General features: G+C 35.2%; 5 protein-coding genes, 2 long non-coding RNA genes and 1 pseudogene across 9 annotated transcripts; 4 read left to right on the forward strand and 4 right to left on the reverse strand.

Annotated features, from left to right (window-relative positions):
- Window positions 1-13,333: 13,333 nt before the first annotated feature.
- LOC109181728 (probable linoleate 9S-lipoxygenase 5) lies at window positions 13,334-21,659 on the forward strand. The gene is made up of 9 exons (XM_019331627.1): window positions 13,334-13,621; window positions 17,920-18,209; window positions 18,656-18,896; window positions 18,981-19,322; window positions 19,420-19,505; window positions 19,620-19,727; window positions 19,824-20,128; window positions 20,222-20,485; window positions 20,720-21,659. The coding sequence occupies exons 1-9, from the start codon at window positions 13,438-13,440 to the stop codon at window positions 21,471-21,473; spliced, it is 2,574 nt and encodes an 857-aa protein (XP_019187172.1). The 5' UTR covers window positions 13,334-13,437; the 3' UTR covers window positions 21,474-21,659.
- On the reverse strand, window positions 21,503-36,132 carry LOC109181730. Its single transcript, XR_002054252.1, has 2 exons — window positions 36,071-36,132; window positions 21,503-21,679 (listed from the first exon to the last, which is right to left on the reverse strand). It is a non-coding gene; the product is annotated as an uncharacterized LOC109181730 (long non-coding RNA).
- On the forward strand, window positions 29,427-35,992 carry LOC109181729 (probable linoleate 9S-lipoxygenase 5). Of its 2 annotated transcripts, none has more exons than XM_019331628.1 (9): window positions 29,427-29,658; window positions 32,387-32,682; window positions 33,068-33,308; window positions 33,393-33,710; window positions 33,801-33,886; window positions 34,001-34,108; window positions 34,205-34,509; window positions 34,603-34,866; window positions 35,108-35,992. In XM_019331628.1, exons 1-9 carry the CDS (start codon window positions 29,499-29,501, stop codon window positions 35,859-35,861), a joined length of 2,532 nt encoding a protein of 843 aa, XP_019187173.1. In that variant the 5' UTR covers window positions 29,427-29,498; the 3' UTR covers window positions 35,862-35,992. The 2 variants fall into 2 exon arrangements, with proteins under 2 accessions (XP_019187173.1, XP_019187174.1); XM_019331629.1 differs by having other exon boundaries at window positions 32,393-32,682.
- Window positions 36,133-42,600: 6,468 nt separating the features above from the next.
- LOC109181727 (TMV resistance protein N-like) lies at window positions 42,601-58,353 on the reverse strand. Its single transcript, XM_019331626.1, has 3 exons — window positions 57,612-58,353; window positions 52,557-53,667; window positions 42,601-43,970 (listed from the first exon to the last, which is right to left on the reverse strand). Exons 1-3 carry the CDS (start codon window positions 58,133-58,135, stop codon window positions 42,750-42,752), a joined length of 2,856 nt encoding a protein of 951 aa, XP_019187171.1. The 5' UTR covers window positions 58,136-58,353; the 3' UTR covers window positions 42,601-42,749.
- Window positions 58,354-67,532: 9,179 nt separating this feature from the next.
- On the forward strand, window positions 67,533-85,304 carry LOC109181930. The gene is made up of 3 exons (XR_002054297.1): window positions 67,533-67,545; window positions 71,003-71,006; window positions 85,223-85,304. It is a non-coding gene; the product is annotated as an uncharacterized LOC109181930 (long non-coding RNA).
- LOC109181927 lies at window positions 69,626-81,566 on the reverse strand (annotated as a pseudogene).
- Window positions 83,039-93,249, reverse strand: LOC109181928 (sucrose nonfermenting 4-like protein). 2 transcript variants are annotated; one of them, XM_019331903.1, is made up of 13 exons: window positions 92,478-93,249; window positions 92,264-92,351; window positions 91,558-91,740; window positions 90,798-90,905; window positions 90,611-90,670; window positions 90,026-90,115; window positions 88,417-88,551; window positions 85,809-85,953; window positions 85,527-85,700; window positions 85,034-85,097; window positions 84,871-84,940; window positions 83,953-84,070; window positions 83,039-83,472 (listed from the first exon to the last, which is right to left on the reverse strand). In XM_019331903.1, exons 1-13 carry the CDS (start codon window positions 92,603-92,605, stop codon window positions 83,381-83,383), a joined length of 1,455 nt encoding a protein of 484 aa, XP_019187448.1. In that variant the 5' UTR covers window positions 92,606-93,249; the 3' UTR covers window positions 83,039-83,380. The 2 variants fall into 2 exon arrangements, 1 of the variants encoding a protein (XP_019187448.1); XR_002054296.1 differs by lacking the exon at window positions 83,039-83,472 and adding an exon at window positions 84,178-84,235 and having other exon boundaries at window positions 83,979-84,070.
- A 5,074-nt stretch (window positions 93,250-98,323) lies between these two features.
- LOC109181929 lies at window positions 98,324-100,953 on the forward strand. The gene is made up of 3 exons (XM_019331904.1): window positions 98,324-98,446; window positions 100,229-100,289; window positions 100,676-100,953. The coding sequence occupies exons 1-3, from the start codon at window positions 98,333-98,335 to the stop codon at window positions 100,891-100,893; spliced, it is 393 nt and encodes a 130-aa protein (XP_019187449.1). The 5' UTR covers window positions 98,324-98,332; the 3' UTR covers window positions 100,894-100,953.
- The last annotated feature ends 5,998 nt before the right edge of the window (window positions 100,954-106,951 follow it).

Here is a 106,951-nt window from a genome sequence, read left to right on the forward strand (position 1 = left end):
CTAGGTCAAATTTAAGGTGCGTGGGTTTTGTGCTTAAGGTGCGTGTGTTTTGTACTTAATGTGAATAGTTGTTGAAACTTAAGGTGCGTGAGTTTTGTGCTTAAGGTGCGTGGGTTTTGTGCTTAAGGTGCGTGAATTTTGTGCTTAAGGTGCGTCATGTTTCTTCTTTGCGCACCCTTCTCTGTGAGTCACGGGTAGTTCAGATCAGACCCTCAAGAAGAACAAAACTTTTGAACTGATGGGTGGTTAAGACCCACAAGAAGATCAAAATTTTTGAACAAAGGGGTGGTTCAGACCCTCAAGAACAAAACTTTTGAACGAAACTTAACGTGTACCATTTTAACACTTAAGGTGCGTGAGATTTGTGCTTTAGGATCGTGGGTTTTGTGCTTAAGGTGCGTCTTTTTTCTTCTTTGCACACCCTTCTCTGTGAGTCACGGGTAGTTCAGAACCTCAAGAAGAACAAAACTTTTGAACTATCCGCGGTTCAGACCCACAAGAAGAACAAACCTTTTGAGCTGAGGGGTGGTTCATACCCTCAAGAATAAAATTTTGAACAAAACTTCATGTGCGCCATTTTAACACTTAAGGTGCGTTGTTATAACACTTAAGGTATGTTATTCTAATACTTAAGGTGCGTGTTTCTATCACTCAATGTGCGCCATTTTTAGCTCCTTTCTTCCAGGCACACTTTTTTTTTTTTTATAATTTTTATTGATTTAGATTTTAATGCTTAAGGTGCGTCAACCGCACAACCACATGGGAAGCTTTTACCACACCCGAACCCTTGTATATATATATATATATATATATATATATATATATATATATATATATATATATATATATATATATATATGTATATATATGTATATATGTATATATGTATACATATCTATATGTATACATACATATATATATATATATATATATATATATATATATATATATATATATATATATATATATATATATATGTATATATATATATATATACATATATATACATATATACATATATATATATATATATATATATATATATATATATATATATATATATATATATATATATATATATGGTGCGCTCAGGTGCGGTTGTGTGGTGAGAGAAGAGCCATTGATTTTGCTTAAATCAACGTCCAGGATTACCAAAATTAAAAAAAAAAAATGCAGTGATAATTTGGTAATTTTTGCATCTAGATTAAATTTAAGGTGCGTGGTTTTTGTGTTAAAGGTGCATGAGTTTTGTGCTTAAGGTGGGTGAGTTTTGTGCTTAAGGTGCGTGAGCTTTGTGCTTAAGGTGCATGGGTTTTGTGTTTAAGGTGCGTGGGTTTTGTGCTTATGGTGCGTGAGCTTTGTGCTTAAGGTGCGTGAGTTTTGTGCTTAAGGTGCCTGAGCTTTGTGCTTAAGGTGCGTGAGTTGTGTACCTAATGTGAATAGTTGTTGAAACTTAATGTGCGTGAGTTTTGTGCTTAATGTGCGTGAGTTTTGTGCTTAAGGTGTGTGACTTTTGTGCTTAATGTAAGTAGTTGTTGAAACTTAAGGTGCGTGAGTTTTCTTCTTAAGGTGCATTTTTCCTTCTTAAGGTGCGTGATTTGTATGCTTAAGGCGTCAGTTGTGTGAAACTTAAGGTGGACCATTTTAAAACTTTAGGTGCGTGGTTTGTGTTCTTAAGGTACTTTGTTGTGTGCTTAAGGTGCGTGGTTTGTGTTCTTAAGGTGTTTTGTTTGTGTTCTTAAGGTGTTTTGTTTATGTGCTTAAGGTGCGTGGTTTGTGTACTTAAGGTGCGCCATTTTAATGCTTAAGGTGCGTCCTTCGCACAACCGCACAGGAACCCTTCCCCGCACCTGAACCTTCCCTTTTAGATGAGATCATGAGATCTCATCTCAACCATCTAAAAAATTGAAATTAATGGATAGCATTAAGATAAAAATAGCAATTATATTATGATAAAATTAATACAAAATGGTGGAATTGTAATTTAATTATGTTCTTTGATTTTGGTTATAAATGAAATAGAATATTTTTCATATTTTAAGGGATCCTATCCATGGAAGGAACTAATTCTAACTTTCTATTTTGTGATTTTAAATAAAATTCCGTGCGTAGAAGAAACAATCGAATTCAGCCTTCTAGAGTGCGCACATGGCAAAAGACCTCGCTTGTAAGTTCGTTCAGAACTTCTAATTTGTTTCTGATGTATAGTGTGTGCGTGTGTGACGTTGGGCGTGTGCAAAAGTCTGAGTGTATTTGTGTCTTGAATGTGGTCCTTTTTGGCGTGTGTGTGTCGAGTTTTGATGGTTTGTGCAACTGTGTTTGGGTGTACTAGGTGCCTAATGAGGGGGGGGGGGTGGGATTGGGTTTTAAGTAATTGCAGTGGGGGCGCAAATGTTCATTCAAGGTTCACGAAATATTTAACCACACATACACGACCATCTATGTTTATTTCTTGTGAACCGTGTGCATCTGGCCTGGGTGGTGTGTGCACAAGTCTGAGTAGGCAATGAAGGGTTTGGGATATTTTGTTTTGCGCGGAACTTTTAATTTGTTTGTGATGCATAGGTGTGTGCGTTTGTGAAATCGGGCATGTGCAAAAGTCTAAGTATTGTTTGCTGGTGCGTGTGCGTGTGCGTGGGTGATGTTGGGTTGGCAGTGAAGGATTTGGGATGTATTGTTTTGCTCGGAACTTGTAATTTGTTTCTATTGTGTATGTGTGTTCCTGTGTGATATTGGGCATGTGCAAAAGTCTGAATAGCGCGTGCAATTTAAATGTACACAACTGTGTATGGATGATTTTGCGGAGTTTATGAGGTTATCTCTCTCAAATGCAGGACCTAGTAAAGAAAATGAAGATGGACAGAATTGTGTCATGGATATATCTCCAGGTTGTACAAAGTATTGGAGTAAGGAGTGTAATGACCGTGCGTGTGTAATCTTGGTGTTAGATTTGTGCGTTATATTGAACATGTCCATATTTGTTAAGTAGTTTGCATTTGACCTACCCATGGCGTGTGCAGACACGGGTGTAGATGTGTGCGTTACGCTATAGCTGAATGGGTGCAGAGGTTGTTTTAGGCGGTAGCTAAACCCACCTAATCAACCACGTTCATTAGTTAGTATTAATTTGTCCTAACTGGTGTGTGCATTTTATTAGGTGTCCCTAATGTTGTGGAATAATAGTCAATACTGCGCATATTCGTCCATGAGTGTGTCCACCATTTTTTTTAACAAAGTTAAACCTTCCTAATTATATACGTTTTTAGTACACATATCACCTACCCTTAATATATGCATACGAGCAAACAGGTTCTGCTTGGGGCGTGTGCATTTTATAAGGGGGTCTTGTGCATAACTATGCAAAAAGGCAAATTGGTGTGTGTATTTTACTGGGCGTACCCAATGTTGTGGAATAATATTTGTCCATGAGTGTGTGAATCGTTTTTATTTTATTTTATTATTTTTTTTACAAAGTTAAACATTCCTAATTATATATGTGACATCCCAAAAATCCGATTCTTAAATGGGATTAATTATGTAATTAATTCTAAACCTTACTTGTTAATCTCCCTTCCAATTTCTTAATTAAATAGTCGGAGGACCTAAAGTTGACTAATCCACTAGTCAACTAGGTGTACATGGTGCCTTGTGTATTGTACATAACCTTTAATCCTTGCCTAGTCTTTATTTGACTCAAACGGGGCCACTTTATTCTCACTTTTCAGATTTTGTCCTAGAAACCCCACCCCAACCAAGAGAAAACTCAACCATTTTAACCTTACCACTTCTCTATACCTTTTCTCCACCTTCTCTATAGGGTTTTAACCCCTTTTCCAAGCCAACCAAATCCTCCTTCAATCTTGCAAGAAAGTTCTCCAAGATTCCACCTTTCCACCTTCAAGACTCTAGGAAGGGTAATATTTTAGCTTAGATAATGCTTTTAGTGGGTTTTACCTAACCTTTATCTAAGTGTTGGCTTTCTTTGTGTGGTTTGGTTGTGTTGAGAAGACTTTGTTGAGGAAGAACTTCAAGGAGAGGTCTAGGAGGTTAAAGGAAGTGTTCCTTAGGCTACAAAGGTAACTCATGCTCTACAAAACATATTTTATACTTGTTATGATGAATTCTTGCTACTTTATTGATGTTCTTGATGTTCATGAGTGATTTGATGCATAATCTTGTGTTTATGCATGTTTGAGCTTGTATCTAGGGTTCATAAGTGCTACTCATTGAGCTATTCATGTGTTAAAGTCATTTCCTTGTTGAATGTGAGGTTTGGGGTGTTTTGGACTTGAACTTGGCTTTGTTGATGATTTTCCCCGAAGGAAATTTTGAGGGTACATGTATGTACCCGCGAGTGGAGGAGTTTGTACCGGCGGGTAGAGCCGCGGGTGGAGGCCCACCCGTAGTTCCACCCGCTGGTACACATGAAGGGGGTCGGCGGGTGGTTGTCCACCCACCATTTCGCCCACTGGTGCGTGATGTTTTGCCCTCCGTTTTTTTGAATCGTTGTGTACTTGTGTGTCTCCTTTGTTGTTTCGTATGTCTAGAACGGTGTCCTAAGTATCCATGATAGGATTATGAGTCTTGAATCGTACGTATGGTCCAACTTTGTGATTCGTTGGATTAATGTGAAGCCGTTGATGTTCGATTGAACCGTTATGTTTGCCCTTTTGATGTACATGCTAGTTATGATGTTGTTGATGCTAGTATATGGTTGTTCATTCGTTCCTAACGAGGATTGACAACTTGTGTTGCCAATCATGTTAACCTTTGGATTAAGGTCTATCGTTGTTTGATTGTTGATCTATGTCTTTCATTGAAATCTATCGGTTGTATTCCTTGTTATGATCTTGTGCATATATTGTACACGTTTGTTGATGCTTGATTGGGCTATTGATGAGCCTCAATCCTCTTGATGATGACTAAGTGTTACTATGAGATTGGTGGTATTGTTACTGAGCTTTGCTCATTTGATCGATGGTATTGTTACTATGATATTTAATGGCACTGCGTGTGCTGAGAGATCGACGGTATTATGATTGGTAGGGGCGACGGCCCCAGGCAAAATAAGGTTGGACTCAGCGTTTAGGGTGGCACTAGAGGTACATGTTGGAACTGAGATAAGGTCGGGGGTAGCCACAAGGTTAGAACAGGGCATAAGGTTGGAACTTGTTGTTGAATGTGAATATTGTCTTTCATTTCTTATGAGTATGCTTAATGTTGTCTCTTGATTGATTATCGTATGACATGTCTTGTTGAGGAGTATGTTACTCATGTTATCCTTATTTGATTTATTGAGTAACTGTTGACGTCGGTCTTTGATTGAGAGTGTTCCATGATGAGTCTTATGATGTCTCTATTCCTCGTTTTAAAAGATTATATATTGTATTCCACTGTCTCAACTGCTTTTCTCTATACTCATATTATATGGTACTTAACGCGTATTGGTGGGTTACTAGCATCATTCGCTGACGGGTGCTACCCCTTGTGTTTTCAAGTGATGAGTAAATCGTTGAGAGCGGGTTATTTGAAGGTTTAGATAGCGTAACTTTCCTCTTTCCTAGCCTAGACTTGTGGCCTGTGAGCCTTGAATCTATGAATTTGTTAACTACTGTTTGGATTTGGTTTCAGATTCTTAGCCTGTGCATCTATAGTTTGATAGATGTGGCAACTCCCTCGTACTTTACTGTTAGCTTCCACTTTACTTTAAATCGAATGGTTAGATTTACCTTTATGTTTAAGCTTTAAATGGTGTTAAAATCAGGGGTGTTACAATATACATTTTTTAGTGTATATATCACCTACCCTTAATGTGTGAATACGCGCAAACAGGTGTGTGCATAGCCGTGAGCTAACTGATCCTGCATTTTAAAAACATAACCCATGTGCGTGCGTGTTTGAGATTGAAAGTGACAAACAGGACAACAATGTGGATGCAATAGAAAAATCCAAAATGCTGAAATGAAACGATTGATCATTTGTATTTTTTTTTAAACATACGGACGATGAACCAGGTGCGCCAAAACGCATTAATGTGTGCGAAAACATTTTAGAACACAACTCGAGCGACAGTCACACACAAGCAAGTACACATATAAACAACAAAACAATTGACTAGTTAGTGCACAAGCAACAATCACACACAAGCAAGTACACAAATAAACGCTTCATCGGGACTACTAAAAGCTTTGGGGTCGCACATGTGTTCATCGGTGGAAACAGCCCAGCCTCCTCCTTAGTCAGACCATGAGCAGGGGCTTACCACGCAGGTTCATACTGGAAATGACGCAACAATGGTATGGGTGGGAGGGGGGTGGGGGGTGGGGGGAGACAAAGTCCTCAGAAAACAAAATATCTTCAACAATATTTTGGTAGTCCCCAACATTGTTGCATGCATACACATACACAACATCTCAAACGCACAGACCAGATGATATTTTAAAACCAAGCGAACACTACACATATTCTTCAAAAATTGAACTTGCACAGTCCACATACCTAACACACACACCCTTTGCCCAATAGAAATTCAGGTTAAACTACTCACAAAACACACACTGTTAAGTAAAGTTACATGAACCAAACATGCCACTAAAGTTTTAGAATGGCGCACCTTAAGTACATAGAGTCACAAACCACGCACCTTAAGTACACAAACAAAACACCTTAAGAATACAAACCATGCACCTAAAGTTTTAAAATGACATACCTTAAGTTTCAACAACTGGCGCACCTTAAGAAGGAAAATAATGCACCTTAAAAAGAAAAAAACAACGCACCTAAAGCTTTAGGCTGACACACCTTAAGTTTCTACAATTAACGCATCTTAAACACATAAACCACACACCTTATCATATATATATATATATATATATATATATATATATATATATATATATATATATATATATATATATATATATATATATATATATATATATATATATATATATATGGGTTAATTCCACCAAAGGTCCCTTGTCTTTGGTGGAAATTCCAATTTTAGTCACATACTATCTTTTTACCAATTTTAGTCCAAGACTATTGTTATTTGGAGACTTTTAGTCTTTTCGAAGATATATTCAGTAAGATCCTATTTTTAATAAGGACATTTTTGTCACTTCATGTTTTTTTTTTTTTTTAAATTTTACCGGTTTTCACCAGTTTAATAATTGGATTATCTTAACAAAACCGACTCTTCTACAACTGACGCATCTTAAACACATAAACCACGCACCTTATTATATAGGATTTATAATTGGATTATCATAACATCTCATTTTGGTCCTAGTATTACTGTGTCATTTTCATTTTTGGTCCTCCGTCAACAAACTTGTATAAATTAATACTAGGTCATTTCGGTCTTTTTTATACAAAGTGGGTTGATATGCTATATTTTTATTATTGAAAAATCCATAATTCACGGCTAGAGTCTCCTATTTTCTTCAATTGCAATTCACGCCTCCGCATTAAAGCCTCTACAACCTAAACATCCGCAGTAGTGGAATGACACATAAATCTAGAACAAAAAAAAAATTAACATTTGGAATTGAATAGATTGAAATGTCCTCATATTTAATGCCAGGTTTGTTGACAGAGGACCAAAAATGGTCATGCCACAATAATACTAGAACCAACATGGGATGTTCTGAAAAAAAAAAAAAAAAAAGAAAAGAAGTGAAATGTCACCTATAATCATAAATCTATGACAAAAATATAATTAACTCATAATAAATGTATATAGGTCTTGTTTGATAGCCGAATTAGCTTATCATCAAATTTTGGTTTATTTGATCACTATTAGCTATTTGACTTGATTAAACAATCAATATAAGTATTTGATTAATTATTTTTTTGTAACAACTTATTGCTACAAAACGCTAAAATTCAAAATCGATCAGTTTTTTGATAAAGTCATTTTGCATGTAATCAACTATCAGCTAATATCAAAATTACCAAACATCTTTCTACAATCAGCTAATGTTTTAATGTGTTTTATTTTTCGTCCATTTCTAACAATATTTATGGCTATACTTCTTGAGTGTTTCATTCTTTTCAGACTATCACTTTTATTTTAATGTTTCGCCCCACTGGAAAAAATTTCTGAATCCGCCCCTGACTAAACACTTGCATATTGTATAATAAATGGTTATGTGCTTATGATGATTGAACATTTTAGAGTAGATCGACAAAAGCATGATTTAAATAGCGAAATTATTAACCCCATTATATTTTGTACAAGTGATAGAATTAAATTTATGATCAGAATTCTTGATTATGAATTTTGTTGATGTAAATTGAAGAAGCTAAGCACTATATATAACCCCAACATGGCAACATCGATTATATGTTGTATATCAAATGTAGGGTAAGAATATATAATATTGAGATGAAGTATGAAATGAATGAATTTATTGGTAGGTTGGGAGCTACAAAAACACTATCATTATCGTATTAATTTTAGTAGAGTTTGGACCCCGTTTACAAATTGTAGTATTTAAAAATGTTGATGGCTTCTAGCTATTACTGGGCGTTTGGTTGGAGGGATTTTAAATTCCCTTCCCACTTAATTCTCATCTAATTCCAAAGATCATTAAATTTCGTAATTTGGTTGGAGGGAATTGCAATTCCCCAATTTTCATGGAATTAAAATCCCATGGAATTACAATTCCTTTCCCACCTAATTCCCCCTCCAACCAAACACCTTGTTACTGGAGATTTGAACACGAGCGTTTTGTGCAGTTTGTCTTGCGCGCCTAAACTGGCTAAGTCCACCTCGGTCAAAATTGGCCGTGGTCGGCCTCGATCAAAATTGACCGAGTCCCAAGCTGAGATCGTGCCTTCGTGGTTTTGGTTAAGGAATAATAATAATAATAATAATAATAATAATAATAATAAAAAAGGGGCTTTGGTGCAGTTTACTCCCAAGCCAGCTCAGTTACATTCGCAGACTCAGGAGTAGAGGAGCTGGTGACAGAGTAATGGGTCAAGCACCCGACTCGGACAACCAACAAACACCTGACCTGTAACACTCAAGAGTTTAACGGGCAAAAGTCTAACGGAAAAAATGATTACTACAGACCATTTATTACGCAAATAATAATAATAATAATAAAAAGAGGCTTTGGTGCAGTTTACTCCCAAGCCAGCTCAGTTACATTCGCAGACTCAGGAGTAGAGGAGCTGGTGACAGAGTAATGGGTCAAGCACCCGACTCGGACAACCAACAAACACCTGACCTGTAACACTCAAGAGTTTAACGGGCAAAAGTCTAACGGAAAAAATGATTACTACAGACCATTTATTACGCTCATTCAAGAGTCAAGACAGAGAAATAATTGCTCGGCTCCATATTATACTGTAACTGTTACTTACCGTTGGGGGACTTGGTATAAGTAAGGGTTCATAACTGAGCAGAGATACGTTTTAATTCTGTACTGAAATACATAGCAATTAGCAATACAACTGCAATACAACTTGTTACTCCTTGATTATATTTCATGTAACATATTTACCGTCACTTACTTTTTACACTGAATTTTACGAAAACCAAAATGAAAGAAATAAGTTTTTCTTTTTAAACAAAAATGAACTAGTTTCTACCCAAAGGCAGAAGCCTAGGAAATTTGTGTATCTTAAAAATGAACTAGTTTCTACCCAAAGGCAGAAGCCTAGGAAATTTGTGTATCTTTAGAAAATAGAAATCGAAAATCTATGAATTTTTGGGTGTTCTGGGTTTTTGCCTTCCAACAAAAACATTTGTTGTTGACGATTATCATGATTTTACAAAATAAAAATAAAAATTGACAGTCATAATATATTAAAATTTGTTGTAAAATCTAATTATGGACATTATTCTAGCATTAATGATATAATTGATAACGGCTTTATATTTATGGTATAATTTTATAATAGCTGTTATATATATATTGATGTAGTAATGTACAGAGTTGATGAATGAATAAGAAATCTCTTTCTCTGTTCTTTATTTTCTTCTTCCTGTTTTTATTGTTCTTCGCGATCTAAATACCTGCATAACAACAAAATTTTTATTTTTCTAAATTTTCAGTTGAAAATGTCGATAATCATTATGTCGTCTTCATTGGACAGCTAAGATCTAGACTTTTTACAACATTTTAAGTAGCTGGTGTTATACTATTATTGATCACTCTTGTAGGTGCTTAGTATTACAAATGAGCGTTTTTCAAATATAAAAAATATCAAAAATGTCATTTTCATCTACAAGCCCCTATTTCCCAGCAATAATTGCGTAACTCACCGAGAAGACACTAGAAATCTGACCATTTCACTATTTAAAATGTTCAATCATCATAAGCACATGACCATTTAATATACAATATGCATGTGTTTAGTACTGAAAAGTGAAAAATTTTCGGTAATTAACAACACTACAACCTGGCATAACTTTGTGGTCTAATAACACAAATAATTTTCCCAAGTAAGAAGTCATGGGTTCAATCCTTAGTGAAGGTTGAGAAAGTAGTTACAAACAGATATTAGTTGACTAACCTTCCTAACAATGTAATATCACAAAAATCCAATGCATCCTTTGAAGTTTGAATTTGTTCCGGGGACACTTAGGAAGGTTAGTCAAACCTACCGGGGACACTTACGAAGGTTAGTCAACTAATGCAGCAAATAGTTTAAGTCGGGTCATATTAAACTATTGACGAGTCTTGTGAATTTCCGTTTAAGTCGGCGGGTCATATTAAACTATTGACGAGTCGTCTTGTGAATTTCCAGTAGGTTAGTCAACTAATGCAGCAAATAGTTTAAATCGGTTCAAATTAAACTATTGACGAGTCTTGTGAATTTGTGATATTAGCCTAAACAAATTCAAACTTCAAAGGATGCATTGGATTTTTGTGATATTATATGATAGTACGTCATCCTTTGTAAAGAAAGTTATTAGGTAAATACATACGAAAGTTATTAGGTAAATACATACGTATCACAAAAGTTATTAGGTAAATACATACGTATCATTCATCCTCCAATTTGATGATAGTTGATTAGGTTAATTCACACGTAATAAGGACAATTAACTATATTATAGTGCATTTCCTTTTCCACAAAAAAATAAAAAATAAATAAAAAAATAAAATGCTATAGTGCAACTTAAAGTATCCCTACATTATTGCAATGTTCTTTAATATTTTTCTCATGTTTCACGTTAGCTTGGCTTCACGGGTTGAACTGAAAAAATTTGTTACATTGAGTATAAAATATACTCCGTATATAAAATAATAAATGGAGTTAATTCTATTTCGATCATAGATTTATATGTGTAATTTCACTTTTAGTCTTTTTTTGTTTTGTTTTTTTTTTTTTTCATAATATCTCATATTGGTCCTAATATTATTGTGACATTACCATTTTTGGTCATCTGTCAACAAACCTATTTAATGACGCTAAATACGAGGACATTTTGGTCTTTTTATACAATGTGGGTTGATCCATTATTTTTTTATTTTTATTTTTTTTAAAAAATTATATTTCACGTACGGCTAGAGTCTCTGATCTTATTTTCTTCAATTGCAATTCACGCCTCCGCCTGCATTAGAGCCTCTACAATCTGAGTCTCCGTAGTAGTGGAATAACACATATAAATCTAGAACAAAAAAAAAATTTAAAACTTGAAACTGAATAGACTGAAATGTTCTTATATTTAATGCCAGGTTTATTGACGGGGGACTAAAAATGGTCATATGCCACAATAATACTAGGACCAATATGTGATGTTTTAAAAAAAAAAAATAAGTGAAATTTTACCTATAAATCTATGACAAAAATATAATTAACTCATAATAAATGTATATAGTATATTACATTCTTCATTCACACTAAAGTACGGGTTTATACACAAGACACTATCTAATTTAGGCCTTGTTTGTAAAATAATTAGCCTATCAGTCAATTTTGATTTATTTGACCATTATTTACTGTTTAACTTGGTTAAACAATCACTACCACCAAAAAAAAAAAAAAAAAAAAAACTTGGTTAAACAATCAATATGAGCGTTTGATTAGTTAGTTTTTTTGTAACAACTTATTGCTCTAAAATGCTAAAATTCAAAAAACTGCTCAAAGTAAATTTTCCGATTAATTTTTTGAGAAAGTCATTTTGGATGTAATCAGCTATCAGCTAATTTACCAAACACTTTTCTATAATAAGTTAATGCTATCAACTAGCCAAACCTGGCCACTAACACAATTAGCTAACAGTTATTTGGAAAATACTACATGTACTCTCATTTCTTACTCTCAACTTGTACTCCCTCACACAAAATATTGACGTAGACACTTGTATTGGGATTCACATGAAAAAAGTAGCTTATCAAGTTCGCCACATCAGGGAGTAAAATTTAGGAAGTAAGATTTGAGAGTTCATGTAGTAGAACTGGTATATGATATCTGACAGACCAAAGCTCTGTTTGGCTAGCTTATTTTAAGCTACTAATAATCTATAAGCTCTGTTTGGTAATGTTCCTAAAATAAGCTCGTAGCTCAAAATAAAAGGTTAGTTTGAAACGCTACCTTAAGTAATGTTTCAAAATAAGCTAGTAGTTTCCTAATTTTTTTTTTCATATTTGTCCTTATTATTTTAAAGAAATGACATCATTTATCCTTCCCAATTAAAATTCTTTTCTCTTTTCCTTCATCCGCAAGTCTCACCGCAATTATTATTATTATTATTATTATTATTATTATTATTATTATTATTATTATTATTATTAGATCCGCAACAATATTGCTACTTCATTATGGCCGGAATGCTAAATCATGATTATGCTAATAATTTTATTTCAAAATGTTAATTTTTTTGAAGGTAAAATGTTAAATTTTAATATGTAAACAAACTAATTTAAATTTTATGAAACTATATTTTTTGTCATTTTACATTTATCAATTTATAAAACAACTAATTTTACCAAACACTTTCAAGCATATCAGCATTTCAGTTTACAGCTCATAGCTTATAACTTTTCAGCTTTAAACTGATTTTAAGTTTTTAGCTATCTTTTCAGCTAGGTTTGTCAAACATAGTCTAAACAAATGCAAGACAGGAAGTCGAGGGTTTGGATGATTAAATTTTTCTCGTGTGCCGCTCGAGCGCTAATGAAGAAGCAACATAAACACAAAACAACAAACTCAATTCAATTAAACCATACAAAGTTTGTGGCAAAAAAAAACCATACAAAGCTAAATTCCACGAAGGAGAGCGTAAGGGTGCTGTAAATCACTAAATTCCACGTAGGAGAGCGTAAAGGGGCTGCAAAGAAAAAACTCGGATCCATCTATAAATAGGGCTCTCTCCTTTCTTTGAACGCCACAACAACACAAACAATAATTCCTCTCTCTCTCTCTATCTATCTATCTGATCTCTGAAAATTAAAGAAACAAGATTTGGTGAAGATGTTGCTGGGAAAGCTGGCGGAGGCGCTGTCGCCGACGAAGAAGATAAAGGGGAAAGTGGTGCTGATGAGGAAGAACGTCCTGGACTTCAATGACTTCAATGCCTCTATCGTTGATAACCTCTCCGATTTCCTTGGCCAGAAGGTCTCCTTAGAGCTCGTCAGCTCCGTTCAGGCTGATCTTGGTAACTTAATCTCCTCCCTCCTATCTCTACTACTTTCTCTAGCTTTCTTCCATCTTTGCTTTCTTTAATTTTCTGCCATGCCATGCCCTTTCTCTTTTATGTGGGTCTCCCTCTCTCTACCCATGCCAAAAATGAATTGAGTGGTCATGCCGGACTAACTCAGTTAGTTCGATCAATCAGTACTTTCAGATCTTATTTACTTCAATAGTAGTGTGAGGATCAGGTTCAATCGCGGAGATCAAGCTAAGGTCCCTTATGTGCAAAGTATATAGACAATCCGTGCTGGTTATTTTATTTTTGTTATCCCGTTCTTATAAATAAATGAAGCCCTACCAAATGTATAAACATAATTTTTATAACTTAAAATATATAATTTTTATAATGTTAAAATCACAGTTCCTAACGTAAAATATATGATTTTTATATTTAAAATAAGTATGAACGGTGTAAATATTAGACCCTTTAAAAATTGAGGTCGATTGCTATCTTACACGCTCCAAAATCCGGTCATGTAGACAATGGGTAGTCTAACATAAACTAAAATTGCCTAATGTTGCATTCATTTAAGGGAATGCATGTTTTAATTACAATGTAGTTCTTTGGCTTGTCAAATTACATTGTTTGTTTGGTTAGAAATGAAAAAAATAGAAAAATGACTTCCTTTTTTGCTTTTAATTATTATTATTATTATGCATATAAACAATGTAATTTAAATTTCTACTTTATTTTCACATTATTCTTTTTCATTAAATTATAATTTATTTTTTCTTCTAGTTTTCTTTTTCCAACCAAACATCATATAAATGTCCATGCACTTTTCTTAGTATATCACCTACTTCAGGACCCAGCTTTAAATGCTTCTACATGCATGTACTCAACCAACATATAATAATTGAAGTTTCATAATGGAAGAGTTGAATTCTTGGAAGAGTTCAACTCTTAGAGTCAAAACCGTAACCTAACAGTGTTGCTCAAGTGGCAAATGAATTCTCTTTGTGGAGGTGAATTTTGGGATAATCCAAGTTCAATTCCCAAAAGTGATGATTTCCTTTGAACTAGCTTTTGTGTTTCTCGGAGCAAACCGAGTGGACCAGACCCAGACCACAATATGTGGTTTACACCGAGAAAAAAAAAAAAAAAAGAGTCGAAACCAAATGCCATTTGACTGGTAAACCTTTCAAATTGGTTTAGGTGAACTTGGAAAATTGGTTGGCTTCTTCATCAAGATTGGAACAAAAGAATCTCACGTCACAAACATATATCATAAAGCATGCACTTCTCTCTCTCTCTCTCCTTTTTTTTTTTTTTTCCTTTTTGTTTAAAAATATTATTCGACATAATTAATTAGTAATTTATACACATAAAAGCTTATATAGTAATACTTAATTAATTTTAAAAAAAAAATTACTCACGCTAAATACAATAAAATTTGTTTCAGCCATTATTGATATCAATTATCAACCGTGTGGAATGGGGCTAAAAAAAATTTCCTTCCTCCAAGGGCAAGAAGTGTACACACTAGTAAATGTGGAAAAGTCTCCACCATAGCTAAAAAAATGGCCCCAACCCACACGTACATGCACCTATATCTATATTCCAACAAGAAAAAGAAGCCTTCGCTTAGCTTTTAACTCAATAATATCTTTATGACACACTTAAATGGGAGGTTACGGGTTTGAATCTCAGTGGATGCACTGACTTTTTGTACTTCAATAGGTTGAGAAAGTATGTATGAACAGATACTACATTGTAATAGAGTCGACAATGCTAAAAAAAAATAGTAGTTATATCATGAACTCGGAGATCTAGATAAAAAATACACAATTTACATAATGAATGCTCATAATTTGAATTATGAACATTCAGTATATAAATTGTTTATTTTTAAATACGGGACCACAAAATAATTTGCCCAAGAAAAGAAGTATTGGATAACATGTAATTAACGTGAGGTGTTTATATATTACTACTATATTATAACCTTTTTTTGAAAGGACTATATTATAACATTTGTTAAGTGTCTTAATCAAATTGAAATAAACAGCAAATTAATTTCAAGATCAGTGTGCTGACGTTTTCTTTCTTTATTATTTTTTAGCAAAAAATATTTACCAAGATTGATTAAAAATTAATGCTCTTAGCACTACTCTTTTAACTTATTAGTGATTTTTAATAAAAAAAATTTTATCAAAAAATACTTACCCAAATTGATTAAAAATAATGCTCTTAGCACTACACTTTTAACTTATTAATTAGTCACAACGTTTAAAAATTTAAGTGTCATTTCAGTACTGGTAACTTTTGTCTTAAATTTGAGATCCATTACAATGTTTGTTTACATATTTTTGTTATCTTATTACTTGATTGAAATCTTTTGTTTACATAAAAAAAGTCATTGCTTATACATTCAATATGTAACACACACACGCACATACATACATATATATATATATATATATATATATATATATATATATATATATATATATATATATTCACAGAGAGACACGCACGTGTATATGTATATATATTATATATTTTATTTATTTATTTATTTTTATTTACTATCAAACAAAAATATTTATTTCGTATAAAACCATTACAATTATTAAGAATTTAATTCTAATTACAATTTCAAATCCCATTTGATGTTTAAATCAAAATCTTCTTGCTTATTAATATGTGCATAAGCAATGGGAGTGTAATTTTTTGTTTCTTCAAACTTCGAAGTTCTTTTCACATCATAGGAAGGGAAGATAAAAATTAATTTGAAAATCTCTGATATAAAATTTATTATTTATAGTAAAAGAAGGTTTCTAAAATGGATGAATTGATAGTAATGATTATATGTTCATTTTTATTTAGATAGAGCCTATTTTTATTTGTTAATTGTAAAAATTACGTGTCACTTTTTATTGGATAATTAAAATTTTTATTAATATTAATTTAAAAGTTAAAAACTAGTTAATATATAATCATTTTATTAATTAATAGTACAAGTAATACTTTATCTTTTCCTTATAATACCTGAAGTTGTGCTTTGATGAAGTCCGTTTTATGATCCTAACTGGCGAATGATTTAAAGGAGGTAAATTAATCTAAAAATTAAACTTTGGATCTTATGGTTACCTATGAGTCTATGACCAAGTATTTGTTCTATACTTTATGTTTTCAACACCGGGGTCGAACCTATGACCACCCATTTAGAATAATAATTGGGATGCCATCACAATATAAGGTAATTGACAAATAGTAATATATATTTTAGAGTTAATCACCGAATTGGTCACATGACTATAGCAAAATTACTGATTTTGTCATTGACTATCATCCTTACCAAATTAATTCATCAATTTTGAAAATCTAACCCAATTTCGTCATCCATTATCATCCTACGATTCAAATTGACAGAATGACGTGATTTTCAAAGTTGAAGACTTAATTTGATAAGAATGATAGTCGATGATCAAATAGGTAATTTCATAATAGTCAAGAGACCAGATCTGTCATTTAACTCTATATTTTAGTATGGACACAATATATAATATTATAAATGAATTTAAGTATTGTTTTGAAATTACACTAGTTTAATATCTATGGCATCATATTCTAAAATTGTATAGGAATAAGGTTCAAATAGGCCACTGAACTGCACACCAAAGTACAATTAGGCCATCAAACTAAAAAATAATGCAATTAGGTCCCTGAACAACACAAAATCATTCAATTAGGATTAAAATGACCTGTTGACCTAAAATTGTGTTGATGTGGCGATTACCATTTTTAAAAATAAATTTTAAATATAATTTTAAATAAAATAATTAATTAAAAAAAAAACTAAAACTAAAACTAAAACTGTCGGATACTAATCGTCTCCGGTAGTCTTCGTCTCCATGGCCGGAGACGAAAAGCTTCGCCCCTAACCATGGAGACGAAGGTTTGTCTCCCTGGTCATGGAGACGATACGTCTCCGGCAGATCTAGCTTTTTAAAAAAAAATTAAATTTTAATTAATTAATTAAATAATATATTTAAAAATTATTTTTAAAATTAATAACCGGCATTTAAAATTAATAGTATGGTTTTGTATGGTTCAAAGACCCAATTATATTATTTTTGAGTTTGATGTCTTAATTGTACCTTGTTGTGCAGTGATCTATTTTACCCTTATTCTAAATTGGATATAAAAAAAAATCTTAATAGTATTGATTTTGTGGTAGACGTCAGTATTTAATTAGACACCAAAATTAATAATTCCTTATGAATAATTAAAATTTAAAATTATAATAATATTTGCAGGAAATGGATTGAAAGGAAAACGCAGCAAGGCAGCATACTTGGACCACTGGGTGCTGAAGAACACGGTTTTAGCCTCCGGCGAGTCGGCGTTCAAAATTGAGTTCGAATGGAGTGAAGATTTTGGGGTTCCGGCAGCATTCATCATCAAGAACAATCATCCCAATGAGTTCTACCTCAAAACCCTAACCCTTGAAGATGTTCCCAATCATGGCGAAGTACATTTCGCTTGCTTCTCCTGGGTTTATCCGGCCAGTAAGTACAACTACGAGCGCATCTTCTTTTCAAACCAGGTACGAACTTCTTCTGCCTTTTTTTTTTTTTTTTTTTTTTTTTTTTTTTTTTTTTTCTTTTTTTTTTGTTTTTGTTTTTGGAGTTGCCGTAAATCGTAATGTTCATCGGATTGGATGTTGATTTTCTTCATATTAGGTCAAATTTTGAATGGTATGCCTTTGTGATTAGCCTTAAAATTTTCCATTTATTTTAATAAATAGAAACTACCGAGCATTTATAGAACCTTCAAAATTAATTGATATCTGAGGAGCATGCATATGTGATTCGTTGTTCGAATTGTTCAATTTGGATGCCAATATATATCTGTACTTTTTTCTAGTTTTCTCTTTGAATATCATATACTCCGTATTCAAATTTGTGTTGAAGTGTGTGTTTAATGATTTCATTCAGTTTGATTAGGGTTGATCTTATTTGACTTCCTGTATTAATTATTTAATTCTTGTAGGCATATCTTCCAAGCCAAACACCTGCCCCGTTGAAGAAATATCGAGATGAAGAATTAGTGCACTTGAGAGGAACAGGAACTGGCGAGCTTAAGGAATGGGACAGGGTGTATGACTATGCCTACTACAATGACTTGGGTGATCCAGACAAAGGTGCAGAATATGCCCGGCCAATCTTGGGTGGAAACTCAGAGTATCCTTATCCTCGACGAGGAAGGACTGGCAGAGCACCAACAAAAACTGGTAACACATACTCATAAATGTTTCTATCTTTTGATCAGATTTCATTAAGTACCTTGATTTGAAGTTCCATTATCGCCTTGGCAGATCCTAATTCTGAGAGCAGAATTCCACTGCTTACAAGCTTGGACATTTATGTTCCGAGGGACGAGAAATTTGGACACCTGAAATTGGCAGACTTTCTTACTTATGCATTGAAATCTGTTGCTCAGTTCCTTCTCCCTGAATTTGAGTCTCTGTTTGATTCCACCCCGACTGAGTTTGACAGCTTTCAAGATATACTTAATCTCTATGAAGGAGGGATCAAGCTGCCGCAAGGGCCTTTGCTTACGGCCATCGCAGATAACATTCCCCTTGAGATGCTTAAAGAACTTATCCGAAGTGATGGGGAGGGACTCTTTAAATTCCCTACCCCACAGGTTATCCAAGGTAAGCTTTAGTCCATTTCCTTATAGTGCCCTTTCCTTTCTCCTATAAGGCTATAAATAATAAATGTCTTACTTCCTAAATGTGGATGATGCAATAGAGGATAAAACTGCATGGAGAACGGATGAGGAATTTGGAAGAGAAATGTTGGCTGGAGTGAACCCTGTCATCATCAGTCGCCTCCAAGTAAATTGACTTCACTAAATGATTTAAATTTCTTAGCGAAGGAAAATGAAACAAATGGAGTCTGAAGCTTAGGTTAAAGATTGATCCTTACGTTGTTTAATTTTATAAATGTAGGAGTTCCCACCAAAAAGCAAACTGGACCCTACAGTTTATGGCAACCAAACCAGTACAATTACCAAAGAGCACATTCAGCAAAACTTAGATGGCCTTACAGTTGAGCAGGTAATTTCATTTTATTTGTTGCTTGCACTTATTTTGTACAATCAAATGGTAGTCTCTATCCATAAAATATTGAAACTATGTGATGCATTTTTACAGGCAATCGCGAGTAATCGGCTATTCATATTGAACCACCATGACACCCTTATGCCATATTTGAGGCGCATAAATACAACAAATAACAAGATATATGCCTCAAGAACCCTGCTTTTCTTGAACACAGATGGCACTTTGAAGCCTGTTGCAATTGAGCTCAGCTTGCCTCATCCACTTGGAGATAAATTTGGTGCTGATAGCAAAGTGTACACACCAGCTGAACAAGGGGTTGAAAATGGGTTGTGGCAATTGGCTAAAGCTTATGTTGCGGTGAATGATTCTGGTGTTCATCAGCTGATCAGCCACTGGTATACATATTGCCTATTAAAAAAGAAGTTTGTTATTGGATCTATTAACCATTCTTTACATTTTAGATTCTTAATGTTGAATGTCTATCACAGGTTGAACACACATGCAGTAATTGAGCCATTTGTGATAGCAACAAATAGGCAACTGAGCGTGCTTCACCCAATACATAAGCTTCTGCATCCCCATTTCCGTGACACAATGACTATCAATGCTTTGGCTAGACAGATCTTGATTAATGCTGGTGGAGTTCTTGAGAAAACAGTGTTTCCTGACAAATATGCAATGGAAATGTCTGCTGTAGTCTACAAGGACTGGGTTTTCACTGATCATGCACTTCCAACTGATCTTGTTAAGAGGTATGCCGTGATTCCTGTATAAAGCATTGTCTTGTATCATTACCTTAACTTTGAAACCATAAACTCAATGAATGAATTGTAACAGAGAGGTTTCACTATTTACAATGATACGTCATTATGAAGCAACTAGTTGAACGTGTATAAGTTTTTCAACTTTGCTCATAAGGCTTAACCAGTGTTGTAATATATGGCAATATATGAGTCATATGACAGTTACACAATTTGATGTTTCAGAGGCGTGGCTGTTGAGGACTCAAGTTCCCCAAACGGTGTTCGCCTACTAATTCAAGACTATCCATTTGCTGTTGATGGGCTAGAAATATGGTCGTCCATCAAAACATGGGTACAAGACTACTGCAAGATCTATTACAAATCTGATGACGTGGTTCAGAAAGATACTGAACTCCAGGCCTGGTGGAAGGAGCTGAGAGAGCAAGGACATGGCGATTTGAAAGACAAGCCGTGGTGGCCAAAAATGCAGACAGTCCAGGAGCTGATCGACTCGTGTGCCATTATTATCTGGATAGCCTCTGCACTTCATGCAGCAGTCAACTTTGGTCAATACCCTTATGCTGGTTACCTCCCTAACCGCCCTACATTGAGCCGCAGATTCATGCCTGTGCCTGGAACAGACGACTATAAGGAGCTTGAGGCTGATCCAGATAAGGTTTTCCTCAAAACAATCACTGCTCAGTTGCAGACTCTCCTTGGTGTTTCCCTTATTGAAATTCTGTCGAGGCATGCTTCGGATGAGGTGTACCTAGGGAAAAGAGAGTGCCCCGAGTGGACAAAGGACAAGGAAGCACTAGATGCATTTGCACGATTTGGAACAAAGCTCGGTGAAATCGAGGACAGCATAATGAAAATGAACACCGAGGGAAAACTGAAAAACAGGACAGGGCCTGTGAAAATGCCATACACCCTACTCTTCCCTACAAGTGAAGCTGGTCTCACTGGCAAAGGCATTCCCAACAGTGTTTCCATCTAAAGCTTCTCTCTCAATTGAGTGTGATTTCATTTGGATGGTTGATATGTGTAGTGGTTTTGTATGAATAAATCTGCCTCCCGAAACCGTGTATGTTGGTGTGTGATTCATCATGTTATTAATAAATACCATCCTCTGCATTGTAATGTTACATGAGTGAATATAAAAAATTCTCTTTCGTAAGGAATATCACAAATTGCTATCCTATGCTTTATTTTATTGCTTTGTCTAATTTTTAGTTCTTTTTAGTTTTTGGACAAGTACGTTTGATTTATTAAACCAAGATGAGCTTAAGCTTTTATAAAGTCATTGAAAATTATATAATTTATACTTTGACGAATATCGTTTTAAGAAAAAAATTATACAATGTTGAATAATGTACTAGAGTTTAATTAGCTCTTACTGTCTTACATGCCGTCGCCACCACCAACAATAATAAAATAATAATAATAATAATAATAATAATAATAATAATAGTAGTAGTAGTAGTAGTAGGAATTAATGAATTAGGGCAAATTATCCGCTCCACACAGCTCTGTGAATCACGGTTCAAAACGACGTCGTTGAATTTTACACTTTGTTTGGAACTTTGGTGTACCGGTGTAAGCCATTTGGTTTGTTTAATGCACCAGCTATATTTATTCGGCGTATGATAGCGGTTTTCAGGGATTATATAGGGAAGTTTATGGACAATTTTACAATTTTTGAAAAAACTTTTGACGATAATTGTCTAGAAAATTTAAATAAGGTACTTAAACATTGCCAAGAAGTAAATTTAGCACTTAGTTGGAAAATGTACATTGTGGAGGATAGGATAGTGCTAGGCCATAAAGTGTCAAGGAGAGGAATAGAGGTAGATAGAGCTAAGACCTCAATTATAGAAAGCCTATCCCCACCTCTATCCACGTTTCAACGCTTAGGAGCTTTTCAGGCCATGCCCATTTTTTAGGAGCTTCATCAAAGATTTCTCCAAGATTGTTAGGCCCTTGACCAAATTGTTGGAAAAGGATGTGGCAGCTTGGGTTTAATGATGTGTGATGCTAGTAATCATTCAATAGGAGTGGTATTAGACTTTTTCCACTTTTGGTCCCACGACTATTGTCAAGATTGCTCCACAACTTTTAAATATTGCAAACTAGGTCCATGATTATTTTTTTTTTTGTAGCAAAAAGGTCATGCCGGCTCATTTTTCATCAATTTGTCACCGGAATATAACTTTCCTCTTTAAAGCAGGGTTAAAATTCATATGAAGTTATATGAACATTACAATATGTTAGGAATATAGCGGAATAATGTGGAAGCGAAGAATCGGAAATTGAGAATTATAGAAGTTAAATAATAGGGAAAATATATAAATGAAGAAAATTATATAAAAGACAAAAGAATTAGGAATAAAGGAAATATATATTATAACTTAAAAGAGTTGAAAGAATATAATATATATATATATATATCTACGTGGGAAATGAAAGAAAGCAAATGAATGAATTCAAAATATATTGAATTGATGTGAGAATGAGCGATTATTACAAAGCAAATATTACTGCTATTTATACAATTAAAAAGGAGAAAAAAATGGCATGAAGATTGCAAACGTGCGCATGCAGATTAAGGACATGCAATGTTGGAGTGCAATGTGGACATGTGGCACTAACAATGGAGAAATGGTCTCATGGATTTTGAGCCACATATTTTAGTTTTCTAACAATCTCCACCTTGGATCAAATCCATTGTGGAATTAACAACTGGAACAGCCGACTAAACTCAAGTATGGCTTGAACTTAGCAATAGGAAAAGCTTCAGAATAGCAGGATGAATCACCATCAACTTCCTATGCGACTGAAAGAGCATAAGCAACCATATTGGTTTCATCGTCACTAGCGTACCTAGCAGGTTTCTTGATTGTCCTCCTAGGCCGATCCATAGCAATGGAATACTCTCGTTGTGGCTCGACGAGAGGTGCGGTGCTAGTAGATGCATCATCTTTAGTATTACCATCAGCAGTAGTAACACTATCAATAGGCCTGAACTCAAACTCCACCTTCTCACCAGTACTTTGCGTCTCACCAGTACTGGGAACTTTTCCAGAAGAAAGTAGTGCATTTTCATCAAAAGTGATATCTCGACTCAGAATGATTTTCCGAGAATCAGGAGACCATAGACGATACCCTTTTGACTCAGAAGCATAACCAAGGAAAATGCATTTGACAGCTCTCGGGTTTAATTTACCCGTACTGGAATGAGCATAAGCAGGACATCCAAAAACTCTTAAGATAGAGTAGTCAACAGGATTACCTGACCAAACTTCCTCTGGAATTTTGAAATCAAGGGATGAATGTGGAGATCTATTTACCAAATATCAAGCAGTAGAAACGGCCTCGGCCCAAAAATCACGCCGTTTCCATAACCCAGCATTAGAGAGCATACAATGAGCTCTTTCCAATAGAGTCCTGTTCAAACGTTCGGCAACACCATTCTGCTGGGGTTTACCAGGCAAGGTCTTGTGCCTGGCAATTCCATTTGCCGCACAAAAGTCATTGAAATCTGACTCACAGAACTCCAAGCCATTGTCTGTCCTGAGCTTCTTGACTTTTTTACCTGTCTGAGTCTCAACAAGTATTTTCCATTTCTTGAAAATAGAAAATGCTTGATTTTTATGTTTCAGGAAATAGACCCAGACTTTACGAGAAAAGTCATCAATAATAGACATAAAATATCTACAGCCTCCCATAGACTGGAATTTAGTCGGTCCCCATAAATCGGAATGTATGTATTCCAATACATCTTTGGTACGGTGTGTAGCAGTAGAGAAACTAACCCTCTTTTGTTTCCCAAAAATACAATGCTCACAAAATTGTAATTTACCCGTACCTGAACCACCAAGGAGACCTTTCTTGCTCAGGAGATGCATGCCTTTCTCACTCATATGCCCCAGACGCATATGCCATAATTGAGTGAGATCCGCATCAGACATCGATGAGGATATCGCTACTGAACCCGTCACAGTACTGCCATGCAAGACGTACACGCTTCCAGAACGAGAAGCTTTCATGAGAACAACAGAGCCTTTTATGACCTTCAAAACTCCACCTTCAGCTATGTACTTGTACCCCAGAGATTCCAAGGTGCCCAACGATATCAGATTGCGTTTCAAATCAGGAATATACCGAACATTGGTAAGAGTCCTGACAACGTTATCATGAGTTTTAATCTGAACACTTCCAATTCCACTAACCTTGCATTGGGTATCATTACCCAACAAGACAACTCCACCATCAACCGGTTCCAGAGAAATGAACCAATCTCTGTGGGGACACATGTGGAATGTACAACCAGAGTCCAAAATCCACTCGGTTTCACTCCGTTTCTCACCGGAGCTAACAGATAACAACACATCACCATCTGAATCACTTTCAACAACACTAGCTTCAGCGGACTTCTTTTCTCTCTCTTGCTTGTTTTTCAACTTGAAGCATTCAGTCACATCATGACCATGCTTCTTGCAGTACTTACAGGATTTGTTGGACTTATGTCCTTTGGACTTGGATCTGGAATTTTTATTGCTACTCCCTGATTCAAGTGAACGACCCCTTACGGTCAAGCCTTCACCTTTGTCCTCAGACTTAATTTCAAAGTCAAACTTTTCTTTGGACAATAGGTTTGACTTAACATTGTCGAAAGTAAGGGTATCACTACTATTACCATACAACATAATTTCTTTGAAATGCGTGTATGATCTAGGGAGAGAGACAAGCAATAAAACAGCGCGATCCTCATCTTCAATTATAACATCAATATTTTCCAAGTCCAATAAAATAGAATTGAATTCATCCAAGTGAGATTTAATAGAAGTACCTTCCGTCATACGGATTATTATCCTAACACAATAAAATAGATAGTTTGAAAAATAAAAATAAAACACTTAAAGAAGTATAACCATAAATATTATTGGATATGAGTAAAAAATAAAACATATCAAAACTTTATAAAAATATTTATAACAAAAGGAATTGCCTCACGCTGGTTTCGTTGTACCTCATGGATGATCCTTGATTAGGTGGGTTAGCCGTCGTTGTGTTAGAGTCGTTCCTTGCTCTTTTCACAATTGGTCCCACACTTCCGGTATTCCTCTTGCGGATTTGTTCTTGAACTCCTTGTTGTAGAAGTTGGATTCGGTAAAGATCAGCGGTGCTGGTGTAAGCCTCGTTAAGGGTTCTGGGCTTACTCATGATTAAAGCCTTTCGAGCTTCGAAGTTGAGGCCCGTCACAAACTTCTCTATTTTGGTCGTCTCTGTAGGCACCAATTCAAGTGCGAAACGAGCTAACTCAAGAAATCGTTTGTGGTATTCCATTACCGTGGACATCCCATGTTTCAGGTGGAGGAATTTTTCGTACATGGCTGCCCTTATGTGTGCAGGGTAGAACCGTCTCCGTAGTCGTACCTTTAGGAATTCCCAATTGAATCCCGGTTCTTGCCTACAAACAGGTCCTTCGTGAACCCACTAAAGGTCGACTTCGTGTCCGAAGTAGAATGAAGCTATTTCTACACGGCGTCTCTCCAGACATTCTACTACCACGAAGATCTCGTCAAATGTTCGTATCCATTCTTCGAGGGTCGTGGGATCTTCTTCTCCTGAGAAGATAGGCGGGCGATGGCTTGAGACTTGGCGCTACATCTGAGTTTCCGTTCGGCGGTGGTGGTCGATTGTTGTTATGGAGGATGGCGTTGCTCAATGTCTGGGCGACCTGAGTGAGTTGCTGTAGGTTCTAAGTTTGTTTCTTATTCTCAAAAAAGTTAAGTTAAAATATTGTAAATTGCAATATTTGTATTTCCAGTGGGTTGAAACAAATTGTTGCTTCAAACTGTAGAATATCAAAACACTTTCCTTAGCATTTTGATCTTTGGGTTACATCATATTTACCAATTGTCCAATATCTTTGGGTTACATTATAATTTAAAATTTTAAAATTTTACTACATCTAAATTTCTTAAATTAGGAATTTCTTTATATATAATAATTTATTCAACAATAATGATTGAACTGAATGAACACTGAGCAAAAGACCTAAAGGACTGGTACTGTTGATTTATTCATTGGTTTTGTATATATGTACATTCATTAAATATATTAAAACGCTTTGCAACAAAAATACTTAGGTACTGTTTAAAAAAAAAGTTTAGTAACAATTATAGTAAATCTTCTATATTACATTGTGTTCATATACTATGAGTTACATATTTAAATAAACAAATTAAATATTAAATTACTTATGTATGAACTTCTCAAGTATAATCTTGCATTAATATACTTTCAAATATTTATTTAATTATAAACATTGGATATTAATTCATTCGCGCAACTGTAAAACTAAGTATATATAAAGATTATATAGGGATGGAGTGAGGGCAACTACCCAACCTACCCCACTGTAGCTCCGCCCCTAGGTAGCATGGTGGAGTCCCCAAACGATAATGGTACTGTATATTTCCTGGTGGCCGACCATTTCGCGAGAATCTGCCGTCCGATTGCCTTGTGCTTGCTAACCATGAATCTGCACCTTCCTTTTATCTTCCATGCAGTAAAAACGAGGTTTCCATGCACAGCAGCCACGTATAACATCGCATGCAACTTCCAAATACAAACATGCTTTTGAGGTGGTGAAAGATTCCATGTTTTGCCTTTATATAATATACTAGTCTTTTTTTATGCGTGATGTGCAAAAACATATGCCCAATATTTATAATTTTAAAAATAACTAATAGATTTTTACTAATTAAAATCTAAGTGAAATAAAATTTATTTATTATATTAATCCAATATATAATGCATATATAATCTTTTACAAATATTGTTATCATTAAAAAAATATAAGAAAAGATATGATGGATGCATGTGTATGGTAAAAGTAATGGAAAATATAACGGAAGTTATAACAGTAAGGGTATTTTTGTCTAAAAAATTGTATAGTACAACTCTAAAAGCACAATGTACAAAATAGTTAGCATTTAAAACATGGACATAAATGAGGGGTATAACTTTGATTGAGACTTATTATGTTTTTAGATATATGCCACGTATTGCGTTGCATGATATGAAGTTGGGTAATTAAGGTTCACCACATTCCAAAGCTACTGCCTACTGCGTATGTTCTTCTCTCGTCATCTCTAACGAAAGGTCCCAGAATGGCCGCCAACTTCTTGTCTCACCCTTGTAAAAAATGGCTTATACAAGATCACTTAATTATATGCATGTACCACTGTTGGAAATTATTGAATTTCCGATCACCTGAAAGTGATCTTAAATCAAGTTGAAAGTGAAAAGTGATTGAAATAGCAACAAAGATTTTTTTGGATATCAAAAAGTGATCGAAACAAGGCTTTCGATTTAATTTAAGATCACTTTCAGGTGGTCGAAAATTCCATATTTTTCAGTAGTGTAGGTCAAAGCTTCCTTATGCAAATATATATACTTTGAGATGGTAAGTTAATGGCATTAAATACCACTTGCTCTAGCTCTCCTTTTTGCCTTCCACGTATATTTGTCATATTATTCTCTAATACACTACATGCCATATTTGTCATGCATGTATGTATATTTTCTCTTTCTCCAAATTTGCATGCAATAATAAAAAGGGAATATTCCATGTTCATGCGTGCCCGTGACCGTGCCCTCCAGAATGATAAAAAACTTTGGTTCAATTGTGTGGAGATTTCTGGTCTTTCACCTCCAGTTGCCACGTATTACACTGCATGCATTCTCCCTATCTGTATGTGCCGCTACGTACGGAATTGCGTGCAAGACTTGCCATCTGAGGAGGCTAATTTCACACTGAAGATTGCGCCCAAAAACTACGTGCCCATATGGAGATTAATTGTAGGAATAATTTGGCTAGAATTTGTGCAGGTTTCGGAGAGATCTTCCATCTCGACCACTGGAGCCAAAGTCGACTACGGAGCAGCAACCGCCCGCACTGCCAAATCTCTTAGTGAGCGAGGCAGATCACCTGCGAGCCCCTGAGCACCACACATCTTGAATCATCTGCAAAATCTACTGCAACATTGTTGGTAGGAATCACGGGACTTTTTGTATCAATCTCCACAAATAACGTCAATGTTGGTTTTACTGTCTAGGGTAGCCACACAGCCGGCGGGCCAACACTACCGTAAAATATTATGATTTAATGAACAGTAAAGAGGAAAAAATAAAGGAGACACAATATTTTTAATGTGACCGAAAACCGAAAAGTAAAAATCACAGGCTTTTTTAAACGGTGTCAAGTCAAATTCTACTAATTTTGCTATATTTTGTAAGTAACCAGTACAAGTACAATTTGTACTGTGTTCTTTAAAAGAGATGTAGGGAGAAATATAATGAGATATAAATGTAGAGAAATGGCGTGTGGAGAGATGAAGATGATGAACTATGACAAAAATATAATTAACTCAACAAAAATGTATATAGGTCCTTGATAACTTATCTTTCAATTTTGGTTTATTTGACCACTATTAAACAATTAATATAAGTGTTTGATTAATAACAACTTATTTTTTCCATTTGATAAAGTCATTTTGCATGTAATCAACTATCCACTAACATCAAAATTACCAAACATCTTTTTTAACAATCAGTTAATGTTATCAAAGTCAAACCCATTAACCCAATCAGCTAACAATGATCAACTACCACGTATTTATCAAACACTTATAGTAAATTACATTCTTCATTACATTCACTGAATTAGAGTGGTATATGATATCCAACAGATGAGACCAAAAAAATGCAAGACTACATGCAGCGAAGTCGACTAGTCGAGGGTTTAATTTGGATGATTGTTGAGTATTTCTCGCGTGCCGCTCGAGCGCTAACGAAGAAGATAATCAAAGGGTGCTGAGAAAAATAAATAAAATTGGGATCCATGTATAAATAGAGGTATAGTAGGTCTCTCCTTCATTCGAACGCCATAACAACACAAACAATAATATAATCCCTCTCTCTCATCTCTGAAAACAAACAAGATTTGGTGAAGATGTTGTCGCCGGTGAAGAAGATAAAGGGGAAAGTGGTGGTGATGAGGAAGAACTCTCTGGACTTCAATGACTTGGGTGCCTCAAGCCTTGATAACTTATTCGATATCTTTGGTGGGAAGGTGTCCATAGAGCTCGTCAGCTCCGTTCAGCCGGATCTTGGTAACTTAATTTCCTTGATCCACTACTGAAAATTATGAAATTTCCGACCACTTGAAAGTGATTTTAAATCAAGTCAAAAGTCTTGTTCCGACCACTTTTGATAGGTAGTCGGAAATTTCATAATTTCCAGCAGTGTTCCTATCTCTTTCTTCCATGCAACTTTGTTTTGTGTTCTGCCATGCATGCCCTTTCTCTTTTATGTGGCTCTCCCTCCCTCTCCCAATGCCAAAAATGAATTGAGTGGTCACTTCTACTAATCACTTTAAAATCTTATTTATTTTAATGGTAATGTGAAGATCATCAATGGGATCAAGCTAAGATCCCTTATGTGCAGAGTATATAGGCAAGGGTACGTGGGAATCTGGCATGCATGGGAACTCATGGATCGGAGTTAATTAATTACAGTTCTTGAATACAAATTTTGAGAGTTTAAAATTAGTCTAGTCTAAACTAAAATTGCCTAATGTTTGTCGCATTCATTTAACGGGGTATTTGGTATGCTGTAATTCTTTGGTCGGCATGTCAAATTACATTATTTGATTGGAAGGAATTGCAATTCCCTCATTTTATTGAATTGAAATTTATGCACATTATTTGATTGGAGGGGATTGCAATTCCCTCATTTTATTGAATTAGAATTTATACATCCCCGCCCATGCATTTCAATTCAGCTTATCCAAGAATTTCAATTCAGCTCATAGTAGCATGCATGGAAAGAAATTAAATAAATAATAAAATGAGTTAATTTTTTGACCTTTATTTATTTTTTATTATTATTATTATTATTATTATTATTATTATTATTATTATTATTATTATTATTACACAGACGAATGTAATTTAAATTTTTACTTTATATTTATTTTATTTTTTATAAATTACAATTATTTTTCTTCCTAAGGGCCATAAGTGTCCATGGACTTTTATTAGTATCACCTCCCTCAGGACCTTTAAATGCTTCTACATGCACTCACGTACTCAACAGTTAATAATTTTTGAAAGAGTTCAATTCTAAGTATAGATCGAGTCGAAACCAAATGCCATTTAATTTGACTGGTAAACCTTTCAAATTGGTTTAGGTGAACTTGGAAAATTGGTTGGCTTCTTCATCAAGATTGGAACAAATTAAAAGAATCTCACGTCCACAAACATATATCATAAAGCATGCACTTCTCTATCTCTCTCTCTTTTTTTTTTTTTTTTTCCTTTTTGTTTAAAAATATTATTCGACATAATTAATTAGTACTAATTTATTATACATAAAAGCTTATATATAGTAATACTTAATTAATTTACGTAACTCACGCTAAATACAAAAGAAATTAACAGACTAGAGTTTGTTTCAGCCATGCATGATTGATACCAATTATCAACCGTGTGGAATGGGGCTAAAAAAACAATTCCTTCCTCCAAGGGCAAGAAGTTTATACTAGGAAAGAATTTTTTGCACTTTTGGTCCCATGCACGATTATGATATTACTAACAACTTTCATTCACGACTTTTAAAACTAGCTTGTAGAATTGGTCCACGACTATGACTTTCTTAGTAAATTTCGTCCTTTCGGTGAATTTTTCATTCAATTTTTGTCGGAAATTTTACTCTCCATTTTAACACGGGTAATATTGTCTTTTTCATCTTACAAACTAATGACATAAATTAATTAATTAATTAAACACAACTAGTGGTACGGTGATTGAAATTAAATGTCACCCAATTCCAATTCTACTTTCAGTTTCACCCTCTTCTCTAAACACCAAAATTTTTAGCTGTTTATTTATTTATTAGACGAAATGATCAAAAGACAATTTTGCCCCTCAAATTATAGACTAAATGAAGGATTAAGTTTTTCCGGTGAAATTTGGCCGGAGTGATCAAAATTGACAAAAATTACATAATTAAGGTACTAAATTGACACTTTTGAAAGTTAGGGACTGAAATTAACAAGACCCATATAATCGTATGACCAAAATTGAAATTTATTCTTTTATTAATTAATAGTACAAGTAATATTTTATCTTTTCCTTCCAATATTTGAAGTTGTGATTTTGGTGAAGTCCGTCTTGTGATCCTAACTGGTGAAGGATCAAAATGAGATAAATCAATCTAAAAATTGAACTTGGGATCTTATAGTTACCAAGCCATATATCTGTTCTATACTTTATGCCACACTATCGAGGTCGAACCTGTGATCACCCATTTAGAATGATAATTGGGATGCCATCACAATACAAGGTAATTTGAAAATAGTAATATATTTTAAAGTTAATTACCAATTTGGTATCTTGACTATAGCGAAATTACCGATTTGGTCCTTAACTTTGAAAATCTCAGCCATTTTTTTCATCTGTTTATCATCATACGACTCAAATTGACTATTATCCTACTGTTCAAATTGACGGGAAGACGAAATTAGATAATATTTTCAAAATTGAGAATTTAATTTGATAAAGATGATAGTCAATGATCAAATCGATAATCTCACAATAGTAAAGGGAGCAGATATGTCATTTAACTCTATATTTTATTATGGATACAATATAATATTATAAATGAATTTAAGTATTGTTTCGAAATTACACTTGTTTAATATCTATGGCGCCATATTTTAAAATTGTATAAAAAAAAAAAAATCTTAAAGAGTATTGGTTTTGTGGTATAGACGTGAGTATATAATTTAGACACCAAAAATAATATGGAGTGAATAATTAAATTTTAAAATTATAATAGTTGCAGGAAATGGATTGAAAGGAAACCGCCGCAAGGCAGAATACTTGGAGCACTGGGCGCTGAAGAACCCGGTTTTAGCCACCGACGAGTTGGCGTTCCAAATTGTGTTCGAATGGAGTGAAGATTTTGGGGTTCCGGGAGCATTCATCATCAAGAACAAACATCCCAATGAGTTCTTCCTCAAAACCCTAACCCTTGAAGATGTTCCCAATCATGGCGAAGTACATTTCGCTTGCTTCTCCTGGGTTTATCCGGCCAGTAAGTACAACTACGACCGCATCTTCTTTTCAAACCAGGTACGAACTTTTTCTGCATTTTTTTTTTGTTTGGAGTTGCCGTAATGTTCATCGGATTCGATGTTGATTTTCTTCATATTAGGTCAAATTTTGAATGGTATGCCGTTGCGATTAGCCTTAATTTTTTCATTTCTTTTAATAAATAGAAACTACCGTTTATTTATAGAACCTTCAAAATTAATTGATATCTGAGGAGCATGCATATGTGATTCATTGTTCGAATTGTTCAGTTTGGATACCAATATATATCTGTACTTTTTTCTAGTTTTATCTTTTGAATTATCATATACTCCGTATTCAAATTTGTGTTGAGGTGTGTGTTTAATGATTTCATTCAGTTTGATTAGGGTTTATCTTATTTGACTTCATGTCTTAATTCTTGTAGGCATATCTTCCAAGCCAAACACCTGACCTGTTGAAGACATATCGTGAGGAAGAATTACTGAACTTGAGAGGAACAGGAACTGGCGAGCGTAAGGAATGGGACAGGGTGTATGACTATGCCTACTACAATGACTTAGGTGATCCAGACAGAGGTGCAGAATATGCCCGGAAAATCTTGGGTGGAAACTCAGAGTATCCTTATCCTCGACGAGGAAGGACAGGCAGAGAACCAACAAAACATGGTAACATATACTCATAAATGTTTCCATCTTTTGATCAGATTTCATTAAGTACCTTGATTTGAAGTTCCATTATCGCCTTGGCAGATCCTAATTCTGAGAGCAGAATTCCACCGATTTTTAGCTTGGGCATTTATGTTCCGAGGGATGAGAAATTTGGACACCTGAAATTGGCAGATTTTCTTGCGTATGCATTCAAATCTGTTGGTCAGGTCCTTCTCTCTGGATTTGAGTCTCTGTTTGATTCCACCCCGACTGAGTTTGACAGCTTTCAAGATATACTTAAACTCTATATAGGAGGGATTAAGCTGCAGCCAATCGACATTCCCCTTGAGTTTCCTAAAGAACTTATCCGAAATGATGGGGAGGGACTCTTTAAATTCCCTACCCCACAGGTTATCGGAGGTAAGCTTTAGACCATTTCCTTATACTGCCCTTTTCTTTCTCCTATAAGGCTATAAATTTCTTACTTCCTAAACATGGATGATACAATAGAGGATAAGACTGCATGGAGAACGGATGAAGAATTTGGAAGAGAAATGTTGGCTGGAGTGAACCCTGTCGTCATCAGTCGCCTCCAAGTAAATTGACTTCACTAAATGATTTAAATTTCTTAGTGAAGGAAAATGAAACAAACGGAGTCTGAAGCTTAGGTTAAAGATTGATCCTTACGTTGTTTAATTTTATAAATGTAGGAGTTCCCACCAAAAAGCAAACTGGACCCCAAGGCTTATGGCGACCAAACCAGTACAATTACCAAAGAGCACATCCAGCAAAACTTAGATGGGCTTACAGTTGAGGAGGTAATTTCATTTTATTTGTTTCTTGCACTTATTTTGTACAATCAAATGGTAGTCTCTATCCATAAAATATTGAAACTATGTGATGCATTTTTACAGGCGATCGCGAATAACCGATTATTCATATTGAACCACCATGACACCCTTATGCCATATTTGAGGCGCATAAATACAACAAATAACAAGATATATGCCTCAAGAACCCTGCTTTTCTTGAACACAGATGGCACTTTGAAGCCTGTTGCAATTGAGCTCAGCTTGCCTCATCCACTTGGAGATAAATTTGGTGCTCATAGCAAAGTGTACACACCAGCTGAACAAGGGGTTGAAAATGGGTTGTGGCAATTGGCTAAAGCTTATGTTGCGGTGAATGATTCTGGTGTTCATCAGTTGATCAGCCACTGGTATACATACTACCTATTAAAAAAGAAGTTTGTTATTGGATCTATTAACCATTCTTTACATTTTATATTCTTAATGTTGAATGTCTATCACAGGCTGAACACACATGCAGTAATTGAGCCATTTGTGATAGCAACAAATAGGCAACTTAGCGTGCTTCACCCAATACATAAGCTTCTGCATCCCCATTTCCGTGACACAATGACTATCAATGCTTTGGCTAGACAGATCTTGATTAATGCTGGTGGAGTTCTTGAGAAAACAGTGTTTCCTGACAAATATGCAATGGAAATGTCTGCTGTAGTCTACAAGGACTGGGTTTTCCCTGATCAAGCACTCCCAACTGATCTTGTTAAGAGGTATGCGGTATGCCATGATTCCTGTATAAAGCATTGTCTTGTATCATTACCTTAACTTTGAATCCATAAACTCAATTAATGAATTGTAACAGAGAGGTTTCACTATTTACAATGATATGTCATTATGAAGCAACTAGTTGAACTTGTATTAGTTTTTCAACTTTGCTCTTAAGGCTTAACCAGTGTTGCAATATTTAGCAATATATGAGTCATATGACAGTTACACAATTTGATGTGTCAGAGGTGTGGCTGTTGAGGACCCAAGTTCCCCAAATGGTGTTCGCCTACTAATTCAAGACTATCCATTTGCTGTTGATGGGCTAGAAATATGGTCGTCCATCAAAACATGGGTACAAGACTACTGCAAGATCTATTACAAATCTGATGACGTGGTTCAGAAAGATACTGAACTCCAGGCCTGGTGGAAGGAGCTGAGAGAGCAAGGACATGGCGATTTGAAAGACAAGCCGTGGTGGCCAACAATGCAGACAGTCCAGGAGCTGATCGACTCATGTACCATTATTATCTGGATAGCCTCTGCTCTTCATGCTGCAGTCAACTTTGGTCAATACCCTTATGCTGGTTACCTCCCTAACCGCCCTACATTGAGCCGCAGATTCATGCCTGAGCCTGGAACAGATGACTATAAGGAGCTTGAGGCTGATCCAGATAAGGTTTTCCTCAAAACAATCACTGCTCAGTTGCAGACTCTCCTTGGTGTTTCCCTTATTGAAATTCTGTCAAGGCATGCTTCAGATGAGGTGTACCTAGGGAAAAGAGAGTTCCCGGAGTGGACAAACGACCAGGAAGCACTAGATGCATTTGCACAATTTGGAAGAAATCTCAGTAAAATCGAGGTCAACATAAAGCGAATGAACACTGTGGGAAAACTGAAAAACAGGACAGGGCCTGTGGAAGTGCCATACACCCTACTCTTCCCTACAAGTGAAGTTGGCCTCACTGGCAAAGGCATTCCCAACAGTGTTTCCATCTAAAGCTTCTCAGTTGAGTGTGATTTCATTTGGATGGTTGATATGTGTAGTGGTTTCGTATGAATAAATCTGCCTCCCGAAACCGTGTATGTTGGTGTGTGATTCATAATGTTATTAATAAATACCATCCCCTGAGTGAATAAAAATAAAAAATTATCTTTCGTAAGGTATATCACAAATTGCTATCCTATGCTTTATCTTATTGCTCAGACCCTAACCAATGCTGAATATCATGGGATGTTTCTTTATCTAATTTTTTGTTCTCTTTAGTTTTTGAACAAGTACGTTTAATTTATTAAATCAAGATGAGCTTAAACTGTTATGAAGTAATTGAAAATTATATAATTTATACTTCGACAAATATCGTTTTAAGAAAAAAAAATATACAATGTTGAATGATGTACCAGAGTTTAATTACATGCCGCCGCCACCAACAAAATAATAATAATAATAATAATAATAATAATAATAATAATAAAAGTAGGAATGGATGAATTAGGCAAATTATCGGTCCACACAGCTATGTCGAGCACGATCCAAAACGACATACTTTATGAGTTAGAATAATGTACTTTATGTGTGTGTGTGTTAGAATAATGAAACTTCTGGGATAAGATAATATACTTTATGATGAGTTAAAATAATGTACATTATAAGTTAAAAAATATATATTGTAGTGAGTCGTGTGAAAAAAATAAAAAATTACACAAAATGATATCGTTTTTGGACCGTGATCGACACAGTTGTGTGGACCACGGTCCACGCAATGACTTGTTTTCAGACTTTTAATAAATTGGCAAGAAACCAGCTAGTCGAAAAGAGTTACCAAATCTCATATATGAGAAAACCAACTTGTGTGATGCACTAGAAGGGAAAGCAAGTCAAGTCATTATTCAAAGCTAAGGCGCATCTTTCTTCAACTAGAGCACTCAACTTGTTACACATGGATTTGTTTAGAGCAGTTGATCCTCCAAGCATCAACGGGAAGAAATATACTATTGTAGTAGTAGATGACTACACAAAATATACGTGGGTCGTATTTCTGAACAAGAAGAGTGAAACTCTAAGGAATTGAAGCTACTAGAATTGTTGAAATTGTTTGAGAATGAGAAAGGTTCAACCGTAGAGAAGATCAGATCAAACAGAGTTTCAGAGTTTCTCAAAAAGGATGTGTTAGAAGTGAGTAGTGATGAGAATAGTGGGGGATGAGAAGGAAGAAAAAGAGGAGAAAAGTGAGCTCAAACCATTATCGGAGAACTTAGAATATGCCTATCTAGGGAGAATTCAACCCAACTGGTGGTCATATCATCGAGGTCAGAAAGGGACAAAAAGGAGAGGTTGGTAGAAGTGTTAGGGAGGAATAAAGGGGTCATTGGGTGGAAGCTAACCGACTTGAAGGGTATTAGTCCTACCATTTGTACCCATAAAATCTTATTAGATGAAGGATCTAAACCTATTGTTCAACCCCAATGGAGGCAAAATCCTAACACCTATGAGGTAGTAAAGAATGAAGTGGTTAAGATCCTAGATGTAGGTATGATCTATCTCATATCTGATAGTGCGTGGGTGAGCCCAACCGACCTTGTGCCGAAAAACAGGGGGATAATGGTTATGGAAAATGATAAGAATTAGCTAATTCCCACTAGGAAGGTCACAAGGTGGCAAGTGTGCATTGGCTATATGAGGCTTAATGAAGTGACTCGTAATAAGGATCATTTTCCGTTACCATTTGTTAACCAAATGGTAGAAAGTGTAAGTGGTCAGGACTTCTATTATTTCCTAGATGGGATGAGTGGGTACTTCTAAATTTTCGCAGTGCTAGAAGACCAAGAGAAAACAACATTTACATGTCTGTTTGGAACTTTCACGTACCAGTGTAAGCCATTTGGTTTGTTTAATGCGCCAGCTATGTTTATGCTGCGTATGATAGCGGTTTTCAAGGATTATATAGGGAAGTTCATGGACAATTTTACAATTTTCGGGGAAACTCTTGAGGATTGTCTAGAAAATTTAGAGAAGGTACTTAAATGTTGCCAAGAAGTAAATTTGGCACTTAGTTGGGAAAAGTACATGGTGGAGGACGGGATAGTGCTAGGCAAGTGTCAAGGAGAGGAATAAAGGTAGATAGAGCTAAGACCTCGGTTATAGAAAGCCTACTCCCACCCACATTCACGTTTCAACGCTTAGGAGCTTTTTAGGCCATGTCGGTTTTTATAGGAGCTTCATCAAAGATTATCCAATATTGCTAGGCCCTTGACCAAATTGCTGGAAAAGGATGTGGCGCTTGAGTTTAATGATGAGTTCTTAGTTGCATTTGAGACCCTTAAGAATAAGTTGGTGAGCGCCCCCGATACCTGTGAGGCCGGATTGGGGTCACCTTTTGAGGTTTTGTGTGATGCTAGTAATCATTCAGTAGAAGTGGTATTAGGACAAAAGAGGAATAAAGTCTATCAACCTATAGCATTTGCTAGTAAAACCCTTGATAAGGCCCAACAAAGCAACACCACCATTGAAAAAGAACACTTAGTCATAGTCTTTGCCTTAGATAAATTTAGACCCTATTTGTTGATGTCTAAGGTGGTAGTACATACGGATCATGCAACCATAAGATTCTTAATGTCAAAAACCGAGATTGATTAGATGGGTGTTACTTCAACAAAAGTTTGACTTGGAGATTAAAGATATGAAATGATCGAAGAATGGGGCAGCGGACAATCTATCTAGGCTTGAGGGATCAGAGCCCAAAGGAAAAGATGATGCAATTACCGAGAGGTTTTCGGAGGAAGGATTATTTAAGGTTATCAATGCTCCTTGGTACTCCGATATAGCAAATTATATAGTTGGAGGAGTAGTGCAAGTGCATTTGGATGCCCATGATAGGAGGAGACTTTTGGCCAAGACTAAACATTACTTTTGGGATGAAGTGTACTTATTTAGGGGGTGTGCGGATCAATACATACAAAGATCTATTCCGGAAGAGGAAGGTTTAGAAATTTTAGGCCAAAGACATGGTAGCCCTTTCAGGGGCCCGCATCATTCGGCGAATCAAACGGCTAGGAGGTATTGGAATCAAGATTTTATGTGCTTTCATCGTCTCGAGATGCTCAAGGTTGTGTGCGCAATTGTGATAGATGCCAAAGGGTAGGGAATGTCACTAATAGGGATGAGATGCCCCAACCTTTATCATAGCGTGTGAGATGTTTGATATTTGAGACCAGACTTTTTTGATCTTTTTTCTAGCTCTACGAGTTTCAAGTATATTTTGGTGGCTATAGACTATGTTTCATAATGGGTAGAGGTCGAAGCCTTAAAGACTAATTATGCTACGGGAGTGATTAGATTTGTCAAAAAGCTATTCTCAAGGTTTGGAGTGCTTAGGGTAATTATTAGTGATAGGGGAAGTCATTTTAGAAATTAAACATTCCTTTGGAAAAAGTGCTTGAGAGGTATGGTGTGCACCAAAGAGGAGGAATTCCATACCACCCTCAATCAAGTGGGTACGTTGAGAATGTCAACCGACACATCAAAGTGATTTTGGAGAAGACTGTGGTTAGACACCGAAAGGATTGAGAGGATCAATTGGATGATACCTTATGGGTGTTTCGTATGGCGTATAAGGCACCAATTGGAACAACACCTTTCTGCTTAGTATACGGGAAGTCATTCCATCTTTTGGTCGAGATCGAACATAATGCTTATTGGGCTATAAAACGGCTTAATAATGATTTGAATTTTGCAGGGCGTGAGCAGTTATGGCAATGGGATGAACTAGAGGAGTAGAGGATATTGGTGTATGAAAACTCCAAGGTTTACATGGAGAAAACCACAATGTACAATGATCACCACATTAAGAAGGGCAAAGAATTTCAATTGGGAGATCAAGTATTGTTATTCAATTCAAGGCTCAAACTCTTCCTTGGGAAACCATTCGAGGTAACAAAAGTATAACCCTATGGAAGATTGGAAATTGCACATTTGGAGACCGTTGCATTGTGCAAGTTAGACGATTAAGTTAAAGGAAATTACGTCAGGCTAAAGTCATTAAACGTGACACTTCTTGGGAGGCAACCCAATGCATCATTTTATACTTTGTTCGTTTGATCAATTTTGATGGTGTGAAGTTGCAGGTCATCCCCAAAAACCAAACCAACCAAATAGAAGAATCAAAGCATGGAGAAGGACGGGCACACCATGTACGACCAGGAGTACGCCTGTACGTGCTTGTCGTAAGCCCCTTTCAGGAACAATAGGCCCCAATTCAGCCAACTCCTTCAATTAACAGTGTACTGCACTGTGGTTACACACTCCCAAAGAAAGCTAATGAATTTAGAAGAAAATCCCAACTATTACAAAATAGCTTTTAAAAGATCTCATCCACCCGATCGTAAGCTTTGCTCATGTCAAGCTTTAGGCCAACATAACCCACCTTTCCTTGCATCTTCCTGTTGAGGTAGCGTTGCGTTTCAAAAACTACTAGAATACTGTGTGATTAACCTGCCTAGAATGAAGGCACTTTGATTTTCATATATGACGAGTGTTCCTAGCAGAGATTCGATTCTACTCCCTCCGTCCCGAATTGGTTGTCTCATTTGCTTTTTGCACGCTTTTTAAGGAATTAAAGTAAATGCTATGTATTTTCCAATTATGCCCTTCACTTTTTCACTTTTGGAAATAAAAGCAAAAGTCATAAGGGTAATTTGGGAAAAAGTAGAATGATGGTGATGTTCAATTTTAGAAAGAGGACAACATTTTGGGACAAACTAAAAAGGAAAGTAAGACATGCAAAATGGGACAGAGGGAGTATTAGCTAAGGGCTATAAGTCTAAGATCGCCATTGTCTCTGATTTGGAAATCTTTAGTATTAGAACAATCTGTGTTTGATTCCAACCCTTTGGGAATTTCCCTGGAGAAAGTCTTCACAAAATTAAATTTCTCAATTTCACTCACTAGGATATCCCAAAAAGTGTTGAAAGAAACCAGGGCGGATGCTCATCTGGTCTTGGCTTTTCTGGTTTCATATAAAAAAAGGACTGCCTTATTAACTTCTTCATTCGTTACCCTCTTAACTAATAGGCTGTTTTGAACTTATGAGATTTTCCCAAACAGGCATTCAATCACTGTATTAACATCTGTCGGACAAGATTTGAAAACCTCTTTAAAATGTTAGTGTTAGAATCATCTTGAAAAGATGAGTCAATGATTTTGCGCAAATTATATCGTGCACCGCGGTGCATGATCGATCATGCACCGCGCATCAAAACGACGTCGTTTAGTTTAATGAAAAGAAATGGTATTCATTTCCCGCCGTTTCACACCTTTCCGCAAAAAGTAACTCTGTTATTCAGTTTCATTTTGTATACACTGCAGTGTCAGTTCAACACAACTACAGTTTCACTTCGATATAACTACAGTTTCATTCGATATTTATAGAGTCAAATATGTGAAAATGTTATTTAACTTTATTTTATATACACTATAGTTTTATTAAAAAACAACTACATGATCATTTTGATATAATTACAGCTTCATTGTACAATATACACTCAAATATGTGAAATGTTATTCAGTTTCATTTTATATACACTGCAGTTTCACTTCACCACAACTACAGTATCATTTTGATATAACTGCAGTTTCATTTGTCGTGAAGTATTGTCGGTTTAGATATACGTACTGTAGTGTCAATTGGTGTTTAATACACCAAATATGTGGACTCCATTAACGGTAACGGCGGACCGTTTCTTTACTTAAAGAAACGACGCCGTTTTTTACCGTGGTGCACATGCACCGCGGTCTGCGATATAACGAATGATGATTTTGATTAAAAGTTCTTCCAAAAGGCTGAACCCCAACCCTAAAGACTCCCCACACCCCGACCCGACAAAGCATTTTGAATAAAAGTTATATGATCTAAATTTCTTTTGTAGATATTTTTACAACTTTTATTAAGCAACTGAAGCAAAAACAAGATAGGAGGGGGACAAGATCAAACCCCTCAACAAGTGGACACAACCCCGACAAAGGCAAATTATACCATGGACCAGGGTCTATCTTGTATTGTAGACCCTGTTTCAAAAATAATCTTCAGACTGTATTTATAGTTGACACATTCTGTACATGCAGTTAATAGTTTTTGTACTTGTAGTCAATGTTACAAAAAACGTTAGGCGCCCCCTAGGCGGCAAGGGGGCGCCTAGGCGCCGATTTTTTTTTAATTAAAAATAAAATTAAAAATTAATTTTTTTTAAAATTTAGTAATAAAACATAAGATTTTCATAGTTATTTCTTAAAAATTATTTACGAAAGTGGTTGTAAAAGTGTTCAAAAGATTGTTTAAACCATCTAAATACATAAAAAATTAAAAGTAAGAGTTAAAAGAAGCATTTTTTTGAGAAATTAGTGGATCAATTACGCGATTTGAAAAAAAAAATTGTCCAAAACGGACAACCAAGTCAAAAGTTATGACTTCCCGAACTTTTTCCAATTTAAAACGCAAAAAAAATAAAAATAAATAAATAAATAAAAAATAAAGCGCCGGTTCAGCCGGCTAGGCGGTCTAGGCGGCAGTCTAGACCGCCTAACCGGCCGGCCGTGGAGGAAGCCGATTCCGACCTTCTTCGCGGTGGCGGCCGGGCGCGATTTTTGCAACCATGCTTGTAGCTATCATATATGTGTTTATAGTTGACACATTCTGTACTTGCACTTGATAGTTTCTCATATTATGTGTCAACAATATCAAGTTATTTGTTTATATGTACAGAAACTGTTATACAAAATGTATTAATTGAAGGTATAAAATTTTTGTATCATGTTCAAATGCAATGAATAGGAGAAAGCAAATCAACTAAAATTATAAGAACATTATTGACAAGACCGCCCCAAACCGTAAGACTATCCATTGTCAAGACCAACAAGCAGATCCGTCACCTCGTTCGACCGCAAATCATTATCATCCTCCGAATGCCCATACATTTCATCGTCCAATTCAGACTTAGACTGAGAAATCACCCTCGACCTTTGAATCCCTTCAAGCTCTCGGTCCTGTCTAGGAGTTCTAAACAATAAGGTCCTTTTAGCACTACTCCTAGCTCGACTAGAGCAGGGAACAAGGTTGCTAAAAGGAGTAGGGAAGCTAGAAGGGGTAGCATTTGAATCAATAGTGGAGGAAAAGTTTGGAGATTTATGGTCAAATACTAGCCCAACTCTGTCTTCTGGCAAAGTATTTTGGTTAAGATCAATGGTGGTAGAGTTAGATGGACTTTGGGTTTGAACATTCTCAGTTGAATCTGCCCTGTGACCCTTTCTCCTCATGGACCTCGTTTGAACACCAAAACCCAAACCCAAACCAACAGGTTTAAGCCTTCTTTTTTTACTTTGTTTATGCGTAACGTTCTTTGCTTCAACACCACCAACTGGACAAGATTCTGGCGAGAAAGACCCAGAAATTTCACCACTTTCTTTCCTCCTATCACTCCCAGATTTGCACGACGTAAAAAGGTGACCAAACTTGAAACATTTGGAGCAAAAAGATGGAACGTTTTCATACTCTAATCTTTGCCAAAACCCATCCTCTGGATCAACCCCTTCATCGGCGAACCCAACCCAAATCTTATCAACTAAAGGCTTCAACAAATCCAGTTCCAGTTTCACCCTGGCAACACTCGGCCTCGTTCTTCCAGCCGTAGCGGAATCCAAAGCCAGCAGTTTCCCCACCGGCCTACACAGATGCTTCAGGCTGTTGGGGTCGAAGAGATGATACGGTAGCCCCGGGAGCGACACCCACGCCGCCGCAAGCGGCGGCGAATCCTTCCGCGTGCTCCAGTCCGGCGACCACCGAGTCAGGCGCATTGGTTTTCCGGCGACTATCGCGAGCCCCTTCGCCAACACCTTCTCACAATCGTCCTCCCTCGAGAACCTAATCAGAATGTGGCGGAGATCCAGTGATCCGACTTGAGCAGAGCCTGTGAGTGTAAAAGTTGATGGGAATTTCTCGCGGATTGACTCTAATGAAGGCCGACGACCCTTGGAGAACTTGCCAACCAAGGTCACTCGTTCTTCAATTTCTGCAAGTCTTCCCCATTCATCTTTGAAAAATCTCACCGCCGGCTTACCCTGATGGAATGAAATTATCACACACAATATTTAAAGTGCACAGGATCAAGATTCATGTTTTTTGCATGCATTTATATTTGCACAAAGAGAGGTGCCCTAGAAAAGAAAGAAAGAAAGAAAGAAAATAAAAGAGACTAACCTTTGTGAGAAAGTAGGTTGGGTACGACCAAGTTTTGGTTCCTAAGAAGTGTTGTTCAATACTTATTTTGTTTTGAGTCATTTGCAAGGTGATTTGAATTCGTTGTTGGTTAATTTCTTATATCATGTTCTTGGTGGCATTTGTTGAGATTTTGAATCATGTTTTGATGGAATCGCTTCAAACTTTCATTCAAAGAGAAAAGATTCACACTGTTTCATTGAGAAAGAAAACTCACACTGCTTACATCAACATTCTGCTATATGTATCTATTACAAGAGAAAGAAGATTTTAGGGAAGCCTAAAACGGTGGGCAAAACCACTTCTTAACTAATTAACTAACTAAGCCGGAAATTACACAAAAGACCTTTGACTTAGAAAGTCAAGGCTGGGCTTCCTTGAGGACTAACTGCTGCTTAACTGTTTGGCAAGGGTCCATGGTGGCATTGTGGACCTCAGCATATAGAAGACTTCATCACCCCCCTTAAGCTGGAGAGTGAAGATCCTGAAGTCCTAGCTTAGAGTGAAACACCTCAAATAGAGAAATAGAGAAATAGGAAAAGCCTTTGTGAATCCATCAACCACCTGATTTTGTGAGGAGATGTTCATCAGTTTAACCACTCCCTCATGCACCTTCTGTCTCACAATGTGACAATCAATTTCTATGTGCTTAGTACGCTCATGAAAAACATGGTTTTCTCCAATGGCTACTGCAGAATTGTTGTCACAGAACAAAAGAACAGCTGATTTGCTAGCAATCTTCAAATCTGTGAGCAGGTATATTAACCACTGGATCTCACATACAGTAGAGGCAAGGGCTCTATACTCTGCTTCAGAAGAGGACTTAGAGACTGTTGCCTGCTTCTTTGTCTTCCAAGAGATCAGGGAACTTCCAAGAAAAATGCAGAAACCTGTTATAGATTTTCTTGTCTCAGCACATGTTGCCCAATCTGAGTCTGAAAAGGCTTGAAGTTTAATCTCAGTGTTAGAGGGATAGAACAACCCTTTGCCAGGTGAATTCTTCAGGTACCTCAGCACTCTATGTGCTGCTACTAGATGTTGATCTCTAGGCTTATCAACATATTGACTTAACTGCTGGACAGGGTAAGAGATATCAGGCCTGGTATTAGTTAAGTACAGCAACTTCCCCACTAGTCTTCTGTAAGGCTCAGGGTCTTTAAGCAGAATTCCCTCAGTATTGTTAAGTCTTGTTCCTGGAGTGCAAGGAGTTTTGACTGGCTTAGCATCTATGAACCCATTCTTCTGTAGGATCTCCATAGTATATTTTCTTTGGGATAGGTTGATGCCCTCTGGAGTTCTAAATGCCTCAATTCCCAAGAAGTAATTTAACCTCCCAAGATCCTTGATCTTGTAAAGAGTATCCAGCATTCTTTTCAAGTGTGTTATTTGACTTGAATCTGTCCCTGCCACAATTATATCATCAACATATACCAATAAGGTAGTAAAAGAACCATTTGAAGTTTGGTGAATAAGGAAGGATCTGCTTGGGACTGCTGGAATCCATCTGCTTTTAGAGACTTAGTAAGTTTGGCATTCCACTGCCTACTAGCCTGTTTCAATCCATACAAGGACTTTAGCAACTTGCACACTTGACCAGGCCTATTACTCTTGAACCCTGGGGGTGGAATCATATAGACTTCTTCATCCAAGTCACCATGTAAGAAAGCATTGTTGATGTCAAGCTGCTGAATATCCCACCCCTTAGCAATTGCCACAGCTAGAAAGGCTTTGATGGTTGTCATTCTGGCCACAGGAGAAAATGTCTCCATGTAATCCACTCCCATTTGCTGAGTGTAACCTTTTGCAACTAATCTAGCTTTGCACCTCTCTATGCTTCCATCTGCTTTGTGTTTTACTTTGTAGACCCATCTACACCCAATGGGTGTTTTTCCTTTTGGCAATTCAGTCATAACCCAAGTATTAGTCTGAGTCAATGCATCCATCTCAGCCTGCATAGCTTCCTTCCATTCAATGTGTTGGACTGCCTCTTGATAAGACTGTGGTTCATTAACAGAGGTAATATAGGCAACACAAAGCTTATGGTGAGAAGACAATTTATTATGAGAAATAAAATTCTCTATGGGGTGGGGGGAGGACCTCTGTCCAACTGTATCCCTTGTCATAAGCTGACAATAATAGTCACTCAATCTATGAGGGACAGCCCTTGATCTTGTTGACCTTCTGGGAGGATGATGATTCTGAGGGACATGAATGCCATCACCTGAATCATGAGACTCTTCACTGTTTAATTCTGCAGTGTCAGTAGATATATGGCTCCCAGAGCCAACATTGTTCATTACCTCTTCATTAGAGACATCATCATGTTTGGGAACATAAGGGCATATGTCTTCTGTCACACTTCTGGAAACCATAGGGGTATTTGAATATTGCAGAGGGATCCCTTCTGTCTGTTCCTCAATGGACACTGGAATCAAGGGTAAGGAGGGATTGAGTTCTCCATCTGTGGAATTGATGGGCCTGGTGGTTTCTTGATTTCTGAAAGGGAAGACTTTCTCATAGAACTTGACATTTCTGGAAACAAAAACAACACCATCAGCAAGATCATACAATATATACCCTTTCACATTGGCTGGGAACCCCAGAAAAATAGACTTTCTGGCCCTTGATTCCATTTTACTCCTTCCCTGAGAGATGGTGGCACCAAAACAAAGGCATCCAAAACTCCTTAACTGTTGATAATCTGTTTTCCTTCTAGTGAGCAATTTCAGAGGGGAACATCCACCAAGAACATCAGTGGGCAGCCTATTGATAAGAAAGGAAGCATGTAGGACACAATGTCCCCAAAATTCCAAGGGTAATCCAGACTGGAATCTCAAGCATCTAGCTATGTTCAGAATGTGTTGATGTTTTCTCTCTACTATCCCATTTTGCTGAGGGGTATATGCACAAGACTTCTGATGGATTATCCCTTTTTCATTATAAAAGGAGTTCATCAAGAACTCAGTCCCATTGTCAGTTCTAATTTTCTTGATTTTGGCTGAAAATTGAGTGCTGACATAATTATAGAATGTCTGGAAGATAGTCTTGACCTCTGACTTATATCTCATCATATGCAACCAAGTAAACCTACTGTGGTCATCTACTATAGTTAAGAAGTAGTGCTCCCCTTTGAGGGATGCCACACTGAAAGGCCCCCAAACATCCATATGGAGCAATTCAAAACATTTCTCAGCTCTAGATGTACTGACAGGAAAGGGTGATTTTTTATGCTTGGCAAAGTGACAAGAGTCACATATGAAATCTTTTTGTTGCTGCAAAGAATTGAAACTGATTTCATTCAAAAAAGGGATTTTATTAATGGGATAATGCCCTAGTCTATAGTGCCACAACTCAGCAGACACACTATTACATTGGAAATCATTTCTATCCAAGGACTGGGCTTGTTTCTCAACAGGAGGGGTTTGCAACAGGTACAATCCATCCTTCTCCTTAGCAAAACCAGCCATTGTTCCAAGATGTCCCTGAATGGCACAACACTCAGCATCCATTATCAGCTTGCACCCTGATTGCTTAGCCAACTGACTGACAGAGACAATATTGAAAGCAAAAGAGGGAATATATAACACATTCTTCAACAACAAATCTTCATTTATCTTAACTTCTCCTATGTGGGTAACACTCACAATTTCTCCATTTGGGAGCTTGACAGATATCCCATCTACCTTGCAATATTTATCAAAAAACTGTATGGAGCATAAAATGTGGTCTGTGGCCCCAGAGTCTAGAATCCAGACCAGATGAGTGTTCAAAACAGTATTGACATAAGCATTAGAGAGGTAGGTACCTTGAGGATGCCCTTGCAAGGATTCCTTAAAGTCAGATGTGATCCCTGGTTGTGAAATAGCAACTGCAGCATTACTAGCAGGACCACCATGATTCTGATTTTGGAGTAGACTCAGCAGTTTCTGAAATTGGTCATTGGAGAGCCCAGTGTCAGCAACTTGATTCACAGAAGAATTAGATGATTGTTGCACATCTTGAAGCTGTTTTCCGTTAGATTTGTACCCTGGGACCCATCCAGGGGGATACCCATTCTTTTTGTAACACTTTTCAACAGTATGACCATTCATCCCACAGTAAGTACATTTGGGAATGTTCTTTCCTCCAATGTTTGGGAATTTCTTCTTGTTACTGAAGGCTGCTGCTGCTACTACAGATTGATCTTCATCAGATTGGTCCTGAATGTTACTCATAGCATTGGCCTGAACGAATTCAGTTGCTTTTTGGGCAATAGTCCCTCTGATATTTCTTTCAACTTTGAGTGTCATATTCAAAACCCTTTCCATGTCTGGGATGGGGTCCATAACAAGAACCCCAGACTTAATCGTTTCATATTCTTCATTCAACCCCTCTAAGAACCTGATTATCTGGTCCTCTTCTCTCTGCTTTTGCATTCTACTCACCAAGGTGCAAGAGCACCTGGGAACACACTCACAAAGGAGTAAAGGCCTTAAGGCATTCATCTGCTGCCACAAGGCATTGCTTCTAGTGAAATATTCATTGATACTCATTCTACCCTGAACATTCTTGAATATCTGATTTTGAATTTCGGAAATTTTATGGGGGTCTGACTGAGAGTACCTCTTTTGCAGGGAATTCCAGATGTCGGAGGCTTTGTCAAAATACATTATGCTCTCCGCAATGCTTGGGCTAACGGATTTCAAAATCCAGGAGCAAACTATTCGATTGCACATCATCCATGTTCCGATTCTTGGATCTGTGGCTTCCGAGATTGGAACTGTTCCATTAACAAAAACGAATTTGTTTTTGACTTCCAGCGCCATTCTCATCGATCTGCTCCAAGACGAGTAATTTGTCTCATTGAGAGGAGGAGATACGAGACTGAGATTGGGGTTTTCGGTGACGTGAAGGTAGAAGGGGTCGTCGAATTCGTCGTTGCGCTGATTGACGGGAGTCTGCATCGGAATTTGACTGGTCTGTGCTCCGGCGTGTTCTGACTGACCGGAATTGCCATTTCCGTTTGTCTCCATTACAACTGCGGCGGCGTAGCTTCTTGCCCGCTCTGATACCATGATGGAATCGCTTCAAACTTTCATTCAAAGAGAAAAGATTCACACTGTTTCATTGAGAAAGAAAACTCACACTGCTTACATCAACATTCTGCTATATGTATCTATTACAAGAGGAAGAAGATTTTAGGGAAGCCTAAAACGGTGGGCAAAACCACTTCTTAACTAATTAACTAACTAAGCCGGAAATTACACAAAAGACCTTTGACTTAGAAATTCAAGGCTGGGCTTCCTTGAGGACTAACTGCTGCTTAACTGTTTGGCAAGGGTCCATGGTGGCATTGTGGACCTCAGCATATAGAAGACTTCATCATGTTTTACTTCTCGTTGCTTGAGAATAAGAAGGGTAAAGGGTGGGGAGATTTGATCAGTGTTGTTTTATATTGGTTTTACCTACTATTTTGTGTTTTAAATGATTAATTCGTTATTGATAAGTTTAGCATGATTTTACTCTTATTAGGTTGTTTTTGGTGGGTAGGTGATGATAATTTAGCATTTGTGAATTGAGCTTGAAAGTGGGACATATGGTGAGATTTAGGGTCATTTTAGGCAAATGGAGACACAAGGATGCGTCATGGCATGGAATACCAAGGGAGTATGATCAGGAAGCCTACAATTGGTCATGATCATGATCACGCTTAGACGGTTCGGTTCAAACAGGAGGTTCGAATCGTAATCGGTACTGTGCTAACCGAATCAGAACTCTAAAGTTCCGGTTCCGAGGGACCTGGAAGAGGAGAAGAAGAATGATAATGAAGAGGGTAAGCTTCCTAAGCTTCCAGAGAATGATAATGAGTTCTTGCTGAGTGGAGCCCAGATACGACTTTCTTCTAAATAAATGGAAGATGGGGCAAATGTCAGAGAAAATTTGGAGCCGAAACCGTCGGTTCCGGTTTAGAACCGTGAAATTTAAAAATAAAAAATAAAAAAATTAAAGCAAGCTAAACTGCCAAAGTTCGGTAGTTTTCAAAAAAATAAAATAAAATGGCCAGTGGCCTACTGGCCACTTTCGCCACGTGCAGCGCCAATAAACAACATACCATATAATTTATAACAAAAAAAAAAAATCACGGTTAAAACCCGCGGTTCTAACCGAAACTGCCAGTTCGTCCATTTTCAGAATTGGAACCGGCGGTTTCGAATCAGAACCGAACTGGAACCGAAATCGTGATCATGCCTAATCACGCTATGATATTAAGCTTGGAAAGGCATGTAGTTTTTGAAGTTGGGTTTCACACTGACACTTATAAAATCGACACCAATTAATCGGCGCCTAGGCACTAGGTGCTGGCCGACGGCTTAGCGTATCACCATAATCGGTAGTTTAGGTGGCCGACTAGGCCTCCTAGGCATCGATTAGCTAGGCCACCTAGTCTGCCAATTAACTATTGTTTCATTTTTTTTTTTGAATGAGTTATTTCACTCAAAACGACATCGTTTTGAGCAAAATAACCTTAAATTGTTCTACTCTAAATGTTTTTAGATTAATATTTAATATTTTATTATTAACTATTAAAGTATTAAATAATTTATAATTATCAAGTTTTAAAATAAATTAAACAATTTTTAATAATTTTTTAAAAATAAATAATAAAATAAGAAATTACACGGACGCCTAGGCGTCGAATACTCGTCCCTAGGCGCCTCCCAAGTATTAACGCCTAGCGATTGTTTTAATTATGGTTGGACATCGCCCGCATGGGTAGCTCAACTGGTCATAGAGGTGAAACTTTGGAAGAATGACCAGGGATCAAGTCTCACCAGCGGCAGTGTGGGAGCAACCTCTCAAAGTGAGGGGGACTCCTTGCGCGCAGTGAGCACCGGTCTAGCCTTTGTGGCCCTTAGGATTGGGGTTCAACTTTTTGGAAGAATTATGGTTGGACATCATGTTGATGGTCACGAGCGTAACCGTCAATCTGATCATGGGAATCTGACAGTTGAAGCAAGTTGTCACAATCCATGTCACAAACGTGACTGTTATCGTGAACATTGGACCACTGCCTAGCGAACAACAAAAATACATACTTTCACTAAAACTACACTTCATAAATAAATCAATATTATTATTTATTTATTTATTGTATGCATGAGTGAGATCAAAGTAATAAAGGATGTTAGTATGAAAAGAGAGAATGAACTAATCACACATCCATCCCATTTAGTCAATGGTGCTTGATGCACATGAAAAAGGCATTATCATAATGTGAATGTGCAGAACATTCCATGAGGACCATGACTAACAAAATAACAAATTATCTAAGTCAATGCTGTTAATTTGAGGAGATTGAAAAATTGTAAAACAGATGAGTTTCAAAAAAAAAAATTGACATATTTATAAATAATTAAGAAATGAGCATATTTGAGTATACTAAAGTGAAAACGTATAATATAAGTGAATGTCCAACACAATAATGAAGATAACAAATATAGTTACAAAAGTGTAACGTGGCAATGTAAAATGCACAATGTGTATTGAAATCATATATATATATATATATATATATATATATATATATATATATATATGAGTTCCACTATCGATGCAAAAAATGTTTACAAAACCATGCTAATTGATATGTTAAATACAGTCATAAAATTGTACGTTAATGTAGAAATGTAAAAGTGCAATATGTATAATAAAATGTGTATATATAAATTTAAAAGTTCACTTTTTGTAATTGAAAATGTATAATATATACAAATTAAAACAAATACAAGGCTCTTCGCCAAAGTGCACTATTATAATGGTAAAAGTCTATAGTCAAGTAAAGTAAAACATTTTAATTTTGAAAGTGCACCATTTGATAAAAGCCAACAATGTTCTAACAATGCTAAAATGAAGAATTCATGAAGGTAATATATAGTGCATTAACTATAACTGTTTGGTCAGACATAATAGATGGCTACAATTAAATTTGTTCTCACTTTTACATCACTATCAATTATCACTTGATCTATTTCCCACATTCACAGATATATGTATGTAAGTATGTATGCATGTATGTTTTCTAGGGTAAAAAAAAAAAGATGACTATATATAGTAAATTTGCAAAATTATATTCATATTGATGAAAAAAGTAAATAAAATACGAGGTAAAAAAAAAATGACACTTTGGTCCTAAGTTATGACCATGGTATAGATTTAGCCCCTCAATTATTTAGAATGTTAATCTAGTTCCTCAGTAGATATTAAAGTGACAAATTTTGTCCTTGAGAGGTTATATTCACCACTTCATTAAGTGGTATCTGACACTATGCCACCTTAATAATAACTAGCTAGAGAACTATATTGATATACATCTCGAATAACTAAAAGACTAAATTTCACTATGGTCATAAGTAAGGAGTAAAATGTGTCATTTCGTTAAGAGATATTACCTTGTGTCTTAGAAGCACTTCGTTAATCTCATTGGGGCAACATGGCCTAATTCTCTCACTTGGATTGTCCGATGATTCAAAATAAACAATTTCTCTTCCCATTTCTCGTATTAAAGTGTGCATATGTAAACAATCATATTCATCTATGATTATCAAGGACTTGTCAATCAAATCTTCAATTTCAATTGTTGGGAAGCACCTAGGGACCTCATCATATTTGCTAATAACCTTTTGTTTGTGAATTCCTTCTGGAAGATGACAAGCAAGATCAAGGAAGATATCCTTTGCAAATTTACTGGAAAGTCCATCGAAGCTTATTTTAAGTTTTGTGTGAACCTCATTATTAGGAATTGTCATCAATCTCTCGATAGCACTTCTCCAATCTTCATTCTTTTTGTTAGATAGATGAACCCCCAACACTTGAAGAGCTAAGGGAAGTCCTTCACAATAACTTACTATCTCTTTTGATAGCTTACTGTAATGTTCTGGAGGTTCGGGTATTTTAAAGGCATGTTGGCTAAAGAGTCTCAAAGAATTCTCATTGTTCAATTCTTTGACCATATACCATCCTTCCACTTTCAAATCTTTTAATATATGTTTGTCTCTAGTAGTTAAAATAACTCTAGTTCCTGCACCAAACCAATTCCGTTCTCCAGCTAAAGCATCTAGTTGACCAAGATGGTCCAAATCATCAAGCACAATGAGAGATTTTCTTGCTCGAAGCCTCTCTTTGATCAACATGATTCCCTCATCAACATTGTGCACTTTGATCTTCGACTGTAGTAGCTTATTAAGAAGTTCTTGTTGTAGTGCACTTCGCCCATCACTATGTTGATATGAAACTTTTGATCTTATTTCAAGAAAGCAACTACTGTCAAAGTGTTCAAAAACATGGTTATAAACTGCTTTGACAAGTGTTGTTTTTCCGATACCTCCCATTCCATAAATTCCTATGAACTGAACATCATCATTAATATCTCTATGCATTAATCGGACAATGTCTTCAATGCGGGAGTCAAGTCCTACGGGATACTTGGCAACAAACATTGGTACTTGCTCTAGAAGTGACAATACCTCTTTGATAATTTTATTGATAAACTTCGATTCATACCTTTAAATATTCAAATGGAAAATTGAAGCATCATAAATATGTTTTGCAAATATATCAAACACATAATAAAATATCCTAACTATAACCCAAATTGCTAAATCGCCCACTTTTATACTATAAGCTAATTTTGACACATTGAATTTTAACATGTTTTTACATCAAGAATAATGTAATATATGATCATACCTATTGAAGCACAAAAAATCAATATCGCCCCACTGAAACTCGAACCTACTATACGACCTCCCAATTAAAAAACACACTTAGTGTCACTAGACCACAAGGTCATTGGCTGAGACAAATGAGATTTTATTTATCCTAGACTAATAATCTTGTAATAGTAAATATATCATATTTGCATTTTAATCTTAGGTCCATTTTGAAACTCAAAACATGACTTTTGAAAGTAATTTATTAGATATTTCAGTATTTGATTATCCAAAGAAAATGATGTCAATGAAAAATACATAGTATGATCAAAAGAAAAAAGGCTCATTTTGACGAAAAATAATTTTCAAGATTTTTTATTCTGGAAGACATTTTCTAAATTGCTAGAGAAATAAGAACCACTCAGAGTCGTCCACATGTACAAATCAACGAATCAGATGTAATTTTAAAAAACAACGCGGTGACATTTTCATAAATAATTCGAACGTTAATGAGGTGTATTTAATTTGATTTTATTATTATTTTGGGGTTTTTTTTGCATGTTTTTGGGTAGTATTTTAAGAAAATGTGGTTTCTCTTTCTGCTGGCAAATTCCATTTATTTTGTTTCTTGATTCGCGATTTTGCTCTGCCATTTTGATTTCAACAACTTCATCTGTTTCGAGTAATTTTAATGTTTTTTCCTTGTACTACGTTTGTTGTGAGATTGTTCACGGTCTTTTTTTTTTGCTCGTCTTGCTGGTAACATTGTGTTCTTCATTCTACTTCTCGGGCCCCTTGTGCATTGTTGGCTTTCGCTTTGTGCGACACAGTTGGTTTGAGGACCGGCTCCTAGGGTTTTCAGCGCCTCCACCTGTTCTTTCACGCTTAAACATCGGCGATCATGACCTCTAGGCGTCACAAACTGTTCATGATGGTGTGCGTTTGGGTTGGGGTATGGTGTGCTTTTGGATGGTGACCATGCGAATAGGAGGTGTTTTCTGTGCAACTAGTGTGTTTGGGGTGGGAGTGATTCTCTGTTTGGGAAAAGTATAGTGTGCGTTTGGGTAGAGTATGGTGTGCGTTTGGGTGGTGACCATGCGAACAAGAGGTGTTTTCTGTGCAACTAGCGTGTTTGGGGTGGGAGTGATTCTCCGATTGGGAAAAGTATAGTGTGCGTTTGGGTAGAGTATGGAGTGTGTCACAAACTGATCGTGATGGTGTATGTTTGGGTGGGGTATGGTGTGCGTTTGGGTGGTGACCGTGCGAACAGGTGGTGTTTTCTGTGCAACTGGTGTGTTTAGGATGTGAGTGATTCTCGTTTGGGAAAAGTATAGTGTGCGTTTCGGGTAGAGTATGGTGTGCGTTTGGGTGGTGATTGTGCGAACAGGTAGTGTTTTCTGTGCATCTGGTGTGTTCGGGGTGGGAGTGAGTCTGCATTTGGGAAAAAGTATGATGTGTATTTTGGTAGAGTGTGGTGTGCGTTTGGGTGGTGACTGTGCGAACAGGTAGTTTTTCCTATGCATCTAGTGTGTTTGGGGGGTAGGGGGTGTCTGTGTTTGGGGAAAGTATGGTGTGCGTTTGGTTACAGTGTGGTGTGCATTTGGGTGGTGACCATGCGAACATGAGGTATTTCCTATGCAATTGGTGTGTTCGGGGTGGGAGTGACTCTGTGTTTGGGTAATATACGGTGTGCATTTGGGCAGAGTATGGTGTGCATAAACGAAGATAGGAGAATAGTCGAAAATCAGTAAAAAAAAAAATCTTTATCTTCCTAAAATACTACCTAACAAAATAATAATTAAATCAAATTAAATGTCATCCAAATTACCAACTCACCCTTACATATATAAATGAGAAAAAAACTAATCTTGGTGTGCTTTTGGGTAGGGTATAGTGTGCGTTTGGGTGGTAACCGTGGGAGCAAGAGGTGTTTTCTATGCAACTAGTGTGTTTGGGGGTGGGAGTGATTCTCCGTTTGGGAAAATATAGTGTGCGTATGGGTAGAGCATGGTGTGAGCCGCAAACTGTTCGTAATGGTGTGCATTTGGGAAGGGTACGGTGTGCATTTTGGTGGTGACCATACGAACAGGAGGTGTTTCCTGTGCAACTAGTGTGTTTGGGGTGGGAGTGATTTTCCGGTTGGGAAAATTATAGTGTGCGTTTGGGTAGAGTATGGTGTGCGTCGCAAACTGTTCGTGATGGTGTGCGTTTGGGTAGGGTACGATGTGCGTTTGAGTGGTGACCGTGCGAATAGGATGTGTTTTCTGTTCAACTGGTGTGTTTGGGGTGGGAGTGATTTTCCTTTTGGGAAAAGTATAATGTGCGTTTGGGCGGTGACCATGCGAACGGGTAGTGTTTTCTATGCATCTGGTGTATTCGGGTGGGAGTGAGTCTGCGTTTGGGAAAAGTATGGTGTGTGTTTGGTTACAGTATGGTGTGCGTTTTGTTACAGTATGGTGTGCGTTTGGGTGGTGACCGTGCGAACATGAGATATTTCATGTGCAACGGGTATGTTTGGGGTGGGAGTGAGTCTGTATTTGGGTAAGATATGGTGTGCACTTGGCCAGAGTATAGTGTGCATTTGGCCAGAGTATGGTGTGCATAAACGAAGATAGGAGAATAGTCGAAAATAAATTTAAAAAAATTCTCATCTTCATAAAATACTACTCCTAAATTTATGCTCATATCTCACAAAATAATAATTAAATCAAATTAAATGCAATCCAAATTACCAACTCACCCTTACATAAATGAGAAAAAAAAAAAAAAAAAAAAACTAATCTTGGCCAAAAAAAAAAAAAACTAATCTCCCTTTTAAATATAAAATAATCTCAACCGTGCATCCTAAATAATGGAAAGCTAAGAATGTTTCTTAGGTACTCATATTAAGATGGTTCTTATAGGATTAATGGCATATATATATATATATATATATATATATATATATATATATATATATATATATATAAAAGGGCACGTGCTAATGATAACAAGCACCCAGGAGAGAAATAAGAACCATTTATATTTGTCTACGTGTCCAGATCAACGAATCAAATGTAATTTTAAAAAACGATGTGGTGGCATTTTTGTAAATAACTGAAACTTTGGTGGGAATAAATGTGTTATAAATACAAATAGCTAGTGGACCTTTTGCAAGTAAAAATTGCAAGTAAAATCACTTACAAATGCACCTATTTTCACTTAGAAGTGCAAGTAATTTACCTTGTTAACATTCGTGCACCTAGGTGCAACTAATTATAACGTTAGGTGCACCTAGTTATAACGTTACGTTAGATGCCCTTAGTATTGGTGCTAGTGTAAATTTTACTAGCACCTGTAATATATTTTACATGCACTTGTAATACATTTTACTTGCAATTAGGTGGACCGTGGATTATATGAAACTGCTACTTGCACTTGTAATACCTTTTACTTGCACTTCGATGTTCAATTATTTGCGAAAATGCCACCGCATTTTTAAAAAAAAAAAATTTGTGTTTCTCATCCGTTAGATCTAGACGCGTGAACGGATGTTATGCGTTCTGAGTTCTCTCCTTGACACTCGTTCTCACTTGAGCGTGCCACTATACACACACGGAGGCCTTGTGCTATCGCCCTGATGGCCTGTGCCAGACGTGATGATAAAATTAATTTAAGAGTTTTTAAAAATTAGGTTTAAGATATCATATTTTAATTATTCAATAAGATTTGAAAAGACCTAAGAAAGGAAACACAATGATTTCCCTTGATAACATAGTAAAAAAAATCAGATAATATTAAGTAAGAAAAAGTTACCCATTAGCCTCTTGTTGCAAGTCCCATCCTGAGAATTCTCCAACTTTAGTTAGTGCATCTCTCCAGCTCTTTACCTTTGCTTCTCCGAAACGTCTTTCATGCCTTGCTAAGGCCGTCCCATACTCACCGGTTTGCTTAGACACTTGGGAAGGGTTAACATTATAAAATATAGGAAGTACCACCTGGTTCCTCATCTCCTTGCACTTGAGGATTTCCACAAGTTCATCGAGACACCACCTCGAAGAAGCATAGTCTTTCGAGAATACGATAATGGAAATTCTTGAATTTTGGATTGCTCTCTCAAACTCTGACGAAAGGGTTTCGCCTTTTCTAACTTCTTCCTCGTCTCTGAACGTGTTGATTCCAGCTTGACATAATGCAGAATAAAGATGGTCAGTGAAGTTTTTTCGGGTATCCCCTCGGAAACTTATGTATACATGATATTCCCATGGAGCATGGGAATGGTTAAGGAAGGTGGACTGGGAATTGGAAGAAGATTCAGCTTTTATTTGTGTAGTGGCCATAGACGAAAGAATATATTGGACTATCACGTTATAGATAAGCTTACATACAGAAGTAGATATGAAGAAGCTAGTTACTAACTATACAATAATAATAATAATAATAATGATAATAATATAATAATGATAATAATAATAATAATAACAATAATTGAAAGATGATGAGAGCAACTTGCAACTCATTTCTTCGAATCTTCACTGTTTGTCAGAGAAGCATTGTCTCCATGTCAATCAGTTCAGAAGAAATCTCATGATACAGCTTTTGGAGAAGTATGTAATGCATGCGTATTTTGAATAGTACTTATTTTCTCCAACTTTTCTAAAATCCAAACACTACCAAACAAAATGGTTACGAGTAATTTTTAAAATTCATCAGGCTGTAATTTATTTATTTTGTTTTTACGAATCTAATTTCGAATCATCTTCCACCTACAATTAATCTATATTGCAATTAATTTCAAAATCAGAGGATTTGGAAGAGAATTTTAAATTAAATTCGTAAATATTACAATTAATCTATACCTTACAACTGCAATTTAGACGTATTCAGCAGAATTCGAACAAGAGTAGAAATTAGATTTTTTAGGAGTTTTAATTAATATTTACGAATTAACTCCTCTGCAGAGCAATTAATTCATCAAATTTCAAATTCTCTTCTAATGCGTATTTAAATTCTCTATTAGTATTTAGGAATTAATCGAATTGGTATTCAAATTTAACAGACCAAATTAGTACTAATCTGATTAATTCGTACTAATTGAACATTTGTCTATTAAATTAATACCAATTAATTAGTATCATATTAGCCAAACACTTTATGCTTAGATGGCATGTAGTGACCTCTCCTATGTGAGAGGTCATGAGATTGAGCCTTAATAGTTTTATTAGCATTTAATAAATACTAATTTAAATTATTAAGGGGGTGTATTCAATCAAGATTTTTATAAATTTTTAAAGACGTAAATTTAAATACTAATTTTCTGATTTAATAACGATTTTAAAAGTTTGGTAGTATTTGATCTCACTTTTAAAGACTCTTTAAAAGTTATTCAGTATTCGATTCAGACTTTTAAAAAGTCTTTAAATGTATATTGGTATTTGATTAAGACTTTTATAGAGTTTTTTTAAAAGTCTACTGGTATTCAAAAACTTATTAACTTGCATAGATTCTACCATATTAGAATTCCTATAGAGTTTTCCTTTACAAATATAAATGCTTGAAATCGGACCTCCAACCCGCCCAAACTTTTTAACTTCCTCTCCATACATTTTTTTCCCTATTTAAACTTGACAAACTATTCATCTTTTCATGTCAAATTTTACAATACATTTCATAACTTTAATACATATTCATATACTTTTTATTTTACACATATTTATGCAAACAAATTATATTGGGAAAATGACACTTTTTTCCCCTGAGTTATATACTTATAGTCATTTTTCCCCCTCAATTATTTAGGTAAGCACATTAGCCCCCTCAATTTTTTTAAAAGTGATAATTTTTCTCCCTGATATATTAAATTGACATTTCTACCCTTAAAGTAAACATTTTATTTATTTTACTTCTCCAACAAATTATCGCGTATACGTAGGGATGACCACGGTTCAGATCAAACTGAACCGGACACTATAGCAATTGAATTAAAAGTTTCCAGTTATGATTAAGATCTAGAACCTAATATTTGGATTTCAATTCATTAAAATTATGAATAAAAAAAATTGGATCTTGAACCGTGAATCGGCGGTTCTGGATCCGGTTCGGGATTTTGAACCGTCTTTATTTTAAAATTTTATTTTTTTATTTTAAATAGTCTAAATTCAACAATAAATGTATTTTATTTTTTCAGTTCGGTACATGAATCGTCCGTTTCGGTTCGCGATTTTAATAAACTATAAATATCGAGTTTCGATTCTAAATTGTAATTGAAATATTTCGGTTTGGTTGCTATAGTGTTTGTTTGGTTTGAACCAAATTATTGTCATAATTTGTTAGAGAAGGAAAATAAATTAAATATTTATTTTAAATATTTATTTTAAGGGTAAGTATGTCCATTTAACATTTCAGGGGGAAAAACAGCCACTTAAATAATTCAGGGGGAGAAAGTGCTATAAGTATATAACTTAGGGGGAAGAAGTGCCATTTTCCCAATTATATTTAAAATTTTTGTTGTGAACATCAACAAAATTTTGCTGAGATTCGCAGCAACAAATTATGTTCTTGTGAATTGCAACAACATCTAGTTTTTGTACACAACAATAATACACTATATTTTTGTGGCAAATAATTTTTATATATTTTTATTTTTTTGCAATACGTTAATTTATTTATGATTTATAAAAATATATTATATATTATAAAAAATTTTATTAGAAAATTATAAATAATGTATTAATATAAGTTATTAATAGCTTTTGTAGACTTTTTATAAAGTTGTTAAAAGTTTATAAATGTTATGAAAGTTTAAATAATTCTATAAAAGTATGAAAAGAATTTATAAAAGTAATTTAAAATGTATCACTTTAAAATATTTTGAAAGTATATAAAAATCTTGATTAAATACACCCTTAAATTAGTACTAGATTAATTGGGTGGTACGGTCTTAAATTAATTTACGGAATTCCAAAATCAGAGGAGTCAGAAGAAGATTTGAAATTATGCAATTAATCTATACCTCACATAAATGCAATTTCTACGTACTCCCAAATGCTCTGTCGGGTCGGGGTGTGGGGAGCCTTTAGGGTTGAGGTTCAGCATTTTGGAAGAATTTCGACGTATTCAACAGAATTCGAAGAGGGGTAGAAATTAGATTTTTTTTTTAGAAGTTCCATTATTTACGAATTAACTCCTCTATAGAGCGGCATAGTTGTGTTTCAGGTTCGAATCGCAATATGGGAGCATAGAATCTTTGGAGGAAGTCATGTTTTGTTTGCTGTATTAGCCATTCATTCACCACCATCATTTTATATTTTAAATATTTAAATTAAAAATAATTATGCTCATTTTTTAAAAAAATAAACTAAACACACCAAGACAGTTTTTTAGAATGCAACTAAATACGGAGAAAGAAAATATTTTTTAAAAAATGACTCATTTTTCAGAAATTATTTTCTTACTTTTCTAACACGCCCATAAATTTGAATACACAAGGCAATTTAGTAAATTACTCGTATAAATCCCCATGCATTAATTCCTTGTTATTTCCAATACAATAAATGAACCCTTATAATAAATTATTACGGAGTATTATTTATTCTAAGCATTGTGAAATGAAATCATACAATAAATGAAAACTATCCTTTTCCATTTTGGAAATTATCATCCTAAAAGAATATGCATGTCATACTATAATTATTCTAAGAATGCATTGTTTCTTTTTACTTAAATCAAACTTTTTTGTTGTAGCAAAATTTTACTTTTCTATTCTAAATCTATTTGCTTTAATTAAAATGTACATTTTATTACAAGCTAATATACTATGTTTGTGGCAATTTTCGTATATTTTAAGAATTTAAATATAAAAATTTAATTATCTAATTAATCTTATAGGGGAAAAAATAAAATTTCAAAATATCAATAAGAGTTTACAAGATGAATAGTTCACATATACAAATAATTGAGATCTCAATCATATATACAATAAAAACTTTTGAATTCATATATTATAACTTGATTACATAACTCTTTAATTACTATTCGACAACGTCTGTAAGCCTATTATAATCATGTCATTTTTAACATAGATAAGTTAAGTTTTATTGACTGATGACGATCAATATCGCATTAAAAAGACTTTAAATTATTTTAGTATGAAAATTGTTAGGACATCATTACAACAATACTCATCGTTACTACTACTTTTATTACAAGTTGAAAATACTTATTTTGATTATATTAATAGTAATCATTTTTGTATACTAATTATTTAATATTTAAAAATTATACTAAGTGTTTACTTATTTTTTATTTTTTGGTCAAACCACGAGATGTCCTGAGCGGCAAATTATATCATGCACCGGGCTTCTAAACGACGTCGCTTTGTTTAATGAAAAGAAACGGCACCCGTTTCGCAAAAAGTAACTCTGTAATTCAGTTTTATTTTGTATACACTGTAGTTTCAGTTCAACACAACTACAGTTTCATTTCGATATAACTACAGTTTCATTCGATATTTATACACTCAAATATGTGAAAATATTATTTAATTTTATTTTATATACACTATAGTTTCATTAAAACACAACTACATGATCATTTCGATATAACTACAAGTTCATTGCACAATATACACTCAAATATGTGAAATGTTATTCAGTTTCATTTTATATACTCTGCAGTTTCATTTTAACACAACTACAATATCATTTTGATATAACTACAGTTTCGCTGGGTAATATACACTCAAATATGTGTTTCATTTTGTGTACACTGCAGTTTCATTTCAACACAACTACAGTTTCATTTTGTGTCAGTTTAGATATACTATAGAACATGCGCTCTCCGTTAACTGTAGCGGCGTGCCGTTTCTTTACTTAAAGAAACGGCGTTGGTTTTGGACCACAGTCTACAGTGACCGGGCCAATTAAGAGGCAAAATGCTGATCAATTTGACTTTCTATCCTAGAAGTTAAAACTCATGACCTCTCTTAAAACAAAAGTGCACGACCATTCACACAAATCAAACTGATTAATATTTACTCATTAATTTCATATTAGACATTAATTTAATCTCGCAACAACCGTTCAAAGTTCTCCCTATGCAACGCCAGTGGAGATCTGCCCCACCTTCCCACAACCATCGCCATAAGATGCAGCGCCGGTCGACCACATCGTTATCTACGTCTCGACCAACGCACATCTCCGAGCAACGCGACACCAAATTATTAATAATATTCTACGTTTGGTAGGGTTTTCTTGACAGGAAATGAGGACATAATCATTAAGCTTGAGATGACAGAGGTGTACGGTAGGATAGGGCCGGCGCTTGGCTTTTCTTGACAGGGAATGAGGACATCATCCTTTAAACGCAAGTGTGCCTTTCGTGAAGGACGAAGTTTCCTTGTCGTTTCTACCAAATGGGCATGTGAAGAAGGGTTGTCTTAATCTAACTAGAGGTCATACAGGATCCTATTTACCTTTTAACTTCCAACTTCACTTTAATTTTGCCCCAAATACATGAAAAAATAAAAAGATTTATTCAAGAAATTTTCTCATCCTTTAGATTATCCAAATTAAAATATCTACATCTGGCATTTGCCGACAGTGTCTTCTTTTTTACTTCTTGGGATGTCCTATTTGCCATCATGAATAATTGTAGCAAATGACAAGGATAGAATTTATTGTATTGGTGAAAGATGTTTTAATAGATAATTTGTCCGGTAGCCAATTACTATATAATGTAATGACACATCTGTTATCATTCTAAATGAGTGGTTTCAGTGGTGTGGTCATTGATTTTTTAGATTGAAAAAGATTAAGAAAATATAAAACATATACTATCTTGTAAAGACAGTCAAAAAGAAGAATTTTGATTCAAAAGAGATGGTTTGACTATAATATTCACCAAATGGGAGTTATAGCATATACAAAAGATTTGACAACTAGAATAGTCAGACCTATGACACCCATCAAAAGAGTTTAATTAATTAAAATTGAAGATATTCATATCTAAAAGAGGTATATATTCAAAAGATATCACTCAACGAAAGAGACTTTTAGTCAAAAGAAGTCGAGGCTGGAGAAATACATCATTATACCTAGGTTGAGTAATAATGTTAACAAAAGACTTCATACTAGTAGAAAAAGGTTTTTCACCAAAAGGCTCATTTTGGTGTTTCAGAATCAAAATATTACAAGGTGAGAGTTGCTTTCCTTCCGCTAGCAATCTTAGCAAGGTGTGTAGTATATGAGTAAATGTTATACGGAGTAATAATTAAATATTTTAATCATTTTATTTAAAATATTTATAATAATCTTGAAAATAATGTTATTTAATGTGAAGCTTTCTGCTAATTAACCTCACCTTCCTAGGCCAGAGACTTGTTCTTCCAATACCATTTTGGGTATGAGAAATTCCACACTCATGAAAACCAAAAATCACCAGTAATGGAGGACGGAAAAGCTCACACAATTGCTATTTCTCTTGTCGTTGTCGCTCGCCTGATTCTGAAGCTCATCGGCACTTTCTACTTCTTATGTGGGACGGACATCGCATTTAATTTTTTATAAATTCTTCTTTTAATTTTTAAAAATAATAAATAAAATAATTTTTTTATATATAATTCGACATTATGACATTATATTTAAGAAAAATTTGGAAGTGACATGTAAAAAAAATGCTATTTGCACTTCTTTCTATTTTTTTTTTTTAGTTTTTAATGGTTAATTGTACATATTTTTTGTTCAATGTCAATTGCATAATGTGTAAAATTTCAGCGATCTATTTGACAATTTTATATTCCGTGACTAAATATGTAACGATTAATCATTTAAACATACAAATACATGACAAAAAAAATGTGTACCATCCAATTAATCATTTTTGTACCATAATTGTACAACAACTTGGTCACATAATTGTACTTATTTGTAACAACAAATATTGACTCAAAAAATAGTTATTATTGACTAACAAACGGGTAATAGTTTGTTACTTTGTTCTACTAACATCATGGTTACAAATATTGTATTTATTTGTGGGGAAAATGGCACTTTTTCCCCCTGAGTTATATACTTATAGTACTTTTTCCCCCTCAATTATTTAAGTGGCTCTTTTCCCCCCTAAAATGTTAAATGGACATATTTACCCTTAAAATAAATATTTAAAATAAATATTTCATTTATTTTTCTTCTCCAACAAATTATTACTATAATTTGGTTCAAACCAAACAGATACTATAGCAACCAAACCAAAATATTCCAATTACAATTTAGAATCAAAACGCGATATTTAGAGTTTATTAAAATCGCAAATCGAAATGGCCGGTTCATGTTCCGAACTGAAAAAATAAAATACATTTATTGTTGAATTTAGACTATTTTAAAATAAAATTTAAAATAAAAACGGTTCAAAATCGCGAACCGGATCCGGAACCGCCGGTTCACGGTTCATGATCCAGTTTTTTTGGTTCATAAATTTAATAAATTGAAATCTAAATATTGGATTCTAGATCTGAATCATATCCGAAAACTTTTAATTCGATTGCTATAGTGTCCGGTTCAGTTCGAACCGAACCGTGGTCATTGCTACATATACACAATAATTTGTTGGAGAAATAAAATAAATAAAATGTTTACTTTAAGGGTAGAAATGTCAATCTAATATATCAAGGGGGAAAAACCACCACTTTTAAAATAATTGAGGGGGCTAATGTGCTTACATAAATAATTGAGGGGGAAAAAGTGCTATAAGTATATAACTTAGGGGGAAAAAGTGCCATTTTCCCTTTATTTGTGACAAATTTGTTAACTCTTGAACAATTATTCAAAAGTAGGGATTTTTTTTTAGGAAAAACGGGGGACCCAAACTAAGCGTCTAGCCTAGCTCTCTTGGCTTCCACATAGAAACATCATTCGCATTTTATCCCACTCAACGTGCCCAACCACCTCGGTGAGGGTTTCCATAATCTCGATACAGTCGTATCTCCTTCTCGTCGCACGCTTCACAAGCCAATCAACCACGGTATTAAACTCCCTTGGAGCATGAGACACTTTCACCTCCCAATCGATCGTTATACACTGCACAACGGCACGCGCAGCACTGTACGTCCGCGCCTCCCAAAACGATGTCGTTTTGGGAGGCGCGGAAGGGAGTTGACGTGATTGTGTGTATCTGTTTATATCATTATGTGTACTTATTTATACAATTATGTGTATTTTTTATACAGTTATGTATATTTGTTTATACAATTATATAAAACGACGTCGTTTTGCATTAAAACGCACAATGCAATGCGCGCCCTAGTGCACGATATAAATTGCCTTTCACCTCCCATTCCCTTGTTATCCAATTCTTACACTCGTGAATAACGTAACTCCACTAATCAGGCCCATCGCCTCTAGGTACTTGTTAAACCAATATAATCCACCACCTCCTGCAAATCACAAAGGAACCAAACCTTTTTCTCTCCCATCTCCCAAGCCCATTTAAGTAGGGATTGATTTTATCCACCCATTTAAATATATCAATGGTTAAAGGTTGTTGAAAAATAAGAAAAGTTGTTTTTATAAATATTGAAAACTTAAAAGTTTTCAATAATTATAAAATTGACTTTATATTTTATAAATGGCATGGTTCTGGAACAGATTGGAGCCATTAAATGAGCTCAGATCAATGGTAGGAAATCAGTAAAAATAGAAAAAAATACAATGAAATTTTGATAAATTCAATGATATGGTACATTTAGATATGCCTGGTGGTGCATTTAGATATGCTTCATAGTGCTTTGTGTTCGATACACCATCCAACATTCTCGTGTGCACAACAGACTAATACTTAGCGCACTACAAACCAGCATTTAGTGGTGCACCACAGACCAGGACTTAGAGCACCATGAAAACAAATGTTTTTTTTTTGCAAAAAATTACCAAAATGTCACCATATTTTTTCTCATTTTCATTGATTTACAATCGTTGATTTGGGATCATCCAACGGTCCAGATGCGTTTGCACCATCGCACGGGAGGAAGCTGCTGAATCTGATCTAGTTTATATATATATATATATATATATATATATATATATATATATATATATATAAAGTTGTACAATTAATCATTTAAACATACAAATAGATGAGCTAGTGACAAATAAATTTGTACAAATTAATCATTTTTGTGACAACACCTTGGTCACATAATTTTTCTTATTTGTAACAACAGATATTCACTCACAAATAGTTATTAGTGACTAATTAACAAACTGGTAATAGTTTGTTATTTTTGTTCTACTAACATCATGATTACAAATATTATATTTATTTGTGACGAAATTGTCAACTCCTAAACAATTATTCAATAGTGGAGATTAATTTGAGTCATTCATGCATCTAGTATATCAATGGTTGAAGGTTGCCAGGGCCTTTGCACAGGGCCCCCAATTTTTGGGGACCCATATTTAAAAAGAAAAAATTACAGTATATATAGTGATCACTGATCAGCGCAATTTTAATTTCGAAATTAGAACCCTATTAATTAGTCTATTACCTAACTGACTAATAACCGTAGTCTGTAGCTCGATCAACCCTCCAGTCCCTCCTCAACGCATTGACACAACTGTGCAAGCGGCAAGCCTAATTAATTGGCGATTTGGGGTTTTCTTGCATCGAAGTGATTGAATAGCAGTATAGCAGCAACACTACACCGTCTACAGTCTAGTAGTCTACACAGCCCCACTTCAACTTTCAATATTATTTTGTTTTGTTTTTTTTTTTTTTAAGAAAATATTATTTTGTTAATTTGTCATTTGTAGTTTGATCAACAATTCAATATTAGAATAGTTGTATTTGTTGTACTTCAGTACTTGATATCAATTTTTGGTTGATTTTAATATCAAGCTTTTATTATTTCTTAAAAAAATAAAATTGACACAAATCTCGTTGGGTAGGCAGAACGCAATTGACACAAACAGCAAACGACAATCAAATGATTGATTCTTCAATTCTCTTAACATGTAATTAAAATTACGTATTATTTCACAATTCTTATTTATTGTTTTATTTACATGACTTAATAATTCTGATTTTAGAATAATATATTCAAGAATTTGTTTTTTGATTAATTATTTATTCATAGAGTTTTTAAATAAATTCTTTTTTTTCTTAGGATTTTATAATTATGTCTTCTAAAAAATATTAATTTGGATTTGAGAAGCGTAAAAAGAATTGAAGAATTGAGCAATTAACTCAATCTCAGAAGGGTACTCTTAAATTTACTGTGACAATGAAAATAATAAGAATGTTGATAGTTGTTTAGATGATATTGGTCACAATGATAAACTAAATATTTTGCTTTTACTTGACATATATGATCCAAGAAATTGGGATGTCCTATATTATAAATTAATAGATATTCTTGTGAAAGATAGGTCATAAAAGAGATTTATCAATAAATAAAGGTCCTAAAGATAAATTATCTAGAAGATTTTCGTCGGCATTTTACAATTGATTAGCTTTAATCTCCATTGAAGATGAGATTTTGGAAGAAGTTGATATCAAAAGTTTGGTAGATGATTTTGTGTCTAAATGAGCACGACGCATGTCACATTTTAAATGAAATTTTAAATGCATTTTTTATACAATTTGAATTTTTGACATAATATTTTGAAGAACTATTATTTGTATATAGAAATTACTTGAGAAAAGGAGCCCAAATTTAAATATTGCACAGGACCCCAATATTTATTGAAATGGCCGTGAAGGTTGCTAAAAAATAAGTGAAAAAAATGGAGTTCTTTTTATAAATATTGAAAACTTGAGAATTTTTAATAATTATAAAATTGATATCATTTTTTTTTTTATAGAAATGCTCAACCATTGATGAGGCCTGATAGCGCCTGAGATTAATCCTCACTTTTTACATTAAGACCTTGTTTTTAATTATATATATAATATATATAAAATAAAATAGTGAAGACTCTTAAGTAGATTGTGTGCACAAATACTTGTTCGCACGTTCTCACCTGAAGTCCAAAGCTTTGAGCTTTATGCACATTGTCTTTGTGAGAATCTTATACGAAACATTACATAGCCCAATCGGCCTGTACTGGGTGACCTACTCTGGATTTTCCACCTTTGAATTGGTATCAAGGATATAATAGTATCATTGCACCCATTTGAAAGGCCTCCAGACTCAAAGAAATCCTGGGCAAACTTGACAGTAGTATCCTTCACATGACTCCATGCTAATTGATAGAACTTAGCATGGAAGCCATCAGGGCCGGGAGCTTTGAAAGCGGCCATATCAAAAGTGGCTTGCTCTATTTCCAAAGCCGACACTGGTCTGTTAATGATTCTCCAATCTTTAGTCTGTAGCAATGGGAACGTGCGAGCGCAAGTAGTCTAATTTCTAAACCTTTCTTCTTCAGTAAAAAGATGTTCATAATAATTGCAGATGCCGCATGATAGTAACGTGATAGCGACGTCATTTCACCACTACGTCATCATTGTTGATGTGTTTGATTATTATTTTTAATATTGTCTCTTGTCTCTATGCATGTGACTTTTAAGTTTCAACAACACTACAACGGTTAAAAACCTTGTTTATATGCGTGACCTTTAACAACACTCGTTTCAACTACATTCAATAGACCACGATTTTCTATGCGCGGAACTTATAACAACACTGGCTTTAATAACAGAAATTTTACTCCTATGACAACCGTTGTCTATTTGCATTTTTCTTGTAGTAGAGTCCACTCCTTCTCTGTGTATTCATCACCTTATTGATTAATATATTTTGTGGTTGTGTTGGCTTAAAAAAAAATAGGTACAAAATAAGAATTTTGCAAATCTTTTCTTTATATAGGGATTAAAAATAATTAACGCTGCAAATAATAGAAGATAAATAACCTCAATAAGAGGGACCATGACATAATCTAACTAAAATAGTTCATATTGCGGACTAAGGCTATAGGATTCAAATTTGAAGAATCCTCCCCCATTGCTATGTCCACGTATTTTAATATCAAGATATGCATACTTTTGAGAAGTTTTAATTATTAAATCATCACCCTCAAAATCTGCATTACTGACATATAATGCATGCACTCCTACTTTCTTCACTGAAATGGCATCATCAACATCAATCACATCGATTTTCATATTTTTTGCGCCTTCTATTTCTATCTTGTCAACCATTCCTAGCGATGCAAGGCGATCCAATGTAAGATAGCATGTTGAAGAAATTGGTCCATTGGGTTTTAGCATGCAACTTCCACTATTGCGGCACTCGCACAGGAGTAAACCAGTAAAATCACTTTTAAAATAATGCCGCGGAAAGTACTCGGAGGTTGGTTCCCACACTAGCCAAAGGATGAGCACTAGAATTTCCAATTTACTATCATGCCGCCTATTGTATAACGGCAATTGGAAAGATATGGAAGATCCCACCTCCTGAAAGCTAAACCAACTTGGAATCTCATTGTCAGTATAGGCTACTTTGAGTTTCAAGTTCTCAAGATGGTGGCAATGAAGTTCAGCTTGCCGCTGTAGCATATATGCAATAAATAAATTAATTAAACCATATATATATATGTGTGTGTGTGTGACTTTAATGAAGGGTGTGATTATATTAAAAATAATAATACAGTACTTCAGTTAGAGCTGGCCAAAGTCCGGCCGGTCCTAGGCCTCGGCCAGCACAGCTCGGGACCGGCCTATAGTATTCAGGGCCGGTCCCGGGCTTCTTGTGAGCCGATCCGGGTTAGGCCCGTAATTTATTATATTATTCGTCGGTCCCGGACTTTTTGTGAGCCAATCCGGGCTAAGCCCGTAATTTATTATATTATTTATTTTGTTTTAAATATATAAATTTTTATATAAATTAATATATTTTTGTTTGAAATGAAATTTGAACTTTTAATCTCTTAATCTTAACTACCAACTTAAGTTCTTTCCAATTAAGCTATTACAACCTCTTGATACATTAATAATAATTAATGTATATATACACATTACACACAATCACAAACTTTTCTAAAATTAATATTTTTGTTATTAATCTCAAAATTTAAAATTAACATGATTTTCTACTAAATTAAAATTTATAAATGACATTAAATTAATTTGAACTTGTAGTCTTGTACTATTAAAACTTTATATAAGACTTATTGACTTGATATTATTTGATAACTTATAAATATTATAAAATGTAGTATAGTTTATAAAGTTCATTTGATTTTTACTCACTAAATTATGCTAGATGATAAATTAAAAATTTATAAAAGACTTTTAAATTGGGTTTACTTTTAATTTATGGAGAATTGTTGTGAGTAGAAGTAAGAAAGTGTCGGATTAAGAATTTTTGTGTGATAAAAATAAATTGGATAAGAGTATTTATAGGGTAAAATGGTAAATAAAAAGAAAAAAAAAAAAAACAAAAAAATTTAGCCGTGCCCGAGAGGTGAGAATAGGAGTAGCCTCTACCGGAGGCCAAGCCTAGTCTAGCCTCCGACAGAGGCTACATGCAACGGCCAAATATATTTGGCCGTTGCACGTTGCAGGGATGAGTAGTAAGTAATAAGTCTAGCTGCCATAATCAAAATTACTATTTTTTTTTTAGAATTTTAGGCATTTAGCATGGAAGCAAAGCTGACATGCTTTGCTGCCATGGCTGTGTTTCAATACTGAAAATAATGGAATTTCCGACCACCTGAAAGTGATCTTAAATCAGGTAGAAAGCCTTGTTCCGACCACTTTTGGTATCCGGAAAAACCTTTGTTGCTATTTTCGACTACTTTTTTGTTTCAACTTGATTTAAGATCACTTTCAGGTGGTCGGAAATTTCATAATTTCCAGTAGTGTTTGCCCGGGCCTGGGGCATGGGACGATTCCGTGCTGGGCCTCGATTTTTTTTTAAAAGAATCTGAACCGGCTCTTAACAAGGCGGTTTCGGTTCGAGCTAAACCCGGCTCAGGCCCAGTGAGGCTCAGACCCATTATTTCTGGGTCGATTCAGGATTGGTTCGAGCTTGAACTGTCCCGTGCCCACCTCTAACTACAACAGTGTAGGCCAGGGGAGGAGGGAGAGAGAGAGAGAGAGAGAGCTAGAGAGGTACCTTAAAGAAGCTTTCTGTAAAAGGATTTCTGACGTTATCACACTTTATTAAACTGATCTCTTCTATAGAATCAAGACTGTCCAAACCATCAACCTCTACCAGCTTTTTGCAACCAAAAAGATCCAACTCCTCTAACCATTTCAAATTTGAAAAGTCTGGTAGCTTTTGTAATGACCCACAGAGACGTGCACGAAGAATCCTAAGACTAGTAGGAAGTGGTGGCAGCATTTCAATGTTATTGCAGCAATCCAATTGGATACATTCAAGTCCAGTGAACTGGCAAAGGTTGAAGGGAGGCAAACAATGAAAGTGGCTCCCGCTTAGTTCAAGTGATTTTAGTGAGGATAAACTCTCTAAACCAATAGCAATATGTGACTCTACCAGATTGTGGCCTCCAATTTCTAATGTGTTCAAGGAGCATAAACTTGTTAACGAAGTTGGGAGATATAAAGTACCACCAGAACTCCTGATACGTGAAAAGTGACTTGCGTACAACCTGTTTAGAGATGTTAATCTTCCTAGTTCTTCAGGCAACCTTAATTTTGGGCAAGTATCTACACTTAATGTGTTCAATGATTTCAACCCGAAAAAACTCTTTGGAAGCTTCTTCAATTTGCCACACAAATCAAAAAGTACCACATTTAGTTTACCCAAGTCTCCAATTGAAGAATGCACATCTACCAATCTTGAGCATCCATAAAATGATAACCTCTCCAGAAGTTGTGCACCACTGAAGTTAGGACTTCTTGTAAGATGCTCGGAACCACTAAAACTCAGAAACTTCATAGATGGAAAGTACTGTTTGAATTTTTTCAACAAAATAAATTCTAATTAGGAATTTTTCTCCCATAATTCTCAAGTGCTAAGAAAATTCCAAGAAAAAATTGCAATTCTAATGAAATATTTACCTTCAAAGGGGCTCGGAATTCTTCAATGTTGCTATACTCTATGCTAAGAATAACAAGATTTTCAGAACGAAAATCAGATGGTATATATTTTGAACCACAATAATCCAGTTGCAACCATCTCAACTTCCTGGATAAATATTTAAAACTTCCATGCAACTGTAAATGATTTATTCGGAGCATTCTTAGATTCATCATATTTTTAAATACTTTCGTGTCAACACTCATATTCTGAATGGACTCATTTAGCACTATTCCTTCAACTTTTGCCGTACCCTACACAATTAAGTAACATGGTTATAGATACATCAAAATATTGTTATACACACAATACGAAAAAACTTTACGATTTCACCCTAACTTTTGTATTTAATTAGTACTTTTTTTGTTATTACAAAGGAAGGGATATCCACATATATCACTACAATCGCACCACAAGGTCCTAGGTTATTTAATTAATACTTGATGCACTTATATCCACTTGCCTTTATATCATTAAGTTAGTAAATTAGTAAATAATAGGTACATGATACAACTTTATTGAGTATGTGTGTGCACAAATTCTTATGTTCATACAATTACACAATAAGATAGGTTCTCACCTGAATATATATATATATATGTGTGTGTGTGTGTGTGTGTGTGAAGAGAGGCGGAGTATATGCAACACCGTACCATACAAATTTCCAAGTAATGGATAATTGATTATTTGGTCACTGCTCCACTTAAAACGGAATAAATCTTTATCCATCTCCTCAATGAAACCAAACCAAAAAAAAAAAAAAACAGTATTCTTGGTGTTTTTAAAAAATAAATGAAAATTTCTGGGAGAAGCCAATATAATCTTACACAGAACTGAAAGAGAAAGTAAAAGAGGAGAAATTACCGTGTGGTTTAGAAGCACTTCACGAATGTCATTAGGGCAGCACAATCTACTTCGCTCACCTGGATTGTTTGGTGATTCTGAATGAACAATTTGCCTTCCCATTTCACGAATTAAGCTGTGCATCCTTAGATTATCAAGTGTATCTATGGATATCAATGACTTGTGAATCAAATCTTGAATTTCCAAGTGTGGGAAGTACCCAGGGACCTCAAGTATGCTAATAGCAATGTTTTTCTGAATTTCTTCAGGGAAACAACAAGCCATATCAAGGAAAACATCCTGAGTAAATTTGCTACAAAGTCCATCAAAGCTGATTTTAAGCTTTTCGTGAACCTTATTAGAAGGAATTTTCTTCAACCTCTCAATGGCACTTCTCCAATCTTCTTTTTGTTTGTCAGACAAATGAGCCCCCAATACTTGAAGAGCTAAGGGAAGCCCTTCACAGTATCTTACAATATCCTTTGAAAGCTTTGTGTAATCTTCTGGGGGTTCTGATAATTTAAAAGTGTGCAAGCTAAAGAGTTGCAAAGAATCCTTTTCATTCAATTCTTTAACCATATAGCACTCCTCTCCTTTCAAATCTTTTAGTATACGCTTGTCTCTGGTTGTCAAAATAACTCTACTTCCAGCACCAAACCAATTTCTTTCTCCAACTAAAGCATCCAGTTCATCCAGATCTTCCAAATCATCAAGTACAATGAGGGATTTTCTTGCATGAAGCATTTTTTTTATCAACATGATTCCTTGATCAACATTGCTAACTTTGATCTCCCTTGATAGTAGCTGTCTAAGAAGTTCTTGTTGTAATGCAATTATCTTGTTATTATCTTCACCTAAAACACTTGATCTTATTTCAAGAAAACAACTACTGTCAAAGTATTCAAAAATGTTATTATAAACTGCTTTGACCAGTGTTGTTTTCCCAATGCCTCCCATACCGTAGATTCCTATCAACCGAACATCATCACCAATATCATTACACATTAACCGAAGAATGTGTCTAACGCGGGAGAATAATCCTACTGGATACTTGGCAACAAACAACGGCACTCGTTCTACAATTGACAATACCTCTCTGATAATTGCATCAATAAATTTTGTTTCATACCTATAAATATTTGATGCAAAATGAAACATCATTATTGCGTTTTTGGAAATATATTTGTAACAAAAGAAAACATCAAAATCATATTCTAAATTGCTAAATAGTCCAAAAATAGGTTGAATGGTCAATAATGTGCTCTATGAGATTGAACTCATTCAATATTAAACTTTTCATTCAAAATATGTTATTATATTATAATAATATAATGTTTAAATCGCTGCAATTAAACTCTTGAACTTAATAAAAAAAAAAAAGACTTACAATTAAATCTTTGAGGCACCAGGACTATGTGGTCTAATGGTATCCGGGTTGGACTTCCATTTGGAAGATTATGAGTTCAAGCCTCAGTGGAGGCGTTATTGGTTCTTTGTGTTTCAGTGGAGGCGTTACTACAATGTAATAGAGCCAGTAACTTTCAAAAAAAAAAAAAATCTAGACTCATGTACTAACATGGATGGTTCATCTAGCACCATGAATTAAAATATAGTTCATCTAGGCTATTATACTCTCAATTATTTTTCATCTAGCATTTTTAGCAAGTTTCTAACAAGTAACCCATCTAATTTGCTTACATGAAAAAATAAAATAAAAACAAAATGCTGACATGTTATTTTTTTCATCTAACTTGCTATTTTTGTCACTTTTTCAACAGAACAAATCAACTTTTTTTTTACGTATTTCCAGATTATGTTGATTTCTTCAATGAATTTTTCAGAAAAACAGTGAATCTATTTTTCCCGTCGGCTGTGAAATAAGTATGTTAGCTCTTGTGGTTTTTGAACCCATTTATTGGCATTGGTTTTTATTTTGATTTTGGTTGGTGCGTTTATGAGGTTCTTCAGTACACACCTGAGATTGAGGAGCTTGGAAAAAAACTGGTTAATAGACTAAGGGACAATGATGATCTGTATATTGCTCTTCATTTGAGGTATAATAACTAACATGACTTTTGAGTTTTGATTTAATGTTTGAGGTGTAACTTAATTAACCGACTTCCTTTGAGTGTAGATACGAAAGAACATGCTTGTGTTTACTGGCTGCAGCTACAATCTGACTGAAGCAAAAGCTAAGGAACTTCGCATTATGAGGTATAATGTGCAGCACTGGAAAGAGAAAGAGATAGACAACAAAGAAAGTGTTGAAAAAATAGCATAAAATGACAATTTTAGTAGCTATTTTGTGGTACAATTATTAGTGGGGTTCACTTCCGATTTGGGTCGGGCCAAAGTGGATTCGGGTTCTTCGTAGTGAGACGAAGATATTGATATATTGTACGCTCAAAAATGGATAATGAGTGAATGAGATATTGATTCTCAAAGTAGACCCATTTGAGTTGGAAAAATGAAGGGAAAAGCTTGAAAGTAGCTTTTGTCCCACACATTGGTTTGGGAAGTGGATATGCACCACTATTTATACAAGAGCCTTTCTAAGGATTATTGAATTGTATAGCATAGAGGCTCTCTCTTGCATGCAGGGGGCTTAACTCGTGTACGTGATTACAAACAGGGCTTTAACTTGAGTTTAAATGCCAAACTCTTTGCTTCTACTTTTTTCTTAGCCTATTGTGTTCATCCCAGACTCTAGTTCGACGGGTTCATTTGTTTGGGTGCTCAAACGTTGAACCGTAGTACGTTTTATCCTAAGAAATCTAGGCTACAACGCTCCTAGCACTTGTGGAAGGTAGAAAATAAGGTTTTAAGGAAAGAGTGTTTCGCTCGACTCATGCTAACCACCAACCCGAACCTACACCGTATCCGTTCGTCCTTTCCTTCCCAATATTTCTACAAAATAATAATCCTTTTTGTAGGATTATTATTGGGTTTTACCAACAGATATCCAACAGAAAGGAGACGGTTATATGTCCCCGAGGGAAGCGGCCATATTTATGAAGGAAATAGGGTACCCCTCCACGACAAAAATATACATTTTGCAGGGCAAATTTATAGTAACAACAGCATGGATGCATTCCGCTTAGAATACCCCTACGTGTTTTCACACTCAACACACGCAACAGAGGAGGAGTTGGAATCTTTCAAGCCATATAAAAAATCAACATAATCCGAAAATACGTTAAAAAAAAAAATTGAATTTTTCTACATAAAAAAAATGACAAAAACAGCAATTTAGATGAAAAATAACATGTTAGCATTTTATTTTTATTTTATTTTTCCATGTAAGCAAATTATATGGGTTACTTGTTAGAAACTTGCTAAAAATGCTAGATGAAAAATAATTGAGCGTATAATGGCCTAGATGGACCATATTTTAATTCATGGTACTAGATCAAAAATCAATGTTAGTACATGGGTCAATTTGACCCTTCTCCAATCTCTGAACTTGTTAAAACAGTACAATTAACATATTTAATAGGTTATAAAAGGTAACCCGTTAATTTTGCTTATTTGGCATTTGAGATGGTATTTCAATTCAATTAAAAAAATTTAGAAAAAAAAAAAGGTACCGAACCCCGCGATTTCTTTGTTAGATCGGAGTAAGAAGCCGGCGTGCTTCTCCATCCGAACTGAACGGAGAAGTTGGCTACTCAACGGAGAAGCAATGACAATAGCCCATGGTAATGCATATCGAGAAAAAACATGAATCTATGGAGAAGTATTTGCTACAAAAGGAAAAACATTCTCATCAAATTGGACATGGAGTACGAAAAAAAAAATCTTTCTAGTATTAAGATTCAAACAAACGATATCCTCAAAACGACTATGGGTAACCAAGAAAGACGGATAGGGTAGTTTGAAACTCTATTTTGTGCTTGTTATAGGGATGCATATATAAGGAAAACACAGGCAACCAAATACACGAAAAAAAAAAAAAAAGGAATAGTCCATATTTTCTTTGTTGACTAGAGCATAAGGGATCATATTGCTTAGAGTGGCAGAAGGTATATAGTTAATAAGAAAAACCACAGTTTCATAGGCATAGGTCCAATACCTAGGAGGAATAGAGGTTTGGGCAAGCAAGGTGAGACCGATTTTGATAATGTGCATATGACTTCTTTCTACATGGCCATTTTTTTCATATGTGTAAGCACATGATTGACGATGATTTATCCCTAGGACAAAGAACTTGTCTAATGTTTTTGTAATCCCCCTTAGATCAGGCTGAATGACTTTAATTTTACAAGAGAAAGTTTGCTCAACCAATGCTTGAAACTATGGAAAATTGTATAGATATTTGTCTTTAGTTTTATGGGAAAGAACCACGTATACCGATAGTAATCATCAACAAAAATTACAATGTAACGATAACACTCATTAGATAGAACTGGGATGACCCCCAAATGTTAGTGTAAACCAAATCTAATGCAACAGAACTAGACTTAGTGACGCTTTTAGTGAAAATCGTGGGGATTTTCCTAGTTAACGAGTAGTACAAAGAGAATGAACGTTATTTAAGGACTTAGACACTCTTGAGTGAAGATGACCAAGGCGGTTGTGCCGAACTTCTAAAGGTGATAGTGGATGTAATGAATGAAACTAGATTTTGTATTAGAAGTTTGTATAATAACCCCCCACCCCCCCCCCCCCCCACCCCAACCCGAGCTTTCTCCTTTAAGTATAATTTGGTTGCTGTTGAGATCTTTTACAACAAAAAATGAGGGGTGAAACTCAAAGAAGACATTATTATCAGCGGTAAAACGTTTGATAGATAGGAGAGAGTTGATTAGGGTAGGAACATATAACACATTTTGCAAATATATTACACGTGAAGGAGGGGATATAAACGTATACCCAATACTATAAATATTCAAACTTGTGACATTACCAACTCGAAGAGTGTCATTCCCATTCCCTGTGTATTCTTCTACTTGTTACAGCAAGGATGGATCTGAAGTGGCATGATGTGTGACACCAGTGTGGTAGTGCCTGGGAACCAATTCTGAGATAATGGTACAGTAGCTAGATTGTTGGAATAAGTCATGTGTGCTTGAGGACGGGTTATACCTAAATACCTCTTATAACACTGTAAAGTAGTATGGCCAAAATTGTTACAGATTTGGCACTTTAGAACATAGTTATGGCCACAACTACGGTCTCGACCTCCTCTATGTCCACGACTACGACCACAAGATTTCATGGCAGGTTGTTTCAGTTGTGAGGCAACAGGTGGCTGTGGGAAAGCCGGCAGAGGAATGTCATTAGTGTAGATGAACTGATGGGTGATGAGATAGTCATTTAGTTAATCAATTGTCGCAAGTTCTTTTGTGGTCAATGAAGACACCATTGCACGGTACTCAGGGCAGAGGCGTTTAAATAGATATAGATTCTGCTCATATAAACCAATTGGTCGATCGGCTTCTCAAAGTAGTCTAATTGAAACATTGACTTTGCCAAGATACTCACTCGTAGTGGAATCCCTTAACGCAAAGACTACAATTGACTAAGGAGACTCAAAGCGTGTGCTAGTGTGGTGGACCCAAATGTAGCTTCAATAGCTTGCAATACGGCCCGTGACGTGGCATGTCACACAACAACATATATAACTTCAACGGACAATAATGATGAGATGAGCATTGCCAAAATAGAATCTTGACGGATCCAATTTTTAGCCGTATGATTGGATACAATAGAACATCCATCTGGAGCCTGAACAATGCAAAGGATGCCAGGCACGGGAACATGATGTCAGGCACGGGAACGTGCCATCAACGAGTCCACTAAGAGATTTTGACCGCAAATAAAAAGAACAAGCTAATTGGATACAATAGAACATCCATCTGGAGCCTGAACAATGCAAAGGATGCCAGGCACGGGAACGTGCCATCAACGCGTCCACTAAGAGATTTTGACCGCAAATAAAAAGAACAAGCTAAGTTTTCTAGAATAAATAATTGGAAGAGATAAGTTTGATGTAGATAACGTGATGGGTTTTCTAAAGAGTATTTAGTGGGGCTAGGTGTGGGTTGGCAGCCATGGATCGTACAATTTAATTTACAAAGTACAGGAAGAGATTATATATTTATAAAAATACAAAGAGTCCTAATTAGATCATGAATGATTAAAGATAGGTTTAGAATAATACAAAGAGAATGAGAATGAATTCTAGTATAACTAGAACACAGAGTCCTAATAGCTAGTAAATATAAAAATTATTGAGAAATAAGTTTAATTAAAAAGTATCCAATTTTACTAAATTATTCTTTAAAGTACTTTAGTAAAAAAAAAAAAAAAAATAGAAAATCCTTCTTCCCAAAAGGTTGAATCTTCAACCCCAAGTGCCTCTCACACCCCACTTGACAGAGCATTTAAAAGAATATAAAGCACGATAACTCCGTGGCTCAATAGACAGACTAAATGCCAAAAAAAAAAAAAAATGGTCTTACTTCTTGGCATGTTATTATCTTGTTTTCTCTTCTTTAAAGTCTAGTCTAATGCCAACTATCTATAGTGTGATGGCATCCCCGTTATAATTTCAAATAAATGGTCATATGTTTGAACTTCAGTGGTAAGGATTTAGATTCTTTGAGCTGAAAATGTTTAAGAAAGTATAGAAAAGTTACTACCTTACGAAGAATCGTAAACAAAACGTCGTCTAATGCCCAATCGTTATACCCTACACCACGGCGCGCGTAGCACTGTGCGCCGCGTGCCTCCCAAAACGACGTCGTTTTGGGAGGCGCGGTAGGAAGTTGCTGTGATTATGTATATTTGTTCACACAATTATGTATATTTGTTCATACAGTTATGTACATTTTTTATACAATTATGTACATTCTTTTTATACAATTATGTACATCCGAATCAGAAAATTTGTGCGTATTATGTTAAGAGTTGATGTGTATTATGTTAAAAGTTTATGTTTATTATGTATTATGTTAGATTATGTGTATTATATCTTTTAAAAAGAGTATGTATATTTTGTTATATAATTATGTACATTCATGTATACAATTATGTGTATTCTGGTATAACATTATGTACATTTTTGAACATAGATTTTTCTTTTAAAGAAAAATTAACTACCATCCGGCGGGAAATTTCAAAAAAAAATAATAATTAAAACGACGTCGTTTTGCATCTGGGCGCACATTGCAACGCGCGTCGTGGTGTATGATATAAATTGCCTCTAATGCCACCAACAAAATGAAAGCATAGTAACGAACACAATAACAGAAGCAACTAAATAAGCAAGAAATACTTTACCCATTAGCGACTTGCTGCAATTCCCATCCTGATAACTCTCCAACTCTTGTTAAAGCATCTCTCCAAATCTTTACCTTTTCTTCCCCGTAACGTTCTTCATGTCTTGCTAAAGCTTCCCCATACTCACCGATTTGCTTGCGCACTTCTGAAGGGTCAATATCATAAAAAAATAGGAATAACAACTTGTTCTCTGATCTTTTTGCACTCAAGTATTTCAACCAATTCATCAAGGCACCACCTTGATGAAGCATAACCTTTTGAGAATACAATAATAGAAATTCTTGAACTTCGGATTGCTCTCTGAAGTTCGGACGAAAGGGTTTCACCTTTTCTTACTTCTTCCTCGTCCCTAAATGTGTTGACTCCAGCTTTATCTAATGAATGATAAAGATGATCTGTGAAAGTTTTTCGTGTATCTCCTCTAAAGCTTAAGAATACATCATAAGCCCACCGAGAATGGTTAAGGAATGATGATTGTGAATTGGAAGACTCAGCTTTGACTTCTGTGGTGGCCATAGACAAGAAGATTGGATTAAACGTTGTAGCTAAGCTTGATCTGTGAGATTGATATTTGATGAGATGGAGAAGAGAAAAAGAAGGGAGGGGTAGGTACAAATTAGAATGGTCATAAATGTGTCACTGCACTAATTATTACGGAGTATTATTATTATAGAAAGACCTTGACTTGCAAGTCCACGCACTTCCAATTGAGAGGATCGTGACCGAACACGTGTCCACATGTGGTACGTTGGGCGGCTAACGACAAGATTGGATTAATCGTTGTAGGCTTGTAGCTAAGCTTGTTCTCTGAAATTGATATTTGAGATGGAGAAGAGAAAAGGAAGGGAGAGGTAGGTATCTCTGAAGCTTCCAATATATACTACAGAAAAGACATTGTACTAAGGAGATTTTACATCATTTTTAACAAAATTGCCCTTTATAGTTTTCAGATTTTTTTTGTTTTTTAAATTTAGAGTATAAACAACGATTTTTTTTTTTTGGCAAAAATTTGCGTGAGACCGTCTCATGGATCCTTATTCGTTAGATAGGTTTGATCGAGATGAAAATATAATACTTATATTGAAAAATGTAATAATAATTAGGAATATAATGTTTATTACTTATATGAGAAAGTGTAATACTTTTGAAAAAAAAATAATTAAAAGTATTAATTAGTATTACATTTTCCAATGTACGTATTACATTTTCATGTTGACCCGACATGTTTCACGGACAATTATCTGTGAAACGGTTTTATACAAATGTGACTTCTTTTGTTTATTAATAAAACGTCGTCCTTTGACTTTTAATTGCACCCAAAATAGTCCTTTGACTATAATAAAAATCCTAAATTATCAATTTTATCCCTCATTTTAACACTCACTTAACACCAAAACTAAAGGATGACCATTTTGGCTTAAAATTCAATAGTTGGAGGACCACTTTTGGTGCAATTAAAAGTCAAGGAACCAATTTGAAAAAATACCATAGTCAAAGAACCATTTTGGGAATTAACTCTTTAGTAAACATTAAAAATTTAAGAGTAATAATGTAAAAATTAATTTATTGTTGAGATGGACAAACTTATTCATAAACTTAATACTTTGGTTTGATTATTAGCAAGAATGTGAAGAATCAAATTTTTACATTATTATCTTTAAATTTAACACTTACTAAATTAATATTTAATTAGAAGACCAAAAGTTGGAACAAAATCAGTAGTAAGTCATAAAAATTAGTAAAAGGCAATAGTCAATGAACCATTTTATTGTCCAATTGAAAGTCTAAATAAAATGTCCAATTGAAAGTCTGAATAAAAAATACTTGTACCCAATAGTAAGTGCCAATAATCAATAGATCATTTATGTTCAAATAAAAAACTCGGTGATAAAAATTGATAGACACTACTAGTCAATGGATCATTCCAAAATTTAACTCAATATCAAAATTATTAAATTGAATCCGCTCCAGCTAAATATGCTGGGTGCGAAGGAGCTACCAGAAAATTGGTTCATGATACCTAAAGCGTAAACATCAGCAATTTCTTCATTTTCCTGTTGGTCAAAAGTAAAGAGAAATAGTTGCTATAAAAGCAATTGCCGGTGATTTTCTTTTCATTTTGAATTTTTGATCCGCAGTCCACAGTAGATATAATTAGTTTGTCATAATTCTTTCTTTTTTTTTTTATGATCCTCTTAATTTACAAACACGTCTTTCCTTATGGATCGCCACCTAAAAAAGCACAAGGCTAAGAAGTATGAGCCAGTCATATCAGAGACAATGGAATTAGAAGACCATCCACAAATGCAACGAGGAACTGGCATTGCTGAAAAGATACTAAAAGGAATTGATTCATGAGAAAGAACTTCAAGAAAGCTGCTCTTCATTTGGGGGAGAGATGAGGAGAAATGCCGCCGCTATTTCAACCAAGCAAAAATCTGAACACGTCGCTCAATGAAATGATCCCTTCTACACGCTTGCTGCCAGCCTCCACTATGACAACTCTTCTAACCCCTGGGTAACATAGTCAACATTTTGCTTTAGTGTCTCGAAATATTTTTACTTCAAATCATTTTATAAACTCAATCACGCCACAAAGTTTTCATCGTCTCAAAATTTCAATACTATAAGCAAAGAAAACTGAGCAAATAAAAAGGTAGAGAGGATCTGAATAACTAAATGCAAGAATGTATAGATAGAGAACAACATTCACCCGCAATTTGTGCTTTAAAAGAAAAGGAAAAGTTTTTTTTTTTTAATAAACTCATTGGAATTTGTTCATGAACTGCCACAGAGGTTCTGGATTGTTAAGAAAAATGTACAATTTTTATGGATACAACTAGAAATTTTAAAGCAGGGATAAGTATGTGACTTAGCCTACATTCAAATCATATCAGATAGTCAAAACTAAAGTGATAACTTGAAAAGAAACCTCAATAATAATAGTAAGCATTAGAAATAGGAGAATTCAGAAATTATGAAAGAATGGCCTACCAGGAACAGATAACCGTTCCATCACTTTGTGCAAAGGATCAGACCTCAGACACATCTGACATCTCTGTCCATTGAAAAGTTCATTTGAAGAACTAGCGTCTTGTCGCAATTGTAACGCCTGCGTTAGAAGGAAGATAAGATGTGTAGTTACAGAAGTAGAAGTAGTGCAGCCACCAGGTCAAACAATAGTTGACAGCCTAAATAGGCATTATGCAGTTTCTTTACCTTTGCATTTGAGAACGGATCTCAAATTTTGTGGATAAGCAGATTCCAGTAGTGTTTACTATAGAATGGATATGGAGCATACTATCAAATGAAAGGTGTTATATATGCCAATAATATATGCATTACTGGTATAACTTCCTATTGATGAGGATATTACACAGCGATCCACATAAGAAATTTAAAAACAAAAAAAAAAACAAAAAAAAAACAAAAAAAACAAAAAAAAAAACCTAAAATATGCCATCAGAAAGGATAATGAGCATAAAGGAAACCAAAATTTATGTTGATTTTGTTTGCCAAAGCATGAATAGAGCCCAGTTGAAACCGAACAAGATCTAATCAGTTACCGCTCAAATACAGTGTTTGTAGAATGGTCTCCAAATAAGAAGCGTTAATATATATATAAGCTTTCATCATCTCATCTACTCCTATTGGCGGAAATATTTCATTTGTGTTAAGATCAAAATATAAACTACAGCAAGAGTAGATCCACACAACCCAGAGTTTTTATTTGCTTGCAACTAAATCTCGCCTATATTGTACTGGATCTTTCTTTCTTCCAAAAAACATGGGATGGCCCCATTAAGTTTGAATGTCCAATACTTATATAAACAAGTTCTTGAAATTGTTAATCTATACCATTAAAAAATAAAAAAATAACACAGCCACACACATACTTAAAAACACAATTACCTGGTGAATACTCAATTCATCAAGATGAATTTGTGCATAAGCCCTATCTTTTGCCAAAGCAGTGATATCACTGTTGAACAATGACAAGCACAAAGAGTACTATATCAATATCACTACTTAAATAAAGCTTAGAAAATGTTCGTAGTTAGCAATTAAAACTTGCCTTCGACAGTATATATCCAGCAAAGAGTCATTATCATCCACTATTGGTATTGAACTAACTTCAGCTACAATGAATACATGTAACATTTGGTTAGCACTAGGATGACATAGTTTACCAGATGAGAGTTTGATTCACATCATTTTTTTTTTGGATAGTTCAAATGTCGGCTACCAAGGAAAATGAAAATAGATTCAGTAGGTTCACAAACATAATTACCGTGATATAGACTAACCATTATTACTACGTATTAAATATCCTGTCACAACTTCTATAGCTATGGAAAGGGAAAAAGTAAAATATCAAAGACAAAAAAAAAAGGGTGAAGAGAAAAGAAAACGAAAATCCCCAAATGTCAAAGTTGCCAAAGCCTAAGAGCAGTGGAAAAATAAAATAATAACAATAATAATAACTGAGCACTCCCTTAAATATCAGAAAAGATGAAAATGGATATGCCGCTCAGTGATTATGAATAGCATTTAATGAAAAAAAATACCCTGAACTAACAAAGACAATGCAGCACCAAGGGAGGCATTTGGTCTAAGCATTGCAACTGGCTTTCCATTTGGTTCTCCAATTTTTGGTACCCAGGTACCCACAGGAATGGAGCAAATTGGTTGCTGAAGAATGGGTAAGGAGCCAGAAGAATGTCTGAAATGCCGGCAGATACCTGAACATTTTGAGGCATGCCACACATTTAGTGCAAAGCAGTTTTTTTCTTTTTTATTTTTCCTTAATAATAGCAAATGATTACTTATCACATGAAAGAGAAACTCACATTTTAGAATCCCAGATAGGGAAGCCAGGTGTAGCATCTGAGGAAATGAGCCATCAGGTGAAGAAGAATGAATGATGGGAACTGTGGATACCTTGTTTTGCAAAAGCCTTAAAGCAACATCTTTCAAAGAATCATAAGGCCCGCTCTGCACATTGTAAGATGGTGTAAAAATAAGAGTGGACATAAATGTTCAACCAGCATGTAATCTTGCATTGGAAAAAGCAGGACAGAAACATAATTCATGTTGTAAAGAGTGAGGATATGACTATGATCTATAGAGTGGATTATTAAGTTAAGCATACCAAGTCTGGAAATGTAGCCAAGGAAACATTCAAGCAGAATATCAGAACCCATAAGTGCAAGAAGTTAAGAGCTAGAACAAACAGTTAGGCAGAAATATAACACATTGTTTTTCTTATTTTTAAAATGAAAATTTCCACCGATGAATAATAGCAGCCAAGGTACAAACACAGGAGGGTAATTTTGTAAAGACGTATGATTTGGAAGCAGAATGCGCTCCACTGGAAGAGTTGCACATCAATTATACAATAGCTATACTGCAAGTTAGGTACCCAGCTTCCCATAATATGCTACCACTATGATAAACTAGTGGAGCACAAGAATTTACATCAACAATGTACTTGATGCACTGGTGAATCACCACTTCAGAAACCTATTCAGCTGGATCCCTCCTGCTCTAAGATCTTTGTGTAGTGTTTCATAACCCCCCAGCATTACTGCCATTACTATACCTTGACCTATTCAACTTATATTTAGAAGAATCGGAAATTGTTGTCTAGGAACAAAGGTTCACTGAAACCAGGCGCAATTGCAAGTTGAGCAGCATTTAAGTCTTTTTTACTGACCAAAACTGAAGATCACACTAATTAACGTAAAAGTTCTAGTTTAGTTTCCTGACTTCAATAGCAGGCATTATTTTATGTAGTATATTAGGTATATAAAAACTGTAACACTAATGAACAACCTTTGTACTAAATAAGTTACACTTTCCTTACACAACTAAAAACAATCAATACAACATATTAAAAAAAAAAAAAAAAAAAAAAAAAAAAAAAAAAAAATTCCTCAACGGTCAAGAATTTTTTTCACCCAAGTGCCAAGTTATATTTTCCTCTGTGGCTCTGTTAGGAGAAATGGTTTTTGAGTCATGATTGCATGGTAATATGGTTAGTATATTGGTCAATGGTAATGTTTGTTGTATTTACTTAATTAGTTGAATGACTTTATTGGATGGAAATAACAAATATCTATGTCAAACAAAAAGACACTGTTTTTTTGTTTTCCAGATTTTTCCAAATACAGAACGTCAGAACCATACGTTCATCTATAATCACTATTATCATTACATACAAACTTCACTTATCCATCTACTCATATCATCTACCCAACCACCTATCAATATACATCTAACGCCACCTACCTACTATATCACCACCTATATCTACTTATCTTAGCATCACCACTATTAGAAATGACAAATTGACAATAGGTAGGTACTTTTCTATTTAACCATTTTCAATTTTGAATCAAATACATTTAGAATTACCCGAACAAAAATGAATATTACCCGCATCCATTCCAAACCCGTTTGACACTACCCATATAGTACTTGAAATCACCCCGAAACCTATTTAATGCACACGCATGCTTGTACACACACACACAATTGAGTATTGGGCACGAGAATTTCACAACTAGCCAAACCCATCATATTAGGGTTCAAGTAGCCAATATTATTTTACCCATTGTCATCCATGGATATTATTCATATCATCTAAAATTTCTAAATTTTAAAACTCAAAAATTAACACTCAAAATTTTCAACATCCTTAAAAATAATATATAATAAAATCATTACGAATAGCAAATAATGCCCAAGAATATTTGGAAAAGTGCTCATCAGAAGGCTTTTCAATTTCAATAAATAGCACAAACTTAATTTTTGACTTGGTCAAATTTTTAAAAATTTAATCCTGACCTTTATGGAGCATATTTATTCAATAATTTCTGAATGTTTGATCCCATTACTTTAAAAATAGTTATGATAAATCTATATCTAGATATGTATTAATATGTGTGCAGCCTTTATTAATTTACATTGATATTTAATGGGATCTGCCTAACCAATTAATATTTATGCTGCTCAATGTCTATTTATTGGTTGAATTTAAACTTGACCTTTAGTATTTACTATTTAGCAAGCTAAATTAATTTATCTATAAATATTTTCTCTCTCCCTCCCAAGATTATTCATAACATAAAAATTATTACAAATTGAAATGTTTATTCATGGACTACTAGTACTAATGAACAAACTAGTGATTATAGAAACAAAACCTGCATCACTTTAATTTATTACAGACAAATCATTTACTTGCCCAAACATAAAGCATAAAAGACTCAAAATATAACAAGCCAGAGGATAAAAACTCTTTTTCTGGTACGTTCTTTCCCTACAGTAGACCTGTGTTCAAATCCCGCCAACCCCCTATATGTCCCATCAGACGTGCCCAACCAAAAAAAACACCACTAGGTTGAGGTAAATTTATTTGAAGATCATTGTCATTTCATTTAAGAATTTACTTACATGGATAAGAGGTCTTGAGTAGGATCTCAAATTTCCATCAATTTGTCTGTTCAGACGAAGCTTTCCATCTTTCCAAGCAGATATAGTATGGGTCTCCAGCTCTTCTTCTGTCAAGTTAGATCCATGGTTCCCAAGCTGTATTTGCAGAACAAATTATTTTCTAAGACAGTAAGAACTGATCAGACGTAGAGGATGTATTAAGATATGATGTACCACAGACAAAAAGACTTCAATATATCAATATATATACTTAATGATGCCAAAATACTGAAAGAAAGAATGGAAAAAAGGAAAGGTAACATGAAAAATCAAATAAGGAATAGCCCTAAATAACCTTTTGCATCATTAGAGTGTCAGGTTTCAATTCTACAGCATATATACTGAAGGACAATGTTGTCCTATACAGAAAAGACAGCTGTCTCATAAATACCCAATAGTAGCAACGGTTTTGACAAATTGAAAAATATATGATATGTTCTATGAATTATACAATGGACATAATTGTAAGTAACACTGAAATATAAAAGTATTGATCCAAAGGATATTTTATGAACATGTTCAGTCATGCCATATATATAATATATCATCATATCATGTGAGAATAATGGCTGGTGTAAATATGAGAAATATATATATCAGAATAAATCAATGGTTTTAGATGCACTAGAAAAAGGTGGTGGTATAATTGTAAATATGCAGAAATTTCAATAGCTAACTGAGAAAACAATCTAACAACACTACTTTTACGGGCAAAACTGTGAAATAAACATCCCTCCCACACTCGTCTTCAAGTACAAGCGCATCATTTTAACTGTAAAGAGAAAATGTGCATAATTTTCAGGTTAAAAGTGCACCTCTTGGGAAAGTGCATTAGTTGTGTTTGATTTTGGGTTTTTTATAATTACAAATATATAATTGTTAACATGCACTTTGTGTGGGAGAGAGTGCAACCATAACCATAACCACGTACTTTAATTGTATATTTACTTCCTACATCCATGTCTTCAGTCCATCTAAGTGCATGATACACTTGAATAGAAGTACAGCATTTTTAATTGTAAATGTAAATCGTATGTGAGAAAATGTGCATAATGTTTAGGTTAAAAGTGCACCTTTCAAGAGAGTGCATAAATGGTTCCGTGCAACAACTGGTTGCACCGGCATCTAACAGATAAAATGTCAAGTATGCCCTAAAAAGCTAAACTGACATATTATTGCACATAACTGCAACCATTAAATCAAGCAGAATGGATCACCGAGATGATTTCTCATTTTTTAAACCAGAATCTATTCTCCCTCCCTCCCTCCCTCTCTCTCTCTCTCTCTCTTGGAGAACAGCACGGAGGGGGGTGCGGGTGTTGATGGTTTTTATTGTGTTTGTGTGTGTAAACAGAATTATTCACACAAATTCAAAACCACAGGTTGTAAAGAAGAAAAATATTTACACAATAAAAAGAAACATAAAAGCAACAAATTCTTTCTTAGTAATTCTAACAAATAATGGTAGTTGAGATATTCCAAAATGTAGTCATTCGATATGAAATTACAGAAGAATAGCTGAATAAGCTCCTTGAAAAGGAAGGATAGCAGTAACTAGTCTGATGCATACCTCCCTAAGGATTAAGATGAAATCTACAGCACTAAGAACTCCAACAAACTGACCCCCACAAAGGTCCCACAGTGGAGCAACAAAGATTCCCTGAAAACAGCTTTAATTAGATATTATCAAATTCAAGTTGTTAATCCAAATATAGATGTGTATGCATGTGACCATGATAAATTCCAAACTTATGTGATGCTGAGCAGAAAACTCAAAAATGGGATAAGATTTTTTTTTAGATACTGACAGGAGAGTCAGCGAAGTTTTTCACAAAAGTTGTTCTAGTCAAAGATTGATCACTAAATAGTAAATATTAGTAATTCCAAGCAAAGTAAATAAAAGATTTGGCACAATGTAGCACAAGCCCCAAAAACGGTAAAAATACACATTTGCTATTTTTGAGTGATGTAATAGTTTACAGTAACTTTAAGGAGAACCTAACTGCACAAAATTTCCCCGCAAAAACAAAAATATGACCTTGATAACTTTTCAAGCCAAAAATAGAAAAAAACAGAACTTATAAAAGTGGAATGCATAAAACCAACATGCCTTTGATTTAAATCTGACCATTTTCACACAAACACTGAAGAGTACCTGTTCATAGAGGATATGAAATGCTTGTTTTACTGGCAGATTTACATCCAATGCAACAACCTACAGAAAAGAGTCCAATCCATGGAAAATAAACTATAAAACATATTTAATAAATTAGGAAGCAAAGCCGAAAGAATAAACAGCAAAGCATTCTTGTAGTAGGCAAAAGAAGCAATGAAAACAACACCTTGCCAGATTCAGGGAGCAGCTCATAAGCAGTATGTAGGGACAAGAAGGTTGAAATGCGATTACGAGATAGGTCTATTTCAGCCTGCGATATCCTTGGAAGTGTTTCCTGCAAGGTAATACCTAATTATGTGATTTATATGTTCCTTCATTTCAACATATTTAAATAAGAAAATAGGGTCAGAAGTTGACTGTTTCCATATTCAAAGCATCTGCTCTAGACCCCTTATCACTGATAGGACTAAGTGCACTAAAGTGTTCAAGAGGAAATATCCATAAGAACCTTCTAGGCATTACTGGCACCCCTGTCATTACATAAAGTGTAGATAAACTACTCAATCCCTGCAGAAAATAAAAATTGAATTTACAGCTGCAGAGCTACTACGACCTTTATATAATGAACCATAACAAGAATCTCGAGGATCACTCTAATTGAATAACCTTAGTTTATACAATATTAACAAAAATAACAATGTCAAAGACATCATGCAATTCAAGAATACACACTAACATAACAACACAATTACCGCTACATATACTATTATTTATTTGACTTATAGGACAAACCTTTCTAGCACATTCAAATAGGGAGGAGTCTATATTATATTAACCCTCAAACAAGAAACTGAGAAAAAAAGAGCACTCAGATTGCACAAAATGGTATGCCCATGTATCACGTATTCAGTACAAATGGGGAGGCAGAGTTAAGCGCATCAGTGAGTAAAATACTGCAGTTTTAAGCACTAATTAAAGTTATTTACCGGCGGAAGGAAGACATCATGATCCACATCCATACTAGATCTACCAGGCATTTCCGGGCTAAAAAATGCAGGAATAACTTCTGGTTCTCTGGCTAAGAAAATAGTGTTTACTACACCATAATTTCCACTTACAAATGGCTGCCTGTCATCATGCCGCCACTCTCCATCAACAAAAAACTTGTACTGCAAATACAAGAAAATGCACATCAGCTCTGTAGTATTCATATAGATTCTTCTGAACTATATTTATTTCCATAGCCGGTGCCAGTTTAGCCTGGTCCAGCAAATGTCTATTATAATTTATAAGAGTGCTTATGTCCGTTTTACTTCAAACAATGACCAGCAAGAAATAAATTAGAGCAAGAGTTTTCCGTGATGAAAAAATAGAAGGGGAGACTGAATGCCATTTCCTATTATGAAGACAAGCTTTCTGTAGAACAGTACAAAAATCTACAACCGCTCACATTTCCCAAAACAAAAACAAAATTTTCCGTTTATCTACCCCATTAACCTTCACATAACTAAAAGCATACTGCAGATGAAACACAAAGCTCAATTGACAGTTAGATACTAAGCAGCCTTTTTTTATGGGCAATTGAATACTAAATAGTGTTGCATTTTACCACTGGGTTTATCATGATTTTACATGGACATAGGTGGTCTACTTCTCGGGAGAATACAAGTATCTTAATAAGGCAACACAAACCTGATGATATCCTGGAGTCAAGTTGTAGATGACCTGAAAAGCAGTTGGGCATCCCTCCATTGGTGACATTGGAATGTGATCCTGCCACCTACACATTCGGAGATTCCATTTTAGACCATGCGGAATTGCATTCCGGACAAACTAAAGAGCACAACAATAACACCAGTTCAAATCAATAGTCAGCTTCAAAACCTTAGGAATTTGAGATACTCACCTAGTAAACGAGCCACTCAGCAACACCCTTCGTCCTCCATTTGGCCACACGAACCGTGTGGGTATCAAAACTGTGCCTGTAATCCCACTATTGTTGTTCTCCCCACTATCTCCAGTACCCGCATACATCTCCACCGCTCAGGAAAAAAAAATGATCCGTTCCTTGAAACCTAATCTTCTCAATTTGCTCTCCAGATATAACCAACGAGAAAATCAACGCTTATCGAAATGATGACTCCGCAATCCACAGCGCAGCTTCGAATAAACCGCGATTTCGGGATCCTCCACGCAACAGTAGCAGCAGAGGACCCCACTTATAATTTATACATGCAACCACAATTAACAAGAAGCATCAAAAACCCTAATTACACAGCACTCAAATCTCAAGCAAAGACGTCCTACTAGCCACAATTCCGCGCCTTGCATTCATTAAAATGCCTAATTTTCAGCTAATTTTAATTTCAAGAACGGAAATGTTCCTAATTATTGAAGACAAGTAAATCGAAACTCTGATCCGCGATAGAATTGAGACTCCTTTGAGGATTTGGCAAGGCAAAACTATAAACTCCGAAGTTTTGATCGCCGAAAACTAAAAGCCCTAATTTAGCATGCAAGGTCAGGGAGTGCCATCGACATTGGTGGATGGATCTTCGAAGCTTTCTGTTCTGCAATGTGGTGGAGGGTGGAAGGGAGGAGAGAGTAGAATCATCAATGAAAAAGAAAGGGAATTAAAGAATAAAAAAAAAACAAAAACAAACACAAAAATAGTAAATAAATGAAAATCGTAATACGTGTCTATATGATATGTATTATAGACTACTAACCATTAATATGCTAAGCGCATAATATCATGTTTTATTCTATACTACTCCGTAGTATGTAACCCGTGTCTCTACCAAAAAATAAAAATAAAAAAAAAGTATGTAACTCGTGTGATGTACCGAAAAAATGTATAAGTGTTTAACCTTGACTTTTATTTATGTTCTTAGTATATGAAAGTATTAACGAAAATTGTCTTTTATTGAACTTGAATGGCAATTTTGAATCTGAAGGAGTCATAGTCATGTGAGGAACCAAACACCCTCGTACCTGCATTGTTACCTGACATTGTTTTGGCTTATATAACATGTTTTGAAAGCTTGGTAACTACTAACCTAGTACCATTACATAACCCAAGTGAGTAATCTATATTCCTCAGCAACATCACAGGTGTGTGCACGTCTGCTAATACTCCATTATTTGATTCAGACCTACACACAGTGTCACAACTCAAGTATGTTCTGTTTTCCGCTTCATGCATGTTACTCATGTAGTCATTAATTGAGTTCACAACATCAAGAGTTAGGGTTGTCAGAATTTCCCGACTTTCTAGAAAATTGTTATCACATACTCCTAAGCATCGGGAATGTACTTTATACTATAGTGGAAATCAAATTACCGATTGAGGACAACAACGTCTCTTCTGGAATATCAACCTCCACACAATAATTATTTGAACCTTCGACTGTCCCATCACCGATCGCAACAATCCAATTTGCAAACTCTTCCACTTGTTGCATTTCTATACCAGGTTCCATATTATTTAAACGGAAATTCTTTGTTACTCTTAAAGCTCTTCAATTGCTCCACAGATCAGGAATGTATAGTTGCAAAAACGATGTCTTGCCTTATACCTTTTGAACAACAGGTAAGATCTTACTAAAATATCCACTTAATACCACTGTTTTCCCACCAAAGTATTGCTCGCACTTGAGGGATTAGCCAACCACAATAAATCTTTCATTGTTCTTTCCAACGTTTCAAAGCAGTGGTTGTGCATCATTAGAGCATCATTACATGTCGAGTCCTCATTAAAAGAGATAGGTATGCAAACCTAGGGTGTGTAGTCCGGCCACCTGGTAAAAGTAGTGAGGTTGTGCCACCGTAACCGTATACAGAATAAATCACCAGTGTTTGATGACACATCTCCAAGTATTATATTATATACAACCCTTTGTTCATCAGTTAATTTCATTGTCAAGTTATCACTATCCTCTACAAGTGCTTCACGATCATATGACAACTCTTCAAATAACAAACGATTTTTAGTTAACCTCATAGAACCTAAACTCATAAATGACATAGGAAGAAAGTCATTCAGAGGCTTATTGTATAGTTGTAACAATGTTTCCAATCCAAGCAAAGTTAAATTTTTCTTCTCATCATATGTTGGGACCAAACTACAAAAGAGAAGAATAAATATAATAATTAAATGATCAAATTACAATTTTTTTTAAAGGAAAGTATAGGATATGATTAAAAACAATATTGTGTACATGGTGTTAATAATAGTATACACTCATTGATTTGTGCATCTTCAGCAATATAGTGCCACACATTACTCCAAACACTTTTTGTCCTATTAAATGCATTTGATGTCAACAATGTGACAAATAGTTTTCTCATGCAACGAGAGGATGATCAATTACTTGCTTCTTCGATTGCATCAATGTATTCCTTATCGTCATCTAATAGTCCACATGCATAGCATGTATATTTAAAAAAACATTTATTTTAGACCATCAAATGATCGGATGTCTTCAAAACTTGTAAAGTCACGGACTATATTAAGAAGGCATCTCAAGTATTATAATTCACCACTGTCGGGAGGTATCATCAAAATCTAAATTACACTTCTTCCTAACATCACATTATACCATTATATATGTTGCATCCCGAGATAAGAACGATACAATGACTCATGCAAGGAATGTCTTAATTTACAACAGGAAAATGAATGTAACGGGATAATAATTGCGTGTGGAGAAAGAATATTGTATTACTAATAGAGATTGAATATAAGTAAACTACATTGAATGTAATTTTTTACATTTCACTAGCTATTTATATAGGCATGCAATGCACATAACCACTTAGATTGCGCATCGCTTGGTAACTAACTATAGGCTTTGCATACACGTTAACATCTTAATATCTGACACATGTTTTTAGGTCTTAAACTATATCTTCATGTTAAAGTTGACTCAATGAACATCTTATGATTTGAAACAAGTGTGTTAAGACCAATTAACTTTTCAATCTTCAAAATTATTTATACGTTTAGAAGCCATAATATGATTTTTAGATTCTTAGAAGAATCAAATTTTGAAAAAGAGATGAATAAGAACGACTTGAGCTCAAGAAAATAACTTTACATTGAGAAATATTTGGTGTACTTCTATAAATAATTATTAAGTTACATGCCTATATGGTGTGCTTTCATATTAGATGAAGAAAATGAAAAGAAAACTTTGTCGCCCTAATTGTTCGAAACTAACTGATGTGTACTCATCAACAAGAAGTAAGAAATCAATTGAAAAGTAGTATTACTCATTTTTATATGATAGAACTAGTTTTACATGTGAATTGCGTGAATGGACTAACACCCAAGGTATATCCAATACAAGATTATATAAGAGAAGTTCATACATAAATAATTGAATGTCGAATTTGTTTATTTGAATATGTAATTCAAAGTATATGAATGCAAGATAAAATAAGATATTCATTATAATTGTCACTAAAATAAAATGTTTACAACTTTGTAAAATCGATAACATACCAGTTCTTTAGATATTTTGCTCGGGGTTCATTTGGTTCAAGTATTATTGTTGAATGAGTTATTGTGGATAAATAAATTCCTAGTTTAAGGAATCAAATAAGGGTGTGTTTGGAAGCTCGAAAAATGATTCCCGGAAATCATTTTCCGGGCTTCTCATGTTTGGCAACGTTGGGAAAATTAAGGTCAATGGAAAATGAGGATCAATCATGAGATGGTTTTTCCAAAAAAACAACTTCCCCTTTTTTTGGGGGAAGTCAATTTTCAGAGCAACTTCTTCTCCCTAACCAAGTCTTCCAGAACCAACGGGTAGCCCTCGTCGCCGTTCGTCATCGCATTCGTCGTCGCTGAGCCCAGCGCCACCACCTTGCTTCCAGCTGCTGTCGCACCCTAGTGAGACCATCGTTGGCCTCGTCGCCGTTCGTCATCGCATTCGTCGTCGCTGAGCCCAGCGCCACCACCTTGCTTCCAGCTGCTGTCGCACCCCAGTGAGACCATCGTTGGCCTCTAAAGTCGTCGACGCAAGGCCAACATAACCTGCACAATGCAAATCTCGATGAAGCGTCGCATAATCTGTTCAGCCGATTCTGGAGACTTTGGTGGAGGATCGCCCACCTCCATGAAACTGTGTCCAAGAAATTGACACTCTCGTCAGACCTCGGCACACCTCATTTGCGCAAGGATTCACCTTGAAGCCAAATAGTCTAAAATGCTTTTTATAACTGCAATCCCTTCCAGGTGAATGGAGATCAACTAACCTTACCAGATTTCCTAGGAAGGAGAAGTTCCAGCGGGTGGAAATCAACCTTACCAGATTTTCGATCCGGCCGCCAGTGCCGGAAAATGAGCAAGTAGTTGAGGAAGAAAGTCCCTCTTTTCGTCAGAGAGAAGTGGTGCGGGTTTGTGGGTCTAGAAAATTGATAATTAACAATAATAACAATAATAATAATAATAATAATAATAATAATAATAATAATAATAATAATAATAATAATAATAATAAGTCAGGTATATTTTAAACATTTAAAATTAAAAATAATTCTGCTCATTTTTTAAAAAATGAACCAAACACACTATAACAATTTTTAGGGATGCAACCAAACACCGGAAAATTACATGTTTTCTGGAAAATGACTCATTTTCCAGAAAATAGTTTTCAGAAGTCACTTTCCTGCTTTCCAAACGGACTCTAAGATTAGATAAGGTAATAAAAATTTAAACATTTTAAATATGATGTAGTCCATAAATATTATGAGATAGTTTCCCACTTCAATTTGTTGGGGTATTTGAATACTCTCTTTGTCAACAAATCTTCCTAAGTATTTAATATGATTGACTTCAAACTATTTTATTATTTTTTCGTGGTATTAATAAAATACTTGGTAAATAAATATATAACATTATTTTGTATTATAACTTTGATATTTAATAAATCGTAATCGGAACTTTTCGATTTGGTTGCTACAGTATCTGGTTTGGTTTGAACCAAATCATGGTCATCCATACATATAAGTAATAATATGTTAGAAAATAAAAATAAATGAAATATTTATTTTAAGGGCAAAGATGTTCATTTAACACATCATAGAGAAAAAAAATCACCTCTATTAAATAATTGAGGAATTAATGTGAATACATAAATAATTTAGAGAGAAAATTGATATAAGAATATAATTTAGGCAGAAAGTGCATTTACCCAGACTTTTATTGTAAATTGTAAATTAATTAAATACAGTATTTATATCTTTAAAAAAAAAAACAGTACTTTATAGTAGGGATGACAATGGGTCGGGTGTGGGTCGGGAAAGGCTACATCCATCACCCGACCCACCATATATTTTCTCCACCCACCCCCACCTCCAACCCGCATCGGGTGGACTTTTTCAAAACCCACTCCCACCTCCATCGGGTGCGGGTGCCCACCACTTATCATTTTATTAATAACTACATACTAGTACATATTTTACTATTATATATATATATATATATATATATATATATATACACACACACATGGTGGGTCGGGTGGAGTTCTAAGCGGGTTTTGTCATAAAATCCGAATCCAACCCGACCCACCGCGGGTTTACTTGTTTAAGACTCACCCTCGACCCATTGCCCACCATCACCCAAAAAAATCCGATCCATGCAGAGTGAATTCGGGTAAACATCTGCCGGGCGATTGAAATTGCCATCCCACTTTATAGTGTTTAAAAAAGTATATAAATAAAATTATGTATACAGTGACACAGTGTTACCTAATGGCCCTAACAAAGGGCAGTTTCGGAAGAAGAAAAGCTCTCCGTTATCCTTTCTCAATGGCGGTCTCCCTCTACTTCTATATTTTTCTGAACAGTCACGAACCTCCAATTCAGGTAATTCTTGAACCCAAAACAGCATAGAACTAACCCTCGACCCTTACTTCTTCTATAACCCTGCCTTCTTATTTAATTTTGTTTGTTTGGCTAGTTATCTATTAGTAGTAGTCAAATTCTTGAATCTTGATTTTTGGCTAAAATATTTGATGCCGGGTAAAAAACTCTGAAATTGATATTTGTAGAAAAGGGAGCTGGTTGGGCCCTGGACTAGGGAATGGACATTGTGTGTTTCTTAGTGAGTTTTTTATTTTTTTTTATTTTTTCTTATTTTTATTTTTTATGCATTTACAAATATGCTGTAATTTTGGAATAATGCTGAAAGGCTCATGATGTCTGTAGAACAACCTGACAATTTTACAATTAGTAACATAGGATTTTGTTTATTTATTTTAAAATTTGGACCCTTTATTGAAGTTGATTCAACTTCATTTTTGTTTGGAATGGATCAGGAGTTTAATCTCTTGAATAAACTGGAGATTTCTGATAATGGTTTCTAGAGTCATGTAGGCTTTTCAGTTTGGTAGAGTTTATTTTAGAGTTTATAACTACAAATAAGCTATAAGCTATGTTTGGTAAAAATATATATATAATTAAGTTCCGGTGCGGGTAAGTGTCTCCTGTGCGGTTGTGCGGGTGATTAATGTGCGTGAGTTTTGTACTTAAGGTGCATGAGTCTTGTGCTTAAGGTGCGTGAAGTTTGTGTTTAATGTGCGTGAGTGTGTACTGAGTTTTGTGCTTAATGTGTGTGAGTTTTGTGCTTAATGTGCGTGAGTTTTGTGCTTAAGGTGCGTGAGTCTTGTGCTTAATGTGCGTGAGTGTGTACTTAATGTGAGTTGTTGTTGAAACTTTAAGGTACATGAGTTTTGTGCTTAAGGTGCGTGAGTTTTGTGCTTAAGGTGCTTGAGTTTTATGCTTAACGTGCGTGGGTTTGTGCTTAATGTGAGTAGTTGTTGAAACTAAAAGGTGCCTGAGTTCTGTGTTTGTGCTTAAGGTGCGTGAGGCTTGTGCTTAAGGTGCGTGAGGCTTGTGCTTAAGGTGCGTGGGATTGTGTTCTTAAGGTGTTTTGTTTGTGTGCTTAATGCGTGTGCTTTGTACTTTTAAGTGTGTCAGATTAATGCTTAACGTACGCCTACCCGCACAACCGCACAGAAAGCCCCACTCGCACCTGATCCCTTCCATATATATATATATATATATATATATATATATATATATATATATATATATATATATATATATTAGACTTTAAATTGCAATATATATCAATATAAAAATTTATAAAAATGTCCTTTTATTCTTTTTACACTTATCATATTATTTAATCAATAGTTTTACCAAACATCTTAATTTCAATGAGTTAGCTTATTAGCTACTATCTTTTCAACTTCAACTATTAGTTTTTCAGCTTTCAGCTAGCTTATAAGCTAGGTTGCCAAACAAATCCATATAAGAGTTTCATTTTTTTTTTTTGTTTGTTCTGGTACATGTTCTCCTTCTATCATTATTTCTTACACACAAATGTCACATCTGTCTACTCAAAGTTTTAAGTCATAAAATTTGGAATGGCTTCTGTTTATACAGCTTAAAGATTTTTCCACTATATTGTTTATGCAATTTGGGATGGATAGAATGTAGAATAGATTTCTATTATTTCTTCAATTGGTATTCTATTCCTTGAGATAACTGCAAACTACAAATTGCTGACATGATAAAAGAAATATGTTTGATTTAGTTTGTTATGTGAATGCTTATGAGTTATGATCTTATTTTCTGTTATAGGGACTTGATAAAAGGAGATCTAGGGGTGAAAAGTCTCTATTCCGAATAAAATGTCCAGCAGGTTATCCTTTCATGTCTTTCTGAATTTTATGTTAAATTGTTTGAATTATGAATCTGAGTAGCACATTGAAAGTGAGTATGAATTAACTGAAGTCCTTAATAGCGTCATTCAAGCAGAGTATAGAGAAATAGTGGTTAATTTTTCTCTATGATCTTAATCCTAAATCCCGACTTCTATTATATATGAAGAACTGAAATATGGGTTCCTGCAAGATGTGAAGCTTTTCTAGTAAAAGAAGCCTTTTGTGCTTTCTATTTTCCTATTATTCTTAGCTAATTGTATTGAAAAAATTGGTTTGCGTTAAATGTTGTGCACTTTCAAGTAAATTTCTCCATCTCATGTAACTATCCTCGTAAGCTGATAGCTTTTGGTCATTTATGCAACAGTGAAGACTCTGATGACCGACTATTTGAACCGAGGCATGCTCACTGTGAATAGGCGCCGTCATTGTTTCCTTAGACACACAACATGTTTTCCGCTACACATTTCACATAATTTTGATGTAGGTCCTTGTACTGAAATGCTTATTTCCGGCTTTTGGGTGGGACCTGATATTGAAGATGGGTGGGGTTTTGTGCAAGCAATTGTACATCAAACATATTGATTTGCAGTTAGGTTAAACGGTGTTTTTGGTCATACCTTGGTCCATTCATCCTTGGTTAAACGAGGTTTCGGGTCATGGTTCATTCATCCTTTGCTGCAGGTCTAATACTATACCTTAATTTTGAGAGCCTGCATTTCCTCATCTTTTATCAAAAAGACATGATTAAACTCTCTTAAAGTGGTATCCGTTGAATGGCAGTGGATTGGGGAAGATCCTTTGGTTGTAGTAGGAAATATTTTGATAGTCTGCAGTCCATAGGACTAACCTCCTTTAATATTACAATTAGCATTCTAAGGTGACAATAATTTTGTGGCAAAAACTTGTGTGAGACTGTCTCACGGATCTTTGTCCGTGAAATAGGTTGGGTCAAGATGAAAATATAATACTTATACTGAAAAATGTAATACTAATTAGGAATACACTGTTTGTTATTTATAACAGAAAGTGTAATACTTTTACATTTTGTTTTAAAAGAATTACATTTTTCTTCAAAAGTATTACACTTCCCCCAAGTAACAAATATTTTATTCTTGATTAGTATTGTATTTTTTTTTTTTTATTATAAGTGTTACATTTTCATCTTGATTTGACTTGTTTCACGGGAGAGTTGCACTAATTTAGTTGTAAGATCTTTTTTGGGTTTTTTTTGGACTGAGGTATTTAGTAGCAGGCATGGTCTAACTTTGGAGGATTGGAGTTTTCACAACCATCTATCTTATAACCAAATTGATTCATTCCTCACTCCTGGCTTGACATCAATTCCCTTAAATAGTGGCCAATAGAACTATAGAAGTATGAGGCAATAATATGAAATTAGGAATATTAACTAAACAAAAAATAAATATAAATAAACTTGTAACCCTCTAAACTAAACTGAATAAGAGTAATATTATGACCCTTAATGAATATTATTATCTAGTTAGGCCCATTAGGGTGTTTTAAGGCAAATTATACTATGAACCATCACCCGACCATGGTTCACATTGTAGATAAATGCTCATTTCTAATATACTGATTTTTTTATTTTTTTATTTTTTATACTGAAAGTTTGTTATTTGATTTTTTTTCTTTTGAAATACTTATGATTCTTTACAAGGTAATATCTCTTCTATTTTATTATTTGATATACTACCAAATATAGAACATGTGTTTCAAAAAACAATAAATAAATAACATGCATGAAGGTTTTGTCACGGGGTAGGAAAATAGTAGCATTATTGATCAGAGCTCTAGGTCCAAAGGAGTGCGTACAAAGCCCAAGATACTGGCTCAAAATGGTGGTTCAAATAATAAATAAACAATACAAGTCATAGCCTAAATAGTGGACTATAAATAATAATGTTACTGGTAGGAATTGAACCCTAACCCTAGTGTATGGGTTGAAGGTTAAGATCAAAGTCATTGGACCAAGGAAGATTTAGTGAACCAAGAGATGATGTCTAAAGGGAGACATCAAGCCCCTTATATAGTGTTGGGGATCTTCTGGATGGTTGACAAATTTTCGGCATCAGCTTGTCTTCATTCTTGGCCACACATGTGTTTTCTCCACTACTTTACTTCTAGCGCACTTCCCATGCATACGTGGAGCAATATACGTAGTACTAGATAAGTGGTGGCTTGGTGGGTTGGGGGTGTGCGTTACTTTGTGGAGGTTGCGGGTTTGATACTCATTGAGCTCGATTCCTACACCGCGGACTTTTTCAGTAATGCATGGTATATGCATGGTATATGACGCACACTGCAAGATACCGCGGACTTCTTCACTGATATATACTTATTTTAATTTTTTTTGGTTTCAATGGGGCCCACAAAATGCCACTTATGCTACAAAATTTTGTTTTTCTCTTACCTCTCTCCTCTCTCCTCTCTCCTCCATGGGTCCAAAAACTCCCAAAAAATTGCTGATAGTATTGCTCTAAAGATTTGGAGTTTGTGTGTGTGTTTAGACCAAGAATTGTTGTCAGGAAGGATGATGAATGGAATCAAAATATGTCAGCATCAAGCAATTACCATTATGTCAAAAATTATAATAGTGAAGACATAACTTTATTAACTTTATTTCATTATACTTGTGTAGTTGTTAACGTCACGTTTCAATATGACATGATTTTAATATGACATGATATTGGACTGGACTTTTCGATCCAACTCCAAACAAAACAATATTGGATGTAATGTTAGAAAGTACATATATCTATGGTATCTGTAATAGCTTAGTATAGTGAAGGCATCGTGGAAGGTTACAGTTGGAAAATATCAATGAGTGATTGTTGATAAGGTGGGTTGTATGTAGAAGTAGTGTATGCAATGGTTGCGGTGGTCGTCGTCGGAGGTGACAAATTTACGTGGTGGCTGGGAAAAAATAAAATCAAACTAAATATATATTAATATTCAAAATTCTAGTTACATTGAATATCAATGTGGTGTGGGTACAAGTCTTTGGATGGTCTTTTGATTCTCCAATTGGATGTGTTGAACATTTCACCACTGAAGGGATTGAATCAACGAGTGATTGTTGATAAGGTGGGTTGTATGTAGAAGTAGTGTATGCAATGGTTGTGGTGGTCGGAGGTGACAACTTACGTGGTGGCTGGGAACAAAGAAAATTGAAATAAATATATATTAATATTCAAAATTCTAGTTACATTGAGTATCAATGCGGTGTGGGTACAAGTCTCTGGATGGTTCTTTGATTCTCGAATTGATGGTTCTTTGATTCTCGAATTGGATGCCTTGAACACTCCACCACTGAAAGGCCCCCGGAAAGGTTGGATCAACATGCATGATCATCATGGAGAAGAGGCTGAGAAGAGGCTTTTACTTTCAGGATCACATTTTTATTGTGATCCCAATAATATTTTCAGATGTTTACCTGATTTTTCCTAGGATGAATTCATAGAAATAAGAGCTCCTATTTATAGGGGTAGGATAGAAGAGTTTTGATAGGTTCAAACTCTTTTGATATTATCTAATTAACAAATTAGATAATATCAATATTATCCAAAAATATTTCAAATATACTAATAGTAAAAGCTAATCATATTTATTAAAATTTCAATGTCAACAGTGGCATAGAGGGGATTGGCGGTGCCAAATGGAGTTTAATTTGAAGGTACTTAAAATTATGATATTGATGTGGGTAAAGATTTATTTATTTTTTTTGAACAAAAGCAAAAGTATCTATTAATAACGAAGAAGGTTGGAAATACAATCAGGTGGGATACCAACTCACTCATCTGAGACAGTCATAGAACCAGTCGCGCGAGCTAACACGTGAGCCACATGGTTTGCTGATCTCCTAACATGGCAGACGTTAACGTCTCCAATATCACTAGCAATTACACGACATTGCGCAACAATTGTACCAATATACGAAAAATTAGAAGTGCGAGAATTAAAAGCATTACAGAAATTAAGACAATCAGTTTCAACATCAATATTTGGACATTGCAGGGTCTTTAACCAAGTCAGAGCCTCCTTTACCGCAATAGCCTCAGCCATGAACGGGTCTTGACTGCATTCGATGCGTCTTCCTCGCTCTGCCACAAACCTACCAATGTGATCACGAACCACCGCCCCGAGGCCCGCTCCAGTCGCGAACAGTGCTGCATCGACATTGCATTTCAGCTTGCCGCTAATTGGAGGCTTCCAGCCAGTGTGGGTACCGGCCAGTGTCGGTCCCCTTGGGTTCTTGCGAAAAGCTCCCGCCCAGGTCATCTGCAAAGTGGTTATTCGATTACGCATGCCCAAAATAGAGGGTGTAATATTTTGCTAGACAACATCATTCCTTGTTGACCATATAACTTCTATGATGGCTGCCATCTCAACCGCTTTGGCCTTGTCTGGCATACTCAAAATAGCATTCATAAGATTTTGCATGGGCCGTCCCTGTAGCACGTCATCCTGACGCTAAAGCTCTTTGGCACACCAACACTCACCAAACAAATGATCAATAGTCTCATATTGGAAAGTACACAATGGACAACCACCCCCTAACCAGACATGTTTTAGCTTCAAATTCTCACGAACAGGGAGGATATCACGAGTGCAACGCCAAAGGAGGTGCTTTACCTTCAGAGGCACCGGTAACGACCATAGTTGATTCCAAGCACAAAATCCGCCAAGTTGAGGTGCATGCACCTCACCGCCTGTGAGTAATTGATAACCATGTTTTACTGTGTACATTCCACGCATATCCCCTAACCACCTCCATGAATCCTTGAATTGGTTATTCACAGGTGTCGCAAGAATTCTACGGACATCCTCCTCCACAAACAGGTCCTATACAACTTGTGTATCCCACACCCCGTGCGCCGTCATTAAACCACTCACTCGGGCTTCCCGTAACTCCTCTATACACGGAGTACTTAATTGTGAGCAAGTGTTGTCAGCAAGCCAATTCCACCCCTATATTTTCGAGTCCAGGCCATCCCCAATTCGACGTGCTACCCCCAGTCTGAGTACCTCCTGCCCTGCCACAATGCTTCGCCATAAGAAACTCGGGTTATTTCCCACTGTGGCTTCCATAAAACTACTTGTCGGATAATATTTTGCTTTGAGTAGTCGGCTAACCAAGGAATCCGGTTGGATTAGTAGCCGCCACCTCTGTTTCGCTAGTAAGGTAATGTTGAATTCATGAAGTCTCTTAAACCCCAATCCTCCATCCATTTTTGTCTTACACATTCGCGTCCAACTAAGCCAATGAATCCCTCTATTTCCCGTACCTCCACCACCCCATCAATAACAGTTGAAACATTTTTCAATAGAATCACAAGTGCGAAGCGGTAGAAGGAACGTAGACATAGTAAAAATAGGAAAGGATTGGGCTACACTCTTGAGAAGAACTTCCTTACCCGCTCTAGAGAGGAGTTTATGTTGCCACATGCCGATGCGGTCCCGAATTTTCTCCTCAATATACCTGAAAATTGCAATTTTGTTTCGGCCAAGCACTGATGGGAGACCAAGATAGCGACCGAGATCACTAGCTATTCGGACACCAATGCAATCAGCAATTATTTCCTTCGTCACCGTAGTGGTATTCAGGCTAAAAATGGCGTTCGATTTCTCATAATTAATGAGTTGACCGGATGCCCCACAATACAAATCAAGGCATTCTTTGATCTTTATGGCTTCAATTTGGCTTGCCCTGAAAAAGAATAGGCTATCATCAGTAAAAAGAAGGTGAGTAATAGCCGGAGCACCCCAGGCTATTCTCACCCCATGAATGTCGCTTCGGGCCTCCGCCTGTTGTAGCAAAACGGACAACCCTTCGGCACACACGATAAAAAGGTACGGGGATAAAGGATCCCCTTAACGTATTCCCCTCGTAGGGACCACTTTGCCCGCCTCCATACCATTGACCATAATAGCGTAGTTAACAGTTGTAACGCACAACATTATTAAGTCCACCCATTCACGGGCGTAACCCAACGCCACTAGCATCCCTTCGAGGAAACCTGACTCCATTCTGTCATAGGCTTTAGCCATGTCCAGTTTGAAGGTTGTACATCTCATATTTTCAGAAGTTTTCCTTCTAAGAAAATGACCAATTTCCCCAGCTATAATAACATTGTCCGTTAGGAGCCTTTCAGGAACAAACGCACTTTGGGATTGTGACACGACTTGTTCAAGGGTTTCCTTGAACCTATTAGCCGATGTGGGTAGAGATTGTTAATTAGTATAAACTGGATATGATTTGTGCAATGATTATTGTGTGGACGACCATGGTTCATATAAACGTGTGGACTGTGGACTATATTATCAATGATATATATTTAATACATAAATAATTTACTTTTAGTATATTAAAAATGTATATTATATTCAAAGAAAGTATATTATTTGAGTATCAAAAGTATATTATTTTGTATAATGTACATTTAATACATGAATAATATATTTTAGTATATTAAAAATGTATTTTTTTATTATGGTCTACAGAATAATTTGCCTGGTTTGTGGGTTCATGTGTGGATTTTTGGACTATTATTATGCTTTTCCAGCTAATTTTAGTTGTTGATATATTATTTTATTATTTTATTATATTGATTATTCTTTT

The sequence above is a fragment of the Ipomoea nil genome, unplaced genomic scaffold (genome assembly GCF_001879475.1).
Source record: "Ipomoea nil cultivar Tokyo-kokei standard unplaced genomic scaffold, Asagao_1.1 scaffold1043, whole genome shotgun sequence".
Classification (NCBI taxonomy): Eukaryota; Viridiplantae; Streptophyta; class Magnoliopsida; order Solanales; family Convolvulaceae; genus Ipomoea; species Ipomoea nil.

Bases quoted from the DNA above. Each gene is read 5' to 3' on its own strand.
- LOC109181728 (XM_019331627.1), top strand. From the start codon at position 13,438: ATGTTGCTGGGAAAGCTGGCGGAGGCGCTGTCGCCGACGAAGAAGATA. The intron at 18,897-18,980 runs GTAACACATACT...TCGCCTTGGCAG, and splicing joins CAGAGCACCAACAAAAACTG to ATCCTAATTCTGAGAGCAGA. The intron at 19,323-19,419 runs GTAAGCTTTAGT...ATGATGCAATAG, and splicing joins TACCCCACAGGTTATCCAAG to AGGATAAAACTGCATGGAGA.
- LOC109181928 (XM_019331903.1), bottom strand. From the start codon at position 92,605: ATGTATGCGGGTACTGGAGATAGTGGGGAGAACAACAATAGTGGGATT. The intron at 90,906-91,557 runs GTAAATAACTTT...ATTACCTTGCAG, and splicing joins ATGATGTCTTCCTTCCGCCG to GAAACACTTCCAAGGATATC. The intron at 85,098-85,526 runs GTATTTTTTTTC...TATTCATTGTAG, and splicing joins ATTGTCTTTGTTAGTTCAGG to CTGAAGTTAGTTCAATACCA.
- LOC109181727 (XM_019331626.1), bottom strand. From the start codon at position 58,135: ATGGCCACTACACAAATAAAAGCTGAATCTTCTTCCAATTCCCAGTCC. The intron at 53,668-57,611 runs GTAACTTTTTCT...GAATATTTAAAG, and splicing joins TTGCAACAAGAGGCTAATGG to GTATGAATCGAAGTTTATCA. The intron at 43,971-52,556 runs GTAATATCTCTT...TCATTCCATCAG, and splicing joins AAGTGCTTCTAAGACACAAG to GGTAAGCCGGCGGTGAGATT.
- LOC109181929 (XM_019331904.1), top strand. From the start codon at position 98,333: ATGGCCCTAACAAAGGGCAGTTTCGGAAGAAGAAAAGCTCTCCGTTAT. The intron at 98,447-100,228 runs GTAATTCTTGAA...TTTCTGTTATAG, and splicing joins GTCACGAACCTCCAATTCAG to GGACTTGATAAAAGGAGATC. The intron at 100,290-100,675 runs GTTATCCTTTCA...TTTATGCAACAG, and splicing joins CCGAATAAAATGTCCAGCAG to TGAAGACTCTGATGACCGAC.
- LOC109181729 (XM_019331628.1), top strand. From the start codon at position 29,499: ATGTTGTCGCCGGTGAAGAAGATAAAGGGGAAAGTGGTGGTGATGAGG. The intron at 33,711-33,800 runs GTAAGCTTTAGA...ATGATACAATAG, and splicing joins TACCCCACAGGTTATCGGAG to AGGATAAGACTGCATGGAGA. The intron at 33,887-34,000 runs GTAAATTGACTT...TTATAAATGTAG, and splicing joins TCGTCATCAGTCGCCTCCAA to GAGTTCCCACCAAAAAGCAA.